The sequence below is a fragment of the Temnothorax nylanderi genome, unplaced genomic scaffold (assembly GCF_030848795.1).
Source record: "Temnothorax nylanderi isolate EJ_2023f unplaced genomic scaffold, tnyl_v1.0 TNYL_tig0526_pilon, whole genome shotgun sequence".
Taxonomy (NCBI): domain Eukaryota; kingdom Metazoa; phylum Arthropoda; class Insecta; order Hymenoptera; family Formicidae; genus Temnothorax; species Temnothorax nylanderi.
The window spans coordinates 1-122177 of NW_027249588.1; the positions used below are offsets into that span (position 1 = coordinate 1).

The window sequence follows — 122177 nt, forward strand, 5'->3', positions numbered from 1 at the left end:
TCGTTCGTTTCGTGTTTTATTGTAAATTGTAACCCGCAAGATATGATAAGTTAGAAAATTTTATTTTAATAATACATAAGTAATTTGGAATGGAGTAAAGATAAATCTCTGGACGTGAACGTTCATGAAGATAATGGAAGAGACGCAAATTTTGGATTTGATCAAATCTTGCACTTGCTATATAGGACCGAAAGTAGTACTGCTTGCGTTCATGCGATTGGTTGCTTGCAACTAATGTAGAACAACCTTTACACACATTTTATAAATTATTATGACATTTTATTGCCTTATTTAAAACATTATTTGTAATTTTTTATAAGGACACTAAAAGCAAGATTATAAAAAGACATGATAATTTTATCTCAGATATGATATATATCTGATTCTGCATATATATACGGATATCTCCCAGCGAGAAATGACCCATCGAATCGACGTCTAATTGACACCAAAATCATCGATATTACATCATATCGAAATAATGCTCGAAATTTGAAGCTTATTTCGATGTTTGTGCTTTATGACATTTTTTAAAGAAGAGATTATTTGTGACACACATTCATCGCGCCAGACTCTAAACAGACAAATTATGTATTTTCTGTTAAGACTTCGATATTTCATCATTTCAATATCGATTTGAAGCTATTTTGATTCGCCTGTCAGATATAATAACATTATATAGAATGTAATATGAATAAAAAATTATATTGTATTGGCAGACATGGATAACGTAAAGATTTTATGATTTGAGCATAATAATTGCGTTACAACATTATATAATTTCTTTAGGCTTCCATTTCCATTAAATAGTTACTTTATAACTGTAAAAGTCACAACAAAATTCCTGTTTGTAATTTGGCAATTGTTTTGAAAATTGAAATATTATACAATAGGTACATTCAGTACTACATTTGCTCATTTATTAAACAAGAAGTTAAATTAAGCAACTAATTAAGCAACTAATATTAATACTAATATTAAATATTAATAATAAATATTAATACAATAAGATATTTGTATTTACATTTATCTACATAGTATATACATATAAATAAATAGGTAAATACATAGAAACTAAAGTTGACTTCACAAGTCCAAGACGAACCAATTCTCTTTACATTTTAGCAGAGTCAGTAATGTTCTTAAGAGAAGCAAACTGAAACTCTCCTTAGCACGTTTAATGTCGTTGTTAAGCCGGTTACGAAAAAGTCTGTATCTAGCATAGCCCAGTAGACTCTTTGAACGCTTTGCCTGTTTATACAATTGATTACGAGTACGAAGCCGGAACTTAAGTTCGTCAGAGAGCCATGGCACAGGAGGCTTTATGAATACAGATACGCGAGCAGGAGCATAAATATCGAGTGTTTCAAGTAAGGTACATGACAGTAAGGTACAAAACTTTTCAACATTAGACTCATCAGAGAGAGCATCGATCTCTGTTTGAACCGCAACAGCAACAGATTGAAGATGGTCAAGGAACTCAGAGGTATCGATACCCCTATAACTACGTCGTAACATGGATTGCTTAATATCTAACTTACAATTAAGTGAATACGACAGTTCCAAGAGATCATATCCAGCAATGAATGGACTCAGGGATTTAGCAAACTCTTGAACCTTGTCGCACTGTCGCAGTCATCCACAATCAAAACATCCAGCCACGAGTCGGAAGTAGCAGTATGATACGTAGCATCCCAGCAAGAAATGACTCATCGAATCGACGTCTAATTGACGTCGAAAACGTATATCGAAAAGTATTGAAATATTCATCGATTTCGATTGATTTATGGCACAACTTTCGATGACTTTTCGACTCAGAATAAATCGATTTCGACTCGATATTGATTATTATTATTTCCTCACTGCAGATATGGGCCGATTTACCGTCCTCGATTAACATGATCCTCCGATTAAACTGTTCGGCTCTTTCTAAGGGGGGGAGATTCATAGACTTGCAAGTTGCGAGGAGAAGACGGATGAATTAATAAGGGGGATTATTTAAAAATGGGAGAATATCTCTTGGAGATTGAGGAAAGGTTTCCTCAATGTATTTGACTAAATAAGAGGCTTTACTACAGTACAATCCGCAATTAAATATTACATGGTTAATATTTTGCATTGGGTTGCCGCAAGGGCAGCGTTCGGCTGATGACAAAAAACGAGACGTCTGTCGTAGCGTGGACATAAAGTAAAGCATACATAGAAAACGTAAGACGTAAAAGACTGTAAAATATATAACCTTTCGCGACTTACGTTATTCTCTACCTTATTTTAGTCTATTAACAGCCTTCCGAAGTTCTAATCACGGACTTATATCCAATTGCAGCACTGCTGTTTGGCGCCGTCGCGTCGGTGCTCAACGAAATATTCAAGTCGTTGCTCGGTTGCCGGGTTGTTTGCGCACGCGCAGCAAATGGCTCATACATGTAACGCAAGTAATAAAAAGCTGTGTTCAGCAGAGAAAACTACTTTGCAATTGTTGTAAAATTTGTGAATGTGATTGGTGTATGCTTTTAATTTTGGCCGAAACTAAGAGTAATACACCAATCAAATTCACGAATTTTACAACTGTATATAGGTGCCTATATATAAAAACTTTTTTACTTTCTGTCTTTTTAATATTTATTTTTATTTATTTAATTTTTTTATTTAATTTAATTGTGTTTAAAAAGTAATGGCAAACACGGCAGGTTTGTCTAAATTCTTAGATAGGTGAGCGACAGAAAGAGAATTCCTTTGAAGTCATTTTGTCTTTATTATGTGTAGTTATCTTTACAAAAAAAGAAAATATGTTGACGTGAAAGAAATTGAGAGTAACTAAAAGTTTTTACATTAGTTGAAATAAAAGCAAACCAAATCAGTAATCTGTCCTGAAGATAGAATAGAAAATAAATGAACTAAAATAAAAAACCAGATCTTACAGGACGGAATTAAGATGTCTGGATTACTGATTGAAAATGTGAGTCCGAATGTTTATTGAAACGTAATACCGATTATGAAAAAAAAAAGATAGAAAATGAAAAGAGAGGGGGTCTCTGCATTAATGTCTATAAGACGGTTCTTGGGCTAGAATTTCAAGCCAGAGCCATAAAAATGAAAGTAATTCTCAGATCTCAAGACGAATATAAACTCTAGCAGAGGCCCTTGTACTTTTTTGACTAATGTCTGTCTTTCAAATATGGCGTCCCAATGAGAATCTCTTAAGGGCCCCGCTCGCTGGACCGGACTCCTCGCCTCGATCCTCCCTTTCGGACGCTAGCTGCCGCAGTTCTCCCTTTCCTGACGGTGAGCTCTCCCTGGTGATTCCGACTCTCGCTCGGTTGGTCTTCAGAACACGCGCCGCAACGATCAATCCGTCAAGAAAGAGGTAACCAACTCGAACGTTCGAAGAAACGCAAGCAAGTGCGGCCATGACACCTAACGAGTGAGGAAGGAGGCGGGGGCTCTTTGAGAGTGGCGACTCGCGCGTCGCGCCATCTAATGTGAAACGATCAGGTGTTGTAAAACGCGAAAAGAATTCGAGCGCAATATCTGAACAAATTATTTAATTTTTAATAAGTCCAATTATTAATATTTATTTTCATAATTGAACTTATTTTTTATTTTGATAAATGTAAATACAAATATCTTATTGTATTAATATTTAATATTAATTTTAGACGTAGCGTCGTCCGATTAAATAATCGCTAAGATAATTTATCTTTTCTTTTTGTGTTGATTTTTATTTTAACATTTAATTCATTTTTAATTTCAGAAACATTACAACAATTTATAACATTTCTGCTTTACAAATATCTTCCGCGTCGTCTTCGTCCTCCTCGTCGCTTGGTCTGCGTCGCTGCTACTTTTCTCTCTGTCTGGCTGGAATCTTGAGTCTCCGTCTGCGTCGAAGAATCTCGAAGTTCTTGTCGCGTTGTCTGCGTCGAAATCCCTCGGTGCTTCAGCTGAATCGTCTGAGTTCCCTCGGAGAACCTCCTTATTGGTGACAGCGAGGGAAGAGAAAGGGGAGGATGGGCCCACGGATTCGTCGGCGTTGATCCTCCAGAATCCGGCGTCGATGTTCCAATCTCGAAGGGCCTCTTTCTGCTCTTTGGAGTTGAAGCTATTGGAGTAGGGCGACTAGCGCCGAGGATCGGCGACCCAGGGTTAGGGCGACCAGTGCCGGGAGTCGTCGTTGAAGACGGGCGACTGGCGCCGGGAGTCGAAGAGAGCGGCTAGCGCCAGGAGTCGGCGGAGCGACGGAGACTGGGCGACTGGCGCCGAGAGCAGGGCGCCTTGCGCCGGCAGACAACGGCTTGGAGCCGTGAGCCAGGCGTCCTGCGCCGGAAGCTGGGCAACTAGCGCCTGGAGGAAGCGGCTGAGCGCCTTCCACAGGGCGACTAGCGCCTAGGGCTGCGGCAGGCGCAACCTCCTTCCTCTTGACCGCGAAGATCTGATCAAGAGGAAGTGGGCGAGTCTTGCGCCTCTTGGTGATCCCTTCCTCGTAGGAACGAGGAGGATCTTTGTTATCAAAAGACGAGGCGTTTTGACCCTGTATATGTATCGCCAGGATAATTCGCCGAATCGCCGAATTCCTCGAAATCGGTCGCCTTTATATTTCATCGCGGCTGAATTTGAAATACGAGTTACGGCATCCATCTATGGGCGACTTTTTGCAAAACCCGGTTGCTAGGATACACGAAGTCCTGTCAAACAAATCTGAGTAATTGCAATTTGACAGGATGTCTCGATCTTTTTAACCTGTTGCCGCGTCGTACAACGTTCCGTACTTTCCGCGACTTCCTGGTGGCTAACGACGGCTGCTACATTAATAATTTAATTAGTTGCTTAATTTAACTCCTTGTTTAATAAATGAGCGGATGTAGTATTGAAAATGTACCTATTATATAATATTTTAATTTTCAAAATTGTCAAATTACAAACAGGAATTTTGTTGTGACTTTTACAGTTATAAAGTAACTATTTAATGGAAATAAAAGCCTAAAAAAATTAATATTGTAACGCAATTATTATAATGCTCAAATCATAAAATATTTACATTATCCATGTCTGCCAATACAATTTTTTATTCATATTGCATTCTATATATAATGGCAATGTTATTATATAAATCAAAATAACTTCGAATCGATATTGTTGTGAGCGCACAACGTATTAGAGATTAAGTAATGCACTTAGCAACTCCGAGTTTCCTCCTATCGGAAATATGACCCTAGCGACGAAGACCGCTGACGCGAAGACCTGCACAAGCCTCGGGAATGACCAAATATGGGCAGGTCGGACATCACCTGCCCGTTAGGCCGTCGCGAAGTCAAAATCCGCCGACTGCTAGGTCAGCAAATACCGAGGTGATAAAAAGCCCGCCCTTCCAAGGAACGGCGGGCAGTCTAAGAACCAAGCGCGTACCGCGAGACAACGAAACGTGAAGTGTAACCCGCAAGTCAGGGTAGTGTAAATACACAATTATATCAATAAAACTATCTTTTATTTAACGTGACTGCAAACTCAATATCGCCAGTATCCTCTCTCCCTAATCGGCGGATCCAAAGAACTCGGTGCCGGCCCTGATCTCCAATTCAAGGCGGCGGCACAACAATATCGAAATGATGAAATATCGATGTCTTAACAGAAAATACATAATTTGCCTGTTTACAGTCTGACGCGATGAATGTATGTCACAAATAATCTCTTCTTTTAAAAAATGTCATATAGCACAAACATCGAAATAAGCTTCAAATTTCGAGCATTATTTCGATATGATGTAATATCGATGATTTCGACGTCAATTAGACGTCGATTCGATGGGTCATTTCTCGCTGGGATCCGAGCTGACAACATACATAGATAAGCTTAACCCCAGCGAGAAATGACCCATCGAATCGACGCCGCGACGTCTAATTGACGTCGAAAACGTATATCGAAAAGTAATTGAAATATTCATCGATTTCAATTGATTTATGGCACAACTTTCGATGACTTTTCGTCTCAGAAATAAATCGATTTCGACTCGATATTGATTATTATTTCCTCACTGCAGATATGTAAAGACGTAAAAGACTGTAAAATATATAGCTGGACTGGAATTGAAGCAAAAGGCTGTGAAGAGTTCTGTAGTGCTTGTGTTGAAGGGAAGCAGCATCGCGATACCTTTAAGCTCAGACAGCAGCGCGCTACGGAACCTGGAGAGCTGATTCATGCTGACCTCTGTGGACCCATGGAATGTAAATCACTCGGTGGAGCAAAGTACTTTGTGTGCTTTACATGTGATTACACGCGATATCGCATGGTCTATTTTCTTAAAGAAAAGTCAGAGACTGTAGGCAAGATTGAAGAGATGCTACAGATTATGAAAACTCAGCTCGAAAGGCCCGTCAAACGATTCCAGTGTGATGGTGGTCGTGAATTTGAAAACCAGGAAGTTCGTAAACTTTTGAAAACAAATGGAATAAAGTTTATTGTCACCAACCCGTACACGCCTGAACAAAACGGGTGTGCCGAGAGAACAAACAGGACGGTGGTTGAGACAGCAAGGACCATGTTACTAGCCAAGGACCTTCCGAAGTCACTTTGGGCAGAAGCGGTGAACACCGCCGTGTATGTGCTTAATCGCACAGGGCCAAGTTGCATCGCAGGAAAGACTCCGTACGAGCTACTCACGGGAAGATCGTCGAATCTGAAGACACTTCATGTGTTTGGAACAGGATGTTATGTGCACGTACCCAAGGAGCAGCGGAAGAAGTGGGATGCCAAAGGACAGCGTAGGATCTTTGTGGGCTACTCAACCGAGATCGACGGATTTCGTGTGTGGCTTAAAACAAGGAAAGTAGTTCGAAGTAAGAATGTAATATTCGAACCTGAGAGTGTCGATAAATCGCTGGCGTTGATTCCTGAGGAGGCTCAAGAAGAATCGGAACCCCCGAAGCGGACATCTGTCGAACCTCCAGAAGAGATTAAGTCTGAAGAAGGTACTAGCAACTCAGTCGAGACACCAAGACGTACTTTACGAGATAGAGAGAAGTTGAAGCTTCCAGAAGAGGTTAAGTCTAAAGAAGGTACTAGCAACTCAGTCGAGACACCAAGACGTACTTTACGAGATAGAAAGAAGTTGCAGCCTCCTTCGCGATTTGAGATACTACTGACTGAGGTAGATGAACCGAAAAATTACAGTGAGGCCAACAGATCATCGGATAGACGTTTCTGGTGTAATGCGATGGAAGAGGAGATAAATTCATTGAAAGAGAACTGCACGTGGACTCTGGTGAATCTACCCCCGGATCGCAAGCCTATCTCGAATCGTTGGGTCTATCGTATCAAACGAAAAGCAAATGGTGATATTGATCGATTCAAAGCGCGCCTGGTTGTTCGTGGTTTCAGTCAACGAGAGCCCTGGCGAAAATAAGAAGCTTTATAAAGCGTTGACAACCGTTCAATGAGGGTTTTTTGAGAGTTTACCCGAGTCGAAATTTTAGACCTATTTTCGACCTGAATTTTCTAACATCTATAGATGCTAGAGGATCAATGTAGGTTTAATTTACACGGAAACTTTAGTCCTACTTAGCGTCTCTAAGATAGCAGAAAACGCACAAAATGCCGCTTGTAGGTTCTAAAGAGGACTTCAGTAAAGCCTCGTAAAAGCCTCCAGGTCCTCTGGATGATCAGGTCCATTAAGATTGCAGTCCTCTTAATGCTAGAGGAAAAACGAATATTCACCCGACAAAAAAAATTATTTATTTTGAAATTTTATTACTATTTTTTAACTAAATTTGTTTCTTAAGATGCAGTCTATGATTATAAATATTTTCTCGTATTTGAAAAAAACACTTACCTTGGTGGGATTCGAACTCGGGACCTCGGGACCTCTGGATCGTGAGCCAACTGCCTTACGTGGTAGACTACTTCTTAATTTAGTGTAAGTGTTATATATAGTTTACATATGTCATAACCAGCGCAAATATATAATTTTTCAAAAATCATCTTAAGAAACAAATTCAGTTTAAAAAGAGTAATAAAATTTTGAATTGGATATATGATATAATATTTCTTAATGTCGGGTGAATGTCAGAAACCAGTGCCGGCTCATTACGAAATTTTGTGTTCGTAAATATATTTATGAAAAAAGTATATTTATAAAGTTAAAACATCCTTATCAAATCCTTACAAAGGCCTCACTAGACAAAAATAAGGAAACCTTTCTTATGGCTTCCCTAATAAATAGTCATAGTCAGTAGACGTAAGTAACGCACAAGCTTTGGTGTATTTTAACAGTCAGGATACGCCAAAGCTTGTGTGTTACTTACGTCCACTGATTATGACTGTCGTATATCGTTACGCCATGTTATAATTTTTTTAATTACAGCGTAATGATCTCCATTACATCGACAAAGTCTTATGCAATTACAATTACTAATTTTAATAAAATAAATAATTGATCCTAATAGAAATAGATTATTGTTTACATATTGAATAATATAAGATTGAGTTTCTAAATTTCTTTGGTATGTTTGTGATATGTATAATTTCTCATTTTTTAATAAACGGAAATATTTATGAATTACGCGCGTGCCACTAATATCTTGCATATCCTCTTATTTTAAGAGGCTATTCGGATTATTATAGTAGAATTTGCTATAGAGGAATTTACTCTTGATTATATCTCACGCATCCACTCTTTTATAAAGTAATACGGCTTACTTAAAGAAAAATATGCTTCATGTAAGATTTTTTGCTTAGAGGAAGTGTCAAGAGGAATTCCCCACTTATCAGTAGAGTATTTTTTTTGGAGTGTTCCATCGTTGAGTTACTTCATTGGAAAGCATCAGAATTTAAAATGTGGTATTTTTTTTATTCTATTCCTGTACTTAAAGGTGTAATGCGACAAGACTATTTTGAACATTATCTTCTCTTAGTAACAGCAATAACTATACTCAATAGTGAAAAAATTACTTCGTTAATGATAAATGTAGCTGAAAATTTTTTAAAGAAATTCGTTAGAGAGTTTGAAATATTATATGGTTTAAATTTTTGTTCAATTAACATACATCAATTGCTTCGTTTAGCAGACTGTGTAAAAAGACTTGGACCATTATGGGCGTTTTCGTGTTTCGAATATGAAAATATTAATGGTCAATTATTGAAATTAATTCATGGAACAGGCCACATTGATACACAAATTGCTAAATCTCATGATCGCTATATTAAAATGATACGATTAATAGATGAAGTACCTGAAGGTTTTTGTGTAAATCGAAAAAAAACAGGTTAAAATTATTGAAAGAGTTTCCGAAAGTTCTTTTAGTGTCGGGGTACATATCAAATTATACCATTAATCTCATTAATATATTACGTAATCTTCGAATTCCTGAAAATGTAGTAATTCATAAATATTTCCGTTCATTAAAAAATGGGAAATTATACATATCACAAACATACCAAAGAAATTTAGAAACTCAATCTTATATTATTCAATATGTAAACAATAATCTATTTCTATTAGGATCAATTTATTTTATTAAAATTAGTAATTGTAATTGCATAAGACTTTGTCGATGTAATGGAGATCATTACGCTGTAATTAAAAAAATTATAACAGACTATATATTACATGTTGAAGGAGATAATTTTATATACGATAGCAATACTTTTTTACATAAATGTCACGTACAAAATAATATTGAATTAATTCCTATTGACAATATTGTTGCACCTTGTGTTCACATGATTATTAATAATGAAATGTATGTAGGTATTCCTGTAAATCAACAAAAACTTGAATAATGATGTTAACTTAACGATAAGAAATTCTCCCTGCAATTCTTAAATTGTTATAATAATTATGTCTTCAATAATTTTATATAATAAAATATTTCTGTTTTATAAAAACTAATACGTTTTGCTTGTCTTTCTTATAAATATTACATATTTTAATATATTTAAATTTTTATATTTATTTTATTTTATTGTAAAAAAATTTAAAAATAATTTAAAAAAGAAGAAAGTTTTGATTAACTATATTTAATTTATATTACAAAAGATTAAGAAGAATTTAGAAGTATCACAGTAGGATGAGTACCAATCCATCAAAATAAAATTTATAGGTTTTAAGTAGTAGCTGTAGGTTAAATAGACTCAATAGAGGTTGTTATAGACTTCAGAGTACTAAAGTAGACGTTAAGTTGAATCTGAAGTCGAAAGTAGGACCAAAATTTCAACTCGGAGGCTTCAGAGTACCAAAGTAGACGTTAAACTGAATACTGAGGTTGAAAGTAGGATCAAAATTTCGACTATATACGCTTTCAAACTTTATAAGAACGCTTACATAACGCCGTTGGGTTTTGAGCGCTTCCAGAACGCTTATAAAACGCTGTATATAACGTTTCATGAAAGTTCTGGAATGCTGAGGCAACGCTTTTCAGAGAACGCTCAGTAAACGCTGAAACGCATTCGTCCAGAGAGTTTGCTGTCAGACTTTTCAAACGTTTAGCAAACGTTTTTCCCAACGCCGTAAGACAAGCGTTTTCACTCCGTTCAGCAAACGCTCTTCCGATGTGGCGAATTGTAGAGGCACAGCTGCGCCCAGATATCGCTTATGCGGTAAACTTCGTCTCTCAGTTCCTTGAGAAACCATTGGAACGACACTGGATGATGGTCAAGCGAATCTTAAAATATCTTCAGGGCACAACGGCATATGGGATCAAGTACAGGTTGGACGGAGACATTCCCAGACTGACAGGATATAGCGATGCAGATTTTGCTAATGATCCAGATACTCGCAGATCAGTTAGTGGAATCCTCTTCAAGTACAACGGCGGAGTGATCACTTGGGCAAGCAGGCGACAGCAAAGTGTAGCGCTCTCTACAATGGAGGCAGAGTATGTGGCCGCGAGTGAGGGTGCAAAAAAGGCTGTATGGCTAGGCAGATTGTTCAGTAAGATCACACCGCTGCACAAAGAGCCTGTGATATTTATAGACAATGCCAGTGCAATAAAGCTTGCCAAAAACCCTAGTTTTCATAAGCATTCTAAGCACATTGCGGTGCGTTATCATTTCGTGCGTGAGTGTGTTGAAACGGGTCAATTAATAGTAGAGTATATTCCAAGTGAAAAACAAGTAGCTGATATCCTAACGAAACCGATTCCGCGCGTGTTCAGTATGAGAAATTGCGTGATCAGTTGAGATTAACTGAATAATTGACTTATAAAGTTATAAATTTGCGTTATGGTATACAACAGAGCATATTTTTGTTATATTGCAACGGAGTATATTAGGTTTGCATTATGTAAAAGTTGTGTACCATCATTTTCTTTTTAAAGCGTTATGTAGTTGAAAGTTGAGCGTTAAGCTATTTGTGTTCTGCAGAGAAGAACAATGCAAAGTTTAAGGGGAAGTGTTAGAAACGATAAAGCTTTTTATTGGTTCTAGCATAATAAGTTGGCAACGCTGTAACACTATTGCATGTAGGTCGCCCTCGCGCAGGTTAACTGCTTCCAGTTAAGAATCGCGAGGAATCGTGAGAGTCGCTTCTGTCTGTCCGAGCATTACGACACGTGCAACTAACTTCTGTATCATTCTAATAAACGGTTCATTGTTCAATCATATTAATGTTTACTTCGCCTTACGGCTCCCACGAAACATTAACAAAGAAATAACGTTTGAACAAAAATGTTTTTGAAACTATGATTTAAACCATGATTTAAGAAACGTATTTTTTACGTTTCTACAGTTAACAAAAATATTTATTAAATTTTTCCTTTTAAAATTATAATTTGCTTTATGTATATATAATAGCTTTAATAGTCTTTTTTAAAACATTTAAATTTATATTGCACAAAATAAATTATTTTATACATGCACATATATCCACTTATTTACTTAAATTAATTTTGTCCTACCGGTCTTAATCTATTTGTCATCGGACAAATCTGAGCTTAGAAAACTTCCAACAGTTGCAAAATAAACGTTCTGCTGAACGTAGCTATTGAAAGAACGTTTATATGTTTGTTTTATTTTGAACTTCACAAAAATCGTGAATAGAGCACATAATTAGCACACAAAGAGCACTTAATTTCTACATATGTGTTATTCCGGTTTTTTGTGGGGGGGGGGTGCTAACTTAACAGACATAATGTATTTTGATACACAGAATGAATCACTGAAGATGTTACTAATATTTATGAAATTGAACGAGAAATTCTTATTTTCCAGCAACTGTTTGGTAAAGATCCGGAAAGATTAATAATCTATTTAAAAGGAAAGAATAAGAGTTTAGAAAAAAAATAGTAAAAGAGTTATATTGAACTAGAGCACCTGTATCGCATTGCCTAAAGAAGAGTTAGAAGACACCTTAATTTCTTTTATCCAAAGGCTGACTTCAAAAACTTCCCCTCCTAGGATCAATACTTTCTGAGATAATTGGCAGAGATATTTCGCAGAGATAATTGGCACACGAAATAAAACTCATAATAAAACATATATATGTATATGTATATATATTTTTTTATATAAATAAAACTACTTTTTTATGATAATTAGTGTAGTGCATATTTATTGAAAATAAATACATATTGCCTGAAATAAAAACAAAATATTAATAACAACTTTATTAAATGTTAGAATTAATATTACGATAATCTTGATATAATATTGTAATAAAGTTGATAGTTCGTTTAAATTTTTATCCCAAAAACATTACAGGAATGATAGAAAAACCTTAGCGCAATGTCATTTGCAACGTTATGGCACTCCCATTTCAACATTACTGAAATTTCGGAATCGTGGTCAAAGTATGTTCATAATGATGCTCTATACAACATTAAGAACTACATATTTAACAACATTACAAGTTCTAGAATATCGTTGCAATAACATTGTAATAATGATTTTTTGCTTACTGGGTAGTTTCTTTGTAATAAGTGAAATACGAACATGCTGCGTTGTAGCCAGCTTGCCCCGATAGTAGGGTAAGTTGGCTATACGACAAAAGTCTATGTTAAATGAATAAAAACGTAATAGAAATACGAAATGCGTAGCAGATGTACTTCTTGATAAAGATTGTATATCTTTTAAAGTTATTTTGTAATGATCAAATAGCAAAATCCTGTTGCAGAAAATTGTTAACTATTTTAGATGTAGCTTTCTGATATAAAAATATTAAATATAAATATATATCTAGCAGCTTCTATCAGCATTGTAGGTAGCAAATCACATATTCACACACGTCTCACGCTCGCGGCAACAGCAAGTCAAACTAAACGTACCTTAATATGAGTCAACATATCCCATCTTTACATACGTATTAAAATAAATTACTGTTGTTACTCAAAATAACACAGTCGAATATAGTAACAGAAACTTTTCTTTTAACTAACACTAATACGTCACTTTGATTTACTTCTCAAGCTGAAGAACACTAATACGATATTTTGAAACGCTCGAAAATTTACTTGCCACCTCTTGAATCAGAGTTTTCTCTTTTTTTATTGCAATATACTTGTTTAATTTAAATAAACTTTGGGAAAAGTACCTATGTCATAAAAGAGATATTTTGGGTCTGTTTTCTATTGCTGAACTGGCTGCACTAGTTCAGAGTTTATCTTTTTCCTTCCAAGTCACAATGTGGAGTAACAAAGATAAACTCTGAACTAGCGCAGCCAGTTTAGCAATAGAAAACAGACCCTTTGTGATAACTTTTCCATTGTTTCTTTCCATAAATACATAAACGGAACGCATTGCCAATTTGCCCCTTGTTCCAATGAGCCCCGATCTTCCCTAAGTTAGAGTGAGACAAGTATATTTTGTTTGACTTTAACTTATTGCACGAATGTGTACCAGTTCAGGAATTTATTCGAAAAAGAATAGACGCCATAGATGGTATAATAGATGCATAAAGCTTCTAGAACATTCTCACGCATGTCTTAAAGACGTCATAAACACGTTCAAAAGACGTAAAAAGTAGGAATTTTCTTCATTATTAAAAAAAACGTTTCTATAATAGTTTCTTAAACATTATTTTATCGGAAAAGAAACGTTCCATCGAATGTTTTTCGAATAGACATTTTTACTCATGAGAAACGTTTCTAGAAATCGGTTATGAAACGTTTCGGAAAAACGCTTATAAAACATTTTTGAAACTTGTATGTGCTACCTGGGTTAATACTTCCATAACTTTGCTAATGACAAAACCGCGATCTCTGTTGTAATATATAGATTGTTATCAAAGTTATGTAAATATTAAATTATTTATGATGCCGATTTATCAAGCAACACTAGCTCCTCTTTCGTATTTTTCTCCTTGTTAACGCGTTTTCGTGTTATTTTTTTATTATAATTTACAATATGTCTAAAAGTGGTCGTATAAATTAGTTAAAACTAGACATCTATAAAACGCCTCAAAAATGTTATGAGACGTTAATAAAACATCTTATAAAAATTAAGACGTCATAATGTTTTCTGGGTTGGATGTTGATATATGTACTTACAAACATGCTAAAAAGATACATCGAAGAGAAAATTAAAAACTCGCTATTATATTCAGGATTACAATTAGTCCATTCAATATCATACTATCAATTTAAAGTCATGTCTTATTATTAATCGTTAAAAAACCACAACATACTTTTTTATTTCAAAATGACAACGTGGCAATTGCATCGTCACATACCCAACCGCCTAGATTATACGAGAAACGTACAAATATATGAAAAACATAGACGGGTATATTAGCAGGAAAAAATATATAAACGATAATAAGAAACGCATGACTAGCGCGAATAATAAACTTCAGGTATAAATAATAAATAATTGCAAAGCGTTAATTTTGTTTTAAATTAATCTGAACTTTTCGAGAGAATTTTCTCGAAGGGCACAATGTCCTAAGAGAACAGAGCCTATTCCATGCAGCCTGAGCGAAAAACGGGGATTCTTCCGTTAGACTCGCTCGCGTACAGACGTGGTATCTTATTGCGCATAACTAATTGTGAAATTTTTAATAAAATTTTGAAGTGACCAAAGACAGAAAGACTAAGACTAAACTATCGCTTGCCTTTGCCAGAATTTTCCATAAAATGATTCTCTCATTCCTCAAACACTCATCGACCAAAACAATATACAAACGGTGAGAAAATAAATGTTGTCAGTATGCATGTCATAAATTGAAACTCGTTCTTCTGGTTTGCGGAGCACGCGAAAGTGTTTCCGTATATATAATAACTTTAGAAAATACGGAACACGCACTTGTATGTGCGCGCGCGCGCGTGTGTGTGTGGGGGGGGAAGGGGGGGGGGCACACGTCCATGATCGCTGATTTGAAGAACTCTACAAAAAGCTAATGCCTTCTTACATCACAACTTGGAAGAGGATTTTCTTTTGACGATAATGACGACGTTTCTTAAATGTAAATCTGTCAAATCGAATTTTGTATCGCAATATATCCCCTCGTAGAACATGTAGAAAAATAAAAATAGTCCTCTTATAAAAGCGGTATGAAACCCTGAAGTTGGCTGAATCGCGTTTGCAATTGTTGCCGTGTTATTGCGAACGTGATTGGTCGTCTTGATTCAGTCGATTGATCGAGTGTACAAATGTTTTTTGCATAGATAATAACAAATAAAAAACATCATAAGGCGCGCGCGAAGCGCTATAATCTAGTCCACTCATAAAAAAGCCGTGTAAGAGATTTTATTGTTGACATTTTTCCGCGATGCTGATTGGTTCTCTCGCTGCGCTTACTTCATGAGCAGCTGTATATTTTGACAATTGTGTGTATTAAGGAGTTATAATAGTGTAATAGTAATAGTGTAATGTTAAAGCTAAACAGCGCGCGCGAAGCACGCGTATGTGATATCAGTTCTTATATAATTTGGACCCAAGCTATCAATTGAGCCTACTCAGAACAGTCAGAACTTCGGTTCAGCCTTTATTGAGATTCGATAATCTAATCAATGATTCAAGCAAAGTTGTTTAGTTTAACAAATGACAGATACATTAATCGCTCGCTTTTCAAATCAGACTTCCTCGAGAATATAGAAAGCTTCATTGAAAAAGTTGTATTATTTTGCGTGTTGGAGTTACTTTTTATATATACTCACGTTTATGCCATTTTAAGTTATATAAATAATATGTACTTTATGACGGGTAGTGAGATATATTACCTTGGTCATCACCTTGATATGCAGACATGATAATTTTATGTATTACTTTGCAATTATATTTTATTTGTTATCTTGCTTTTGCTACTCACTAATTATTTTTTTCCATTTAATGCAAATAACTTCAAAACATTTATATACGTAAACAAATATCAAGGTTTTATATTAGTCACAAGCAGCCAGTCGCATAAATGCAAGCAGTACTACTTTCGATCGTAACGTAGTCACAAGGTTTGACCAAATCCAACATCTACATCATCTCTATGAACGTTACTATTTCTAGAACAAATAAATATCTCTATGTCCAGAGATTAATTTTCTATTCTAAAATCATTCGTTATTAAAATAAAATTTCCTAACTTATTAATAACTTTGCATATGTTACAACAAAACACGAAACAAACGAGCAAGCCAAATAGATGCCGTGAAAACGGAGCTTGATCTGCTCATTGCCTGTCGCAAATCTCAGAGACGTAAATTTTTTATTTGGTCATACGACCTTACGACTGCTATTTGCGACTACGTTGGACTACGTTACGACCGGTATAGCAATACTGTTTGCAAAGAAAGCAGTACTACTTACTCGTACTACTAGCAGTTCTGCTTGCTTAAAACGAAATTTTCACAGAAATTCTCTTCTTTGATTGGCTGTGACTTTCTTTAATGTAAAAGCTCAAATTGCAAGCTTCTTGCGACAATATGGATTGCTTGTGACTAATGTAAAACGATCTTTATATACAATAGCTGTTTTCATATGAAGATAAATACATCGCAATTTATTAATAAAATTATATATGATTTCTCATATTGCATTTATATAATATATTTTATATAGTATAAGGCTTTTTTAAATTTATTAAAGTCAATTTAATTTAGAATTTCTCGGCATCTTTAACTTTCTTATCTCAAGATAGATTTCAATCATGAGGATGTATTAATTATTAAACATTAGTATCAATTATCTGGGATTATTTATGTGGAGAAAATAATAAAAGCCTTACCGAGAAAGATAATTGCATTCTGACAGTAATATTAATGTAATATCGTATCGCTATTATTATTAATTAATTGCTTAATATAACGGTCGTAATTTGTCTGACATGTGTTGCTATGTCATTTTGTTTGAGATTACTGTTATCGAATGTTTTACATCAGAATGATAAATTATCTACAATCTATCAGATCCGAATAGACTGCCACATATTGACACTACCAATTATTTCTTTTTAAAAAGTAGTAACGGATTATAACATGTTTAATACGAAAAAATTAGCGCAAAAGGTCTCAGTTTTTCAATATAAAAGTAGAGATAGTATCTGGTTTAATAAATATTTTTTAATTTCAGTCAACTCAACTTCTAAGATATTTATTTTTATTAAAAATTTCAAAATTATTCTTTCTCTCCTTTCTTTCGAAAAAGTTATCAAAATTTAGTATGTGATATGTTTTGTATTATAATGTATTTAGACCTATCCGAAAATATCTAAAGTTAAAGTTATGCAATGTAATATAAATATGTATTATTTTATTGCTCTCGAGCGAAAATCTTATACCACAGTAACTTTATATTTTTTATTAACTCTTTATTCAGTTTTTTATTCATACCTGTACAAGAAGATAAGATCAAGATTTGCCGAAATCTATCAAGGAAACCAGTTCAGAGCTATGCATTATCTCTTCCGATGTAATATGAATGATTAGCGTACATGGACTATCTTTCCGTACGCAATTATCTTACTTTATATTAATGCTGTATCTTTTTATCTGTATCTTTTTGAAATAGATGTTAGCAAGTAAAACCTAAACTAAGCGCAAGATATAAAATATAATAATCGTATACATACATTTACCTATGCAAAAAGATACCCCAGACAGCACGCATATCCAAAATCAGGATCTAAGACGTCTTAAAGATATCTTTATGAGACATTTATATTATTTTTATAATATGTTTAATATGTTTATCATATAACTTCAATTCAGAATATTTCAAATTTTTAATTTTTAATTTTCAAAGTTTAGTGGAAAATTAACATTTATTTTATACACATTACCAGATTACATAGTGTATCCTTACGCGGACTGTCCAGTTGAGTAGAGACACAATTATTAGATCTCAATATATAACAGCTGAAATGATCAACTTCTTATTAAGCTCATACAATTGATTGCTCGAGTTTATTTTACATAAAAAATTGTCTCTTTTTTCTTCCATTCTGTGAAGATATATTATAATATATCTGTCTAAGTCGGTTAATTTATTTTTAAGTAACGTTTTCCAAAAAATCTGCATCCTCAAATTTCACTGTACGATGACAGTATTATACATATATAGATCAATACACCTCGACTGTCACATGGAGATAATTCTATTGGTTTCATGTAGTTGATCTTATTGCTTGCCATATTGCATGCCATTGAGAGACATAGTATTCCAAGCAAGAGAAAAATATCTAGTAATTCAGAAATACTTGTGTAAATTTTGGGGGTAAGTCCTTCACAAATAAACAAGAAAAAAATGTCATATTTATACGCATTTGTCCGAAACCAGTCATTTCCCGACATATGTTTATTTAACATTTTTTTCTTGTTTATGTGTGGAGAACTCACTCCTAAAGTTTGTACAAATATTTCTAAATTACCCTGTATAATAGGAATGCTTTTTTAATTCTATCATAATAAAAACGTATGGATGTATTGCATGCACACCCGTACGCATAACACATGCGTTACTATGTATGCTGTGATGAAATCCATACGTAGATATATCTTCATTCCACCCATACGTATGCATAATATACTATTGTGTATGTTGGATGTAAAATAATGTGTTTGCATGTGCATGTGTGTAAATTTGTATACATGCGTGTGTTTGAAACTAAAGATTCTTATATACATTTAAAAAATTATTAAAAAATAATTACCGATATATCATTTTATATAAAGGTATTTTTAGAAATATATCAGCAAATTTAAAGTTAATTATGTTATTTAATTATAAAGTACTATAAAAAATTCCAAGTATTACTTAACACACACACGATATGTACTTGTTAATATTACTAAAAGAAATACAGAAAAAAAAGATTAGCTACTGTAGCAAATCTAGTCGTAAAATATAGATAACTAACCTTTTTTGCGGCAAGAATAAAAGGTTTTGCTACTATTGCTAAATTATTGCTCTCGCTGCAAAAAATGTTAGTTATCCATATCTTACGACTAGATTAGCTAATTTTTCTTCCGTGAAGAAATTCGTTAAAAATTAATTTTTTCAAAGGTAAAGAAACAGCTTCAAGTATACACGCGCCACCCAAAAGATTTGATAACCCACAAGTCAACGCCAATTTGTAGTTGTCAGTAAAATCAAGAATAATTATTATACTTGTGTCTATATACTGTAGAAAAATCTAATGTGTAAAATAGTATATTATAATAAATAATAATAGTAATAATAATAATAACAATAACAACAATAACAACAATATTTTATTATACGTTATTATTCTTTATATTTTTAACTAACAAGCGTTTAACTTAAAAAATAGTTTTAGTATTGCATAAATGAAACATACAATTTCGCTATTCTGCCGCGGATTCCATCCATCCAAATTTTACATTGTATAAAGCGGTCTTAAACCAACCTGGCGTACAGAAACTAGGCGTACCCAGATTGTATTAAAATAAATATGTGTACATACACGTATATTATTACTATATTATAATATACGTCATTTTGTGTATCGTATATTATTTTGTATCGTACAATACCTACTAAAACTATTTTCGTAGTTAAGCTCTTGTTAGTTAAAAATATAAAGAATAATAATACAGCAAAACATTTGTTATTATTTTATGTATTTTAAATATTTCTTGCATTGCATCACGTAGAGACGATCTTCATTATATTTTAACTTCAAATTTGTATAAAGAAAATATAAAAACAAAATAATTTTATTTATAAGAGATTTTATTTATAAAAAAGAATATACTTTTAGATAAGCGAAAATAAAAAAATTAATTTACTTTATTTCCAATAAATATCATCAAAATTATCATTTTTTGACCATTTTGCATCAATTTTTTTTTTAAATAATGCGATAGCAAAATTGTGAAAATAAATTCAACTTTAGCACATCAAATTACTTTGGTAAATATTACGTATTCTTAAAAAAAAGATTCACGCAAGAGTGTGTTGTTAAACGTCAGAATCATTAGCTTGAGTGGGGAAACATAATAAAAGGATCACCAAGTCAACGATATCCTCATTTGGTAGTAGCATTCATATAAAGTGCATTAATACTTTGCATTGATTATTACTTACTACAATGTTGTTCGTAAATGGTATATTGATTTCTCTGGCAATTGTTGTTATAAGTTACTTTCTTTGGTACTGCTGCCAAAAAGTGTTTTTTATTAGAAGATTAAATAACTTACCAGGACCAAGAACATTGCCATTTATTGGTAACTTTCATATTTTGCTGGGTCGTGAAGGTAATACCAATACTTTTAAACTACAGATATATTAATATTTTCAAACTATACAAAATTAAAAAATTGGCATTAAAATTTTCTAAAGTAAAAGTAATTTAATTTTCCAAATAAAATTAATTATGATTCAGAGTATTATTAATTTAGTATAATGACTAAAGATAAGATTTAGTTTAATAAGAATGTATAAGGCGCTATTTTTTCGGTCAAATTAATTCTTACAATTAGATATTATTTTATCAGAAAAAATTTATTATTTATAAAATTAAATTATTGTATAAAGCTTGATACAATTATATACGAAATCAGATATATAAAAATATTTAATATCAACAACAGAATTAAATATAATTAAATGTTTTAGTTAAATGTAATTCAAACTTTTTATGAGCACCTCCAAACTTACAGGTGAAAATACCTAAATAAAATTAAAGATTTTTAGTATATGTAAGTATCTGAAACAAGTAATTTGTCAAAATTAAGAAGGGGCTATAAGAGTTAACACGGTTATTGGTGCGTAATTTATTTAACCAACATTACGTGGCAGCCTTCTAATGACAGTCTCTAACTTCATTTTATATTGTAATTTATGTTCGTCTAAATTCTATTGTTGTGACAGAGAATGATGACAGAGAAAGTTTTTTTTAAGGTCATTTTTTTCGAGATATCAAAATTAAAATCATTTTTTTAATGGAACCATATGCCATGTTTTTGCTTGCGCTACTGGCCGACTTCAAAAAAAGTTCATACACCTATGACAACATGAGCTTCAAATAATCTAGAACATGAAAAATTACGTATGTTTGAGAAAAACAGAAAAGTCAAAATTTTATGCTTTTTAACATAAAAATTTATTTTTAAGGTTCCTGGTCCCTCGCTATAGTCATCCTTGTTTGATAACGTGAGAAGCGAGAAAATGCCAAGAATTCTTATGTTACATTCAAATAAAAGGATATACCTAGAAAATGACACTTATGATTGGTTCAACACATTTGTAAAATTGTCCGAACACTTTTCTTTTACTCGAACAATCAATAAATAGCCGCAAAATTAACTTGACATAGAAGCTTCCTGTTTAAGATATATTTTTTCATATCTTTTTTTTTTTTATTAATTTTACAAGTGTGCTAAATTGATTACAAATGTCATTTTGTGAGTATATCTCTTTATTTGAACGTATAACGCAATAATTCTCGGCATGCGTTTTCTCGCTTCTGACATCATCAAACAAGGATGATTATAGCGAGGAACCAGGAGCTTAAAAAGAAATTTTTGTATCAAAAAGCATGAAATTTTGACATCTCTGTTATCTTCAAATATACGTAATTTCTTATGTTCTAAATTATTTGAAGATCATATTGTCATAAGTCTCTAAACTCCTCGATTTTGACCATAAAGTGGCGCAAACAAAAACATATGGTTTTACTTAAAAAAGTGACGTTAATCTTAATATCCTTAAAAAAATAATCTTGAAAAAAAAACTTTTTCTGTCATTATAATTGATCCCTCAAACAGTGCAAATTTTTTCCTAGACATTTTTTCGTATCATCAAAAATAAGTGAGATATTTCAAATGCTCAAGTTAAGTGGACCATCCTGTATATTATAAAGGAGACCAGGAAAAACAAACGTAACATTTGCTTATTTACATCAATATTTTCCATTTGCTTGTTTGCATATAAAAACTTTTTCTCCTTTACAAAGTAAACACATTCTTTCTATATTATGAGATAGGTAAAATCTAACCACATATTATAATTAAGTAGAAAAATAAAATTTTATGAAAATCTAGATTTGATATCTATTGTCCCTATCCCTAGGACTGGTTGTAACAGGACTCAGAGTTGATTGTAACATAGTAAAAAATAAAATAAAAACAAACATAATCAAAGTAGCAAAACGTTTTATAAGTCTTGATAATTGTTTCAAGACAAAAATACTGTTTTCAAATAATTATATAATACTTCTGGGCAGTTTAAATTATTTCGAACATAAATTATACAAACATATAATCAACGAAAGTTTTTAACATAACAAGGATTTTTCTCTTTACAGCATAAACAATTTCTAAATTAAGATTAGGTAATTAGTAATTACCTATACCTATGCCTGTAAATAATAAAAATTTGAAAGATAATTTTCTAAGATCTTGAGATCGATATTAATATAAACTAAAAAAATAAAAAATTAATAAAAGAAAAGTAAGTAATACTTTGGTATCTGCTACAAAATTGAGAAAGAAGTACTCCTACTACTCAGAGAGACATTTATGGCAAACATTTAATGAATTTGTTATTAGTGCAAGTCTTATAGGCTTCCTATGTCGCTGCCGCCTGTTCATATATTTCGGACGTTGCTAGACTTCTGTAATAAATACAAATTTATACCAATAACAATGATTACTTTCAGGACAAAACAGACTAATATTTTCATCCTGACTGATATTTCTGCCAGAATTGGTAAAACAAACACACACACACACATTAATTTTTACCAAAAAACTAACTTCCAAATATTGTTTTCATGTACCAAGCTACTCAAAGGAGTAGTGATTAATTTATGATAATCAATAAATAAGAGAATAAACCAAATTTCCAATAAAATATTCAAAAACTAAAAAAACACAAAATATTTACTTTGGTCGTGTTTTTATGGCGTCGATGCAATAAACGCATAATCTTTTATCACTGACAATGAGTTTCGTGCACTACTGACAATGAGGTGGAAGAGGCATTGAAAAAACGACAGCGGATAGATTCGTATATAGGAACAATAGATTTTAAATCACGTTGTCACTTTCTTTCCTGGTCTCCCCTACAATTAAAATATATGTAATTTTTATTTCTGTAATAATAACATGTAAATAAGTAACCTCATAAAAAATATCTCTAAGATATATTAAAATTTTTAGAATTTATGGATTTTCTATTAAAGATGTCAGAAGATTACTCATCTCCTTTTCAATTTTGGTTGGGCAGCAAGTTGTTCATTGGAATATACGAACCGGATGACGTAAAAGTAAAGAAAGAACGTTCACTGCAATATAATGTTTTCATTATATCTTAATAAGCAGCTACTTTATATAAATTATACATGATATCTATTATATGCATACATAATCCTTATTACTAACATTAACTTATTAACTAACAACTCAGATTAAATAACTCAGATTACTTTACAATTGATAAAATTTATGTTAATTGCGCGAATGAAACAAACGCGCAAATGTCACCACAATGCGGTGAAAAATTAATAATTTTTTTATGTTTTAGACTATTTTACACAGCAGAAATTGTATAGAGAAAAGTATAATATATAAAATTGTTCCTCTACTTGGTATGGGATTGGTCACTGCTCCTGGTAAGATATATCTACAAGAGTAAAACATTATACTATAATTGCTTTTTATAAGTACGTAATTTACATGTAGTTACTTTCTTTGTAATTAATTTAAGGAAATATTCAAAATTTATTATTTCATAATCGTTTATATTCTAGCATTACATTTATAACGTATTAACGTTGTACCATAAGGAATATTATGAATATACAGGGTGATCCATTTGAAACAGCATGGTCGAATAACTCATAAAGGAAGGGATTGATAAAAAAGTGTTTCAGATGAAAGTTATAGAGCTCGAAGGGGGCCAATAGATGATCTCATTCAATTTTTGGTTTAGGATCCATGTTGGGTCCAGTAGGGCTCAAGTCAATTTTTTTTAATGGAAACCCCTATTTTCTATTGTATCATCATTTTCTACTAATTAATTTGAACTTTTGTGTCTGAAACATTCTCTTATTTTCTCTATATTTGTTAAGATATTCAAGGAAAATTTGGTAACTTTTTCAATTTTAGCTTACAATATCTCAATAATTGCTTATTAAAGGGAAAAAAGCGATACAGGACTTTTTACTTAATTTGGTCTCAAGAATATGCTGTTGCAATTGTATCTCAAACTTTTTTATATACCAGATAGAAGAGAATCAAGCTAAATGAGAGCCAGACGCGGTAATAGATGCGCAAAAGTTTGTCGAATTAATACGATACCCTACACAGAATGAGGAAGATTCCAGGTTCGAACTCTGGCTGAGGTATTTTTCGCAATAAATTCTTTACAGATATTTAGATACTTAGCATCAAATTTAAGCGATTTAATTAAGGGGCAAGGAAGGGATTTTACTACTGGAGCTCGTTGCAAGTCTGACAATTTAGTCGGCGCTTAATTTACAAATGTTAGAAAATATGTGTATAATACACAAAATTATTAGGTGTTATTTTAAAAAAATTAAAAGAACTTTCGCGCATTAATTATTGCGTCTAGCTCTCATTTAACCCGCTTCTCTTCTACTCGTAGATTTCCAACAAAGCCTATATATATCTAATTTAATTGTGTAATATACATTTTTTTGGAGCTTCTAAATACACAAATATTTAAAAAATAATATAAATACACAAATATTTAAAAAGTTGAGGTACTATGCAACAGCATATTTTTCAGACCAAATCAATTAGTCAAAAAGTCTTGTTCCACTTTTCAATCCGACAAACAATTATTGAGATATATCGTAAGCTAAATATTCAAAAAGTTACCAAGTTCTCCTTAAATATCACGAAAAGTATAAGACAAATAAAAAAATGTTTCAGACAAAAGTTGTTCAAATTAATTAGTAGAAAAAGATAATACAATAAAAAATGAAAATTTCTATTTAAAAAATTTAACTTGGGCCTTATTGTGCCCTATTGGGCCCAGCACGGACCTCGGACCCAAAATCTAATAAGACGTTTATTGGCCTCTTCTCAACCCTTGAACTTTCATCTGAAACATTTTTCCAAGAAACCAATACTTTCCGAGATAATTGACATACGAAATAAAGCTCACCCTGTATATGTATACACTAGATTTTTCGCGCGGGCTCAAAATCTATTCCCCTCTCCCCAAACTCACCCATTATTATAATTAAGAGCACCAATAAAACCCCATGAAACCCTCAATTTTTAACCCCATAATAGCCATCCCCATAAAATTAGTAATCTTTTGGTACCAGTTTTATCAAAATCATCAACAATATTTAAAAAATAAAAAAAAATAAAAAAAGCTTTAAAAAGTATAAAATAATAATATAAACTCTTTATTAGTCGGCCTGACTGGCAATAATTTAATAATTATAACGACGTTTCGACCTCTATTTTGGGTCCTTATCAAGTTAATGCTGAAACAACGTAAATTGCCGGTATAATAATACATAAAGTGGAAACAATGCGGATTACAAAATTCAACTTATATGGATCAATGTGCGTCAAACATTGTGAAATTACAAGTCATCGTTAGACTTTAACGGGGCGGTTGAAAAACAGAACGTAAACTTCGTGAGGCATGACCGTCACGTATAGCGCCCAACGAACAACTGATATACTTGTGTCGTGTCACGAATAATCATAAATAAATAAATTGACATAGAGTATAAAGTCTAAAAAGAAGCTATTATCCTATCGTAAACCAATGGCAAGTTTTCTGTGTCCTTCTGCAAATTTATAGCGTCGGTATGCTTTTTAATTAATATCATCTCGGCAGTTTTACGTTTTTTGAGATTCTGCTCGTTATGTAGGATCGTAGCCTCGTGCCATTTAAAATTATGGTCAAAATCCATTCTGTGTTTGCTGACGACCGAATGATGACTGGAATGCTTGTTAATGTCCGCGCAATGCTCCTTAATACGGGTCTCTAAATGGCGCTTGGTTTGACCAATGTAACAAGCATTGCAATCCGAACAGTCTAGTTTGTAGACAACGCCCGTGCATTTCTTACTCTCTAATGTGTCCTTCCCTCTTTTAATTAGTGCGTCTAGTTTCTTAGGAACGGTATATAGGGTACTCAAGCCGTACTTACTAAAAATGCATCGCAAACCTTCACTGAAAGTTTTGACATACGGAATAGGGATGTAACATTTGAGATCAGGAACGGCCCTATCTGTGCGGTTGTCAGACTCATCGTTATCTGATTGTTTGTTAATTTCTGCGAGCCTTCTTAGAATGTGTTTATCAACGAGGGAGGCCGGAAAGCAATTATTTAACAAAATGGATTTTATCAAATTGATGTTATCGTTGTGAAACCGTGCATCAGACAGAAGTATGGCGTGGTCGACCAAGTTAATGATGGTATTAATCTTGTATTTTAAAGGATGACTAGAGAAGTATATAATAAGTGTAAATAGTATGTAATAAGTATAAAATAATACTTTTAAGAATCTGTTGCGACCCTTGTTTGCTGAGGTCGGCTTATGCTCGGGTTGAAGAAGTGCCACGCTTGTATTTCTCGACTTCTTTATTGCACACGTAATTTGCGATCAACCGCCATGAGGCTCTTTCGTTACAAGAGAGAAAAAGGAAGAAGAAGGCGCGGTAGTCGACGCTCTCGATATAAACGATCGCAGATCTGTCGATATATATCTATCGATATCGATAAAGATGGTCGCGCAAGCATAAAGTATCGCAGAGGGCGCGTGGCGCGTATATTGAATTCGGGACTAAACATCCTGCCCCCTTTTGGAAAGCTTAGCTTTGCAAACTATTACAGTCATGCAGATTAATTCTGATAAGTGCTATAGGAGGACGCAATCTTAAACAATATGTAAAAGGACAGAACGCAAATCGCTATATAAGCTTAAACTAATAAAGAAAATAAAGAACTGTAGTATATAATAGATAACAGTTGTACGCACGCTTGCGACGCACCCTTGCAGTGAAGTGCCATAAATTATTAGGTGATTACATTGTTAAAATTAGTGAATCACAACATGTCTTATAACTAAACTTAAATTATGTTTACATATTATCATCAATCGGAAGGATACATACTTTGGATAACGCTCGCTTGGTTAGACCATGACTAGTTTTAATAGTAACTACGCGTATTATCCCGTCCGCTCCCGGGTGCGTCTCTGTTATTCGACCTAATGGCCAGATCATCGGAGGAGTATTCTCGTTTTTTACCAACACCATGGTACCTGTTTTTATGTTTGTGTCTTCTGGCTGTTTCCATTTAAACCGTTGTTGCAACTGAGATATGTACTCCTGCGATCATCTGGACCAAAAAACTTGTCTCATTTGTGTGATTAATTGGTAACGCGTTAGACGATTTACCGGTACTTCACTAAGATCGTAATCTGGAATTGCAGTGAGCGCTTCACCTATGATAAAATGCCCGGGGGTCAACGGTTGTAGATCCGTAGGATCGTTGGACATTGGCGTGAGCGGCCTAGAATTTAAACATGCTTCTATTTGTGTAAGAATAGTATAAAGCTCTTCGAAACTTAATATAGTCTGTCCGATAACCTTTTTCATGTGTGTCTTGGCAGATTTAACTGCCGCTTCCCACAATCTGCCCATATGCGGAGAGTATGGAGGGATAAACTTCCAATTAATGAACTGCTCTGTTAGATATTCTGGTATCTGACCTTGAGTTGCGTCTTTGACAAGAAATTGTTTCAATTCTGCTAGTTGATTGTTAGCACCTACAAAGGTAGTGCCATTGTCTGAGTATAAGTTAAGACATTTACCTCTTCTGGCGATAAACCGCTTTATTGCATTTAGGAATAAGGTCGCGGTTAAGTCTGATACCACTTCGAAATGTACGGCCTTTGTGGACAAACAGACAAAGATGGATAAGTAGGCTTTACCCGTTTTATTTCGTGATATTTTTATGTTAAATGGCCCGGCATAATCTACACCCGTATTAATAAATGCTCGTGCCTGTGTTACTCGACAAGCAGGTAAACTACCCATTAGTTGTGTAGCTGTCGTGGGTTTTACACGAAAACAAACTATGCACTTTCTCAAAACGCGGCAAATTGCATTTTTGCCTGATATGGGCCAATAGTTGTTACGGACCGCTGCTAATATCGCTTGGAGCCCAGCGTGTAAATTCCTGTAGTGCGTGTCTCTAATTATTAATTCCGTAAGGTGATGTTTGGTAGGCAATATAATTGGATATTTTCTGGAGTATTCTATTGGTGCATGCCGTAACCTTCCCCCCACGCGAATGACACCATCTGAATCAAGGAAAGGATGCAAGGTTAATATCTTACTTTTAGAATCTAATTGTTTTTCATTACGAAGATCACGTAGCTCTTGATGGAACTCGCTGGCTTGACAGATTTTTATTGCCGAAGTTAATGCCTTATCCATTTCTTGAACCGTTAAGGGCTCGTTAGTTCGCTTTGTGCCGTTGGATGCATTATCTTTGAAACGTAAACAGTAGGCAATGACGCGCTTTAGTCTGGTTAATGAGGAAAACCTTTGGATAATATTTGCGTCGGGTTCCACAGTTGTAGCCATCAGAGTTATCACCCGTGCTTCAGGCATGTCGCTGATAGTATTTGTAGGCTTGAAGGCATATAGTGGTGAGTTATGATGTAGGAAATCAGGTCTTTCCCACCAAAGTTTCATTGATTCCATTTTTTCAGCGCTAACTCCTCGCGATAATGGATCGGCTGGATTATCCTTAGATTTGACATGATACCATGGAGCGCCGTTCGTGATGCGATTTATTTCGGCAACTCTATTGGCCACAAATGTGTGCCATTTGTTTGCTTCACTAGATATCCATGCCAAGACTATTTCAGAATCACTCCAATAACATGTGTCCTGCAGCTGAATGGTCAGTGCTTGAGATGCCTTTTCGCCTAGGTGAACTAGTAATTCGGCCGCACATAACTCTAGCCTTGCCAAGGTTATTTTTTTTTAGGGGGGCTATTCGTGATTTAGCACATAAAAGCCTGACTGTATATCTTCCTTCGGAATTGACACTGCGCAAAAATATGCAAGCGCCGTATGCAGCTTCGGAGGCGTCACAAAAGCCATGGAGTTCTATTCTGGTGGGATTGTGGCATAAAACCTTTCGTGGAATGGAAATATTTTCGATTAGCTTGATTTGCGCTTTCCATGAGATCCACATTGTGCATGTCTCTCCAGTAATGTTCTCATCCCAATCCTTCATCTGCCAAAGACGCTGCAATATTATTTTAGCGCGAACTACTAACGGGCCTATCCATCCGAGGGGGTCGTAAATAGCGGCGATTCTTGACAATATATTGCGTTTCGTAATCTTTTCCTTTTCATTTCCTGCCTTGACGCGATAGTGAAATGTGTCCGTAGTTGTGTTCCACCATAGGCCTAGGATTTTTGTTGTTTCTCCGATCTTTACTGCAACTTCATTGTTGTCTGATTTGTTTATTTCCGCAGTGTTGGATTTCCACTTGCTGAGTTCGAATTTTGCGCTGGACAACACGTTAACGATATCATGTTTCAATTTTCTCAGCTCTTCGATTGAATCAGCTCCTGTTAATAGGTCATCTACGTAAAAATCCTTGATTATTACTTCACACGCCCGAGGGTAGTGCCCTTTGGCTTGATGCGCTGTCTCTTGCATACTTCTAATGGCTTCGAATGATGAGCTTGTCATGCCGTACGTGACTGTATTCAAATGTATTATAAGAATTGGTCCGTTAGGTGACCATCTCCACACAATGCGTTGATATTTGCGATGCTCATCAGCCACTTCGACCTGGCGATACATTTTGATAATGTCTGCTGCCAATGCATACTCGTGCTGACGCAGTCGTATAATGATGTCGGATAAGTCATCTTGCAAGTTTGGACCTGTCTGGAGAAAGTCATTAAGTGATTGGCCGGAAGTTGTTTTGCATGAAGCGTTGAAAACTACTCTTACTTTCGTAGTTGTGCTGTCCTCTTTTAGTACTGCATAATGCGGAATGTAATAGACAGGTTTGTCATCTATTTTATCTACTGGAACTTCCGACATGTGATTTAATTCGAGGTATTCGCGCATGAACTCGTGGTATTGCTGTTTTAAAGCGGGCTGCTTTTCTAACTTGCGTTCCAGTGCCTTAAGTCGCTTCACGGCGATTTCATAGGATTCTCCTAATTCTTGAATGCCATCCTTCAGCGGTAATTGTATAACGAAGCGACCTTCCGAGTTCCTAGAGTGGGTGGCAAGAAAGTGTTCCTCACACTGGATTTCTTCTTGTGAATAATGCTTAGGTTGCTTTATCTCTTCTATATGCCAAAATTTTTCTAGTTGCCTTTGAATCTCTGCGTTGGTAGAGATGCCACAATATGCCTTGTATTGTTGTTGATGCGTGCCATTTTGGTGCACGTTGCCCGAAATTATCCAACCCAAGGAGGTTTCTTGAAGTATAGGAGCCTTCCTTGATAATCTGATTTGCTTGCGTCCTAAAAGCTCCCAAAAAACAGATGCTCCCAACAACAAATCTATGTCTCCGGGAATATGATAATTCGGATCTGCTAATTTTAAATTTCGTGGAAAACTTAAGCTGCTCTTATTTATTTCAGATGTGGGAAGGCGATCAGTTATTTTATCGATGATTAGAAAAGGAAGCCTTGCTTGATATGCGCTTGTACGGAATTGTACTATTGCATCGACTTGTTGGACGGCACTTATGGGTGTGTCGCTTATGCCCAAAATGGTCCTGTCAATAGTTTTGTATCGTAGTTTTAATTTATTATTTAATTGCCGCGTGATAAAATTTGATTGCGACCCGCTATCGAGGAGGGCTCGACACTTATGCAATGCTCCGTGATAATCTTGAATGAGCAGAACGGCTGTAGAAAGAAGAACTTGAAGAGGTCCCTCAGTAGTACAGTGATTTAGTGAGACAGCTGATGAATCTGCGCTTAAAGCGACTGTAGATTGCTGCTTTTCGTTGCTAGAATCGACGGCCTTTGATGACGTTTCACCAGGTGATGCTTTTGTCTTTTTATCGTTCGTTTCTGCTGATAAAGACTTAGACCTGTGGAGGAGCGTGTTGTGATAACCTTTACACAATTGACAATTGGAAGTTTTACAACCTTTGCCATGATATTGCTTGAGACACTTAATGCATAAATGTTTCTTTTTAACTTCGGCATTTCTATCAGTAACCGACATATTAAGAAATGAACCACATTCATGAACCTTATGATCCTTTGAGCATATAGAGCAGGAGGAATTATCCGAAGCAACATATGAGCGCAAAGTACCTTTATTTTGATTTTGAGTAGTCTTATTATTGTTGCGAGTGTCGGTGGAAAATTGTGGATTTCGGCTTGCTCTTGATACCGCTTCTAGACACGCACCACGGCTAATAAGAAAATTTATAAATTCATCTAAATTGGGAAATTCTTCCATATCGGATCTCTTGAATTCCCATTCCCTACGAGATCCTTTATCAATTTTAGGTAGCATAATATAAATGACCCATATGGCAAAATGCTCGATAGGCTGACCTAACTTCGCAAGGTTTTGAGTAATTTGTGAAATGTTATCTGCTAATTGTCTGAGATCAACATGCGACTCCTGGCGAATAGATGGCAAGTCGATCAATGTTTGAATAAGATGATGTGTAAGCAACTTTTTATTCTCGAATCTTTGCTTTAGTGAACGCCAAGCGACTTCATAATTATCGTTGGTGATTTCTAATGCGGTTATCACCTTAGCGGCTTCACCAGTCAATGCCGATCTCAGATAATGCAGTTTTTGAACAGCTGGTATAGTAGCATTTGACGCGATGAGTGACTCGAATAGATCTCGAAATGGCATCCAGAGCTCATAGTTACCGTCAAATTTTGGCAGTTCAATAGTTGGAAGCTTTACAGCTGGCCTAAACACAAATTGTTCATTACCAACATTAGCCTGAGGGGACGGTGGATGATTTTGTTGATAAGCTTGCGGAGGAGGAGCTCGTTCGTTTATCTGTAATTTTTGCGCTGCTGTTATCAGCTTGTAGTATTTATCCTCAAAATCTAGTCGCTCTGTCTCTTGTGCTTCCGTATCGTCTATATCCTCAACTTTGCTTTGAATTGAATCGAATTCTGCTAAGAGACTCTCTGCCTTTTCAATTCGCAAGGGTAACTCTTCCTTGTTTTCTGGCGCTGCGCCAATGCGCTCGATAAAATTACTTAAATTTGTGAGCTTTGCCTTCACTCTACCGCGTTGCTTAACTAAAAGCCCTAATTCTGCCATCGCGAAGGAATATAATCGTTTTCTGGTTAAATAAAAACGTACGAGCTTCTCCGAGCGAGTTCTAATAATTCTCTTAGAATCTACAAGCGTCGATCGCGAAGAATTCTATACGCAGGATACATAAAATAAAATTCGCAATTATATTTACTTACGTGTTACTAAACGTTTTAATTTTAGACAACGACAATTATTCGGCGCTTGTAAATGTGACAGTAGGTCACCAGATAATTTATTCAAAAGGACTCTGCGCTGTCTTTGGTAGATAATCCTCCTGAGTCGTGTCGTTGAGGCACGTCGAGGTCTGGTGAGGCTCGCCTAGATGCGACGGGGACAATTCGACGCGGCGTCGTTACATACGAAGAAGCCCGGTGATAACCTCAGGATTGCTATAAAGACCGTCTTCTGCTGGGATAGGAGGGAGTCCGGTGCTGGCTCGCGGAATTGCGAGAGGACGCCGTGCGTTAGCACGACGCGGTTGTAGCTCGCGGGAATGCGAGAGATGCTATGTGCCGCTGCGACGCTATAATTGCGACGCCTGGTGCGGCAAGTGAAAGATGCCGTGCTTCGCGATAATGCGAAGACGATAACGACAGCCGGCGTACGTGCTCGTCCTTCTTGGCTAAGGATGGCAGTTGCACTGAGTCCGTATTGTTTCAACAGTGGCTGTCCTTGTAATGGCGGTCGTGTACGTATTTTCGTGTAGGTTACGCACGAGAATTGCACGGAAACTTCAGTATCCGGCTCGAAGGACCAATGTTGCGACCCTTGTTTGCTGAGGTCGGCTTATGCTCGGGTTGAAGAAGTGCCACGCTTGTATTTCTCGACTTCTTTATTGCACACGTAATTTGCGATCAACCGCCATGAGGCTCTTTCGTTACAAGAGAGAAAAAGGAAGAAGAAGGCGCGGTAGTCGACGCCTTCGATATAAACGATCGCAGATCTGTCGATATATATCTATCGATATCGATAAAGATGGTCGCGCAAGCATAAAGTATCGCAGAGGGCGCGTGGCGCGTATATTGAATTCGGGACTAAACAGAATCCCTTTCAATTTTTTGAAATCGGTGCAAAATGAATAATACTTTTAAGAATCCCTTTCAATTTTTGAAGTCGGCGCCAAATTAATTTAGTAATTATTAATTTGGCGCCGACTTCAAAATTGAAAGGAATTCTTAAAAGTATTATTCATTTTACACCGATTTCAAAAAATTGAAAGAAATTCTTAAAAGCATTATTTTATACTTTTTAAAGCTTTTTTCAATCCTTTTTTATTTTTTAAATACTTTTTAGAGCTTCTTTTGAAGTCGGTTCTATTTAAAAAAAAAAATTTTATTTTATACTTTTTTAGTGCTTTATTAAATTAATATGACTAATTTATTATCGCATATTTCCTTACTGCTCCGTACCCTGATGTTCTAGCGTGATATTTCATGTACTAAAAGTTTCCTAGAGAATTGCTCTATAGGAGGGTGAAAACCGCATTTAAATCCGTCCAGTAGTTTTAGAGAAAATCGTGGACATACATACATACACGCCGAATATAGAACCTCCTTTTTTTGAAGTCGGTTAAAAAATTAGAAAAATTTTTGCACCTGTTTCAAGAAAATCGATCCACACTGAGAAAAAAATGTTGTTAATTTGACTAAACTCGTTCAGTTGGTGTGATTTGTTTAATGTAAATATTAATATATTTAAATCAAATATACGTGAGTAATATCAAGAAATATTTTATTTTATTTTATATAATATTTGTTGAATTAACAAATGTTAGCTTGACAGCCCGTGACCGCTGCATTTAGTTGAATCAAATAATATTTCTTTGAATCAACGATTTTTTTTTCTCAGTGCATTAATAAAAAATTAGGCGAAACTTCCGAAAACGTCCGTGCTCAGATTTAGGTGAAACTTTGTGAATAGGTTCCTTTTAGATAAAAAAGACACATACCAAAAGGATTTTTTGCAACTCCAAAGTTTAGCAACTTCTTTAACATTTTTAACTTGCTGCCTCCGCGCATACATTTTCCACGCGAAACAAACCAAAACAGCTCTCAAGTAATGTAAACAACCATAAAGTTATACCCGTCAAAGTCATAACATAAACATTATTGGCGAAACTTCAGAAAATCAGAAACGTTGTAAACTGCATAGTTTTCGAGATATCATTTTATATAATCTATCACATAGTATAATAATATACACAGAATTAGCAGTGTGTGTGTGTGTGTGTGTGTGTGTGTGTGTGTGTGTGTGTGTGTGTGTGTGTGTGTGTGTGTGAGAGAGAGAGAGAGAGAGAGAGAGAGAGAGAGAGAGAGAGAGAGAGAGAGAGAGAGAGAGAGAGAGAGAGAGAGAGAGAGAGAAACAGTACACACGTAAGCGAGGGAAGGGCTACCGCACCTCCCCCGAAAGCAGGGGGGAGATGGGGGTGAACCTCGGTTCGCGTGAAAAGTGTATGCGTGAACTTTTCATGCGTGGAAAGTTAATATGAATTTTTAAATAATACTTCAATTGTGTGTATATAAACAGTACACACGTAAGCGGGGGAGGGGCTACCGCACTTTCCCCGAAAGCAGGGGGATGGGGGTGAACCTCGGTTCGCGTGAAAAGTGTATGCGTGAACTTTTCATGCGTGGAAAGTTAATATGAATTTTTAAATAATACTTCAATTGTGTGTGTATAAACAGTACACACGTAAGCGGGGGAGGGGCTGCCGCACCTCCCCCGAAAGCAGGGGGGGTGGGGGTGAACCTCGGTGCGCGTGAAAAGTGTATGCGTGAAGGCAGTAGGTTCCGCCCCCCTGCGGGGGGCTCCACTATTATTAAACTAGACACATAGTGTGCCTCCAAAGTACATGCGTGAGCTTTCCACGCATGGAAAGTTGTAAACCCATGTGACACCTCGTTTTGCGTGGAAAATGTATGCGCGGAGGCAGCAAGTTAAAAATGTTAAAAAAGTTGCTAAACTTTGGAGTCGCAAGAAATCCTTTTGGTATATGTCTTTTTTATCTAAAAGGAACCTATTCACAAAGTTTCAACTAAATCGGAGCACGGACGTTTTCGAAAGAACAGCCAAAAATTATCCATTAATGAAAAATTAAACTTATCCTCCAAAAATTAAAAAAATTTTGGCACTGGTTTCAAGAAAATCGGTCAATTAATACACATTATTTTTCAAAATTTGAATAATTTCCAAATCGGTTTCCAAAAAATCGGTAACGAAAAATTATCCATAAAAATTATTCATAAAAAAAATTATCCATAAAAAAATCAGCTTGATATCTCAAAATTTGCGGAAATTGGAGCAATCACGTACATTTTTTTTTTAAACAGCAATCAAAAACCCCTTTACTATTAGCAATTGCTTCCTCATAAAGGAAGCTTTGTTTTCGTGAATTTCGTATATGAACCTTTGATTGCGTATAAAGTTGGGTCTAATCAACCAAATTTAAATGAATTATATTCGAAATAGGGGTAGAAGAAACCAAAGAAAAGATTATTTTTTGAGTTTTTGATGCCAATGTGTTCAAAATGTTCTAAAACGTCGAAAAATCGCATTAAAAAAATGTCTGTATGTGTGTATGTGTGTATGTGTGTATGTGTGTATGTGTGTATGTGTGTATGTGTGTATGGGCGGATTTGATGTCCGTGGTTGCTCTAACTTCCGCAAATATTGAGATATCGGGCTGTTTTTTTTTTAATCGATAGAGTATCATTCAAGGAAGGTTGGTATTGAATTTGGCGATGATCGGTAAAAGGGTTCTTTTGCTTCCTCATAGAGGAAGCTTTGTTTTCGTAAATTTCGTATATGAACCTTTGATTGAGTATAAAGTTGGGTCTAGTCAACCAAATTTAAAAGAATTATATATGAAATAGGGGTAGAAGAAACCAAAGAAAAGATTGTTTTTTGAGTTTTTGATGTTAATATGTTCAGAGTGTTCTAAAATGTCGAAATATCGCATTAAAATCGCATGTGTGTGTGTGTGTGTATGTGCGGACTTAATGTCCGTGGTTGCTCTAACTTTCGCAAATATTGAGATATCGGGCTGCATTTTTTTTAATTGATAGAGTATCATTTAAAGAAGGTTGGTATTGAATTTGGCGATAATCGGTAAAGGGGTTCTTTTTTAAAAAATTTTTGAATTTTTTTAGAAATGTCCGTGGTTGCTATAACTTTTGCAAATTTTGAAATATTGGGCTACTTCTAATTTTATTATATTCTTCAGTCTTTTCTACCCCTATTTCATATATAATACTTTAAGATTAGGTTGATTATCGGTATATCTAATAATCGGTAAAAGGGTTTTTTTAAAATAAAATTTTGAATTTTTTGACGTTTGGTGAAGGAATTACCGATTTCTGCTTAAAAAGTGTATAAGATGTACATGTAATTTTACATAAAGTATCATTAAAATAAAGTTGTTTTGAATTTTGCGAGGGTTGGTAAAAGGGTTATCGATTTTTGCTTAAAAAATGTGTAAATTATTTGATGGATAGAATATTATTTAAGGAAGGTATTGAATTTGGCGAAGATCAGTGAAGGAGTTACCGATTTCTGCTCAAAAAGTTACATGTATTGAATTTGGCGATAATTGGTAAAAAGGTGTACATGTAATTTTATATGGGTGTTTCTACGTAAATAGCGTTTTTTACTGTCCAAGCTTGTTATATGTTCATGATTGAGAGGAGGGTAAGCAAGCGTTGTAAAAGTTTACTACTGCATCGTATTTGAAGTATCGCACAATAATCTGTTAATTGGGGAGTGGCTTATCCAATGGAAACATGCAGAAACTCCTAAAAATGTCAGTTACCTGGCCTGTCCATTGTCGAAAATTCTCTATTCCAGTCACACTTACTCCCTCCAATTGCAAACTTAATTGAAAATTCCCCATGTTCATTCAATCATAATATAGAACTAAGATTTTAACATCATTATTAAACATAAATCTCCCTTTGGAACCGAAAAAACCGGCTTCAAACTTGGTCCGGACATATGGAGTAAAATTGCACATTTTGAATTTTACCGCGGTTCCGCCATGTTGCATCGATTCAATGGGAGTCTGGTGTGGAGATTTCAAGAATTGGACATCAGGTGTGTTGTTTACATTGTTGGTGGTTGGTTGTTTTGAGCGTGATACAATCGTAATCGTGTATTTCACTTGAGAAAAGGTATGTCATAAAATTACGCGTCATTTGCCTGGCACATCTTTTTTTATTATATCGCAGTAAATTTTTCCTTCTAGTGGTAAAATTCTGATGATATTTGGTAGGCTAAACTTGATTTTTAATGGAAATTGGTTTACGTCAATTCAGGAGAAAGTGAGATTAATTCAACCATGAAATGTCAGTCTACTGGCATGTCATTCACCTGGCCATTCATGGGTTTGACGTTGAAATAAAATCAAACACGGTAAAAAACGTTGAAATAAAATCAAACACGGTAAAATACGGCGAAATAAAATCAAATACGGTAAAATACGGCGAAATAAAATCAAATACGGTACAAATACGAAAATGGTAAACCGGCATTTATCAAATTGAATTTTTTTGCTAATTGTGAATTTATCTCGGGAATAAGTAATTTTAGGAATTTTTTTGACATTTCCTCTCAAAATCACTCATTGTTGAGGTAATTCAATATTTTACTAGACATGCAAAGTCGACTCATTACCGCACTTTACCAGATCACTGATGAATAAGCCATTACTTTCAGGTTTTTGATGTTGTAGTACGCTGGCTTTCAGGGTATGTTTCTGCTTCTATATTCACTCAAAAACAGGAAAAAAAAAATTTTTTTTAGGTATGTTTGAAATTGAGATATTTGCAATCTGAAAAAACGCTATTTACGTAGAAACACCCATATAGAGTATTATTAAAGGAAGGTTGTTTTGAATTTTTCGAGGATCGGTGAGAGGGTTACCGATTTCTGCTTCTTCAAGCCCGGCCTGAGAAAGGAGGAGGGTTGGAGTGGGCAGTCTTAGTACCCACTCCGTAAAATTAATTATATAATTTTAATATTGTTTGAATATTGTTTAAAAACATAAAAACATACAAACATAGCAATATTGTTACAAGTTTTCAGAAATATATAATGAAATAATTTAATCTTACATTTTTTACTAAATAAAAAATTAAATTATTTTTAAAAATATTTCCAATAAAAAGATATTTTTTTAAATTACAATAGAAAATAATCCTTTCATCGATTACTAAAATCAACATCAACTTTCTTTTAATAATACTCTCTTTAAAAAGAATACATCCCACTATCTCAGAAATTGTAAAAAAGCAACCAAGGACATTTCTAACAAAATTCAATACCATCTATTCTTTATTAATACTTTATTTATTAAAATATATGCACCGAGTTCTAAAGTCCAATAGGATGACACCCAGGAGAAAATAAATAATTATTACGGTATATGACCAATCGCGCGAAGCAGGTTGTGCTTTTGTTCGGTCGATTTAAACTATGATTTGAAAGTTTTAAAGAATTATAATTTTATTAAGAGTTTGAAACAATCAATAAAGCTTACCACAATAAAAAAAAGTGTGCAAGTAGAAACTTGCACATTGCTTCCTCATAGTTTTTAAGTGTGCAAGTAGAAATTTGTACATTGCTTTCTTATAGTTTTTAAATGTGCAAGTAGAAACTTGCACATTGCTTCCTCATAATTTTTAAGTGTGCAAGTAGAAACTTGCACATTGCTTCCTCATAGTTTTTAAGTGTGCAAGTAGAAATTTGTACATTGCTTTCTTATAGTTTTTAAGTGTGCAAGTAGAAACTTGCACATTGCTTCCTCATAATTTTTAAGTGTGCAAGTAGAAACTTGCACATTGCTTCCTCATAATTTTTAAGTATGCAAGTAGAAACCTGCACATTGCTTCCTCATAGTTTTTAAGTGTGCAAGTAGAAACCTTTGCTCACAAAACTTCCTCTATGAGGAAGCCAAAACAAATAAATACTAATAATTATACATCGAATAAAATAAAAGCTTCCTCATAGAGGAGCTTTGTGAGCAAAGGTTTCTACTTGCACACTTAAAAACTATGAGGAAGCAATGTGCAGGTTTCTACTTGCACACTTAAAAATTATGAGGAAGAAATGTGCAAGTTTCTACTTGCACACTTAAAAATTATGAGGAAGCAATGTGCAAGTTTCTACTTGCACACTTAAAAACTATAAGAAAGCAATGTACAAATTTCTACTTGCACACTTAAAAACTATGAGGAAGCAATGTGCAAGTTTCTACTTGCACACTTTTTTAAAAAAATTTTGCATTTTTTTAGAAATGTCCGTGGTTGCTCTAACTTTCGCAAATATTGAGATTTCGGGCTGAATTTTTTTTAATTGATAGAGTATTATTTTTAAGGAAGGTTGGTATTGAATTTGGCGATGATCGGTGAAGGGGTTCTTTTTAAAAAAATTTTTGAATTTTTTTAGAAATGTCCGTGGTTGCTCTAATTTCCGCAAATATTGAGATATCCGGCTGAATTTTTTTTAATCGATAGAGTATCATTTAAGAAAGGTTGGTATTGAATTTGGCGATGATCGGTAAAAGGGTTCTTTTTTAAATATTGGGCTATTTCTAATTTTTGCTTCCTCATAGAGGAAGCTTTGTTTTCGTAAATTTCGTACATGAACCTTTGATTGCGTATAAAGTTGGGTCTAATCAACCAAATTTAAAAGAATTATATATGAAATGGGGGTAGAAGAAACCAAAGAAAAGATTGTTTTTTGAGTTTTTGATGCTAATATCTTCAGAGTGTTTTAAAACGTCGAAATATTGCATTTAAAAAAATGTCCGTATGTGTGTATGTGTGTGTGTATGTGCGGACTTGATGTCCGTGGTTGCTCTAACTTCCGCAAATATTGAGATATCGGTCTGAAATTTTTTTTAATCGATAGAGTATCATTCAAGGAAGGTTGGTATTGAATTTGGCGATGATCGGTAAAGGGGTTCTTTTTTAAAAAAATTTTGCATTTTTTTTAGAAATGTCCGTGGTTGCTCTAACTTTCGCAAATATTGAGATATCGGGCTGAATTTTTTTTTAATCGATAGAGTATCATTTAAGAAAGGTTGGTATTGAATTTGGCGATGATCGGTAAAGGGGTTCTTTTCTAAATATTGGGCTATTTCTAATTTTATTATATTCTTCAGTCTTTTACCCCTATTTCATACATAATACTTTAAGATTTGGTTGATTATCGGTATATCTAACAATCGGTAAAAGAGTTCTTTCTTTATAAAATTTTGAATTTTTTGAGGATCGGTGAAGGGATTACCGATTTCTGCTTAAAAAGTGTATAAGACGTACATGTAATTTTATATAGAGTATCATTAAAATAAAGTTGTTTTGAATTTTGCGAGGGTCGATGAAAGGGTTATCGATTTTTGCTTAAAAAATGTGTAAGTTATTTGATGGATAGAATATTATTTAAGGAAGGTATTGAATTTGGCGATGATCAGTGAAGGAGTTACCGATTTCTGCTCAAAAAGTTACATGTATAAGTTGTATATGTAATTTTATATAGAGTATCATTAAAAGAAGGTTGATATTGAATTTGGCGATAATCGGTAAAAAGGTTCTTTCTTTATAAAATTTTAAATTTTTTTAGAAATGCCCTTGGTTGCTCTAACTTTTGTATATTTTGAAATATTGGACTATTTCTAATTTCTATATATAAATGAATGTATGTATGTTTGTCCGCTATGCAAATCTACAGTTTTCAACCGAATCTTAAAGAATTATATATGAAACAGGGGTAGAATTTTCCGGGGAGTGCTATAGAGTGTATAGTTTTTCGTTACCGATCTTTTCGGGAACCGGTATCCGAAATTTTTCCAATTTTTCGGGAAATAATTGACCGAATCTTAAAGAATTGTATATAAAACAGGGGTAGAATTTTACGGGGAGGGAGAGAGGGAGAGATGGAGGGAAGGAGGGAGGGGGAGAGAGAGAAAGAGAGAGAGAGAGAGAGGAAAGAGAGAGAGAGAGAGAGAGAGAGAGAGAGAGAGAGAGAGAGAGAGAGAGAGAGAGAGAGAGAGAGAGAGAGAGAGAGAGAGAGAGAGAGAGAGAGAGAGAGAGAGAGAGAGAGAGAGAGAGAGAGAGAGAGAGAGAGACTATTTGCGTGTCTTATTACATATGTCCTCCGGGGCGAAGCCCGGGTAACCAGCTAGTTTTATTATATTCTTCAGTCTTTTTTACACTTATTTTATATATAATTCTTTAAGATTTGGTTGATCAGTTCTTGAATTAAAGGCGTTTAAAATTTTGAAAAATTCAGTATAAAGAAAGAACCTTTTTACCGATTATCGCCAAATTCAATATCAATCTTTTTTTAATGATACTCTATATAAAATTACATGTATAACTAATACATGTAACTTTTTTAGCAAAAATCGGTAACTCCTTCACCGATCCTTGCCAAATTCAATACCTTTCTTAAATGATACTTTATCCATCAAATAACTTACACATTTTTTAAGCAGAAATCGGTAACCCATTCACCTCGCAAAATCAAAACAACCTTCTTTTAATAATACTCTATATATAAAATTACATGTACATCTTATACACTTTTTAAGCAGAAATCGGTAATCCTTTCACCAATCCTCGCCAAATTAAATAACAATCTTCCTTTAATGATACACGGAGAAAAAGTTACGGTTGCTACAACAGAATAATAATGTTAATTTTCGCCCATCCATACAAAAGGGTTATGGAAACCATAGTACTCTGGAAGTGACCTATATGGTTGCCCTAACCTTAGTGAGGGTAGCTACTATATGGATGTTTCAACCATAATATATGGATGTTACAACCATAATGATTATGTGTAGGTACTAATGCTAAATATAAAAAAATTATTTATTTCGAGATTTTATTACTATTTTTTAACTAAATTTGTTTCTTAAGATGCAGTCTATGATTATAAATATTTTCTCGTATTTGAAAAAAACACTTACCTTGGTGGAATTCGAACTCGGGACCTCTAGATCGTGAGCCAACTGCCTTACGTGGTAGACTACTTCTTAATTTAATGTAAGTGTTATATATAGTCTACATATGTCATAATCAGCGCAAATATATAATTTTTCAAAAATCATCTTAAGAAACAAATTCAGTTTAAAAAGAGTAATAAAATTTTAAATTGGATATATGATATAATATTTCTTAATGTCGGGTGAATGTCAGAAACCAGTGTCGGCTCATTACGAAATTTTGTGTTCGTAAATATATTTATGAAAAAAGTATATTTATAAAGTTAAAACATCCTTATCAAATCCTTATCAAATCCACTTTATTCTATGCAGAAATTCTTTTGCGCGCGCAATGGAACTAAACTCTCAATCAGTGATTCAGTGCTGTACCGTGCAGCTATATCTTATGGATCTCTCAACCATAATATTTGTGCTGCAGACCACATAAGAGAGATAGCAATAATCCTTTGGTTGAGGCAACCATATACGAGGGTATTGTAACCGAATGTCACGTATCGTAAGAACTACGGTTATGAAAACTGTATAAATGAGCATATCTTAACAGCTACATTCAATGTAATATCAATTTAACTTGAATTCACATACATTTCTTTTTCAATCATAGAGAATGTTGTTGTAACAACCGTAGCAATTTTCTCCGTGTACTCTATCCATCAAATAACTTAGAGTAGATTGAGGCGAATCGGATTAATATAAGTTTTAAGACAATTTTCGTTAGTGTTTTATTTTAAATGAGCTATTTTATCGTGCTAATTAGTAATCCGATTTGCCTCGGTCTACCTTATACATTTTTTAGGCAGAAATCGGTAACCCTTTCACTAATCTTCGCCAAATTCAAAACAACCTCCCTTTAATGATACATTATATATAAGATTACGTGTATGACTTGTACACTTTTTAGGCAAAAATTGGTGACCCCTTCACCGATCATTGCCAAATTTAACACCAATCTATCTTTAATGATACTCTATCCATAAAAAAAAGTGTGCAAGTAAAAACTTGCACATTGCTTCCTCGTAGTTTTTAAGTGTGCAAGTAGAAACTTGCACATTGCTTCCTCATAGGTTTTAAGTGTGCAAGTAGAAACTTGTTTAAGTGAGCAAGTAGAAACTTGCACATTGCTTTCTCTATGAGGAAGCCAAATTAATAAATATCTACTAATAATTATGCATAAAAAAACAGGCTTCCTCATAGAGGAAGCAATGTGCAGGTTTTTTTCTAATTCTATTACATTCTTTAGTTTTTTCTACCCCTATCTATATATATAAGTACCTGACGTCTGTATGTCTGTCTGTCTGACCGCGAACTATTTGTTATTTCTCGAGAAATTGGAAAAATTTCGTAACCGGTTTCCAAAAAGATCGGTAACGAAAAATTATAAACTTTATCCCGGGAAATTATAAACAATCCCCTGGAAATTCTACCCCTACTTCATATACAATTCTTTGAGATTCGGTCAATTAATTCCCGAAAAATTAAAAAAATTTCGGTACCGACTTCCAAAAAATCGGTAACGAAAAATTATACACTTTATAGCACTCCCGGAAAATTTATACATATAGTTACATTTATACTATATTTTACAATATTTTACATTTTATTGTAACTTCTAATATTATTTAATAATACTAACTTTTAGCAATCCCAATTTCTTGAACCATTTCTTTATATTAATATCTCTAATACATACTAGTCTTTCTTTTGAATATTGTGATATTGTTCATTACATATTGTTTTTAGTCTTTTATAATAATTATTTCAGCATCCTTGTGGACTCGAAGAAGGAAACTGGCTGCACCAACATTTAATTCATACATGTTGCGAAATTTCTTTGATGTATTTGTTGAACAATCTGTAATATTTACATATAAATTAGAAAAAGATGGTTATTTAAATGGAAACGAAATTATCCTTCTGGAACAAATATCCAATTGTGCTTGGAAAATAGCATGTGGTGAGATGGTTATGTAATTTGATATATTTGTAAACTATTAACATATGATAAAAATTTTTTCGAAATAATTACAAGATTTTTGATACATTAACAATATAATAGTTTTCATATTATTTAAATACACAAACACACACACACATACACTTGTAAATACTATTAATTTTAAGTTAAGATTAATTTACTATATTAAGAATATTTTGGTATCATACAGAGAAAATTTTTATTTTATATTTTTATATATGATATACATTTTATTTCAAGATTTACATTTTTTATGAGATTCTTATTTTAAAAAGGCATATTAAATCGATACTCGTATCTCTTGAAGTCTTCTCGAAGATGTCGAAGTTAATTATTGACTCTTTTCCGAGATGCCGATCGGTTCTCTCGCTGCGCTTACTTCATGAACGGCTGTCATATATGGCATATTTTGACAGTTGTGTGTATCTCTTGTGTAGCTAAATAGCGCGCGTCTGTAATGTCTAGTATTTTTTATAAGATATTTTATATTATAAGATTTAAAAAATATTTATTATATAATGTTATTTTTTAAGCAGCTGATAACTACTCTCACGTGTTTGATAATGAAATAATTTTTTCATCTTCAATATTATATTATGTTTGATATACACTGGAGGTTCCATTTAAAACAGTACGGTCAAATAACTCATAAAAGAAGAGGTTGACAAAAAAATGTATAAGATGAAAGTTGTATTGTTTGAAAGGGGTCAATAGATAATCTTATTCAATTTTAGGTTCGGAGCTCAACTGAGTTATTCCACTGTACTGTTTTAAATAAGACTCCTTGTCAATGCTACTCAACAAAAAATAAAGACTATATGTCAAATGCTCAAATAGTTAAAATTTTAAACCACATTTAAAAAATAACAATATAATTCTAAAGAACAAAGTAACGTGAGTTTTGGTCCACAGAACAATAAAAATAAAACATTTTCAAAAATTGCTAAAAATACATTAAAGTATTAGCTTCAAAATGTCTTTCTCAATATTTTACCAAAATGATTTTTAGCCGAGTTTCAGCGGTCCGAAAGTTGGGCAGTATAGTACAAAAATTAATAGTTTAATCAATTGCACATTAATATTTCAAATAATGAAATGTTCTTTTCATGTTATTACTGTAAAGATTCTATGATGGGTATCCAGTTGGAACCAAATAAAAACAACGACTACTTAAAAGCAGTTCAGAGGTATTAACATTTTTTATTCTAAATACTCATAATTAATAAATTATATAACAACAATAACAATAAATCTATTTGAATAAAATTTTTGTATTTTCCTGAAAAATTACATTTGTGTGTATCAAGAAAATTTTTTTATAATTTGTCAATTCATTTAAAGTTAATTTTTGCTATAAATAAATTAGGGGAGACCGGGGCGAAGTCGGCCCCGGGGCGGAGTCGTTTTTGCAATTATCTCGAAATCTGTATGTTGTGTGAACTCGCCATTAATACTGTAAGCGCGGCTTATGGTGCCCACGTGACCAACGGAGTTTAGTGAGGTTACGTGCCATGTTGTAATTCTTATCGAAGCAAACGTGTTTTCGCAGGTCGAAAGTAAAATTTCTTCCACGTCAAAAGTTTGTAATATCTTAAGTATTATGGTCTCTCCGAATCTCAAAGTAAGTGATTCTAAAGAGTAATGCATGCTGAACACGAATCCAGTGCAGTTTTTTATTTTCATTGATTTCTATTATTTTATAAGCGACCAAACCTAAAACTTGTGTTCGGGGCGAAGTCGTTTCCAAGCCAAAACGAAGTCAAGAAAACTAAATAATATGTGCTGCGTATGCTCGGAGATAATAGAAAACAGAACCGATGAAAAACAGTGCATTTCGTGCAGGCGTAAGGCACACAACGAGTGCGTGCGCTCGTCAGACTCTGGTTTTACATGCTTCAACTGTTAGCGAAAAAGAAAATTAATTTTCTTGAAATTATTTTCCGTTTTCCATTTTTCTACTAAAAAACAATGAATAAAGTGTATTCTATTATTTTTTATAATCAAAATTATGTATCTTTATTTAAAATCCAGTCCGAGAATGAAGACACGACTCCGCCCCGGGAATTTTAACTTTTCGATTTTTGCACCTTTGTCGTTTTTACTCTATACCGGTTGAACAAAGCGACGTAGACCAAAAATGCCTATATAAATTTTGTAGCCAAGGGTTCACTCTTTACAATGGTATACTATATTTCACTAAAATTATTTATTTTGTTGTTAAAAATCGGCACCGAAAAAAAGGGCCGACTTCGCCCCGGTCTCCCCTACATATGATATGTACCATATTATTAAAAAGAAACTATATTATTTCCTTTTACAAAAGACATTCTGTAACGCGAAAATTTAAAAAAATCTGAAACTTTGCGTAATTATATATATGTATATGAAGACGTTCTAACAATACAATAATTTTTTATTTGAGCTAGAAAACGACTTATTATCCGATTTTTATAAACAGAGTAAGTTTTATTTCGTGTGCCAATTATATCCGTCAATTATTTCAGAAAGTATTGATTTACTGGACAAATGTTTCAGATAAAAGTTGGAGGTTTCAAAGACGACCAATAAACGATCTTATTAGATTTTGGGTTCGGAGGCTTATGTTGGGCCTAGTATGGCCCAAGTTAAATTTTTTAAAAGAAAACCTTCATTTTTATTGTATTATCTTTTTCTACTAATTAATTTAAACAACTGTTGTATAACACATTTTTTTATTTGCTTAATACTTTTTGAGATATTCAAGGAAAACTTAAATTAATAACTTTTTTAATATTTAGCTTACGATATCTCGATAATTGCTTGTCAGAGAATAGTGGTGCAGGACTTTTTGACTTGATTTGATCTCAAGAATATGCTGTTGCAATAATATCTAAACTTTTTTAAATACTTGTGTACTTCTACATCTTCTAAGAGCTTTCATTTATGTATACACAAATATTTAAAAAAGTTGGGATACTGTTGCAATAGCATATTCTTGAGATCAAATCAAGTCAATAAGACCTGTATCACTTTTCTCTCTGACAAACAATTATCGAGATATCGTAAAGCTAAATATTGAAAAAGCTACCAATTTAAGTTTTTCTTGAATATCTCAAAAAATATTAAGCAAATAAAAAATGTTTTTGACAAAAGTTGTTCAAATTTATTAGTAAAAAAAGATTATACAATAAGAAATACGGGTTTTTATTTTAAAAAGTTAACGTTGGCCCTATAGTAGGGGAGCCCAGAGTGCTAAATGGGGATTTACTCGAGCGTCGTAGGAACCTATTGGATTTTGAAGATTAGATGGTAGAAAGAAAAAAAGGTTATATAATGTACACCCTTTCACCGGTGGGGGAAGCGTCTACAGGTTTTCAAAAATGTAAAAAAAAATAGTCACATGAAAATACTCGAGCGCGTCAGATATTGATAGTGTATACGCCCCACGTGTCTCTGATATTGGAGGTATGTTAATCTGCCGGTTTGCATGGTGGGGGTGGCTGTACGGAAGGGTTGAAAACGAAAAAAAAAAAAAATTTATTCGAGCGCGTCAGATATTCAGAGGGGATGTTAAGTGAACCCGAAAGAAGCTCCCATTCAAAAGACTGACGATTCGGACATGACGCAAGCTCATGGCGGCTTCTTGATAATGCAAAAAAAAATCGCCATTTTGAAATACTCGAGCGCGTCAGATTATTATACAGGTGATTCAGCTTGATGTCCTAATCGTGCTGACCCATAATCTGACGATTATTTGGAGGGATTTTCTTAATCTGACAAATTAAAAAAAAATTGTTAAATTAAAAAAAAATTTTTTTTTAAATTACTAAATGTGACAAATAAAATGCATGGAAAATAGAATGCAAATAAAAAAATCTATTTCTTTCAATTATAATATATGCAGAAAAAAATAGTAAAATAAAAAAAAAAATTTTAAAAAATTTTTTTTAATCTTCATCTTTATCCGTAGAAAATACATACAAAATACACACTTTAGAGTATCATCACTCATCGTCGTATTAGATAATTACTAACACAAATATTATAATATTTAAACAGACAAACAAGCTAGAGCGTTGTACTGCCACGAACGCGTGTGATCAGCTGTGATGGTGTCATGGCGACGGAAAGTAGTGTGGGGACGGTGCGAGAGAGTAAGAGATCGAGAAAAAGTGAAAGGGAAATAGAGGCGTAGAGTGGGGAATACATGCTTCACTACAGCTGCACGCACTAAACTTTTCTGACGATTTGTGCTGCTTCGGCTTGTGGAAATCGGCAGATTATATTTTTTCCGTTATTCTTGAATTATTTCCTTCAAAATAAAAAAAAATTCGACCGCGCTCGAGAATGTCAAAGTGACGTTTTTTTTTGCAAGTTTGTGACCCTCCCACTCCCTTACGTCACGCTCAAATCGTCAGATTATTGAAATGCACACTTTTCAGCATGTTATTAACCCACCTTACCTTAATCTGACGCGCTCGAGTATTTCTAACGATCGATTTTTTTTTACTATTCTGATCGGCTGCCCTAGACGCGCGATCCTATATTAAGGGCTTATATATAGTGGAGGTATTCAACAGGGTGCAAGGTATCCCCCTATATGTTAATCTGTCGCGCTCGAGTAAATCCCAAAATCCCCTCTTGGGCTCCCCTACTACTAGTGGGCTTAATACGCACCTCGGACCCAAAATCTAACAAGATCGTTTATTGGCTTTCTTTAAACTCTCCAACTTTTATCCGAAACATTTTTCCAATAAACCAATACTTTCTGAGGTACTTAGCGAAGATGATTGGCAAAATAAAACTCATCCTGTATATTGCAGTTTTACGCAAAATATATAAAATACATACGTATTTTTTTTACCAGAATCTATGTGAAATACCTATTATATTACTAACTATATCTACCATTTTGGAACAAGAGGAAAAATGCAATTATTAGATACGAGTATGCAACCTAATTTTCGTTACAAAAAATTTTATAAAACATTTATACATTTTTCTGATATTATTATGCTTTTACATCTTAAATTAAATTAAATTTACAAAATGCTATTTTAAAATTATAATCACTTAAATTATGATTTTCTATATATCATCAAAGACTCGATTCGTTTTTTATATTATTAAGTTATAATGCATATATGTAGTATATAAAGATCATTTACGTAATTGGACTTTACATATTGCTACGTGTTTTGCATCGTTGCATGTATTGCAAGAACTTACAAAAAAGAAAAAAAATATTAACCATCATCAAACAGTGCCAGCGTGCGGATAAGACTAATATGGATAGTGCATCCTTATCTTATCTTGCAAGAATAAAGACAAGAATTATCTTATATTTTGTAACACAATTTTATGATACATGGTTGAATTTGGCGCAACATAAGTTTTAATATAATTTTATAACATAAAATATTTTTTAAAATATTCAAAAACAATAATGAGTAATAAAGGTATTTTAAAGAATGTACCATTTTTGGAAAATTAAGATATACTATTGTAAAGTGCATTTAAAACCATAAATTTTTTGTTTAAATTATTTTTTCATATCTCTTCTCGCGTTTCGATATTTGCTTAGAAATGTAAAAATCAATTTTTTCTTTTTTTTTTAGAGAATGTTTTACTCCTAAAATTGTTTTATAACGCAAACAAAAAATTATTTTGTTATTAGGGGACTTACCACTCTACATATATAATTATGCAAAGTTTCACATTGTTTTATTAAAAAACGATGTTTCAGGTTAAAAAATATTCTTTTATGTAGAGTAAGGAATATATTATTATTTTCTGATGTTATATTCAATCTCACTGCTTTGGGACACAAACAGAAAGAAGATACAAATTTGGTGCATTCTCTTACTAATGAGGTATATGATAATTATATTTGTTAATATCCTGGATTATTTTGTTTATTACATAATCTATTATTATACAGATGATACAACAGCGCATACATAAATTAAATAATTTGAATACAACCAAGGAAAATAATCAAACTCGTAAGTATATCAATATTTTACACGAAATTTGATCTTTATGAAAATGCAATGTTTGCAAAATGGTTTAAAATATGCAAAATAAATGGTTTAAAGCTGTAGAATACATACACGCACGCACACACACACACACACACACACACACACACACACACACACACACACACACATTTCTAGGAAATTGTCTCTTCCTAAATTTACTTTCAATTTTTATGTAGAGAGAATACAGTTTAACTTTAAAGTTTACTGTATACTGACACAAGATTAAATAAGTAATTAACATTTTAATTTATATTCATACTTTTCGTTAAATAATATAGATAGAAAGTTTTTCGATATCTTGATGGAAGCATCCTGTGAAGAAAATTTCACGCAAGAGGATATTCGTGATAATGTAATGACAATGTTATTAGCGGTACGTGCAACATTTCATAATAATTATAAATAAATAAATATTAAAATAAATATTTCTGTACATAGGCGAGTGACACAATCAGTATTACGATGAATTTTATTGTCTACATATTAGCAAATTTCCCAAAAATACAAGTATGTATTCATTCCAAGACAATTTTTACTAATTAAATAAACGAAGCGTTGTAAACTAATAATTTCAAAATATATAAAATAATAAAATAATAATCAAAACAACATATTTTTATAGCTTATTACTTATTATTTATTATACCACTTATTATATCACTTTTGTTGTGATAATGTGTAGCACTGTTGATTGAACCATATATTATTATGGGTTTGTTGTTAAAACTTAATTTAAATTTAATTTGTATAAATATTTACAAAAATATTTAAGCTTATAATAAGTTAATTAACGTTAATAGTCTTATACAAAATATAAATTTTTTGTATGTAGGAGAAACCGGGGCAAACTTGACACTAGACTTTTTGCCAATTTGAATCTATCGTAGAAACTTGCCTTTGATACTATAAATGCGTCTTTATGTGCCAGTATTATCAACGGAATTTGGTAACATTCTGAGTTATGGTGTAATTTTTAGCGCAACATAAACGTTTTTGATGGTAAAAAGTAATTTTTCTGATCTTTCGAAAATTTCTACTCTTTCATCGAGCTTTACTCTTGCGAATCTACCGGTAAGTGATTTTGATGGAAAATTTGATGCTTTATACGAATCCAATAATAGTTTTCGCATATTTTCAAATTTTTTATATTTTTGGAGTAACAAAAGTAAAAAACGACGTTCGGGGCAAAGTCGACATCACGCCGTTTTATCGACTTCCAATAACAAATGATGCTTATCATGCAGCTATATGGCCCATGACAAACGTGTGCGCACGTCTAATCACGAATTTACTTGCATAAAATGTTTTTCAGACATGAGTTTAGATTAAAATAATTGAATGTTCATCAATTTTTGTTCTCATTATTTCCAATGATTGTTTTACTTAATTCCGAATTTTTGTACTTTCTAAATACACGATAAACAATGTACGCCCGGGAAAAAAGAATTAGATCTGCCGAGATATGACCATGGTTCATCAGATCTATTTGATATAATTTGATCTGCAAATTGTCTCTATCTGGCCAGATCTGAACAGATATAACCAGATCTGACCAGATATAATTTGATCTGCCGAGATATAATTATATTTACCGAATGTATCCAGATCTGCTCAAATCTAATTAAAAATTATGGTAATTATTTACAATAGGGCTTTTTCCGAATTTTGATATTTTCCTGTGGCTCTTTTGGTAAAAATCTTTGTTGTGACTCCGACAGTAATAATCAATCGGGGGAGCCCGAAAAATATGTATCCTACCAATTTTTTTTACCTATTTTTATACCTATTTTTTCCGACATGCCGGAACACACACGCATACACACACACACACGCGCGCGCGCGCGGGGGGGTGCAAGGGGGGGCCTTCGGCACCCACTTCCGCCGATAGGCAGCGTGGACCTCGCTTTACAACTTAAAGTACATGCTAAGGCGGCTGAAAGCATCGCTCTTTACAAGGCTGTGAGCGTGAATCGGACCGCAGCCTTTAGCATGTACTTTAAGTTGTAAAGCGAGGTCCACGCTGCCTACCGGCGGAGGTGGGTGCGGGAGGAAGGCCGAAGGTCCCCCTTGCACCCCCCCCCCCCCCGCGTGCGTGCGTGTGTGTGCGTGTGTGTATGTGTGTATGTATGTGTGTGTGTGTGTGTGTGTGTGTGTGTGTGTGTGTGTGTGTGTGTGTGTGTGTGTGTGTGTGTGTGTGTGTGTGTGTGTGTGTGTGTGTGTGTGTGTGTGTGTGTGTGTGTGTGTGTGTGTGTGTGTGTGTGTGTGTGTGTGTATGCATATATCTCCGAACCCGGGAAAAAAAGATTATATATAATTATACATAATTATATATAAATATGCGAAGCGCGGGCGAAAAACCTTTTCTTTTTTTTAGTCTAAATCCTTTTCCTAAACCCTCTTTGTTCTTACTTTTTTCTTCGCAAACAATTTTTTTTCCACTTTAAGTTATATTTTCCTTTCTTAAATTTATACAATATATAGAGATAATATTCATTTTTCCCGCGCATCGCGCGGATGTACTCTCCGCTGACCCGCCATTTTCGGCTCACTTTCATTTTTTCAATTATTTTTTCTAATTCTGTATCGCATTGCATTTTGGCACTTAACTTCAGGTAGTACAACCCTTTTATTTACTCTCATTTTAATAAAAATTCATACATTGTTTTTTATTTTAAAGAAGTTTTAATTTTTCCACATCATAAATGCCTGTGTGTTTTCTAATTTCCACAAATTTTGAGATATTGGGCCATTTTTTTGTTTCTCGTTGGAGGAGGAAAATGCCTAATGCATACCCTAGGGCCGGTCCCTAGGGTTATGCCGGGCTTGCACCGGCTAAAAACCTCATTGATTTTATTACATTTATTTACTATTAACTAAATTTTATTATTTTAAACAAAATTGGCCTCCACTACAAATTAAACTTATCGTCACCATCTCCGAAAAATTATAAATATTTTGGAACCGATTTCTAAAAAATCGATTATAAAAAATTATACACATCATTGCCATCCCCGAAAAATTTGAAAAATTTGGGCACGGTTTTTTTTAAAAATCGCTCCATTAATTGAATGAATAGTTCGCAGTCCGAAAAATTTTAGCACCTGCAGTTTGTAAAAAATCGGTACTTAATAAAAAATTAAACCCATATGAAAAATTCTACACACCATCGCCATCCTCAAAAAATTAGAAAAATTTTGGCACCGGTTTCAAGAAAATCGATCCTTTAATGAAAAATTATCCATTAATGAAAAACTAAACTTATCCGCAAAAAAATTAAAAAAATTTTGGCACTGGTTTCAAGAAAATCGGCTCATTAATACTCATTATTTCTCGAAATTTGAATAATTTCCAAACCGGTTTCCAAAAAATCGGTAACGAAAAATTATCCAAGAAAATACGTCCATTACTAAAAAATTAAACTTATCATCGCCATCCCCGAAAAATTAGAAGAATTTTGGAACTGGTTTTCAGAAAATCGGTTATAAAAAATTATACACATCATCGCCATCCTCGAAAAATTAGAAAAATTTGGGCACTGTTTTGAAGAAAATCGGTCCATTAATTGAATAGTTTGCAGTCAGAAAAATTTTAGCACCTGCAGTTTACAAAAAATCGGTACATTAATGAAAAATTAAAACCATATGAAAAATTCTACACATCATTGCCATCCCCAAAAAATTAAAAAAATTTTGGCACCGATTTCAAGAAAATCGATCTATTAATAAGAAATTAAACTTATCCTCAAAAAATTAAAAAAATTTTGGCACTGGTTTAAAGATTCTCGAAATTTGAATAATTTTGAAACCGGTTTCCAAAAAATCGGTAACAAAAAAGTATCCATACCAATTATAAAAAAAATTTAGCTTAATATCTCAAAATTTGCGGAAATTGGAGCAATCACGTACATTTTTTTAAACAGAAATCGGAAACCCCTTTATTATTGGCAATTTTTCTAATTTTATTACATTCTTTAGTTCTTTCTATTCCTATTTCATATATAATTCCTTAAGATTTGGTCAATTATTTCCCGAGAAATTGGAAAAATTTCGTAACCGGTTTCCAAAAAGATCGGTAACAAAAAATTATACACTTTATGGCAATCCCCGAGAAATTCTACCCCTACTTTATATACAATTCTTTGAGATTCGGTTAATTATTTCCCGAAAAATTGGAAAAATTTCTGATACCGGTTTCCATCATGGCACTCCCTGGGAAATTCTACCCCTATTTCATATACTATTGGTAAAAATTCGGTCCACTAACGAATGAGTAGTTCGCGGACAGACGGACAGACAGACGGACAGACAGACAAACAGTCGGGTTTTATATTATAGTATGAAATATGATATGTGATTATATATAAAATTTGGTGCTTTATATAAAATTATATATGAGTCCATATATCATTAAATATGAGCATATACAGGGTGTCAATTTGAAAACTTTCAGTCGAAATATCTCGGGAATTAGTAATGATATCAAAACACGATTTGGAGAGAATGTAGGGGAGCAAGGGGGACATACTTTGATTTAAAAAAAATTTGACCTTGAGTGGAGGCGTCAAGGTCAAATAAAAGTCAACTTAATTCTTTTTAATAGATACATGATTTCTTAAATATCTACGTTTGTAGCCCTTCTCATTACGAACTCAACGCGCTATGATCCAAAGTCGCCGAAGGTCAAATGACCAAATGCAGGCTCATAGTATTATTGTCTTTGTACATGTTATGAGACACCTTTTGCAGCTGCAGCTTGCGAATCGACAATGTTAAATTCATTGCAAAATGATCTAACACTTCAAGTTGAGTTGCTTCATTTACTAATCTTTGTACGGTTCTGTTTTTCTTTACTATTGATCCTGTTTCTTTAAATTTTAATATTAATTGTTGGACGTAGGCCCGGGTGGAAATTACAACCTGGCGCTGTATGGGCCCCGGCTAGTTTTCCACGAGTTAATGTGGGCGCTATGATGGAAGGCTAGCCTGGGGTTGTACTGGGTGGTAACGGCAATAATGGCCAGCTCCAATATTGGAAAACTATCTAGGCCCTGGCTCGCGGAGCAATGTTGCCCCAAGATATTAAATCTGTCTAGCCGCTATGTAGAAAGAGATAGGGTAAGACTAGGATAACTTAGATTTAAAATTAATAAATAAATACTAACAAGAGAACCTTGCGAAGTGTAAAATTCTGATTTTAATATAACTTTGTGTACATACAGACGGGTGGTTTCACCCCTTAAAACCGTTTATTGGCTCCAACTCCTATTTTCTAAATTCATCTATTTACATAATCTGTATGTACACAAAGTTATATTAAAGTCAGAATTTGACACTTTGCGAGGTATCCTTGTAAGACGATTGTAAATTGTATTTAATTGTCGCGTATTTAATTGTATTTGTATTTAATATCTCAGTTTACAACGAGTTAGATATATATATAGTAATCTCAGTTACAAAGAAGTAATGAAATATATTTAATATTATAATCATTTAAGGGTTGATCTGATCGTCATTTCTGGCTTTCTTTGATCGATGTAACCGATGACCATCCCAGTCCTTAGCGTTCGTTAAAGTAATGCCTATAGCTGAATATATTTCCTTTTGGGTAATACATTTTCCATGCTTCTCAAAAATGTTTACAACAACATCTATATACAACATATAATATATTAATTATTATGTATAAAACTCTTTATCTCTAAATTAACATAGAATAATTACTAATAATAGTAATATAGAGAAAAATTGTATTTTCTTACCAATAATGCAGTCGCAGATCGGAGTGTCTTTTAGGACAATTTTGGCATCAATTTTTTTTTGTGCTGTACATATTAATGCAAGCTCCCTTGTCACTAATTTTTTGATTATATTTGTGACACTTTTACTAATATTTAATTGTCGATCGACAAAAAAATATAAGAAAGCCTTCTAAACATTAAAAAATATATAGAAAAAATGTATAGAAAAAGTAATAAAATTAAAAGTAACAAAAAACTTACAAAATCGTGACGGCAAATGTCGTTGGTTTTTAACATTTCTTGAAATGCATTTAAATCGTCTTTTGTACCCATTGGAAAGCAGATATTATATTTATCAGTAAATTATTGATTATTATTTGCGCCAACGCCGTCTTTAATCACTCCGGATGCTTCGAGCAAGTCTTTCATTTCACGTTGGTTCTTCACTATTTACGTTTAGCGCCGTACTGCATGGTGTGAGATTGGAAGGTCTAATGGCACAAATGATCCGACAGATTTGTTAGTATTCACATATGTGATTTGGAAAGGTACATGAACATTATTCTCCGCATCACCCATATAGTGAAACCATTTCAAAGGAGTACATCTACTTGCACCCCATTCTCCGCACATTAAATCCAATGCTAACTGCCCCGTACTCGGCACTGACACCTTATTGCACGAGTTAAACGTGCCGTCAAGATATTTATTTGTTATATATACACCTATCCCGTTAATATATTCTACACCTGGAAAGAGATTCAAAATAGTAAAATGCGTATCAAAATGTTATAAACATAAAATATTAAATCTTAAACATATTAAATGATGAAATATAATAATTACCATTTGCTTCGCCTTTCTCCGTAATGTTGATAAATTTGCTTTGGTTAACAGCGCATGTAAAATCGCAAAAATGTTTCACTAAATTATCTGAGCAACTAGGGCATCTTTTTAGAAAATTTGACGCAAGCTTGATATTTGAGTCTAACGTAGCAAGCTGAGTTGTATCGCAGCAGGTATTAATTCCTTTGCCATCATCCACCAACAAATGTGGACAATGCTTAGCCAACAATTTTTGTCCTTCAGAATTCAATGGCTTCGGTGGTCCATCGTAAGGACAATACTTTTTGTGCATAGCTGCATCCGTGTAACATACTCCGTACCATATACAATGATCATTTTCTTGACTGACAACCTGTAATTTTGCATACATATATAAGGTGAGAGAAGTAAGCACGGAAAATCGCAGTCATGCAGTATTTACAATAGAAGTACTTACCTTTGAATCTATCAATAACAGGTGGAGATACACCCCAAGGTTTAATAGCTTGTGAACTTCTTTGTCTATCTTTTGATATTTCCGCGAACTCGGGATGCCCTAGGTACGTTAGGCCCAAATTCCGTCTCTCGGCAGTCTCGGCGGCGAAGAAAGCGCGACGGGGATCCGTTTCCGCGACCCGGCACACGTCACCCGAGCGAGGGGGAGGCAGTCTTCCGTTCCCCGAGAAGAACGCGCGTGGCGCACGCGGTATGCGGCACGCGGTCGCGCGGACAAAGCAGATGCGCAACACCTACGTGCCGCCGTGTCCGCGTGCACGTTCCGACGCGCGGCACCTACGTCGCCCGGTCGTCGCGACAATCGCGCGCGGGGTCGCCGATGACGCCGCGAGTCCGCTCGGCCCGGCTACGTATCCTCGCGCGCGCGGAAGCGGTCTGAACGGCGCCGCGGATCACGCGGGGGGAAAGAGCGACTACTCACGACGCGGGCGGCGGTCGTCGGAGCCGTCGCGTCGGAGGGCACCAAGGAAAGGAACTGCGCGGATCACTTCCCCCTTTCCCCTGCGGCCTCAACTCAACTCACGCGCGAAACGAAATGCGAACAATGCAACAATGGCTTCTTAACCACTAACCATAACCACTATTACATGGCAGATGGCACGCGAGACGTGAGATAGAGACGCTGTCGTCGCCCGCGGCTAAGCGCCGAAATGATAGCGTCGCACAAACAATTTTTTCCGTGTGCAACAGGGTTGACAGTTTGATACAAGCCATGATTATAACTTGAGTGTCGAATAACTTTATGAAATGTTGAATAATTTTACATTTTACTTAGATATTATTTAATAATATTACTTATGTTAAATATGACTATTATGATCCTGCCTCACTGGCCGGGCGCTAGCTAGCCCCCGGCTGGATTTCCCATCTTGGCACCCCCGCACAATTCTGTCTAGCGCCTAGATGAAATACTAGGCAGCGCCTGGCTAGATTTCCGATACGGGCGTGCCACGACATTCCCCACGGGGCCCAAAATAGAAACTTGGATCGCCCAGACACATTTCCACCCGGGGTGTGACTGACATTTTTTTCTAGTTTACTTAAACTGGTAAGTACAGTGAGTGCTAATTTGTACTACAAGCGTTAACATGGTGATTCCGCGTGCCAAACTAAGTCATTATGACATATTCCCCATGTCCACAAACATAAACACGAACAGAAATAGCAGTCTAACAACAAGATTCGTTCGATTTTGATTTAGTTTCAATTTAGTACAGAAGCTGCAGCTGCAAAAGGTGTCTCATAGCATATATACAATGATTATTACTTAATAGCTAGATTACATTAAAAATTTTTGTTGAAGTTATTTGGAGACTTGCATAAATAATTACCAACTCGAATAAGAATTATTAGAGACTTTACATTTTTTACTTTAATTAATAAGAATTATTTACTGGTTATACATGCAAATGTCGAATTATCCGATAGATGGCGTTCGATGAGATCCGTTTCTCGTATTTAAAATATGACGATAGTATAAGAACGGTATATAAATCAAGTGCACGGTACAACTTATATCATCAGTTGTATCGCACGCTAATAATAAAGTGGCACACAATTTTGAATTGAATCGATATATTAATGGTTTTATAACATTTTACATCTCTTCATAATTTTTAATTATATCTGAGCAGATCTGGATACATTCAATAAATATAATTATACCTCGGCAGATTAAATTATATCTGGTCAGATCTGGTTATATCTGTTCAGATCTGGCTAGATAGGGACAATTTGCAGATCAAATTATATCTGGCCAGATCTGATGAACCAGATTTCATGTTTAGTTTCAAACAATAAAAATAATATCAAGAATTAAAAGCCTTGCGATCCAAGCCTAGTTCTTTGACGGCCTTATGTTAGTTTCTGTATATATATATACTATATATATACATATAATTTTTCCAACAAACTGCGCGCCGATTAATGTCGGACTTTAAAACACAGTTATTGTTAGAATTAAAAACCCTTCCCTCCCCGGAATTAAATCGACTCGATTTAATTATCTAAAAACTGTAAAGAATTTTATTGCGAAAAAAATTACCTCAGCCAGGGTTCGAACCTGGAACCTCCCTCATTCCGTGTAGGGCGTCGTACCAATTCGACCACCGAGGCATGTGGTAATGTTTATCGCAATAACCGGTGATAATAGTTTGGAACGTTTTACTCAGGCGACGTGAATAAATAATAATAAGAGAAATAGGATCGACAATATACAATATCAAGAATTAAAAGCCTTGCGATCCAAGCCTAGTTCTTTGACGGCCTTATGTTAGTTTCTGTATATATATATACTATATATATACATATAATTTTTCCAACAAACTGCGCGCCGATTAATGTCGGACTTTAAAACACAGTTATTGTTAGAATTAAAAACCCTTCCCTCCCCGGAATTAAATCGACTCGATTTAATTATCTAAAACTGTAAAGAATTTTATTGCGAAAAAAATTACCTCAGCCAGGGTTCGAACCTGGAACCTCCCTCATTCCGTGTAGGGCGTCGTACCAATTCGACCACCGAGGCATGTGGTAATGTTTATCGCAATAACCGGTGATAATAGTTTGGAACGTTTTACTCAGGCGACGTGAATAAATAATAATAAGAGAAATAGGATCGACAATATACAATATCAAGAATTAAAAGCCTTGCGATCCAAGCCTAGTTCTTTGACGGCCTTATGTTAGTTTCTGTATATATATATACTATATATATACATATAATTTTTCCAACAATTGTATCCAACAAATATTGTATATTGTCGATCCTATTTCTCTTATTAATAAAAAATAAGTTCCAGATCAAATTGTGTGGATCAGGCAAAGTGTCGAGTTTGCTCCGGCATTTTTTAATTTGAAAATTTGTCTTCGCGTCACTTTTCCTTTCCTGAGGGCAAAACTAAGTGACGTACAGCAAAATTTCCTTAAGCAATTTTGTACCTGAAGGAACACTCTTTAAATGTGTATCATTAAATTTGCTAGAAAATTTTAATTAATTGTTGAAAATTACCTTTGAAAAAATTGTGTCGAGTTTGCCCCGGTCTCCCCTACAATGTTTGTATTTGCAACATGCAAAATATTTTATTAAAATTAAAAATTTTTTAAAAATTGTACAAATATCTACATATTGACATATAGGCTGTTCTTCCGAAAACGCTCATGCTGCGATTAAATCAAAGTTTTTAAATAATTAGTTTTTTTTTAAATAAAAAATAGTATTAAAAATTTCAATATAATTATGCAAATATCTAGATTAGCATATATTAATAGCAACGCTTCACTTATGACTAGAATAAAATCAAATTTTAATAGCAATTGATAGAAGTCTATTAAATATTATTTTGCATTTATTATATGTGAATAAATACTTCACTTAATGTCATAAAAGGAAAAAGTACACGAAGAATTATTGAAAATTTATGGTACGGAAACTATAAAATCTGCACCAATTAAATATGACGATTTACAACATATGCATTATTTGGACCGAGTTATCAAGGAAACAATGAGAATTTTCCCACCTATCCCTCTAATTGGACGAGAAGTAACAGAAGATTTAAAACTAGGTTTGTTCACTTTTTATATACTAGCAAATATATATTGTTAATTCTTATTAGAATTACTTCTCTTTATAAATAATAAGAAAATTGAGAAATGTAGGGAAGAGTGGGGTAACTGCGAACACGGGGTAAACGCGAACGATATTTGTTATACTATATTAGAGAAGTGATATTCTCCCACTTCTCGTAATCGTATCACTGAGCGTATATCAGACTATCTGGGTGCGAGAAGTGGGAAAATATCACAACTCTAATATAGATGCTATAATACTTTAATATACTGCAATAGTAATCGTTCGTATTTACCTCGCGTTCACAGTCGTACTCCACTCCTCCATTAGACATCATAACATCTATCTTTATTTAACTTGATTTCATATTAAAAGAAACTGTACTTAAATATTTCTGTTACAAAAATATTTAATATTAATATTTTAAAAGTTACAAGAAAGATGATTTTATTCTCATTTTAGTAATCGTAAGATTTGATAAATAATACAACGAAGCCATTATTCCTATGTGCAATATCGCTTTGTCAGTTTTATGTACATATCCATTTTACAATAAATTTTAAGTTGTATTATTTATGTTGTCATGCTTTTGTTGTAATAATTTTTTTTTTAAATAAAAAATACATATTTTAGGAGGAGTTACTTTACCAAAAGGCACAAATATTGTCATAGGAATTATTAAGATACATCGAAACGAAAAATATTGGCCAAACCCATTAATGTTTGACCCGGACAGATTTCTTCCAGAAAAAACAAAAAGTCAATTGTATTGTTACATGCCTTTTAGTGACGGACCAAGGAATTGCATAGGTAGTCTTAAATAAATTACAAAGTATTATGGTCAAATTAATTTACATATAATTGCAAATTTGCAGGTATGAAATACGGAATGATGTGTATGAAGGTTATCTTAGCAACGTTGGTACGAACATTCGTATTCAAAGTAAATAAAAGCGTAGAGATAGATGAAATAAAATTAAAGTTTAGCACGCTATTATCTACTGAGAAGCCTTTGAAAGTCAAAATTGAGAAACGGAATTTCCAATAAAATAATGTAAAAATATGTGGAATATTAGAGATTATACTTTTATATAATATTCTGTATATTATCTTGGTGAAAGGTGCATATATTAAGTTAGCTTCAATTTAATATTTTTTACTTTGTAACATTGTAAAAAGTGGAAAGTATTGAAACGATAAAATGTATTGAAGTAAACTCTAAAGATTTCTTGAATTTATTAATTTTTAATACGTTTAACCCTTTTGGTACAGAGCGACCGGGACGCGAACGTCCCTCCAGTGGCCGAAACGTCGATCCGCCGATATACGCGATTCGGCCGAGAGAGCTAGGCACTCGATGTTCAACGCCGTCAATTATTATATGTAATAAAACTCAATAACAAAAACAATTTAAAAAATTTATCAACAGAAGAGTTTCAAGTTAACATTTCAAGTTGCTCAGCCGCAACATGTGAACAGTGACTATATATAGTCACTCCCTTATGGAAAAATACACTCAACTTTTGGTGTTAACCGTAAAAAAAACACCATAGAAAAACCATTAAAGTTGGGTGTGATTTCGGACCGTCAATTGAAGGTTAACCATCATTTGAAGGTTAATCTTCAATTGGCGGTCCAAAATCACACCCAAACTTTAAGGGTTTTTCTTTGGATGATGGTTAACTTTCAAAAGTGATAGTTAACCTTCAATTAATGGTTAATCCTTAAAAATGACGGTATAAACGCTAAAAATATAAACCCTCAAATGAAAGTAACAAATATGGCGTCCCAATGAGAATCTTTTAAGGGCTCCGCTCGCTGAACCGGACTCCTCGCCTCGATCCTCCCTCTCGGACGCTAGCTGCCGCAGCTCTCCCTTTCCTGGCGGTGAGCTCTCCCTGGTAATCCGACTCTCGCTCGGTTGGTCTCCAGAACACGCGCCGCAACGATCAATCCGTCAAGAAAGAGATAACGGACTCGACATGTTCGAAGAAACGCAAGCAAGTGCGGCCATGACACCTAACGAGGCTCTTTGAGAGTAGCGACTCGCGCGTCGCGCCATCTAATGTGAAACGATCGGGCGTTGTACATCCAACGATGAGGATCAATCTACAACCTACACTAAACATTGAGGCTTATTCCCCAACCTACACTTATCATTGAGAATAAACTCCCAATCACTACACTCCCAATCACTAAACACTCATCATTGAGGATTAAACCCACAATTTACCTAAACCTTAATGGTCAACACTCAATCTACACCTAAATTTAAGTGTTGACACTTAACTTTGATGACAAACACTAAACTTACGCCCAAATTTGAGTGTTAACTCTCAATTTGGGTGTTAACCATCAAAGTTGAGTGTACTTTTTCACTGCTCACTGTTCGGCCGCAGTGAGCAGTATAATGGATGACTATATAGTCACTCTCCGTATCGAAAGGGTTAATTCTTAACAGACGATTAATTTAGTATTTCAACTCATGACTATAATTAATGTCTTTAAAAACTGAAGGACTTTGTCATTATTCTCAACATGATTTTTGGTAATTTAACGCAAATTTTAAAAGTTATTACACATACATGTAATATTACAAAAACGTATTTCTCTTCAACAAATTTTGCGAGATTAAAAAGTTAGTATACAATAGGAAAGACCGGGGCTAGAAGTCACACGGGTAAGTTGTCACAAAGCTTATATCTCACTTAATAGATTGAGTGGAATATTCTTCTTTATAGTGTAGGTTGCTCCTATCATGTTAGTCGAGTGTACGAAATAGCTTGTTTCAAAAACATTGCATGTGATATTTACGAGCACTTTTTAAAAGTTGGAGGTCGTGAGTAAATTTTTCTTACCTCTGTTTTTATTGTTCCGTTGGTTTTTGGAATTACTAGTCGTAATATCTTTTTGGTCATAAGATCTATTATAGTTTTAGATAATTTTTCCTGTATTTAGTTAATCGTCATTGCAACATAGTTTATAAATATAATCTTCTTTGTTCAAAATGACCGTTCAGGGTAAGTTGTCTCAAATGAGATGGGATTCAAAGTTTATGAAAATTATTAATTTTTCATTTACTCTAAGTTTATGAGAATTATATTACAAAGTTTATGAAAATTATTAATTTTTCGTTTAATTCATGCTGCAATATAGTATTAAGTTAAATTTACCAAACACTGGCACTAACTTTAATAAAATATTAAAACAGGAACTATTTGTCGTATGTTTCCTCTACATGAAAGATACATGACAATCAATCCAGAGTCATGTGACAACCAACCCTGGGTATGGGGTAAGTTGTCACATTTGCGCGGTTTTGTTTAGAATTAAATAACTTTGTTGTGTATAAATATATACAAGTCTAATATTTTTTTTCTTACACCTAAAGGATGTAGCTACATTATAAAGTAGTATACGATATTATAAAATATTGCTAACATTTTTTAAAAAATTAGTATTTGAAAAGTGTGACAACTAGCCCCGGTCTCCCCTACTATATAAATATAACAATCGTAAATGAAACACGCCAATTTATACCTTTTAAGTAGTATAGGGTAACTCTGGTAGCCCTACGTCTACTTTCCTTCGTTGAATACTAGCTTTAACATGAAATAGTGACATTTGACATAGTTCTACGTTGTTGTTTGCGGCACAGTTGTTACTGTGCCCTATTTTTCAAATATATAATTTTTTTCTAATTTTACCTTAGGGTTTCTCATATAGGAAGCTTTTTAAGTGAAACAGCAACTTATAGATATAATCATTTATGAGATGGAAATAAAGAGCGATACGTTTGAATATATACACATATACACATACCTGTACATATATACACATATAAGTACATATACACAAACATATATAGTAATTTTACATTGATTTTTGCGGCATTTCTAAATTTTTATCTAAAACTTGCTTCCTGATCATTTTTTTTCGCTCATAAAGTTTTATCTATGAGAAATTTGCCAAATTATTAGCATATAATAGATTGGGGTTCCTCATTAAGGAAACTTTTATAAGCGAAGTAAATTGATGAGGAAGCAATCTGCAAATTTCTAAATCGAACACTTTTTTTATTATATTTGTAAATCTATAATAAAAAGCATTGTATAAAAATAGCCCTTATGGAAAAATACACTCAACTTTTGGTGTTAACTGTAAAAAAAACACCAAAAAAAAACCTTAAAGTTGAGTGTGATTTCGGACCGCCAATTGAAGGTTAACCTTCAAATGATGGTTAACTTTCAAATCATGGTTAACCTTCAATTAATGGTTAATCCTTAAATATGACGGTATAAACCCTAAAAATATAAACCCTTAAATGAAAGTAACACCTAATGAGAGTGTAAACCCCATATTTGAATGTTTTCAATTTGCTTTCAATAATATCCCAGACAGCACAAAATATTTTTAAAATAATTTTGAAATATTTATAAGAAAGATGAAAATATTTTTAAAATATTTTAAAAATATATAGAAAATATTTTGTAAATATTTTAATGTCTGAGAAATAAAAGTATCTAAAAAATTATAATAAATATTTAAAAATAAATTGTAAATAATTATCATTAATATTATTAAATGTGTTTTTAATTTATGTTATAAATATTTATAGAAATAATAACTGTAAGTAATAATAAATATTACTAAAAATATCAAATAAATATTTATACTAAATATAAAAATAATGCTTCTAAAATTTATTTTAAAAATATGATAATCTTTATTCATAAAAGACAATATCTAAATATAAAATATTTTGTATTACACGTGCATGGAAAGTAGCACTTTCCGTGTGTGTTTTCTGTGCGAAAAGTAACGATTTGCCAACATCTACCTACAAAATATTCCACACGTCATATCCAAAGTCATAGTCAACGGGAAAACCGTGCGCTAAGACTCATAGCGCACGGGTTCAAGCCATACCTAACGGGTATCAACGCCATCTCGCAGCGCACACAGAAAACAACTACCGAAAATACCGCCACTTCGCCTCTTCCCAACACACACCTAACCTAACAGCTACTCATATGTCACTCTACTGTACATACTTGTACGCGCAACTCACATAATAAAGCAATTATAAAGTGAATAAAATGGATCATATCATCCCAGAAATCGTCGAGGAGTCGCGTAGCGGGTGTGTATGTGTGTGCACGTGTGTCGCGCGGATTCGCACGCCAGGACGATCGATAAGTCGTCCGTCGTCGGGATCGCGTCTTCCGGGAACGAAACGCGGATCGTCGGGAAGCCCGGTACCGTTCCCTCGAGCTACGAGCCGGCGAAAACCTAACATCATGTTTGCTCCTGTAATAAACGTTGCTTTATCATAGGCGGGGAAAGGGGCTCCGCCCCTCCCCCCCGCGCCCCCCTCCCCGCCTGCGCCCAGACTCGGGGGGGCTTTGCCCCCCCGAACCCCCCCGCCTGCGCCCGGACTCGGGGGGGCTTCGCCCCCCCTCGTCCCCCGCAAGTCCTTCTTTAAGGGCTCGGGGGGCTTCGCCCCCCCTCGCCCCCCGCAAATCCTTCTTTAAACTAAACGCACTTGTAATACAAAATAGTATGTGTTACACGTACGGAAGTTGGCTATTGGTCACGAGCGCGGGTAGGCGCACTCGCCTTCGGCTCGTGCGCCTACCCGCGCTCGTCACCAATAGCCAACTTTCCGCACTTGTAACACAATATACTATTATTTTCTTTTAATTTTTCTCGACTATATATCACAATATATATCACAAATTTTGTTTTTTCTGATTATATATCTTGACTATTAAACTATTTTATGACTATAATACTATGCAGAGTGTTTAATTGATGTAGTATCCCACATAGCAAAATATATCTCCAAGATATCCAGAAGATATCTGTATGACGGAATATCTGATTGCGCAAGATATCATGAGAATATCTCAAAGACATCTCCAAGATCGCGAAAAGCCATGATAATTTCATTTTCAAATATGATATCTGATTCTGGATATATATCGGATATCTATACCTCATTAAAAACAGATATGTTATATATAATATATACAGTATAGTAATATTTAATATTATTGTATCTAGTATTAAATTATATACAATATTAAGGACTAAGTGTCAGGTGTCATAGAAAAGTTGTTCTTCACAAAAAACGAGCACAGTAACAACTGTGCCGCAAACAACGTAGAACTACGTCAACTGTCACTATTTCATGTTAAAGTATTCAGCGAAGGAAAATAGACGTAGGACTACGTCAACTGTCACTATTATTTAGCGAAAGACAGTTGACGTAGCCCTACGTCTACTTTCCTTCGCTGAATACTTTAACATGAAATAGTGACAGTTGACGTAGTTCTACGTTGTTTGCGGCACAGTTGTTACTGTGCTCGTTTATTTTTTTAAATTTAACTTTGTTTTCTAAAAAAATTTTAGTACTGGTTTCATAAAAATAAGGTAAAGAGGATACCGATTTATGCTTAAATAAAGTATAAGTTATACATGTATTCTTATATATCATCATTAAAAAAAGGTTGGTATTGAATTTGGCGAAGATTGTTGAAGGGGTAACCGATTTACTTTGACGAGAATCGGGGAAGGGGTTACCGATTTCTGCAAGTAATTTATACTTAACACTAATGACAACTTATTTATTACTCTACGATTATTATTTTTGAAAATATAACAAAAAACTACACAACCGGTTTAAAAAAAATCGGTATTGAAAAATTAACCCGTATTAACCCGTATCGAAAAATTAACCCATAAGTTGTCATTCGATAGCTTATATATTATAGTCTCATTTTCTCTCTAAAGTCTATAAAGTCTCCAAAAGGGGTTACCGATTTCTATCTTTTTTAGATAAAAATCGATAACCCTTTCATTATTAGCAATTTTACTAAAATTGGCATCGAAAACTAAAAATACGCAACCGGTTTAAAAAAAATCGGTATCAAAAAACTAACCCCACCACCGCCATTCCCGAAAAATTCTACCCCTGTTTCATATATAATTCTTTAAAATTCAGTCTATTAACAAATGAGTAATTCGCGGAAAACATTGCAAGAAAAAAATCGATAACCCCTTTTGGAGACTTTATAGACTTTAGAAAGAAAATAAGACTATATAAGCTATCAAATGACAACTTATTTATTACTCTACGATTATTATTTTCGAAAATATAACAAAAAACTACGCAACCAGTTTTAAAAAAATCGGTATCGAAAAATTAACCCTACCACCGCCATTCCCGGAAAATTCTACCCCTGTTTCATATATAATTCTTTAAAATTCAGTTTATTAAGAAATGAATAGTTCGCGGAAAACTTTGCAAGAAAAAAAATGATAACCCCTTTTGGAAACTTTGTAGACTTTAGAGAGAAAATGAGACTATATAAGCTATCAAATGACAACTTATTTATTACTCTACGATTATTATTTTCGAAAATATAACAATAAAAAAATCGGTATCGAAAAATTAACCCCACCACCGCCATTCCCGGAAAATTCTACCCGTTTCATATATAATTCTTTAAAATTCGATCTATTAACAAATGAGTAGTTCGCGGAAAACGTTGCAGTCGTGCACCCGAAGTTACCCCCCCCCCCACCGGGAAAGACGTAGTTCTACGTCAAAATATATAATTATATCTATCTCTTATACATTTTAACTAGCTGGTTACCCGGGCTTCGCCCCGGAGGACATATGTAATAAAACACGCAAATAGTCTCTCTCTCTCTCTCTCTCTCTCTCTCTCTCTCTCTCTCTCTCTCTCTCTCTCTCTCTCTCTCTCTCTCTCTCTCTCTCTCTCTCTCAAAAATATGCTAGAGGCATTGGACGTTCCGAACTTGTCATGCCATATTCTTGGCGTTAGAGCTGTTAAGAAAGTGCTGTCAGCGACTTCCACAGTTGCTGCAGCTTCTAGCTCGATCATTGTCACCTTGGCCTCGAGTGCCGTTCGCGATATTGTTATTTCTAAAAAGCGGGCAAAGGGTGTACTCAAAAGGAAAGATGTATGCGGTGGTAACTCAGATCGTAACATTTACGTCAACGAGTTATTATCCAAGAGCACTTATGACATATTACAACGGGCTAAGAGTATTGCTAAAGAGAGGTCGTATAAGTATGTCTGGGTAAGGAATGGCCAAATATGTGTTAAATATTCCGATGGTGAACCTGTTATCCATATCGATTCCGATACTGATCTTGCCAAGCTTGTTTATCGTTCGGCATAATGCAACATGTAAATTATCCGTATTGCTCAATTTAGCGCTAATTTTCTTTGTCGACATATCGAGTTGCTTGCACATGGAACTGGATAACATCAGTTTTTGGTATAGGGCTTCTCTAGTACCCCTACTTCATATACAATTCTTTAAGATTCGGTCAATTAATTCCCGAAAAATTGAAAAAATTTCGGTACCGGCTTCCAAAAAGATCGGTAACGAAAAATTATACACTTTATAGCACTCCCCGGAAAATTCTACCCCTGTTTGATCTATAATTCTTTGAGATTCGGTCAATTATTTCCCGAAAAATTAGAAAAATTAGAAAAACCGGTTTTCAGAAAATCGGTAACAAAAAACTTGTCACGACTTTTTCACTCCCGGAGCGGTCGGGGGCGTGTGCCGGATCAAAAGGGGAAAGGAGAGCGGGATGGTAGGCCTCTCCGGTGATTCTCTCGCACCTCCGAAACTCCACGAAACGATTCTAATGTTGGGCGCCAGACGCGTAAATTCGCGTCCACGAAATCGCGAGAAACCAAAAACAAGACGCAAAACGAAATAAGTCGGTGTGCGAAGGAATGGCTAGCTCGACCTAATAGCAGGGCGGGGTTGATGGAGGGCAGCGCGGTACTTGGCGGGGTGACGTGTGAATTATTAACTCAGTCAGTAACAAATAAAGAGCAACATTTATTATGTAATAGAACAAGGGCCATTATGGCGTTCACTAATAAGATCAATGCTGGCGCGGTTGATAACGCGGGCGTCAATTTCCAAATAACAAAACAATAGTAACGCAGACGCCAGAAAACACGGAGAATGAAGAAAAGTTTGTAAACGCGCGGAAGGCGTCGTTATTCAGCAAAATAATATCAGGAGAAATTCAAACTCACAAGATCGTCAAAGTCGTATGAACTACGTATAAACTACGCCGGTAATAATAAGAGTATTAAACTGACGAATAATGTAGGACATCGGCGAAAGTTACGACCGAATACGACATAACTGGGATGAATGCGAAATAATAGCGTGAAATGCCGCGAAATGATGGTGCGCCACGCTCGGAGCGCGTGAACGCAAGGTCCAAACCAGTGCAGGGATTCTGTTACCAAACAATCTTAATCTAACGCAAGTAATAATCTTAATCTAACGCAGGGAATAATCTTAAACTAACGCAGAGAACGAACGTGACGCGAGTAACGTCCCAACGCAAGAGGGAACGAACGCAAGATGGGATATCGCCGAGGATGTCCTAACGCGAAGAATAAGGCGCCGAGGCGCTCGACGTAACGCGAAACACGCTTCTAACGCGAGGAAATATGCGGAATTACCGCAAGCAATACTATAACTAACGCGAAATTACCGATTTATCTTAACGCAGGAAACTGAGGTTAACGCAAGTGATTCTGATCGAACGCAACACCCGCGATCGTCAGCGATCGTCCAACGCGAAAAATGATGCACCGAGACACTCGGCATTACGCGAAATACTCGAATTAACGCGAGAAAATTACGGAATTATCGCGAATAATAACGAGACGCAATATTAGGTCGACGCGAATGGTATCTTAAGGCACACCACATCCTAACGCAATTAATATCTCGACGCAAGTACCAGCGGAACGCAATTACTTCAACGCGAAAAATAACCGAATGCGAATTAAATGTTACTCTGACGCGAATATCCTAATGCATGAAATTGCCGAACATGAAATATTCGAACGCCATTACTGCCGCGTGTGGAATCTAAGTCCCGACCGTACGAATTGCGACGCATAAAGAAAACGCGCGGACGCGAACGCGAAGGTCGCGAGACGGAGCGAATTCCCGATATTGGAACTTGTCATCGACGCATCAACCGTGATCTCCAGAGGCCCGCAAACTTCGGTCAAGATCCCGTGGCCACGAGACCATTCCGGTGCTTCTCGCTATCGTTCTCGATCGCGAAATCTACGCCTGGTCGGCGAGCAACGTCGACATTGAATTATTCCCGAGCGAGAGCGCAACCCGGAGGGCGGTATCGTGGCTTTACATGCTGAATATTACCGAGGCAACCTCACCGTTCTTCTGCTCTCCCTGCAAGCTCCTCGCTGTCGCCCCAAGGGTCAGGAGAATCGCCAAGAAAATCGCCAGATAATCGCCGAGGAAATCGATTTAATAACGCGACGGACTACTTCGACGCGTGCGTAGGCTGTCGAGGACGATCCAGGAGTGCTCCCGAAATTTCGCTCGATGGCGGAATCGATTGAGCGCCCCACCCCGGGCGTACGCGGCCGCTCGACGCTAACGCACAGACCAATTAGGGGCGAGCCCGCAAGCTCGCGACGTGTCCTTGCGCAGGGCCGACAATCCCGGCTCCCGCAGGGCGCTTAATAGTAGGGGAGCCCAAGAGGGGATTTTGGGATTTACTCGAGCGCGACAGATTAACATATAGGGGGATACCTTGCACCCTGTTGAGTACCTCCACTATATATAAGCCCTTAATATAGGATCGCGCGTCTAGGGCAGCCGATCAGAATAGTAAAAAAAATCGATCGTTAGAAATACTCGAGCGCGTCAGATTAAGGTAAGGTGGGTTAATAACATGCTGAAAAGTGTGCATTTCAATAATCTGACGATTTGAGCGTGACGTAAGGGAGTGGGAGGGTCACGAACTTGCAAAAAAAAAAACGTCACTTTGACATTCTCGAGCGCGGTCGAATTTTTTTTTATTTTGAAGGAAATAATTCAAGAATAACGGAAAAAATATAATCTGCCGATTTCCACAAGCCGAAGCAGCACAAATCGTCAGAAAAGTTTAGTGCGTGCAGCTGTAGTGAAGCATGTATTCCCCACTCCACGCCTCTATTTCCCTTTCACTTTTTCTCGATCTCTTACTCTCTCGCACCGTCCCCACACTACTTTCCGTCGCCATGACACCATCACAGCTGATCACACGCGTTCGTGGCAGTACAACGCTCTAGCTTGTTTGTCTGTTTAAATATTATAATATTTGTGTTAGTAATTATCTAATACGACGATGAGTGATGATACTCTAAAGTGTGTATTTTTTGTATGTATTTTCCACGGATGAAGATGAAGATTAAAAAAAATTTTTTTAAAGTTTTTTTTTTAATTTTACTATTTTTTTCTGCATATATTATAATTGAAAGAAATAGATTTTTTTATTTGCATTTTATTTTCCATGCATTTTATTTGTCACATTTAGTAATTAAAAAAAAAAATTTTTTTAATTTAACAATTTTTTTTAATTTGTCAGATTAAGAAAATCCCTCCAAATAATCGTCAGATTATGGGTCAGCACGACTAGGACATCAAGCTGAATCACCTGTATAATAATCTGACGCGCTCGAGTATTTCAAAATGGCGATTTTTTTTGCATTATCAAGAAGCCGCCATGAGCTTGCGTCATGTCCGAATCGTCAGTCTTTTGAATGGGAGCTTCTTTCGGGTTCACTTAACATCCCCTCTGAATATCTGACGCGCTCGAATAAATTTTTTTTTCCCCGTTTTCAACCCTTCCGTACAGCCACCTCCACCATGCAAACCGGCAGATTAACATACCTCCAATATCAGAGACACGTGGGGCGTATACACTATCAATATCTGACGCGCTCGAGTATTTTCATGTGACTATTTTTTTTTACATTTTTGAAAACCTGTAGACGCTTCCCCCACCGGTGAAAGGGTGTACATTATATAACCTTTTTTTCTTTCTACCATCTAATCTTCAAAATCCAATAGGTTCCTACGACGCTCGAGTAAATCCCCATTTAGCACTCTGGGCTCCCCTACTATAAGGTTTCCTCGCGCGCACGATGATTTCGCCGGGATCCTTCCCGGTAGCGAACGAGACGCTAATGTCCCCGTGTTTCTCGTTTCGGTCCGGGAATGGTGGCCATCCATCCCGGAGTCCTTTTTGCAGGTGAGGAGGGCAGGCGAAGTTCATTCCGCCCCGGCGTCCCGGGGCCCTACCTCTACGGGTCCGTCCGTCACCGTATCACGCGCCGCGCGCGTGTCCTTCCGCGCTCCCTTGCGCCCGCCGGCCGGCGAGTCTCGCCGCGGTCCGCTCGCGTCGATCGATATCCTGGCTCGATTCCTCTCGGTCGATTCCGCATTTTACGATCTGCTGCATCTCCTCAGGAACTCCAGTCTCAGCTCGGTGAGGCGCCACGTATCAATACAAAATAACAAAAAAAGGATCAAAATACGGAAACGCAATTATAATTATGCCCCTGGAGATCTCTCGCTCTGACTCTGTGAACCGTCCTCGGGCGCGAAACAAATAATTATCGAAAACCCGCGCCTTGTGACGGCGGCGGGGCGCTGCCACGATGCAGCGAAACTGCAACGTCACAATATATATATATATGTATAATTACATTTTATATATATATACCGGGTGAATCTTAATGGTGCACCAACTTTTTACCATAGGAGATGAGTTACCGACCGCAACTGTAATGAACCGAACGATCCATAGGTGACACCAGCTTGAATCGACCGCTTCGATCGACGAGTCCGAGGTGATGTACAGGCAAGTTAAAAACTGTGAATCAAATAACGTATATCGTATGTACATACTTTTTTCTAATATATCCAACTGTCTTACGCATTTTTTTTTTACATATAATTTTATTTAATAACACGATTTCTTATTATTCTCCATCTATGCGCAACGTATTTACCGCATGTACTACGTTTACGCGAGCGTTACTTTTGTAGTAACTTACGATAATTCACTCGTTTACGCAGAGTAAATTATCGTAAGTTACTACAAAATTTCCTTTACGCGAAGGAATTATCGTAAGTTACTACTGAAGTAACGCTCGCGTAAACGTAGTAATATAGTACGGGATCCGGCCGCGTGATTTATACGTTTATCTGTTATTTTATCGAAATGCGATTTTAATGGAAGATTACATATCAGGTCATACATCGCGGCCGGTGTGCCTAGCAAAATCTTGCCGCAAGTACCCTCAATTAGAGCTGTTTTAATTAAATTTTTTTAGACAACTTCGTTCATTTGTTTGCGAAGGAAATGAAGCGTCATCTAAAAGAGAGTGATCTAAAAAACTTGAAAAAAATAGGTCGCCATCTCTCAGTCTGCCGCAACCTCCTGGCAGCCAGGTGCAAAAAGGTCCTTTTTCGTTAATTATCAACGTTCATCGTGTATCGAGACAATTTTTACACAAATTGAAGCTAAATTTTTCCTCTACACGATGGAATAAATGTTGCCTGCGTAAAAGCTGCCGCAACTGGTGGTTGCCAGCATTTGAATGACTCGCTCTCGCCTGCGCGAGCTCTTCAATCTTACAATGTGTTACAATGGAATAATCACAGCAATTTCCTTGAATTTCTTTAATATTACAATAGTTCCTAAACAAGTTTTCAAAAATTCCTTTTATAAATAAATTCCGCCGCTCATTCGTCTTCCGACTCGTCTGAACTCGCAACATCATACTCCAAATCATCAGAATTATTATTCGCGTTTTCAGATCTTTCATTCATCGACACGCGCAATACATCTTCGACTTTCAACGGCGTTGGGTACCCAACGAACCACGTTGGTTTCAAAAAACCATCTAATAACCAACCGCAATCTTCAGCGCGTAATTTAATACAACACGGATCTGTAGCATTTTGCCACATCGAATTTACAAAAATTGCGCGTGTCGATGAATGAAAGATCTGAAAACGCGAATGATAATTCTGATGATTTGGAGTATGATGTTGCGAGTTCAGACGAGTCGGAAGACGAATGAGCGGCGGAATTTATTTATAAAAGGAATTTTTGAAAACTTGTTTAGGAACTATTGTAATATTAAAGAAATTCAAGGAAATTGCTGTGATTATTCCATTGTAACACATTGTAAGATTGAAGAGCTTGCGCAGGCGAGAGCGAGTCATTCAAATGCTGGCAACCACCAGTTGCGGCAGCTTTTACGCAGGCAACATTTATTCCATCGTGTAGAGGAAAAATTTAGCTTCAATTTGTGTAAAAATTGTCTCGATACACGATGAACGTTGATAATTAACAAAAAAGGACCTTTTTGCACCTGGCTGCCAGGAGGTTGCGGCAGACTGAGAGATGGCGACCTATTTTTTTCAAGTTTTTTAGATCACTCTCTTTTAGATGACGCTTCATTTCCTTCGCAAACAAATGAACAAAGTTGTCTAAAAAAATTTAATTAAAACAGCTCTAATTGAGGGTACTTGCGGCAAGATTTTGCTAGGCACACCGGCCGCGATGTATGACCTGATATGTAATCTTCCATTAAAATCGCATTTCGATAAAATAACAGATAAACGTATAAATCACGCGGCCGGATCCCGTACTATATTACTACGTTTACGCGAGCGTTACTTCAGTAGTAACTTACGATAATTCCTTCGCGTAAAGGAAATTTTGTAGTAACTTACGATAATTTACTCTGCGTAAACGAGTGAATTATCGTAAGTTACTACAAAAGTAACGCTCGCGTAAACGTAGTACATGCGGTAAATACGTTGCGCATAGATGGAGAATAATAAGAAATCGTGTTATTAAATAAAATTATATGTAAAAAGAAAAATGCGTAAGACAGTTGGATATATTAGAAAAGTATGTACATACGATATACGTTATTTGATTCACAGTTTTTAACTTGCCTGTACATCACCTCGGACTCGTTGATCGAAGCGGTCGATTCAAGCTGGTGTCACCTATGGATCGTTCGGTTCATTACAGTTGCGGTCGGTAACTCATCTCCTATGGTAAAAAGTTGGTGCATCCATTAAGATTCACCCGGTATATACAGGGTGTCCCTGAATGTTTGGTACTTTGCTCGTATCCAGATAGAGCGGACCAAACTGAGTCGAAAAGTCATGTACCATTTTGCAATTTTCGCAATAGTTGATGAGTTATTAATGATTAAAAATCGACGTATTAGCCCAGCCCACCGCCAAATGCAAGCGCGCGGCGAGATGCGGCCGCCCCGCGATCGGCGCGCGGGCAATTGTTTATTACAAGCGGCGATGTCTACGCACGAGCGGCGCGTAACGCTGGACCCCCGTCCTGAGCGATGATAGTTTCTCGCCTTTTTTAAATAAAAATAAAATTTTCTAACAGCATAGAAAAATTTTTTGTGCGTACGTATGTATGTACATACGTGTGTACATGCATACATGTACACAGAAAAATATCAATTCTACTGCTTAAAAAAGCGATTACTCAATTTACTTTTTTTCTTTTAGTAAGTAACGGGATTCTTAAAAAAGAATATTTTCTTGATAATAATCTTAAAATGTATTTATCACAAATTTTATAAAAAGTCATTATCATGTACTCAAAAAAAGAATTTATACTTATTTAAAGAACATTATAATATTTTATCGAAGAAAAGTCAAAATAATAAGCAAATCGAATTTTTGTTTTAATTTTATATTCTTAATTAAAGAATTGAATAATTAGAATTCAGAATATTATTTATTTTAAGTAATATTATCAAGAAAACATTCTTTGTAAAGATCATCGTTACTTAAAAGAAGAGAAAACTGAGTAATTGGTTTTCTTAGCACTAGAATGATAATTTTTTGCGTGTGCGTATACGGCACGCCGTTTTGCTATTTAATACCATCATAAAAATTCTACCAAATTAAATTGATATTCAAAGAAAAAAAATTATTATTATGTCTAGACATACTTATAATTCATCGAATTATTAATAAACTATAATTGAAAATGCAGAATTAAAATTATGTCTAGACAAAATATTAATTCCAAATTTATTTTATGTTATGACATAAAAATTTTTCGGGAATTAAAATTATGTACATAATTGTAATTCCCGAATTTTACATATGTACGCAATTTTAATACTTGAATTTCTATTATGTACACAATTGTAATTCTGGAATTACTTTTTTTCTTTTGGTAAGTAACGGGGTTCTTAAAAAAGAATATTTTCTTGATAATAATCTTAAAATGTATTTATCACAAATTTTAGAAAAAGTCTTTATTATGTACTGGAAAAAAGAATTTATACTTCTTTAAAGAACATTATAAAATTTTATCAAAGAAAAGTCAAAATAATAAGCAAATCGAATTTTTGTTTTAATTTTATATTCTTAATTAAAGAATTAAACAATTTGAATTCAGAATATTATTTGTTTTAAGTAAAGAGAGTGATGAGTGTATTTTAAGATTATTGTCAAAAAAATATTCTTTGTGAAGATAACAGTTACTTAAAAAAAGAGAACTAAAATGGAGTAATTGGTTTTTTTAGCACTAGAATGATATTTTTTGCGTGTGAATTGTGCGTACATGAATAGCAATCGCGATATAAGATCGCGAGCCAAAAAATAATTATTTTTTCTTTCTGTGGCAAGAAAATGATAGAGCGCTATCATTTCCACACACCACCTTGCGGCAGATAGCATGGCGCATTTTTTAAAGTGGTACCCCCCCCCCCCCCCCAGTAGGTCTAATCCACTTTGCATTAAAATATTCTCATATTTTAATGCAAGAACTGTTCGAAGTGCCTTTTTCTAAATGATTAGGCCACCTCGACCCATCCATCTGTCTGGATATCGCGCGTCTAAAACATTTCGCGTCTTTCGCGAAAAATCCGCAGGAGCCCCATCGTATTGGAAAATGCGCATTTTTCGCGACAGGCGCGAAATGTTTTAGACGCGCGATATCTGGACAGATGGATGGGTCGAGGTAGCACAACCATTTGGCCGGCGCGGTCGCCGGATATTAACGTGCACGACTATTTCGTTTGGGGTTACATCAAAGATTTAGTCGAGTACATCGGCGTGGTGGTACAGAAACTGAGGTACGAGAAGAAATTCTCGCAGCTTTCGATACCATCACGCCGGAAATGGCGCACCGCGCGACGCGCAATATTAATCGAAGGGCCGAACTCTGTATACGAGAACGAGGAAGGCACTTCGAACAGTTCTTTCATTAAAATATAAGAATATTTTAATACAAAGTGGATTAGACCTACTAAGGATACCACTTAAAAAAATGCGCCATGCTATCTGCCGCAAGGTGGTGTGTGGAAATAATAGCGCTCTATCATTTTCTTGCCACAAAAAAAATAATTATTTTTTGGCTCGCGATCTTATATCGCGATTGCTATTTATGTACGCAAAATTCACAAGCAAAAAATATTATTCTAGTGCTAAAAAAACCAATTTCTCTATTTTAGTTCTCTTCTTTTAAGTAACTGTTTACTCTCTTTACTTAAAACAAGTAATATTCTGAATTCAAATTGTATAATTCTTCAATTAAGAATATAAAATTAAAACAAAAATTCGATTTGCTAATTATTTTGATAGAAGAAGTCAAGGCTATGAGGGTCAGACGCAGATCACAGTGCGTAATATCAGAAATAACTGATTTATTCGTAGTTTTGATACATTACATCGATCCGTACGTTTCGGCTCAGCTTTGAGCCATCTTCAGCGGTAGTTACACAAGTTAAGTTACACGTTCTCCGTACCGTATGGTGAGTTTACTGATTCAAAGTATCAGAAACATAGACCAATTGATCCATATCTGTAAATTTATTCAATTAATGTTGAGATATTAAAAGATCCCTTAGGAAACTCACCATTTGGTCTGAAAAACGTGGAATACAGAGCCATGTACATAATAAATACTCCCCAGGTAAGGTTTGCCGACTTTCGCCCAACGTCAAACGTCGGCCCGACATTGGCGATATCACGGCAAACCGACTGTCATTATTCGATCGCGGCGCGACGTCGGCCCAAGGGAGGTTAGCCGATTCTTGCCCGATGCCGACTCACGGGTCAACGTCGGCGATATCACGGTAAACCGACTATTTATACAATCGCGGCGCGACGTCGGCCCAAGAGAGGTTAGCCGATTCTTGCCCGATGCCGACTCACGGGTCGACGTCGGCGATATCACGGTAAACCGACTATTTACTCGATCGCGGCGCGACGTCGGCCCAAAGGAGGTTAGCCGATTCTTGCCCGATGCCGACTCACGGGTCGACGTCGGCGATATCACAGTAAACCGACTATTTACTCGATCGCGGCGCGACGTCGGCCCAAGGGAGGTTAGCCGATTCTTGCCCGATGCCGACTCACGGGTCGACGTCGACGATATCACGGCAAACCAACTATTTACTCGATCGCGGCGCGACGTGTCGGCCCAAGGGAGGTTAGCCGATTCTTGCCCGATGCCGACTCACGGGTCGACGTCGGCGATATCACGGTAAACCGACTATTTACTCGATCGCGGTGCGACGTCGGCCCAAGGGAGGTTAGCCGATTCTTGCCCGATGCCGACTCACGGGTCGACGTCGGCGATATCACGGCAAACCAACTATTTACTCGATCGCGGCGCGACGTCGGCCCAAGGGAGGTTAGCCGATTCTTGCCCGATGCCGACTCACGGGTCGACGTCGGCGATATCACGGCAAACCGACTATTTACTCGATCGCGGCGCGACGTCGGCCCAAGGGAGGTTAACCGATTCTTGCCCGATGCCGACTCACGGGTCGACGTCGGCGATATCACAGTAAACCGACTATTTACTCAATCGCGGCGCGACGTCGGCCCAAGGGAGGTTAGCCGATTCTTGCCCGATGCCGACTCACGGGTCGACGTCGACGATATCACGGCAAACCAACTATTTACTCGATCGCGGCGCGACGTGTCGGCCCAAGGGAGGTTAGCCGATTCTTGCCCGATGCCGACTCACGGGTCGACGTCGGCGATATCACGGTAAACCGACTATTTACTCGATCGCGGTGCGACGTCGGCCCAAGGGAGGTTAGCCGATTCTTGCCCGATGCCGACTCACGGGTCGACGTCGGCGATATCACGGCAAACCGACTATTTACTCGATCGCGGCGCGACGTCGGCCCAAGGGAGGTTAACCGATTCTTGCCCGATGCCGACTCACGGGCCGACATTGGCGATATCACGGCAAACCGACTATTTATTTAGTCGGTTGTCGCGGTATTACCAACGTTGGCCCGTGAGTCGTCATCGGGCAAGAGTTGGCTAACCTTGCTTGGACCGACGTTGCGCCGCGATCGGATATTAGTCGGTTGTCGCGGTATTGCCAACGTTGGCCCGTGAGTCGTCATCGTGCAAGAGTTGGCTAATCTCCCTTAGGCCGACGTCGCGCCGCGATCGGGTAGATAGTCGGTTTGCCGTGATATCGCCGACGTCGACCCGTGAGTCGCCATCGGGCAAGAATCGGCTCACCTTCCTTGGGCCGACGTTGCGCCGCGATCGGATAGTGATAGCCGGTTGCCATGATATCGCCGACGTTGACCCATGAGTTTCCGACACTGACCCGACATTTAAAAAAAAATATAACTCCATTTCAAAATTTTATTACTTTTTTTAAACTGAATTTGTTTCTTAAGATGATTTTTGAAAAATTATATATTTGTGCTGGTTGTGTAGAGAATATGTATTAATTTTTATTAAATTGAGAAGTAGTCTACCACGTAAGGCAGTTGACTCACGATCCAGAGGTCCCGAGTTCGAGTCCCACCAAGGTAAGTGTGTTTTTAAAATACGAAAAAACATTTTAATTAATTACAAAATGCTAATTTTCAGATAGAATCATCATATAGGCTGCGTTTTAAGAAATAAATGTAGTTTAAAAAAAATAATAATAAATTTCGAAATGGATATATAATTTTTTTTTAATGTCGGGTCAATGTCGGAAACCAGTGTCGGCTCGACACTGGCACGTAACATTGGGCCGAACTGATCATTTCAATATTATGCCGACGTCGGCTCGACATTACAGTGCTGGGCGTAACCAGTGTCGACCCGATACTGGCAAGTAACATTGGACCGATGTCGCTGACCAGTGTCGGATTAACACTGGTACGTAACATCGGGCCGATGTCGCTAACCAGTGTCGGATTAACACTGGCACGTAACATTGGGCCGGACTGATCATTTGAATATTATGCCGACGTCGGCTCGACATTACAGCCAGTGCTGGGCCGACAGTCGCAGGTTGGCAGCCGACGTTGGCCCGACACTGGCCCACTTTTAAAATCGTACCTGGGTCTCTGCGAGAAGACTTGACGATCTTGTCGACACGACACACAATGATATGAAAGGTCTTGCAAGAAAAGGCATGTCGTAGGTCAACACACCGGCGAGGATTATAACAAAGCACGATTTGACACCGTCACAATATTGCATGTACCAATAGTAAAACCCCGATTTGCCAACGACCAAAGTTCGTGAGCATGGATTAGAATTTGCTCAAAACCGTGACATATGCATGATGCAAAAATCCGTGTCATTTTGAGACGGTTTCAAATCGTGCTTTGTTATAATCCTCGCCGGTGTGTTGACCTACGACATACCTCTTCTTGCAAGACCTTTCATATCATTGCTGTGCATGTGTCGTATCGATAAGATCGTCAAGTCTTCTCGCAGAGAGTATTCATTATGTACATGGCTCTCTGTATTCCACATTTTTCAGACCGAATGGTGAGTTTCCTAAGGGATCTTTTTAATATCTCAACATTAATTGAACAAATTTACAGATATGGATCAATTGGTCTATGTTTCTGATACTTTGAGTCAGTAAACTCACCATACGGTACGGAGAACGTGTAACTTAATTTCTGTAACTACCGCTGAAGATGGCTCAAAACTGAGCCGAAACGTACGGATCGATGTAATGTATCAAAACGACGAATAAATCAGTTATTTCTGATATTACGCACTGTGATCTGCGTTTGACCCTCATAGCATTGACTTCTCCTATTTTAATCTCGAGGGTCCTCATATTACTTTATTTATTATTTTGACTTTTCTTTGATAAAATTTTATTATGTTCTTTGAAGGAGTATAAATTCTTCTTTCGAGTACATGATAAAGACTTTTTCTAAAATTTGTACATTTGAGACTATTATCAAGAAAATATTCTTTCTTAAAGACAACCGTTACTTACTAAAAGAAAAAAAGTAATTTGAGTAATTGCTTTTTTAAGCAGTACAATTGATATTTTCCTGTGTATGCATGTACACACCTATGTACATACGTACGCACAAAAAATTTTTCTATGTTAGAAAATTTTATTTCTATTTTAAAAAGGCGAGAAACTATCATCGCTCAGGACGGGGGCCCGGCGTTACGCGCCGCTCGTGCGTAATCATCGCCGCTTGTAGTAAACAACTGCCCGCGCGCCGACCGCGGGGCGGCCGCATCTCGCCGCGCGCTTGGATTTGGCGGTGGGCCGGGCCAATACGGCGATTTTAATTCATTAATAACTCATCAACTATTGCGAAAATTGCAAAATGGTACATGACTTTTCGACTCAGTTTGGCTCGCTCTATCTAAATATGAGAAAAGTACCAAACATTCAGGGACACCCTGTATATATATATATATATATATATATATATAACAATATAACAATATATATTATATATATATAAAGTAAGAAATTACTTACGTTTCTTCTTTAGAACAAAATATTCTATTAGCTCTAATAAGCAATTGGTTTTCTAAGATGTGTTCGTTGATGTTTGTTCGTAATAGCGATAAAATAAATTTTAATCCAGAGAATAGTCGTTCTACGCTGACTTGAGTAGCAGGTACGGATAGAACAGTCATTGCTAAATTATATAATTCAGGTTGATTTTGTTTCTTTTCTTTCCAAAATTGTAATACATTGATTTTTCTGTTAAGTCTTTTTTGTTCAATATTATATCTTTCAAGTTCAGTTTCTACTCGATGTAAAAGATACAAATCCGATTCTTTGGATGATAAATATGAATTTGTGATATTGTGCTGTCGTTCTTTTAATTTTAAGAACCGCAAAAAGAACCGAAAAAAACCGTAAACCGAAAATAATTATATCGGTTCGGTTATGATTCCGGTTCTACAAACTTTAAAAACTTTCGTACCGGTTACGGTTTCGGTCCAACTAAAAAAAGGGTTATGGAACGGTTTTCGGTTTCGGTTCCGGTTCGGTCCGGGTCCCTGTTATATAATATGATAATAAACTTTAGTCACGTGAAAAAACAAAATTAAAATTAATAATGTTGTATAATGCAAAGCATATTACAATGCATTATATATAACTAAAATCTTTTTTATATTCTGTAGTATTACTGTGAAGAAAAATAAAAATATTACTTCTAATGCATAAAGCGCAATACTACCCTTATGGAAAAATACACTCAACTTTTGGTGTTAACCGTTAAAAAAACACCATACAAAAACCCTTAAAGTTGGGTGTGATTTCGGACCGCCAATTGAAGGTTAACCATCATTTGAAGGTTAACCTTCAATTGGTGGTCCGAAATCACATCCAACTTTAAGGGTTTTTTTTTTGGATGATGGTTAACCTTCAAGTGATAGTTAACCTTCAATTAATGGTTAATCCTTAAAAATGACGGTATAAATCCTAAAAATATGAACCTTTAAATAAAAGTAACAAATATGGCGTCCCAATGAGAATCTCTTAAGGGGTACCGCCACTCTAGAGTCCCAAAAAAAAGCCAATTTTTGATAATTTTTTTTAGAAATACAATAATCATAAATGAAAATCGGTTTAATTCTATTTATTATCTATATATTAAAGTATAAAAAAAATTTTTATTAATTTTTTATTGACAAAATGGCGGCGCCAGAGCCATTGATCCAAAATGCCTTTTTGCGGAACGGGCGGAATCGAAGCTCCTATAATTTCTGAGCTGGAACAAAAATTCAAAGATTTTTGAAAAATATATAAGATTTTCTATAAAAGTACGTATGGATTTTGCGATAAGTTGAACAAAACTTTTTTTATAAACAATTTTGTGCGAAATTTTTTTAGCGAAAAATGAAACATTTTTTTCCAACATGCACCATTCTTACAAAAAATGATATTTCGCAATTCCATACGTACTTCTATAGAAAATCTTATATATTTTTCAAAAATCTTTGAATTTTTGTTCCAGCTCAGAAATTATAGGAGCTTTTATTCCGCCCGTTGGACGACTTCCGCAAAAAGGCACTTTAAATCAATGGCTCTGGCGCCGCCATTTTGTCAATAAAAATTAATAAAAAATTTTTTTTATACTTTAATATATAGATAATAAATAGAATTAAACCGATTTTCATTTATGATTATTGTATTTCTGAAAAAAATTATCAAAAATTGGCTTTTTTGGGACTCTAGAGTGGCGTTACCCCTTAAGGGCTCCGCTCGCTGAACCGGACTCCTCGCCTCGATCCTCCCTCTCGGACGCTAGCTGCCGCAGCTCTCCCTTTCCTGGCGGTGAGCTCTCCCTGGTGATCCGACTCTCGCTCGGTTAGTCTCCAGAACACGCGCCGCAACGATCAATCCGTCAAGAAAAAGGTAACGGACTCGACACGTTCAAAGAAACGCAAGCAAGTGCGGCCATGACACCTAACAAGTGAGGAAGGAGGTGGGGGCTTTTTGAGAGTGGCGACTAGAGTTCCTCTAGTAAGAGTTAGGACACCGTCCGCCATTAATGGGGAATTATGCGAACGATCGAGAGAGACAGCCTCCCCACTCGTACTTTTCATGGGTCTTTGTCTCACTCCCACTTATAGCTTTGTCTCACTCCCACTAACATATCCCCCATTAATGGCGGAACCAATCAGGAGTCAGACCGGGGTGTCCTAACTCTTACTAGAGGAACTCTAGTGGCGACTCGCGCGTCGCGCCATCTAATGTGAAACGATCAGGCGTTGTAAAACGCGGAAAGAATTCGAGCGCAATATCTGAACAAATTATTTAATTTTTAATAAGTCCAATTATTAATATTTATTTTCATAATTGAACTTATTTTTTATTTTGATAAATGTAAATACAAATACCTTATTGTATTAATATTTAATATTAATAATTTAATTAGTTGCTTAATTTAACTTCTTGTTTAATAAATGAGCGGATGTAGTACTGAAAATGTACCTATAATATAATATTTTAATTTTCAAAATTGTCAAATTACAAACAGGAATTTTGTTGTGACTTTTACAGTTATAAAGTAACTATTTAATGGAAATGGAAGCCTAAAAAAATTAATATTGTAACGCAATTATTATAATGCTCAAATCATAAAATATTTACATTATCCATGTCTGCCAATACAATATAATTTTTTATTCATATTGCATTCTATATAATGGCAATGTTATTATATATTTGACAGGCAAATCAAAATAGCTTCGAATCGATATCGAAATGATGAAATATCGATGTCTTAACAGAAAATACATAATTTGCCTATTTACAGGCTGGCGCGATGAATGTATGTCACAAATAATCTCTTCTTTTAAAAAATGTCATATAGCACAAACATCGAAATAAGCTTCAAATTTCGAGCATTATTTCGATATGATGTAATATCGATGATTTTGACGTCAATTAGACGTCGATTCGATGGGTCATTTCTCGCTGTGTAGGGCCTAAGTCAAATTTTTTAAATGAAAACCCCTATTTTTTATTGTACCATCTTTCTCTATTAATTAATTTGAACAACTTTTGTTTGAAAAATTCTTTTATTTGCCTAATACTTTTTGAGATATTCAAGGAAAACTTGGTAACTTTTTCAATATTTAGTTTATGATATCTTGATAATTGTTTGCCAGAGGAAAAAGTGGTATAGAGGACTTTTTGACTTGATTTTGTCTTAAGAATATGCTGTTGCAATAGCACTCCAATTTTTTTAAATATTTGTAAACACTCCAAGAAGATGCATACACAAATATTTAAAAAAAATTGGAGTATACTATTGCAACAGCACATTTTTGAAATAAAATTAAGTTAAAAAGTCCTCTGTACCACTTTTTTCTCTGGCAAACAATCATCAAGATATCACAAGCTAAATATATATTGAAAAAGTTACCAAGTTTTCCTTGAATATCTCAAAAAGTATTATATATTATATAAAAGTATTATATAAAAAGATGGTACAATAAAAAATAGGGGTTTTCATTTAAAAAATTTAACTTAGGCCCTATTGGGCTCAATACAGGCCCTGGATCCAAAATCCAATAAGATTGTCTATTGTCCCCCTTCAAACCTTTCAACTTTTATCTGAAACACTTTTTCAATAAACCAAGCCGTCAATTGACACTTAACGAAAATTAACACAATAACATTTAAACGACACCTAACGATAAAGGGATCATGGCGACACTGATTAAATCGACATAGAACATTAAAGGTTAACACTCTGTTAACACCAAACCAACATCCAACGATGAGGATCAAATTCTAACCTACACTAAACATTGAGGCTTAATCCCCAACCTACACTTATTATTGAGAATAAACTCCCAATATACACTCATCATTGAGGATTAAACCCACAATTTACCTAAACCTTAATGGTCAACACTCAATCTACACCTAAATTTAAGTGTTGACACTTAACTTTGATGACAAACACTAAACTTACGCCCAAATTTGAGTGCTAACTCTCAAATTTGGGCGTAAGTTTAGTGTTAACACTCAATTTGGGTGTTAACCATCAAAGTTGAGTGTACTTTTTCATAAAGGTAATTTATTAAAATTCTACATATAATTTGCAAAATCTGATATATGCATGGATAAACAAAATTCAATCTTGATTCCTACTTTAATTTTATTTTCTATAATTATTTGATAATTTCACAAGCAAAAAATATCTCAAAACTTGAATTAATATGAATGGATCATTTAGTACTTACAAATGCATCATATATATAACGTTGGAAAACGTTATATATATCGTCAGAAAAGTTTTTAAATTCACGAGAACATGGTAATTGTAACACAATTTATTTTTGCGGATAATAATAAACGTATGCATATAATGGTTTATGTAATGACTGAAAATGACATATTGTTGAAACGTCTTTCTTAATGCTTACAAATATATTATTATTATAAGTTCTATTATTCATATAACTAAGAATATCTTATGTAATAATTCAAACTGTTAACATCAAAGAATTTATTAGATCCCAAGTGTATTGAAATTAAAATTTCTTATTGTTTATAACAGTCATAATAACATAAATTTTATGTTGCTGACAATAAGTATTTTACGCAATGCTTATCACACTTGATATTTAAAAATAGATCTTAAAAACAATTATTTCAAGGCGCAGCGTATAACAGTACAGTCGACAACAATTGCAGTTACATTTGTTTCGTCAAATGTGTACTCACAGAATCTAAATAATTTTGGTACTTTACATTAGATGTCGATAGTTCGAAAAATGCAAATCAAATAAACATTAAGACATTTACAGCGCTCCATATTTTAGATAAAGTATATTCATTTGGTTTACTTGTTTCTTATCAGCTTTTCTCTTTGTCAGATCCAAATTGCATAATGTTTATTTTAGAAAGAAATATATATGTTTCTTATATATTACTATTACATAATATAGTTACAGAAGTTTTGTATGTTATTATTTTTAAATTAGAATCAGAAACCATACAATCCAAGGTTAGATCTTTGACAGCCTTATATCAGTTTCTGTATATATATATACATATAATTTTTTCCAACAATCTGCGCGCCGATTATTTGTCGGACTTAAAACACAGTTATTGTTAGAATTAAAACCCTTTCCTCCCCGGAATTAAATCGACTCGATTTAATTATCTAAAAACTGTAAAGAATTTATTGTGAAAAATATTACCTCAGCCAGGATTCGAACCTGGAACCTCCCTCATTCCGTGAAGGGTGTCATACCAATTCGACTACTGAGGCATGTGGTAATATTTATCGCAATAACCGGTTAATAATAGTTTGAAACGTCTTTCTCAGGCGACGTGAATAAATAATCGGCGCGCAGTTTGTTGGAAAAAATTATATATATTGTTGTGAGCGCACAACGTAGTTAAGACTAATTAATGCATTTGGCAACACCAAGTGCCTCCGATACGAAATCCGACCCTAGCGACGGACATAAAATCCACATCCGCCGAAAAGACTGACGATTGCATCGGGCGACCGATCATCCGATGCAACTCGACACGACCAGAAACGCTGACCGCGTAGGGTTAGCGCTAACGCGGGAGCCCCCGAGTTAGCGACAGACGCGGAAAAATACCGCCGAATCCGACGATCGGCGGGCAGTCGTCAGTTAACAACGAAACGGTAACGTGCGTCTAAAATATAAAAGCGTTTCAACTTCGCGAGTATCGGAACTAGAATAAAGGGAACTGATGTAAAGTGTAAAAGGAAAATATATTTGGCTCAATTATTGTACACATTGTGACGTGCTTTACTCTCCGACCCGGAATTCCCGAATCCTGTGCCGGCCCTGAGAACAACTCCCGGTTACGGCACAACAGTATATATATATATATATATGTGCTGTATATATATATATATATATATATATATATATATATATATATACAGAAACTGATATATAATAGCCCAGTAAAATGACAAAATTTGGAGGAAATAATTCGAACAGGGCTGAAACTTTGTAAACAGGCTTGTTTTAGGGTACTATTTAACATATTAAAAGTCCCCATGTGTAGGCGCTACGTTGCGGGCAGGGGAGGGTCCAAAAGGTCCAAAAAACCAGTTTTTCGCAAATAACTCGAAAAATATCAACTTTAAATTAATTAATTAATATAACTATAGTTATATTTCAAATATATAATTGTCTATATTATGTTTTTTTTCTATTTAGAAAGTGCTCTATTGTGTAAAGCAGCGGAAAATTAAAAAGAAGTTGAACAAGCCATTAAAACTTGGCTGAGACGTGCAAAAGAAAGGGCAGGGAAAAAAGCAAAATAAAAAAAACATATTCTTTATTGTGAACATTTGCATTTGCACATGCAATTTGTGAATTTATTTCATTTTTGCTCATTTTGAATCATTTTTGTTTTTAAACAATGCAAAAGTGTGAATTTGGAGTAAAATTTCTAGAAAATCTGAGAATTTTTTTTACAAAATTTGAGTAAACACCCTTATTAAAATTTCAACATTAGTTTTTATAACTATTTTGTACAAATTACTGTTTTCTTTAATTAATTTGCAATACGCGTGTACAATACGTTTAACAATACGTGTATGTGTGTGTGTGGATACATACATATATACATACATATATGTATATATTTTATATAATTTTTAAAATAAATATATTATTTTAAAATATTTATACATTTAATTGTTTTTACCCTTTTAATGTAAATTACAATTCTGGATGTTTCCTTTTATCATGTCCATAGGACGTCCATCGGATATCCTGTGGACATGTTTTAGTGATATAAGTATGTCCACCAATTTCATAAACAGATATACTATGGACGTCCATAAAATGTCCAATGGACGTTAAATGGATGGCCTATGGACATCCTCAATATCCTTAAAGGACGTCTTATGGATGTCCATCGAATATCCGTGTGCTGTCTGGAAACTCTTCTCTTCTCCTTCGATTTCTGGCCGCTTCACCTCGATTCTATCCTTACCTCCAATCCCACCGCCTCCTCTCAACCTCCTTCACACCCTCCTTCAATCCTGCACCTCCACCCTTCCACACAGCTCTGTTTTCGACCCTATTTCTACCTCTCCGAACTTTCCACCTGCTCCCCCGCCGAGGGCTAGGCTGCGTTCGGAAACGTCACCCGGGTACACATGGGTATACTCTCTTCTCCTTCTAATTCGCTAAGATAGAAAGAAAAAGGAGTATACTTATGTGCACTCGGGTAACATTTCCGAACGCAGCCCTAACGGGGGACCCCCCGTATAACGAATTGTAAGAAAAGTAAAAACATTAATAGACATTTACAAAATATCAATACATACCTACAAAATTGCAGCGATTAATAGTACACGATATAATACACTGTCACAAATGAAACTAATGCAAAGTAACATTTTATATTCTATGCGACTATGTAAGTCATCTTGTGATGTCTCAAATTAAAAACATACACATTTGATATGCGTCGCGCATGATTTAATTTACATTATTTACAATTAATCTTATCTATGATTCAGTTGTTATGTCTAGACTCTAGAACACGATAAAAACTTCCATGATTACGTAGAATGTTCTCCAAATGTATTAGTCATCTTCTATTAGGTGTAAGTACGCGAAGATGCAAACAGAACGCGTTGCATGAAGAATCGAGCGCATAGGCGGACACGGATAAAGTGTGTACAGAGGCGTTTATAATTATTTCTCAAAAATGGTTTATCGTAACATAACTTTCTCATACATGATTGAATTTGTAAAAAAACAACCTTTTATTTGATAATCGGAAAAAATTTTAAAATTTTGAAAAAAATGTATGGTGGCGGGGGTATGTTAAAAAATAAAAGAAATAAAAAAAATATTTTGTTATTATTTCAAAGTACTTTTGAAGCCATTTAATTTACATTTTTGAAAACTTTTCTATCTCTTATAGTTTCGGAGATATTCGGCCCGAAAGAGAAAAATCGATTTTTTCCGAAGGGGTGTTCACTCTCTAAACATGCGTATGGGCACGTATAAAAAAAGACGTATCTCTTATTTTTGTCTACACAGCAACATATATAAAGCTCATCAAGATCGGAGTGGGACACCTCCGTGGGTTTCCTTGTTAGATCTTTGGCAGCCTTATAGCCCAGTAAAATGACTCCAAATTTGTCGATTTGGAGGAAATAATTCGAACAGGGCTGAAACTTTGTAAACAGGCTTGTTTTAGGGTACTATTTAACATATTAAAAGTCCCCATGTGTAGACGCTACGTTGCGGGCAGGGGAGGGTCCAAAAGGTCCAAAAAACCAGTTTTTCGCAAATAACTCGGAAAATATCAACTTTACGGAAATTTATGTAGATATAAAAATTGTAGCTTACAAAATTCCGCATAATTTCGTTTTTTATTCAAGTTTGTACGACCAAATGGAGCAGAGATAGCATTTTTTTAAACACCGGTAGTTTTGCGACGCAACGAAAACGCGTACGCGCGTCGCGCATTTTTCGCTAATATCTCGAAAATGGACTCTCGAATTGAAAAATGTTCGAAATAAAAGTTGTATAGAATCTAATTACGAACAATTTCGTTCTTTATTCATTTCTCTACGGTCCAAATTCGCCGAGTTATTAATTAAAAGACAATTTTTTTTATGTTGATAGTGGATGTTTTGCATGTAAAAATCAGTATTAACTCTGAAAGTATAGGTCGTACATATATAGTATGTATAATGAAAGTTAAAGAGAATAAAATTTTGAACATGTTGATGTATGCATGAATCCATTTTGGTAAAGATAGCTTGAAGTTAAGAGCAAAAAACATGAAAAAATGTCATTTTTGAGTGCATTTTGGAAAATAACTTTTTCTGATTGGTTGGAGGCAGTAATGTTATGTATTTTTCTTGAAGATATTTTAATTATCTTTAAAATGAGAAGTCGTAGACCTTTTTTCATTGAAACGTTGATGAGTTACAGGCGTTTAAATATTGAAGAAAAAAAATCAATTTTTGTTAAATTAACATTTTAGTCCAAAAATATATGGATAATAATTTTTCAAAAATTTATTTTACCTTGTTTTCATTACTTTATATATATATGAACGTGCTGGAGTAGTATAAGTCCTTCGCAAAGTATGTTTTATTTTAAAAAACAGTTCATGAATATTGCTGTATTTTTGATAAATTGTGGAAAAATTGCATTATCATTCCTTTTTTTGTAAATATCTTTGTTTCTATTAACTTTACGAAAAAACTTCAAGAGACCGAAATTAAAGCTGACAAAATTTCCTATAAAATAGAGTTTATGGCATGTAATTTTGAATGCATCGTGATGGGAAACTGGCGTTTCAAAAGACAGGTAAGTTTACGTATGTAGCAGATCATCACTATGAGTTGCCTGAAATGATGAAAAAACGTGTCCTTAACAATTTTTCTGTACTTATTGAAGTGTCAGAAGTTATTCTTGGGGTCTTTCTGAATCGTTTGGTACTAGGCCGATATTTTTAGGACCGATAGTACTGTACGTAGGTACTAAAGATTGAGAAGGGCCCGAAGCCTGTATGCGGCGCGCGGCGCGGCAAACACACGTTACGACTTGTTTTATTTAAAAAATCATAACTCACGAACAATTTGATGAAGCTTAATGATCAAACACGCAAATTAAAGCTAAAAGTAGTGCAAATGAGAAAAAAAATATGAGATAATTATTAATTAAATAAGAATACTTAATTTTATTGCCGCAAATTTGGTAATTTTTAAATGGTACAGAAGTCGGTGGAATAATAGTTGCAGATGCATAATACAATTATAATTACATAATCACCTATGATTGTTATATTGTATGTAATAAATATTAATTGTGTGTATCAAATTGTATTAAAAATGTTCTTTTAATCAAATGCACGCGCGAGCAATACAGCGTGACTGACTATTTTTACGCGTTCGCGGTTCTGTATTTGAACCTTTTATCGACCGTGGCTGTAAGTAGGTCGGTAACCGACCTAGAGGTAGCGCGCTCATCTGCACCGCTCTGCACCGTAGCTCACCGGGTAACGGAACTCATTTATGCTCCTCACTGTACATCTAATCCTGAAAAATGATAGGATACATTTTAATAATTGTTTTTTAAGAGAAAAATATAAAAATTTATTTAAAATGTTTATGCGAAACATTATTAAAAAATAGTTACGAGGGTTCCTCTTTCCGCAGAAGTCACTCGCCCGACTTGTTTCACTCCTCGACGTCCGATGACTCTATTCGGTGTCTGAACGGTTGTAATTCCCGTCTCATCCATATTCCATATGCAGTGAGCCCGAAAATGCCTTGGAAATGCACCCGGACTGCTTACTGACCGATTAGCCCCAAACACAAGTTTCAGGTTTGATCGCCCACGAAATATTAGACATCAACGATAATGAAAAAACTACACTGGATTCGTCTTCAGCATGCATTACTCTTTATAATCACGTACCTCGAGATTTGGAGAGCAAATATTATTGCAGATATTACAAAATTTCCACGCGCAGAAAATGTAACTTTCACCTTTCGAAAACACGTTTGCCCTCGTAAAAATCATAACACGGCAGGTAACCTGCCGAAACTCCGTTGGTCACATGGGTACTATAAGCAGCGTTTACAATGTTAATAGCGAGTTCGCACAATATACAGGTTCCGAGATATTTGATTAGACGTATTTACCCCGTAGACGTTTTAGCCCCGGTCTCCCCTATATATATGATAAAACATTTTAATTCTCACTTTATACCTTTCCTTACTTTCTTTCCTATCAAAATATATATTTCCATAAACATCTGCTGTACGATTTGGATGACGTATTTTTGGAACATTCTATAAACATTATTCAGATAGTTTTAGAGAGCTACTTTTCATATTCCTTGAATATAATACAGAATATTCTTTCAATCTATTTTTCAATATTAAAACTGGTTCCATTTTGACATTCTATAAAGCTTCTTTTCATATTCCTTGAATGTAATACAGAATATTCTTTCAATCTATTTTTTAATATTAAAACTAGTCCCATTTTGACATTCTATACATATTCATAAAACATTATTTCCATCTTATTAGCATATTGTGGGAATATTCTAATATTCTCGAAAAATATTTATAGAATATTCGTAGAAAATGCTTGTGTTATCTGGGGTGGTACAAAATATTTCTAACTGAATTGCGAAATTTCCCACTCGGCATGTTATGTTGCTGAAATATTGAAATATTCGGAAATGGTGCAGAAATATTTCGTTAACATTTCATTTGTAACTATGCATCTGAAATATTTCAGAAATGTACCTGCATCATGTTTTTTATAATATTGCATTAACAATATTTCTGAAATCTTTCAGAAAGTTGTTTGCAATATTTGTAAGTTTCTGTAATATTGCAAAAAAATGTAGCAGATGCAATATTTCAGAAATATTTCTGAAACATTATAAAAGTAATATTTTGTTTGCATTGCACGAATAATATTTCTGTAACATATCAAACGCAACATTACATTTAAAATATTTCTGAAAAATTTCTGAAAGATTGCGTAGGTAATGAAAAATTGAATTGCAGGCAGTGAATTTCTACAATATTGCAGAAGAAATATTGCAGATGTAATGGTTTAGAAACATTTCTGATACATGATAAAACTATTATTACGTTTACATTGAACGCGTTATATTTTTGAATGTTTCACATACAACATTGCATTTGTAATATTTCCGAAAAATTGCTGACAGACTTTAGAACTTATAAAAAATTAAATTTATTATTATTTAATATTGCATTTTATTGCATTTTTTCTCTTTTATTAAGAATTTTCTAATATTCCAAATTTTGTCATATGGCATTTTTAATATAAAATATAAAATATTTAATAATATTTAATATAAAATAATATTCGACGCTAACTGGCAAAAAAGATTTATTCGTATATCTGTATTGTTAATATTGTTATGCGATAGCTTTATGCTCACCAAAATAAGCAAGTATAAGAAAGAAAGAAGCGTCAGAGTCAGAGGCTCACCACTACCCTGTTCGATCATCGATGTCAAGCAACAAGGCGCCGGTATACTACTTGGATGGGTGACCGGCTGAGAGAGCGGATTTCTTCGGACAAATGCGCGGCGGCTATACGCACATAGCTTAATATATTTTATTTGTTCCGGTAACAAATTATTTCATTTTTCACATATCAACAAATAGTTTTTGCGTCAGTAACAAAATTTTGTTTGCTAATACAAAACATTTTTCTCAGTGTAAAATGTATTTGAAATATTTCTGAAGTGTTTCTGCAATATTTCGTAGATATATTTCAGAAATTTTTTAGAATTATTGCCGAAATCTTTCAGCAAAGTTGCATTTGAAATAATTATGCCGATTGAAACATTGCAGAAATGTTGCAGAAACGGTCGTGAAATATTTCTGAAATATTGATGAAAGGTGTAATATTTCAAATGGAATTTTGCAGAAATGTTTCTGAAATATTACATGCCGAGTGGGTTACTACGTTTAGGTTAGGTTAGGTAACGTGATAGCGTTACTTCTGTAGTAATTTATTCATTTACCTGGAGTGAATTATAAGTTTACTACAAAACCCTGTTTATGCAGAGAAATTATCGTAAGTTACTACAGAAGTAACGCTCGTGTAAACATATATAGTAATTAATTGTTTCATGCCATAATTGAGGTTATTCGATCTTGATTGTGGAAACTGCATATATATAAATTTTAATAGGTTAAAAGGATCTAACTCTTATATATCTTATAATGATATAAAGCCAATGGCACACAATACGATTTTTAGATGTAAAAGAAGAAAAAGGATTACCTTTGATATAAATAACGTATAATTTTCGACGTGATCGACATGAGATCCCGGCCTGCCCGGCCATAGAAGGAAACAGAAAGAGATCAGGATCGGAATTACATGCAGATGGCGCGGCGTTGGCATAGAAGGATAGCATATGGATATACAAACTTGTCCATTTTGGGATATTCCTACAGTGTCCACAAATGTATATCCTATGGATATCTTTATAAGGTCCATGGACATCCCGACAAGAAATGGACATAAAACGGACATCCATAGAATATCCTGTGCTGTCTGGGTTGAAAGTGAGGTTAGGATAACGGAGAAAAATTAGAAGGAGAACGCGGCGAGGGGGAAGGTAGGAGGGGTACAAAGTGAGTTAGGCCTGCAACTCACCCCGAAATTTGTTACCGAACCGGCAACGATGAGATAACCAGCTCTAACTATGAAATATCGAAAGTACATCGTGTGACAAGTAAATAAACGAAAGTTCGCTAAAGTTCGCGCGTCGGAACAATACAAAATAGCGTCTTGAACATAGAGTACGGTAGGATTCTTCTCGATTTTTTTTCATATTTTTGGCTTGATAAAATTTAAATTATTAGTATCGAATTTTATTCAGAAAAGTGTAAACTTTAAGAATATGCATTATAAAATAGTCAAATATATCATTAATACAATGAAATTTGGCGAAAAGTCAAATTTTTCGATATTTTTTTTATATTTTCTCTAATAAAACACGCCATAACTTTTTTGTGGTTAACTTTTCGACAAAAATGTTCAAATAAAAGTTGTAGAGCGTACTTTTTTACATAAGAAACACCTATAATGGTAGATACAATGATGTTTAAACGTACGTGAAGAAATTTTAATTACGCACGAGGTTGTTGCGTACTATGGCGATCCATAGTCATATTATACCTAAAACTTTGAATACATTTGCTTTCAAGTAGTAAAATGATTATGAACTAACCATTATTGTTATTCTTACTATTAGGACAAGCCGGTCGTCGTATGGTGTCCCACTATTATTATTATTATTATCATTATTATTACTTTATAATTATTGCCAGAGCTCTTTTAGTTCCAATCATAAATCTACTTACGCACAATACCACGGGAAGGATAAGAGTTGGACTTTAAAAGTGCATGTTTTTTTTACTTTTTTTGTACTTTTTTTATTTACTTTTTTGATTTACTTTTTTGTTTTTTCTAATATTTTTGAAGTTTTTTTAATTTTTATGTTTTAATATAATATATTAACGCGAAAAAACTTATTCATCATCCTCACTCTCGTCATTTGAATTATTGCCACATTTTCCAGTACATTTGCTAATTTTACTGCAGGACAAATCAGCAGCACGGCAAGGACATGAAATAGATGTTCTGCAAGAAAAACTTTTTGAACTACAGTTACATATATATGTTTTTGTAGTAATTGAAAACTTGTAGGACCTTCAAAATAAACGGGAATCAGTTGTCCATTAATTAATTGCCATCCATACTCTTTTGGATCAAGAATTTCAATGACTGGGAAATGAGCATTTTTCCACACATATACTTGCCACGTACATCTTTTTAAGTGTTGAAGAAAAGTAGGAAATGCAGGTGGCAGTTTTTGTAGAGATAGTTTTAATTTTGCCAATGTAACGCGCATTTCATTTATATCGCTGTGTTTGTCAACGTGCTTTCTTTTTGTATCGTAAAGTCGAAAAATAAATTTTGTGCAGGCAATAATAATATCTTGAGTTATAGTTTCTCCGAGATTATGTAACGAACAGCGCGTAATATTGTCGCTTGTTCGTTTCGCGAGCGCACATATTATAAGTATCGCACTATAGTTGAAGAATAATATAATGGAAGGAACGCGGAAATAACTAAACAGCATATATTTTGATTAGTTCGTTTATTAAGCGTGCTACATCCATTGAATGTACCGGCACACGTCGCTCTCGGAAAATCACGCGATTTTCGCGTGACGCTCTCACGTATCCGCCTGGACCCTAGTCCCTTACTCCGGGACCCCACCGAACTGGGGGTATAAATACAGGCCCCGCGGGCCGGATACTTCTGTTCTGTTTCGACTTTTCGGTTTTTACATTCGGTTCCGACATTATCTGAGAGCAACGTGAGCTGATTTCGAACTTAGCCGCGAGCGCGTATACTGTGATCGAACTTAGCCGCGAGCGCGTTTACTGTGATCGAACTTAGCCGCGAGCGCGTTTTCTGTGATCGAACTTAGCCGCGAGCACGTTTGCTGCGATCGAACTTAGCCGCGGGCGCGTATCTTGCGATCGGACTTAACCGCGAGCGCGTTGAATGTCAGCCGAACATGCCCGCGAGCACGAACCGCTGCACCTCCTCGCAGCACGCACCGTTGTCGATGTGCCCGCGATCCTACCTGTAAAAAGGCATCAAAGTGTGGTTTACAATAAATTGGTTGCAACGTATTATCCAAATAATTTCATTCTACTTACCTCCTGACTTTAAACCCGACTCTTCCAGTCGATGCGCGCCTCCCCCAGGGCGTTCTCTGATTTCCGCTGATTTTTCCTCGTTCCTGCTATTATATAATAAAATTTGATTAAGGAATACCGACAATCGAGCATTTAATTATCCGCTACCCCTAAGGACTACACACACATTTACACACGGCCACAAGGACATACGCACACAGGATTGCGTAGGATATAAGCACGGAGAAGGGCGACATACACATGCACTTTAACCGGAATTAGAATAATAATAAGAAATAATCGTAAGGTAAGTCGATCGTCACCAATGGTACGCTCGAGGCGGTCCGGACAGGCCCACCAGCTGAAAAGGCTTCGCCGCGCCTATCATACGGCCGGTGAATTCGATCCCAGTATATTTCATAACTTTCCCTCACACCCGGTAACACCCGAGTCTCACACCAATGTTCAAGACGGCTCCGAATCGCGACCACCGTCTCCGGCTGCCAAGCAATATCAGAAACCTAGAATCACTCGAGTAGAAACATTAGCGCAGAAAATTCGACTCATCCTCCGAGAGTGTAGCGCGACACGAAACGCGAACGAAATTGAAACAACAGACTCATACTTACCTGCGAGTTCCGCCTAAGAATTCCTATCGGTTTAATCATTTCGGTGCACTCAAACCCACTCCGACGTCCCGAATTCACCCCGGACGTAACAATTACTTAAGATCTCTAAGTCGGAAACTGGGAAATTCATTGCAATTTATATATCTTAAGGCTCTGGCAGGATCGAACGCAACGGACGGACGCACGCAACGCTAAACGGGGATCATATCACGTACGTTTGGGCAGCATTGTATCTACCATTATAGGTGTTTCTTATGTAAAAAAGTACGCTCTACAACTTTCATTTGAACAGTTTTGTCGAAAAATTAACCAGAAAAAAGTTGTGGCGTGTTTTATTAGAGAAAATACAACAAAAATATTGAAAAATTTGACTTTACGCCAAATTTCACTGTATTAATGATATATTTGACTATTTTATAATGCATATTCTTAAAGTTTACACTTTTCTGAATAAAATTTGATACTAATAATTTAAATTTTATCAAGCCAAAGATGTGAAAAAAAATCGAGAAGAATCGGAACGTACTCTATGTATGTTTAAGACGCTATTTTGTATTGTTCCGACGCGCGAACTTTAGCGAACTTTCGTTTATTTACTTGTCACACGATGTACTTTCGATATTTCATAGTTAGAGCTGGTTATCTCGTCGTTGCCGGTTACTCGCATTTTAGAAGGCTTTTGGCGGTTGAGTTGCAGGCCTAAGTTGAGAAGTTGAGTGTAGAAGGAACGGATACGCGAGCGAGCGGGAACGAGGAATCGATCGAGCCGGCATGCGAGAGAGGGGACATACCGACGGACGACGGATGTGAGAAGCGAGGGGAGTAGCGAGTTGGCGCGATCGATCGATTGAATGATCGAGCGGACCGAGCGATAGAGAAGTGCGTACCGGATAGCAAGAAAGTAGAAAATCGATCGTAGGATCGATCGAGTCGGCATGCAAGTGAGGTGATATACCGACGGGCGGAGGATGTGAGAAGTGAGGGGAGTAGCGAGCTGGCTTCGATCGATTGAATAATCGAGCGGAGCGTCGAGCGGAGTGAGCTGAGAGGTGAATGATCGAGCGGAGCGTCGAGCGGTGTGAGCTGAGAGGTGTGAATCGGCCACCGCGGGGCAGGAGAAGGAGACGAAGGCGAAGAGACGGAAGGGTAGCAGAGAGGAGGATATATGAATATGAGTTACAGAGAGGACCTAACGATGGAAGAGAGGAAGATAAGGTGGAGGTTCGTGAACGGGGCGGTGAGGTGGAGGATGAAAGAATAGAGGACGAGGAAGGGAGGGAGGGTATAATGGAGGAGGTGGAGAGGGTAGGATGTAAAGCAGGAAAGTAGAAAATCGATCGCAAGATCGATCGAGTCGGCATGCGAGTGAGGTGATATAACGACGGACGACGGCGGATGTGAGGAGTGAGGGCCAGTTTCACCAACGTCGATTAACTGTAACCTTCGATTAAACTCACTCTTCGTCTCTTTCTAAGGGGGACAGTTAGAAAGTCGAAGGTTACAGTTAATCGGAGATGGTAAAACCGGCTCTGAGGGTAGTAGCGAGCTGGCTTCGATCGATTGAAGGCTCGAGCGGAGCGTCGAGCGGTGTGAGCTGAGAGGTGAATGATCGAGCGGAGAGTCAAGCGGTGTGAGCTGAGAGGTGTGGATTGGCCGCCGCGGGGCAGGAGAAAGAGACGAAGGCGAAGAGACGGAAGGGCGTAGCAGAGAGGAGGATATATGAATATGAGCTACAGCGAGGACCAAACGATGGAAGAGAGGAAGATGAGGGGAGGTTCGTGAACGGGGCGGTGAGGTGGAGGATGAAAGGATAGAAGACGAGGAAGGGAGGGAAGGTATGATGGAGGAGGTGGAGAGGGTAGAATGTAAGAGGAAAAAGGGAGGGACGCAGAAGGAGGCAGGGAGAAGAGAAGGGGGGGATTCGGGGATCGAGGGGGTGAAAGAAGGCAGAAGAGCGGACGGAGGGCGGAAGCAGAGAGTCAATAGAATTTGGGTGGAAGGAAAGGAGATTGTGTGGAACGAGGATGAGGGGAAATGGTAGGAGAAGTAAGGGTAAGGGGGCCGGGGGTCGAAGAAGGGGGGAGTGGAGAAGAAGGCAAAGGGAAAAGGGAGGAGGTTACCCCTGTGTTACAGAGGCAGGAGCGGTGAGGAGGCGGAGAGCTGAGGAGTTGGAGCACGGAAAGAGGGTCCCAACGGAAGTCCAACGGAAGAAGCGGCCAGGAGGAGGAAAAGGAGAGGCAAGGTCCGAAAGAATGGGGGGGTGCCAGGATGAGAGGCGGGAGCGGTGAGGAGACGGAGACCTGAGGAGTTGGAGCACGGAAGGAGGGTCCCAACGGAAGTCCAACGGAAGAAGCGGCCAGGAGGAGGAAAAGGAGAGGCAGGGTCCGAAAAGCGGGGGAGGGGACAGTTAGAAAGGAAAGGGAAAAGGGTAGATGGCGAGGAGGGGAGGGAGGAAAAAGAGTGTAAAGGGCCGTAATGATCGGGTCGGGTTAGGAAGGTGAAGGTTTGTAAAGGGTTGGGTACGTCCCTGAAAAACGCCAGTTGTAATGTATGTGTATAAGTGAGGTGGAGATACAATTTGTAAGAGGTTTGGGATCGTTCCTTGCAAAAAACGCCTTGTAAACCCTGCGGGGACAAACAATAAATTACATACATACATACATTAGACAATTTTCATATATATATATATATATATATTAGTTCTTTTATTCCATTATTTACACAAATGTTTAAAATCTAGTTACCTCTAGCTTGAAACACCTATTAATTTTCATTGGAGTATTCTTCCCCTCTGCCTAAACTTGTAGGCTGATTATCAACAGGCCAATTATGAGAAAGACATCTCTCTGCCAAAACTTCTAGCCTGATTGCGAGTGTATAACGAATTGTAAGAGAAGTAAAAACATTAATAGACATTTACAAAATATCAATACATACCTACAAAATTGCAGCGATTAATAGTACACGATATAATGCACTGTCACGAATGAAACTAATGCAAAGTAACATTTTACATTCTATGCGACTATGTAAGTCATCTTGTGATGTCTCAAATTAAAAACATACACATTTGATATGCGTCGCGCATGATTTAATTTACATTACAATTAATCTTATCTATGATTCAGTTGTTATGTCTAGACTCTAAGACACGATAAAAACTTCCATGATTACGTAGAATGTTCTCCAAATGTATTAGTCATCTTCTATTAGGTGTAAGTACGCGAAGATGCAAACAGAACGCGTTGCATGAAGAATCGAGCGCATAGGCGGACACGGATAAAGTGTGTACAGAGGCGTTTATAATTATTTCTCAAAAATAGTTTATCGTAACATAACTTTCTCATACATGGTTGAATTCATAAAAAAACAACCTTTTATTTGGTGATCAAAAAATTTTAAAATTTTGAAAAAAATGTATTGGTGGCGGGGGTATGTTAAAAAATAAAAGAAATAAAAAAAATATTTTGTTATTATTTCAAAGTACTTTTAATTTACATTTTTGAAAACTTTTCTATCTCTTATAGTTTCGGAGATATTCGGCCCGAAAGAGAAAAATCGATTTTTTCCGAAGGGGTGTTCACTCTCTAAACATGCGTATGGGCACGTATAAAAAAAGTCGTATCTCTTATTTTTGTCTACACAACAACATATATAAAGCTCATCAAGATCGAGGTGGGACACCTCCGTGGGTTTCTATTAAAAATTTCAAAATTATTCAAAGGAAGATGGAACGTGGAGCCGTAACAAGGTGTTGGTGTTCATATATTCTATACCTACGTAAAGAAATAACGAATTGTAATGTACAATGTTTTAATTCCGGTGTAGGGGGAAGGGTATTAATGTTCCAAGATAGCTGTGTTTCAAGTCCGACTGCGGCGCGCAGTTTATTAAATTGGAATATATGTATATGTACAGTATGTACATTACAATTCGTTATTTCTTTACGTAAGTATAGAATATATGAACACCAACACCTTGTTACGGCTCCACGTTCCATCTTCCTTTGATTGATTTCTAATCTTGTGAGCCTTTATTATTATATTCAAAATTATTCTTTCTCTCCTTCCTTTCCAAAAAGTTATCGAAATTTAGTATGTAATGTACGGGCGGCAGTGTGGTCTAGTGGTAGAGCGCCAGACTCGTAATCTAAGGAACCAGGTTCGAGTCCACTAGAGCCATGTAAACATGGAATGTTTTTCCGAAGCTGCGCCCCTCCGTGCAAGATAGGCTCTTGTGCGGAGCAAACTGGGCTCCGTCTTTCGGAAAGAGACGTTAAGCCGTTGGTCCAAAGGGTTAAAGTGAGAGGAGAAAGGGTAGTAGTGTAAAGGTTTGGGTAACGTTCCTTATAAAAACGACTTGCAAACCCTGCGGGGATAAGCAATAAAGATAGTTTTTTAGTTTTTTTTTTAGTATGTAATGTAATGTTTTGTATTTTAATGTATCTATTATCTATCTGAGAACATCTAAAGTTAAATTTATGCAATGTAATATAAATATATATTACTTTATTGCCGTCGGGTGAAAATCTTATATCACAGTAATTTCATATTTTGACGTAGAACTACGTCTTTCCCGGAGGGGGGGGGGGGTAGAACTTCGGGTGCACAACTGCAACGTTTTCTTTCAACGTTTTCTGCAACGAAAACATGCAACACTAATATTTCTCGAAAAGTATTAAAGGAAAATATACTTTATTATAATGTTTTTGAAAGCTCTCGATGTGAGTTAAATGTTTCTGCAATTAATTTTGGTGGTTTTTATAACCGATTTTCTTGATATGGCAATTATTATGAGAACCTGACGTCTGTCTGTATGTCTGTCTGTCTGTCTGACCGCGAACTACTCATTCGTTAATAGACCGAATTTTAAAGAATTATACAATATATGAAACAGGGGTAGAATTTTCTAGGAATGGCGGTGGAGTTAATTTTTCGTTACCGATTTTTTTTAAACCGGTTGCGTAATTTTTCCAATTTTTCGGGAATTAATTGATCAAATCTTAAAGAATTATATATAAAATAGGGGTAGAAAAAAAGAACTAAAGAATGTAATAGAATTAGAAAAATTGCTAATAATAAAGGGGTTTCCGAGGGGTCTCAATGTGAGTTAAATGCTCCTGCAATTTAACCCATTTTCTTAAGTATATTAAAATTTAAATGAATTGGAGACCTCATTTAAGTATCTTCTTTTTGTTAGAAATGTCGGAACTTTGTAAAATTCATAGAAAAATAGTATAAAATTCATAGAATTATATACTAATAATTTGAGAAATTTTTTATAAAGAAAAATTTATGAGCTAAAAGAAACGGGCACAGTAACAACTGTGCCGCAAGTAACAACGTAGAACTACGTCAACTGTCACTATTTCATGTTAAAGTATTCAGCGAAGGAAAGTAGACGTAGGGCTACGTCAACTGTCTTTGGTTGAATAATAGTGACAGTTGATGTAGCCCTACGTCTACTTTCCTTCGCTAAATACTTTAACATGAAATAGTGACAGTTGACGTAGTTCTACGTTGTTGCTTGCGGCACAGTTGTTACTGTGCCCGTTTTTTTTTACTCAAAACTTTTAACTCTTTAATCGGTATTTTTTTACACCAGTACGAGAAGATTAAGATCAAGATTTGCTGACATCTATCAAGGAAACCAGTTCAGAGATATGCGTTATCTCTTCTGATGTAGTGATGTAATATGAATGATTAACATAAATAGAATATTTTTCCGTACACGTGATTATGACTATCTTATTTTATGTTAATGCTGTATCTTTTTTGTATCTATCTTATTCCTGTTTGATAATTATTTGTTCTAGAACTAGATGTTAGCAAGTGAAACATAAACTAAGCGCAAGATATAAAATATAATGATCATACATACATGTATGCAAAAAGATGCCCAGACAGCATACATGTCCAAAATAAGGACATAAGACGTCTTAAAGATATCTTCGAGAGACTCTTATACAGGGTGGGAGAAAAGTATGGAAACCCTGAAAAATCTCGAAAACTATAAGTTTTACAGAAAAATGTTTCAGACAAAAGTTGTTTGGTTTCGAGGGGGCCATAAGATGGTACCATTGGTTTGACCTTGGATGGTCGTTTAAAGCTCACGTAAACGACACCTTTAATTTCTTAAATGGAAACCCCTATTTTTCAATGCATATTCTTGTAGCTAATCTCGAGAGCTTTTCAAAACACTATAATAAAGTATTTTTTTATTAAGAACTTTTGGAATTATGAGGCTTGAAAGTTCTAGTATTTTGACATAAAATACAAAATATCTTGTAAAACATTAAGTTTTCGGTAATGTTACCTTAATACTTTTATGCACAGAATAATGAGACGAATCAATTGGTATGAAAAAAAGACATAGTTGCTTTTAAGAAAAAGTATGCAGATGCGTGTTGCAAATTACATATTTTTTCTTACAGGAACTGTGCCTTTTTTTCATACCAATTGATTCGTCTCATTATTCTGTGCATAAAAGTATTAAGGTAACATTACCGAAAACTTAATGTTTTACAAGATATTTTGTATTTTATGTCAAAATACTAGAACTTTCAAGCCTCATAATTCCAAAAGTTCTTAATAAAAAAATACTTTATTATAGTGTTTTGAAAAGCTCTCGAGATTAGCTACAAGAATATGCATTGAAAAATAGGGGTTTCCATTTAAGAAATTAAAGGTGTCGTTTACGTGAGCTTTAAACGACCATCCAAGGTCAAACCAATAATACCATCTTATGGCCCCCTCGAAACCAAACAACTTTTGTCTGAAACATTTTTCTGTAAAACTTATAGTTTTCGAGATTTTTCAGGGTTTCCATACTTTTCTCCCACCCCGTATAATTTTTATATTATTTTTATATCATATAACTTCAATTCAGAATATTTCAAATTCTCAATTTCCAATTTTCCAGTTTAGTGGAAAATTAACATTTACTTTGTACACACTACCAGATTACTTTGATACTTTTATCATACATATATGTAAATCAAGAAACAGTGTCTCGCACCCCAGACAGCACCATGTCCGAAATTGGGACATAAGACATCTTTTCGACGTCTTTTAGACGTTTTTTTAGCAATCTTTTAGTAAGACGTCTGCCGTCTTTCGGAAGAGACGTTAAGCCGTTGGTCCAGAAAGGGTTAAAGTGAGAGGAGAAAGGGTAGTAGTAGAGACTAGACTGTGAACCCTACGGGGATATACAGTAAATAATAGTTTACAGTTTACAATTTTTTTTAGTAAGACGTCTAAAAGATGTCTAAAAGATGTCTTATGTCCCGCTTTTGGACAAGTGTGCTGTATGGGACTCAACTCACGAGCCAGCGCGAAACCACCCCGTGTATCCTTACGTGAATCGTCCAGTTCAGCAGAGATACAATTATTAGAGCTTAGTAACGGCTAAAACAATCGACTTCTTATTAGGCTCACACAATTGATTGCTCAAGTTTATCTTGCATAAGAAATTGTCTCTTTTTTCCTCCTTCTGTAAAGTTATATTATAATGTGTCTGTCTAACAAGGGGAAGCCGCGTAATTGGGATCACCGAATTGAAAAACGTTTTTACATAGTATAGTACTCTACCAGAAGAGTACTTGAGCAAAGAGATAGGGCGCAATGCTCAGCCATTTCCGAGAAAAAAAATGTAAGTGCACGATTACTACGTTGTCGACCCGAGTTCACAATTCCTGTCCCTCGCACTTTTTTTTAATTTTTTCATGCAATAACTGTTTATTCGTGTAAAATAAAGTTAATGTAACCAACAATTTTGTTTTTCTCTTTAAATTCGCATTTTCGAAAGACAATTTTTTTTAAATTTTTTTTAATTGCCCAGTCGGGCAATTTATTTTTATGGTAGTTAGTCCGTAAATCGCAATTTATAAGAAAAATTTGAAAATTTTACTATATGTTAATAAATGTGGTATCTACACGTTTGTACAAATTAAAAGTAATTGACCGTCCCGAACGCGAGATAATCGCTATTAAAAATTGCATTTTTTTCATGTATTGCGTGCACAAAGCATACGAAAATCTCGTATTTTGAATTTTAATAATTAGAACGAATCTTAAGAAAGTAATGAAAAACGGATATATAGTAGAAGGACGCTTTAGGAATACTAATAAAAGAACCCGAAATTATTGACCGTTTAGATTTAGAAATACAATAATAAATAGACCTCGATTTTCGCGATTATTTGACGTAAAGAAGCGACTGGAGGAGAAAAATAAAAGAATAGTCTTTTGTTTTGTGTGTGAGGGACAGAACTATCCAAAAGTTTTCAGCCTGTAACCGCAAATAGTCAGATGTTTTTACGTTGACTTAGAGTCTAAAATTTTGGATTGTATTGTCACAGACTAACTACCTTAATAAACGTGAGTACAATATGTACTCAGAACGAACACATTTTGCTATCTGGGTAGTTACTCAACAATATGTATTTGTTAATATTACTAAAAGAAGAGATCCGTTCAAAATTATCTTTTTCAAAGGTAAAAAAGCAGCTCCAAGTACACGCGCCCTCCAAAAGATTTGATGACTCACAAACCGGCGCCAATTTGCAGTTGTCAGTAAAATCAAGTATAATTATTATACTTGTATCTATATACAAAAAGAGATTTTATTTTATAAAAAGAATATACTTTTAGATAGGCAAAAATATAAAAATTAATTTATTTTATTTCCAATAAGTAGGGGAGAGTGGGCTCCCTTGAGCCACGGGGTCCAATGTGACAGTGCGAGTTTTCTGTATTAACGTTCTGCAAAATAGTGACGGTGGGTATGAAAACTTTCGTTTTCAAAACATATAACTTCCATCAAAAAATTATGCCGAAATAAGCATATATACTTTAGTTAAAGGCAGATATGTAATTGGAGCCTTGCAAAGTAAATTTTTACTTGTCATAACTTTTTGATATGTATGGATTTCTAGGGATTCTACAGTTAAAAAAAAATTCATAAGACGTTCGTCGGGATCTAGGTTCAATACCAACGTGCGCACAAAAACGTTTAATTGTTCTGTATCTGAAATATTTACGATAAATAATATCGATGTTCAGTTGGGGTCCAATGTGACGTAGGTTGATGGAGTCCTCTGTGCCACGCTTATAGAACTACCTAACCTATTATACCTACGTGACAGCGCGAGTTTCCGTAGTGTGTTTCGATCGCGGAATAGTAAATGTTAGTGCCTAAATTTTTTTATAAAATGAAATAATTTCCATCGATAATCATATCCACACTTTTATTTTCTCTTTTTTTCACCCTTTATAGTTACAGATCACATGTAATCGAGTCGCTGTGAGGCATATTCGTTGATCTCTGCTAGGTTACGACAAAAAGTGAGGTTATAGGACTTTGTTTTCAGTTTTCAATTTCTTAGGTCATCTGATGAAACAAATATGACACGATTATTGATAAAGATTTGTAATAAACAGGATTTAAACAGATCTCTTGTACATGTCACAGGGTACCCTACCTTTCACATTACATGTCACAGGGTACCCTACCTTTCATATTACATGTCACAGGGTACCCTACCTTTATTCACATTACATGTCACAGTGTACCCTACGCTATGGCTCAATCGACCCCACGCGTGGGGTCCACTGTAACAAACGCAGCATTTCGAAATATCATTATTTTTGCAAAATATTTCTGGAAATTTACTTCTTAAATCATTTACAAACAAAGTTTATTATATTAAACATCGAATAGTCTCATTTATATTATAATAAAGTTATTAAAAACTATTTTTAATGTGATTTGAAAAAACGTGGTTCAAGGGTGCCCACTCTCCCCTATAGCCAAAATTATCACTTTTTAACCATTTTGCATCAATTTAAAAAAAAATGATGCGATAACAAATTTGTGAGAGCAGACTCAACTTTAATACATCAAATTGCTTTGGTAAATATTACATATTCTTTAAAAAAAAGATTCACGCAAGAGTGTGTTATTGAACGTCAGAATCATAGACGTATATAATTGTGATAATTAGAAAAGAAAAAAACGTCTCCGCAAACATATTTTCTATCCTTCAGAGGCTCGATTCATGAATTTATTAAAATATCTAAATAAGATTAAAGAGTGTCTGCTCTTACAGAAACATTGCAGGTTAATCGGTTAAAAGCTATGCTATAGCCAATCGACTTACAATTTTTCTGTAAAAACAACTTTTGCGCATACATTTCTCTTACAAATGAATTCAAGAATCGACCCCCATCTTGCCGCAAGCTCTCCAATGGCAATACTCAGTCTGTTATATATATATATATATATATATATATATATATACGTCTATGGTCAGAATCATTAGCTTGAGTGGGGAAGCATAATAAAAGCACTACCAAGTCAACAATATTCTCATTCAGTAATAGCATTCATATAAAGTGGAATAATACTTTACTGCATTGGTTATTGCTTATTACAATGTTGTTCGTAAATGGTATATTGATTTCTCTAGCAATTGTTATAAGTTACTTTCTTTGGAAGTGCAGCCAAAAAGTGTTTTTTTTTTAGAAGACTAAATAACTTACCAGGACCAAAACCATTTCCATTTATAGGCAACTGTCTTATGTTGAAGAATTTGAGGAATTGTAATGGTAATACTATTATTTTTAAATTACAAATATTATAAAATATATTTAAACTACACGATATTAAAAAATTGGCACAAAAATCTTTGAAAGTAAAGATCCCAAATACATTTTTTAATTATGATTAAGACTATTATTAATAATTTAGTATAATGACTAAAATGAAATTATATAAGTTCAATATATGAGACACTATATTTTTATATAAAGCACTATTTTTCCGTCAAGTTAATTCCTAGATATTATTTTATAGAAATCGAGTTATATATTTATCAAATTAAATTATATGAGCTTAATACAATCATATATAAAATAAAAATATATAGAATAATATTAGCAACATAATTTAAATATAATTAAATTAATTTAGTTAAATGATAATTTAGATAATTTTAGTTAAATGTTATTTAAACCTATTATGAGCACTTTGAAACTTAAAAATATCAGTATACAGGGTGTTCCTTTATAAGAGTTACGAGATAGTTGCTTGGACAAGAAATATCAATAAAAGAAAAATTGTTGCCAATTTCATAGGTTTGTAATCTGATTTTTCATTTAATTGTCGAAAATGGCAATTTTCTTTGCAGATTATGAAAGATAATAACACGTAGATTAAGAATATGTAACTTATAAACTTAAGCCTTTTACGGTTTCTAAGAAACACTAATTCTTTATGTTTGCTTTTTTCTTTGGAAAAATATATGTAAAAATTTTTTAGAAATAATAATATTTTTATTTTTACATCTTATTTTGATTTTTACAAAAATTATACATTAATTAAATATATTAATTAAAATACTTTTTTATTTATTATATTTATTATATTTAATGCAAAAGAACATATATTATAATATAGTAATCTCGAAGAAGTTTTAAAGAAAAGAGTACTTAATTATAATGTTTTTTAAATCTCTTAATGTAAACTATAAATGCACTTGCAATTTATTTCGGTTGTTTTTTTTATTTAAAAATTTTTTTTAATTTATAGCATTTTTAAATTTTCTAAAACTTCATTAAATAATATGTGCAAGCTTAATCTTTTCACTGATCGTTTCCAAATTCAATACCATTTATCTTTTAATAATTCTCTATTTACTTACGGGTGGTGTATGTTTGAACGTTATAGCATTTTTAAATTTTCGAAAACTTATTAAATAATATGTGCAAGCTTAATCTTTTTAATGATCGTTTCCAAATTCAATAACACTGTGGAAAATAGTGTATTATCTCTGAGATGTATAAAAGTTGAAACTTTATAAAATGTAGAACATGAAAATGATTGATCCTGAGAAAAAAAGTATAGAACGTTTTTGTATAGAATTTTATAAGCGACAAATTTTACCGCAAATTTGACAGCTTTTTCGTCTAATTTCGCAGGTCTATAATATATAGGTGGATATGATTATAACCCGTCTGTATTATACAGTAGGTTGTCGTCTACTATCCATTAAGTAAATTAAAAACAAATTGTCGACAATTTGACATCAAACATGCTTAAATAGTAAATCGGACAATTCAGTATTAATAATGTTATTTACAAGTAAAAATAGAAAAAGTAGAAATTTACAAGTAAAAAAAGTGAGCAAATTAGAAACTTGCTTCAACACCATTTTTTAAGGATAATTTTCTATGATAATTATATAAAAAGAAAGCAAAATAGAAAGCACATTACTTTCAAACCATTTTAAAAAAATATCTTCATGAGTAACATAGGCCATGTGCCATTGTGCTACAACCCTTTGAAAAAAAAATTCGGGATATTTAAAATTTTAAATTCTTTAAAAGAGTCGTACTTAATAATTTTTCCTGTTCAGATTTTCCTAATCAACCAAATCTTAAAGTATTATATAGTACTTCACAAAATTATATTACCTAACTTAACTCAAGTGACATGTATTTCAAAAAATATATAAAATCTTTAAATTAAATTGCGCCAATTGCAAAGAGAATATGTATATTCCTTTGAAAGATAATTGTTGTGCAACTACTTTAAAAAAATAAAACCCAAGTGGTATCTTTGTGTTCCTATTCAAGGGTCTTCCTATTCCAACCCAAGTGGTAATAGCTTCTTAATTCTCTTTAACAAATTTTTAATATTACAAAGAATTATTTTAATTATAAAGAATTAAAGAAGTAACAGTACAAAATAAAAATATTTAATTAAAACAAAATAAATAAATTTTTCTTGTAAAAAAACTTGGCGCTGCTTTTTTACTTCTGTCGCATTTTTCCCTAAATTATGTTCATTGTTTTTTTTATTCAATCAAAAATCTTAGTACTAATGTTTAAATTTTAATGTTTAAATTTCAAAGTCTAGCAGCGCCAAGTTTTTTTACAAGAAAAATTTATTTATTTTGTTTTAATTAAATATTTTTATTTTATACTGTTACTTCTTTAATTTTTTGTAAAATGATTCTTTGTAATATTAAAAATTTGTTAAAGAGAATTAAGAAGCTATTACCACTTGGGTTTTATTTTGTTAAAGTAGTTGCACAACAATTATCTTTCAAAGCAATATACATATTCTCTTTGCAATTGGCGCAATTTAATTTAAAGATTTTACATATTTTTTTGAAATACATGTCACTTGAGTTAAGTTAGGTAATATAATTTTGTGAAGGAGAAATTAAAGATTTCACATCTTTTTTTGAAATACATGTCACTTGAGTTAAGTTAGGTAATATAATTTTGTGAAGAAATAAAGCTACCACTTAGATTGGATTTTTGAATTTACAAAATACATTGCGTGTACTTGGCGCCTTTTTTTACCTTTTTTGAAAAAAGTAATTTTGTACTGATATCACCCATTTTGTAGTGTTTTAAGCAAGGATCTGCAAAAAATTTTTATTTTTTATTTTTTAATTATTCACGAAATTAGCAATAACAACAAATTAAATTTTTATTGAATTAGCAAATTAGTAAAAACTAAACTATCTTTATTGCTTATCCCCGCAGGGTTTGCAAGTCGTTTTTACAAGGAACGTTACCCAAACCTTTACACTACTACCCTTTCTCCTCTCACTTTAACCCTTTCTGGACCAACGGTTTAACGTCTCTTCCGAAAGACGGAGCCCAGTTTACCATCTAGGCATACTGTATCCATTTGGGATCTATCCGCCAGATGGGGGGGGGGGGGGGCAGCGTTTTGCTGAGAAAAATTCTCATTGGCCTAGCGGGATTCGAACCCGGTTCTCCGGATTACGAATCTGGCGCTCTACCCACTAGACCAGCCATCTCCCCAATTAGCAAATTAGTAATTAGTTACAAAAAATTACTATTTACATAAAAATTAATAGTATTTAAGTAAAAGTAAATTATACACTTCTCACAAAAATTAAAGGAACACTAAATTTATCTTTAAATATTAATTTTCAAATAAGTAATAATTCATTTTTTACAAACTATTAGTTATTTTAATAACAAAAAATTTATTTTTACTATACAAATTTTTACGTAATTAGAAATTTTTCTCTGACAAATTAACTTTTTTTGTAAGGCGTAATTTACTTTTACTTAACTATTATTAATTTTTACGTAATTAGTAATTTTGTGTGACTAATTACTAATTTGCTAATTCAATAAAACTTTAGGTAAATATGTATGTATCTCTCCGATTTCTTTTCAAATTTTATGTATTTTGGGTAGTAAAAAATATTCTTAAAAGGAAAATTGTTGTTTTGTTTGTTTATAATTATAATTAATACTTAAAATATTACGATATCAGTAAGTAAAGAAATAATAATTTATGGATGTATATTTTACTTCTTACTATTAGATCATATGTTATTTACAACTTCATTCAATTATATATTTTAAAATTATCAATCTTTGTTAAAGCAGAGAATAGTAGAAAGCATAAATACAGAGTATTCTCTGCTTTAACCAAAAGCACAAACTGTTTTCTGCTTAAATTGTAATCCTTTATATTTTTATCCCAAAACATTTTTCGAATGGGCCATGTATTCACATTATAAATTACATCTTGAATTGCAAGCAAGGACTAATTAATCTCAAAATCTCGGGTACTTGCAACTCGTGCGTTCGCGTAAATGAGTCCCGGCGGTTTCGCGTTGCGCGTGTGCTTGGCGCGAGACACTACCGTGTCTCTTGATTTGTTCTACTGAATATAATATATCAATCAGATACTATATTGAAGTTTAAATAACATAATATAATATCTAATTAAAGTCTAAGAAGCGAAATATACTTATATCCATAAATTGTCATTTTAAATATTATTTTCTTACTTATTGACATTGTGATACTTTAAGTATTAATTAGAAACAAACGGAACATGAGCGACGATTTTGCTTCTCAGAATCCTTTTTACTACACAAAATGTATTAAAAATAATTAACATACTTCGGAGAAATCTTTATTATGCGATAGTGTCTGTTACACGTGCATATAAATAAGATAGATTTTTCAGAAAAATAGTGCCTGTCAAACGTACATAGATACAGATCACTTTTTTGTTCTCTTTAACTTTAGCAACTGTGGGGTAGGATATCAGGCGAAGGTGCGTTGAGGTTCCCACAATAACGATAGTTCAGTTAAAATCTCGCTCTATTTATTCATGCTCTATTTACAATATAATTATGAATTGAATAATTCTCTGATGTGTACGAATACGTGGACGTGCGTGATTGTGTAGGTTATAACGGTGTAGTGTATAATGTAGTATGTTGCGTATTATTCGTCCCGAACAATCAGATTCGAGGAGGCCGAGATCGTAGAGGAGTCTTGAAGACGAGGCCAGTATGTGCGTCACCACAAAGTGCTCAGGTTGGAGCTTGATGCGTGGTACTCGGGTTGGCCGGTCGATGAGGTGTAGCTTTTACGGGAGAAAAGTCTCCACCTTGGAGATCAGGAATGGACCCTCCGTCTTGGCCCCAGGTACAGGAATCGGAGTCGGAGTCGGAATCGGAATCGGACTTGGAGAAGGCAGCGTCTTGGTCTCGGTGTCGTCCGGTGAACTGGATCGTAACGACCCAGGAAACCTTTCTGCGGCAGGGTGTCTGTCGACTCTCACCACAGAAAGTTAATGCCCTGCGAAGCAGGTATAAACGGAGGCCCTGGAGGAAGAGCACACTCCGTCTCAAAAGAGGGTTATGTCAAGGGCCCTGGTAGTAGTGAGCACGCCCTGACTGGTGAGCTTGAACGCTGGAGAAGCCCCGTTGAGCTGCCCTAGATATAGGGGTCGATGTCGAATCTTCCTTACGAGCAAGGGTACCAGCGATGCGCCGCGTAGCGGGCGCGCGCCGAACTCTCTCGCCGATCGATATCGTGCTGCCGCCCGCGCCGCGCGCCTCCCGTCATACCGCCCGTGTTGCGTGCGTACCGTCGCGCGTTCGTGGCGGACAGCTGACCGCCACAGTAACTTTTACAAAACAGCATATACGTACGTGTGCGATTTTGGGTACACCTTTCTTCTTAGAGTCTGTTCACACAAGGCGGTTTTGACGCGCGGTTGCGCTGTCGCGCGTGGCCGCGCGTTATCGCGAGGCGAGGTGCGACAAACGCACGCATACGTGCGTACGCGAAACGGCGTACGCGTGACGACGAGCGTCTACGATACGCTTTGCGGCATTTTAGACCCATAGGACACTCGCCATCGCGCGTACGCCGTTTCGCGTAAGCACGTATGCGCGCGTTGTCGCATCTTGCCTCGCGACAGCGCGCGGCTCGTGCAAACGTTAACGCGCGGCCGCAATCGCGCGGCAGAAACACCTCGTGTGAACAGGCTCCTTGATCTCCTCGGTATATATCAGCTCCCTGCCGTCAATATATATTTCACTATCTATCACGCGGCGACGGTCACGATCGTCCCTATTTCTAGGTTATAATAACTGACTGACAGCGCGCTGAACGCACTGACTGCATTGAACGCAGTACGCACACGCACACGTACATACATACAGCGCGCTGAACGCACTGTCTGCACTGCGCGCAGTACACACACGTATACATATGTACATATCGAAACTGGCGATACTAGCACCGCCAGTGTCGAAAAAGTGAAAAAGACGCGACTCCTCCGCCAATGATGCATGAGAGACGTCGACGTATCTTACGTACGTATCTTAATAATAAAATTTTCATATTTGGACTTTGCGTCGCAATATCTCCGCTCGTAGAGCACGTAAAGGAAAAATAAAAACACGTACCCTCCCAAATTGACCCCAAGCTATCGATCAAGTCTACTTAGAACTTGATCTGTTCACTCGTTATTGAGATCTCAAAATCTCGAGTACTCGCAACTCGTGCGTTCGCGTAAAAGAGTCCGGTGCGTCTCGCTCCGCGCGTACTTGGCGCGAGACCACTACCGTGTCTCTTAATGAAATTGAGGTAGAAAAAACTGAGGAATATAATATAATTAAAAAAATTGCTGATAATAAAGAGGTTACCGATTTCTGCCTAAAAAATCTACGTGATTGCTCTAATTTTCGCAAATTTTGAGATATCGAGCTAAATTTTTTTTTATGGATGGAGTATCATTAAGGTTGGTTGGTATTGAATTTAGGGAGAATCGGTGAAAGGGTTGCCGATTTTTGCTTAAAAAGTGTATAAGTTATACATGTCATTTTATATACATTGTAGAGTATCATTAAAGGAAAGTTGTTTTGAATTTGGCGAGGATCGGTGAAGGGGTATCGATTTTTGCCTAAAAATGTATAAGTTATTTGATGGATAGAGTATCATTTAAGGAAGGAAAAAAAGTTTTAGAAATATCTCATCGTTTTTATTCATATTTACAGCAAAAATGACGTTCTCTATAAGGAATAATGTTAATGTCATCAACTTTAAACTTAAATAACTCTTATATCGTTTAGTAAATCACTTACAGAGTATTTTTAATTTAATTTTAAAAAACATCTCAAAATTTCAGCCATTTCTGAATATACACTGCTCAAAGAAATTAGGGGATCACTTTTCCTCAGTAAATTTTTGCCTATTTTTAAACTGTAATTACTCAGCGAATAATTAACGTAAAAAAAAGTTTAAAAAAGGTTTTACAGAACAAACTGTCTACTATAAAATGTTTTTGTTCAATTTTCACTAGATTAATATTCAAAGGCGTGGTCAGCTTTGTATAAGAACGTATTTGAGATATCCAAAATCTTGAAATTTGCAGTCTTCTACCGCCTAACAAAAAAATTGGCGAACATAATCATTAATACCATCTCAACTACGGACTTTGCCCTTTCAAATAAAGAAAAACTTTATCCTACGCCGATTATTTAGCGAGATATCGCAATTTAAAGTAACCCCTGTTCTTTTATCATTTCAGCACGATACTGCACTGATTGTGAGAGAAAAATCCAGGCTTTTTCCGATTAAAATAATTTGATAATCCATCCGAAAATTAACAGACGGATGTTTCCGATCTTTTAGATAGGAAAAAAACCCGATCAGACCGAAGTGATATCTGACCAAAGTTATCCGATCCAAAAATTGAAAAACATCCGATCCAAAAATCTGTTTGTTAATTTGTAGACGGATGATCCAATTATATCTTATCCGATTATATCTTATCAGATTATATTTTATCCCGAATATGGCTGATGACAAAGAACAAGACATCTGTTGTAGTCGTGGATGTAAAGCAAGGCAGAGAAAAACGTAAGTTGTTATAGGCTATCATACAACAGCCTTTTACGAATTACGTTTTTCTCTACTGCCTTACTTTACGTCCAATACTACGACAGACGTCTCGTTCTCTGCCATGCATACGAGAAACATATATCATATGTGTTACTTGTATGCATATTCGGGATAAGATAAAACTGCACACTTGCCACAACTTCACACAACCAGCTCAACACGCACATACGTAGCTGTAACGATTCTGGTCGAAAAGCACGCGAGCGCGAGGCACATACGAGACACTCAGGCACGAGCAGGCACGAGCAGGCACGAGCACGAGGCAAATGGCAAGCATACCGGAAACGGCGGAAACAAAGATCGAGCCGTGTACTACGCGTGCGCTCTAAATAATATCGGATAAAATATTCAGCTCACTGACATCGTCGGATAACTTTTCATCGAATGTCACGCAATTTCATGGGATGTTAAACTTTTTCGGATAAAATAGTTGTTTTTTTCCGATGAAATCAATGTCCGATATTAATCCGACGAAATTTGAACGACCAAATAAACGGCGACTCATTTTCCATTCACATATTATCGGAAATTACATTTTATTGGATAAAGGCATGTATTACTTCATCGGACAGCTCCAAATCCGTTTGAAATAGATTGGATAGAGTAGTTAAACGCTTTTTTCCGATTAAAGTTGCTGGACATTTTTCTCAGTGTGCCGGCATTTGCGTAACCTGATGTGCACCACGGTACGGGGAGATTGCTCGGTCGGATTTTGCAAATCATGAATGCATCTGTATGTGTATGTGTATGGAGTGTACATGTGTATGTGTGTACATGTAGAAATTTTTTTAATAGTGTTTTTGCAGTATCGCGCAATCTTGATCTCATATTGATGCATTTTTTTACATCAGATTGAAGAGGCACTGCGTCACATTTGGAATGAAATTTCTCAATCTGATGTAACAAAAATGCATCAATATGAAGTCAAGATACGCGAGGTAATAGAGCGAAGAGATGACAACACTTCTTACTAAAAAAACCTCTACATGTACACTCCATACACATACATTCTTGATTTACAAAATCCGACCGAGCAACCTCTCGTGGTGCACATCAGGTTACGCAAATATCGGCGATATCGTGCTGAAATCATAAAAAAACAGGGGTTACTTTAAATTGCGATATATCTCGCTAAATAATCGGCGTAGGACAAAGTTTGTTTTCATTTGAAAGGGCAAAGTCCATACTTTGAGATGGTATCAATGATTATGTTCGCCAATTTTTTTGTTAGGCGATGGAAGACTGCAAATTTCAAGATTTTGAAAATTGAACAAAGCACCTTATAATAGACAGTTTGCCCTATAAAACCTTTTCTTTTTACTTTTTACGTTAATTATTCGCTGAGTTAATTACAGTTTAAAAAGGAGCAAAAATTTAGTGAGGAAGTGATCCCCTAATTTTTTTTAGCAGTGTATTTGAAATACCTCCAATACATCCTTAAAATCATTCTAACTCAACAACCGTTTAGTGGATTCGTTTCAACTTTTTTGCATCAGGAAGACTAAAAGAACAATCTCACCAATTTTTATCGACTTCTCATCGTTTTGAAGATATAGCCATTACATCCTTAATGATACTCTATCGATTAAAAGAAAATTCAGCCCGATATCTCAAAATTTGCGAATGTTACAGCAACCACGGACATCAAATCCGCGCGCGCGCGTGCGCACACGCACGCACACACACACACACACACACACACACACACACACACACACACACACACGCACACGGACATTTTGTAAGAACGTGATTTTTCGACGGAAACAAAGCTTCCTCTAGAGAAAGCAAAAGCAGCTCGAAGTACACGCGCCTCCCAAAAGATTTCATATCTCACAAACCAGCGCCAATTTGTAATTGTCAGTAAAATCAAAGTATAATTATTGTATCTGTTTCTGTACTGTAAATCTAAGTGTGTTAATTCCACACGCATAAACATCTAAAACTGACACAATTGACTGAAGTTCGTTTTATATGTTTTGTTGCGTGTTAAATTAACACGTTTAATCGTATTAAATTAAAAGTTAATACGTTCAACCGTGTTAAATGACGTGATTTTAAGCGGCAAGAAATGTAAGAAGAGCTTTAGTTAAAATAACCCACTTGAATTTGCAGTGTATATACTGTAGAAAAATCTAATTTGTAAAACAGTATTGTATAACAACAACATCAACAACAACAATGTTATATTACGTTTTTATTCTTTATATTTTTAATTAACAAGCGCTTAACTCAAAAAATAGTTTCAGTATTGCATGATACGTACAAAATTTGCATATAAAGAATAATATAACAAAACATCGTTATTATTTTAATTTCTTTAAACATTTCCCGCAGTATATCACGTGGAGACGATCTTCATTATATAGAGTGTTTCAGGGTTGTCTTAACTTAAAATATGAATTTAGGGCCTCAAAACAAAAAAAAATTTCCTTTAAAGGTATGCTGGTAAACGCTTTGTTTAAGAGATATTGGCAACTGAATATTTTTATTATAAAATTTTATGAAATCATTATCGGGTTATAATAAATAAATTAATAGTGTGTTTTAATACTTTATTACTAAAAGTAGAAAAATTTTAATATAATTATAAATTTTGTGGAAGGTGACAGCCTTGAACATTGAGACAGGATTGGCATCTTCCTTTCACGGTAGCAGTGACAGAGCGGCACTGGATAGTTGTAATTGTCAAGGCTCAATGCGGACAATTTCTAAATAATGATTTTTATAATCTTTTTGAAGATGTTCCGTTAGACGTGAGAAGGAACTCATGGTTTCAATTATAGATGGTTGTTCCTGCACATTCAGCAGAGGTCCACGACAATGACTAAATAATCATTATCACGATCCATGGATTGGTCGTGATGGAACTGATGTGGCTTGGCTTGCACGCTCTCCAGATTTGACGCCATTGGATTTGTGGCTTGGGATGCTATTAAACAAAACTGGTCTCGAAAAACCGATTAATAACATTAATTCTTTACGAAGAAGAATTATTCGATCAAGCACGTGAAACACACACACACCACACACACACACACAAAGTCTGTTTTAATGATCAAGGCTGTCACCTTGGACAAAATTTATGATTATGTTAAAATTTTCATACTTTGTAATAAGTAACAAAGTTAAAACATACTATAATTTATTATTATAACCTGAAATAATTTCATAAAATTTTATAATAAAATCTTAGAATGTCAATATCTCTTAAACAAAGCGTTTACGAGAGTACCTTCAGAGGAAAATTTTTTCTTACTTTGAGATCTCAAATTCATATTTAAGTTAGGGCATACGGGGATGCTGGAGTGACGGCCGAACTTCCTCGATGTTGATAATGTCAACATTTCTAATTTTGTTTTCTCTATATCTGTCTTTGTCTAACGAAATGACATCTGTCCTTGTTCGATTGCTGCGCCATCTCTCGCTACACGAATACTACTCCGCACGCATACATACATATGAGATTTTCAGACAAATTTTTCTCTTATACTAAAGCTTCTAGGCTCATTTCTGAAGCACAACATTGTTCTTTTTTATAATCCCGAGTGCGCTGTATGCTTATTTTATACGTACAAAGTCTAAATTTTTATGTGCAGCAAATGTGTCACGAGTCGACCGCAGAAATCGATAACAAAACTATAATTTTTCTATTTTTTTCGTTTTTGATGTAAAATCGACTGCAGCGCACTCCGTTTTTTGTGCGTACTTTAATTCTGTAAAAAAGTTTTTCCAATTCCGTAAAGCCAATTCAAAGTTTGTGTGTTCAAAAAAATGTCGGTAATTACTGCCACTACAGCATCCCCCCTGAAACACCCTGTATTTTAACTTAATCGAACTTGTATAGATAAAGAAAATACAAAAACGAGAAAATTTTATTTATAAAAAAACATACTTTTTTGTTTTATGAAACAGGATATACTTTTAGATAGGCGACAATATAAAATTAATTTACTTTATTTCCAATAAATATATAGCCAAATTATTTAACATTTTTTAACCATTTTGCATCAATTTTTTCAAAATGATGCAATAGCAAAATTGTGAAAGCAGATTCAACTTTAAGCACATCAAACTACTTTGGCGAATATTACGTATTCTTAAAAAAAAAGATTTACGCAAGAATGTGTTATTAAACTCGTCAGACTCGTTGGCTTGAGTGAAAATCCTCGAAACTGCTCGTAGTGGCCATGACCGGTACCTCGACCCTACGTATCCTTAAAAAGAGATTCACGTAAGAATGTGTTATTAAACTCGTCAAACTTGTTGGCCCGCGAGGAACCATAAGTTGGGAAACATAATAAAAACAGTACTAAGTCAATGATATCTTCATTTTGATAGTAACACTCAATCATATCATAAGTTATAATATTTTGCATTGGTTATTGCTTATTACGATGTTGTTCGTAAATGGTATATTGATTTCTCTGGCAATTGTTATAAGTTACTTCTTTAGAAGTGCTGCCAAAAAGTGTTTTTTATTAGAAGACTAAATAACTTAACAGGACCAAAAACATTGCCATTTATTGGCAATGTCACACTTGGAGGAATCTGAGAAATTGTAATAGTAATACTATTATTATTATAAACTACAAATACTAATATTTTTACACTACACGATATTAAAAATTGGCATACAAATCATTGAAAGTAAAGATCCCAAATTAAAGACTAGAACAAACCCACGGAAAAAGGTTTCGGTCAAATTGTCTAAAACTCCGGGAAATGTTCATTCATGTGATGCTGATGAAAAGTTCTCATAAGCAAAAGTCTCACGACACTATATAATCGAAGTTCAGCCGCAGAAGCATCGGAAAGTCGGAGAAAATGCGTCACTTTCCCATGGGATGATTCCTACACGAATGTACGTCTACACTTCTGTATGCGTGCGTGCATATATGTAGGTGTGTGTGGAGTCGGGGGAAGAAGTTGTATGCGATACCCGTTCTCAGCGCTACACCCAAGATCAACGACGTGGATATGACGGGATTTGATCCCGTGTGTGTGTGTGTGTGTGTGTGTGTGTGTTGTGTGTGTGTGTGTGTGGG

At 35.2% G+C, this 122177-nt stretch overlaps 2 protein-coding genes and 2 long non-coding RNA genes across 5 annotated transcripts; 2 read left to right on the forward strand and 2 right to left on the reverse strand.

Annotated features, from left to right (window-relative positions):
- The first annotated feature begins 10542 nt into the window (after nt 1-10542).
- Nucleotides 10543-11172, forward strand: LOC139783654 (uncharacterized). Its single transcript, XM_071722803.1, has one exon. It carries the CDS (start codon nt 10543-10545, stop codon nt 11170-11172), a length of 630 nt encoding a protein of 209 aa, XP_071578904.1.
- A 12695-nt stretch (nt 11173-23867) lies between these two features.
- On the forward strand, nt 23868-62554 carry LOC139783655 (cytochrome P450 4c21-like). Its single transcript, XM_071722805.1, has 10 exons — nt 23868-23992; nt 44436-44627; nt 45772-45835; nt 50374-50500; nt 50569-50632; nt 50950-51044; nt 51110-51178; nt 61138-61315; nt 61954-62130; nt 62196-62554. Exons 1-10 carry the CDS (start codon nt 23971-23973, stop codon nt 62366-62368), a joined length of 1161 nt encoding a protein of 386 aa, XP_071578906.1. The 5' UTR covers nt 23868-23970; the 3' UTR covers nt 62369-62554.
- On the reverse strand, nt 56036-58738 carry LOC139783651 (uncharacterized). The gene is made up of 5 exons (XR_011721338.1): nt 57691-58738; nt 57255-57606; nt 56670-57157; nt 56430-56598; nt 56036-56318 (listed from the first exon to the last, which is right to left on the reverse strand). It is a non-coding gene; the product is annotated as an uncharacterized lncRNA (long non-coding RNA).
- Nucleotides 62555-92662: 30108 nt separating the features above from the next.
- On the reverse strand, nt 92663-96414 carry LOC139783653 (uncharacterized). 2 transcript variants are annotated; one of them, XR_011721340.1, is made up of 3 exons: nt 95797-96414; nt 93148-93684; nt 92663-93047 (listed from the first exon to the last, which is right to left on the reverse strand). It is a non-coding gene; the product is annotated as an uncharacterized lncRNA (long non-coding RNA). The 2 variants fall into 2 exon arrangements; XR_011721339.1 differs by lacking the exon at nt 95797-96414 and having other exon boundaries at nt 93148-93817.
- Between the last annotated feature and the right edge of the window lie 25763 nt (nt 96415-122177).

Excerpts from the sequence above, each read along its gene's own strand:
- LOC139783654 (XM_071722803.1), top strand. The coding sequence starts at position 10,543 with ATGTGGCGAATTGTAGAGGCACAGCTGCGCCCAGATATCGCTTATGCG.
- LOC139783655 (XM_071722805.1), top strand. The coding sequence starts at position 23,971 with ATGGGATTGGTCACTGCTCCTG. Across the intron at positions 23,993-44,435 it reads GGGATTGGTCACTGCTCCTG|CATCCTTGTGGACTCGAAGA; the intron begins GTAAGATATATC and ends TAATTATTTCAG. Across the intron at positions 61,316-61,953 it reads AACAGAAGATTTAAAACTAG|GAGGAGTTACTTTACCAAAA; the intron begins GTTTGTTCACTT and ends TACATATTTTAG.